General features: G+C 38.9%; 3 protein-coding genes across 4 annotated transcripts; 2 read left to right on the top strand and 1 right to left on the bottom strand.

Annotated features, from left to right (window-relative positions):
- The first annotated feature begins 6,081 nt into the window (after positions 1 to 6,081).
- Positions 6,082 to 14,448, top strand: LOC126252879 (cytochrome b-c1 complex subunit 8). Its single transcript, XM_049953839.1, has 3 exons — positions 6,082 to 6,229; positions 11,245 to 11,400; positions 14,283 to 14,448. Exons 2-3 carry the CDS (start codon positions 11,247 to 11,249, stop codon positions 14,375 to 14,377), a joined length of 249 nt encoding a protein of 82 aa, XP_049809796.1. The 5' UTR covers positions 6,082 to 6,229; positions 11,245 to 11,246; the 3' UTR covers positions 14,378 to 14,448.
- An 18,750-nt stretch (positions 14,449 to 33,198) lies between these two features.
- Positions 33,199 to 34,304, bottom strand: LOC126251714 (uncharacterized). Its single transcript, XM_049952308.1, has one exon. The coding sequence runs from the start codon at positions 34,287 to 34,289 to the stop codon at positions 33,594 to 33,596; it is 696 nt and encodes a 231-aa protein (XP_049808265.1). The 5' UTR covers positions 34,290 to 34,304; the 3' UTR covers positions 33,199 to 33,593.
- Positions 34,305 to 91,487: 57,183 nt separating this feature from the next.
- LOC126253244 (splicing factor 3B subunit 3) lies at positions 91,488 to 138,802 on the top strand. 2 transcript variants are annotated; one of them, XM_049954435.1, is made up of 20 exons: positions 91,488 to 91,604; positions 98,053 to 98,310; positions 98,398 to 98,568; positions 105,524 to 105,696; positions 109,134 to 109,388; positions 112,899 to 113,140; positions 116,504 to 116,682; positions 116,920 to 117,075; positions 127,294 to 127,445; positions 128,675 to 128,830; positions 130,860 to 131,015; positions 131,237 to 131,503; positions 131,699 to 131,893; positions 132,008 to 132,348; positions 132,611 to 132,730; positions 135,732 to 135,897; positions 136,057 to 136,269; positions 138,007 to 138,156; positions 138,270 to 138,467; positions 138,555 to 138,802. In XM_049954435.1, the coding sequence occupies exons 2-20, from the start codon at positions 98,085 to 98,087 to the stop codon at positions 138,693 to 138,695; spliced, it is 3,657 nt and encodes a 1,218-aa protein (XP_049810392.1). In that variant the 5' UTR covers positions 91,488 to 91,604; positions 98,053 to 98,084; the 3' UTR covers positions 138,696 to 138,802. The 2 variants fall into 2 exon arrangements, with proteins under 2 accessions (XP_049810392.1, XP_049810393.1); XM_049954436.1 differs by having other exon boundaries at positions 91,520 to 91,604; positions 98,059 to 98,310.
- Positions 138,803 to 144,179: the final 5,377 nt, after the last annotated feature.

Raw genomic sequence — 144,179 nt, 5'->3', positions numbered from 1 at the left:
CACACTTTCTGGTGAACATCGCTACCAGAAATAATGCACAGTGATTACATTCCTGCCAAGTTTTTCTGCAGTATCGTAATATCTGCAGTATCGTAACATCTGCAATATCGTAGTCCTCTTACACGACCACGTTAAAACTCAGTGAGGTGTTGATAACATCGACTTTGTCACCTTACAGGCATTCGTGGCCAATGTCAACTCACCACATCCAATCGGAAAGGCAACAAACGCTCACGACCGTTACAGCGTGTATTTAAAGCAAATCTCATGCACAATCTCAGCGTGGCGCATTTAGAACCACTCTTACTGGCTTGAAATTTGAGCAGACATCGTCTTTCAGATCTAGATATACCCCTGATAACTTTCGTTTATGTCGCACAACTCCTTCTTGGTGCTGTGATTGTTATTTCCGTCTGTGTGTGGTGGGTCTTTATATATGCGCTATACACTTCACTCGAGTTTCTAATACACGAATGTGTCAGTAAATGGAAGCTGATTATTTTACCTTCAAAAGCAAATGTATTGATGATTCATGCCATGACTGCCCTAGATGTAGCAACATTTATGAAATTGGTTTGTTATGTATTGGGAAACAGTTTCATCGCTTTTGACGTTTCATTATCACATCTGTGTGGTTTTGCATGCACCTACTCTTATGGTGACTTATTTGATTCTTTAAATAATGTAGGTACTGCATTCCATACCCATTTCCTACATTCCGCATTCTCTGATTCGAGTGGAAGTGTAGGGAAGAAAACTGAACGTTGTTGAGTAGATATACTAGGTCTTTCCCGAAATGTCAGGTCTTTTGCTGTTTACCAGGCATTTTTTGTTCTTATAATAAAACGACATTCATCAGTCAATACCTGTAGGTTATGACATAATCTGTCCTGTAATGTACCTTTCCATATCCCCCAGGATACTTAGGAAACTAAAGAAAGACAAATGTGGTGTCGCTTTCCAATCATTACTGGCTTTTGCGGCACTGCATGCCCTCCCTATTGTGAAAATTATGTTGTAAATCAATACTTCTCGCACTCATCCACCGTCGTATTCAGAAGTGTAGCTTTCTGTCCGATTGGAGCGCTGCTGTCGCATTGTATAACAAAAATGAGCAGGAGTGTCATGACTGTATGTGAAACACTCTAACTAAAACTTTGTCGTGTGGATCAACGAGATTTGCGACAGTTTATTCCACGCACAAAGATCTACGCAGGGTGATCATCGCGCGCAGTTCTTCATGCTCGTTACAAGATGGCGGCAGAAAGGTTTCAAGATGGCGGCTAGAGTAAAAGTTAAGCGAGTGTCCTTCCAGGAAAACGTAAATTTTGTCGTAAAAAAAAATTGTGTGAAGATTGTAAGGACGAAATTACGAAACTGAATGAACACATTACGAGCTTACAGTTCATAATCAGCAGTTTGAAAACGGATATTTCGAAAATACAACAAGAAAATAGTGAGCTGAACATGATAAAACTTGCGCAAGATAGTCAGTCCGTTCCAGAAAAGTGGTCAAATGTGAAGTGCAATAAAAGCAAGAACAAAGTGCAAAATCGGAAAAACCTATGAAAGTTGCGCAAGCTTTAGGGACGAAAACACATTTCAAGTACTTTCAACCGCCGATAGTGAAAATGCAAAATGAACGATAGGAAAAGCAAAAAGGCACTGTGAATAAGGTAGGAGCAGAAAATTTACTGACGCAAACAAGCACGAATGAGGTCAACATAAACGTGCAGACCAAAAATTGTGCCGAAGTGTTTAGTAAAACAATACAAAACGATTCCCACATTGTGAACTCCAATAACAGCAAACTGTTTGTGCTTTCAGACCACCATGGTCGTGGACTTACGAGTAAGCTGAGAGAAACAAATAAAACATTCGTGTGGTATAGTGAAAACAAGAGCCCCATTTGGCGAAATTAAAATAAATGACTGCATCCGCAGGGGTAAAAAATCTGCACGATAAAGACTTTGTTGTACTTCTGGGAGGCGCAAACGACGTCTACAAAAATGAAACAGCGAGTGCAAGGCGCGATCTTAAACAGTGTCTGAGAAACCTGGATCACACAAACGTAGTAATGGTCAATATTAGGCATCACTATGATCTTGTAAGATGGTCATCTGTTAATACGGAAATAAAAAGTGCCAACAATAAGTTTGGAAAAATCTGCAGACATTTTAAAAACGTGAATTGTGTTGATATAAGCAGTATTGGACGAAGATTCCACACGCAACACAGACTTCACCGAATGGCTTGGGGAAAGAATATCTGGCGAACCTGATAACCAAGGAAATAGAAAACCACCAAAATAAATTCAAAACCAAAATGATAACTGCATCGCCATCGCCAGACTCCATAGTAAAAACACTTCAAAGAAAAGGAAAAAGCTTTAGAACCATCATCTGCACCAGCAAAGAACATAAAAAGGACGAAGTGTTAACAGAAAGAACAGTGGACAGCGATTTCAATGACAAAAGAACTACAGTTCCTCATCATTTAAATATTATTTTAGACGCAAACAAGAAAAACGAGAAGACTCCTAGTTCACAATAAAACACAGTAGTAGCGGCAGAACCAACATTTGAAGTGTCAGAAACAGCATCACCATCAACAACAACAACAGCAAAAATGGCAGTATTATGTACATTAGCAGTAGCACCTATTGCAGCAACAAGCAAGTCACCACAGCCCAGTGTACAGCTACATTCCAAGAGGTGCAGGAAACCTATCTTTCTCAAGGATGTTTGGTATCTCACCATTACACAGAAACGAATATGACAGCAAAAAAGTAAATAAAACTGTAACCAGTTCTCACCCTAGTCACCTGCAGATTTTAAGTGTAAATATTCAGTACATTAAAAAGAAATCACTAGAATTTGAGGTAGCAGTGAATGGTGCACACACTGACTGCATGTGCATCATGGAGCATTGGTGCATAACTTTTGAATTAAGTATCATTAATATTCATCCTTATATGTTTGCAAGTCAGTATTGTAGAGAACATGCCAAAAACAGAGGTGTATGTATCTTTACTAAATCAAGTATCAGGTATAAAAGAAGGTGTGAAACTGAATTATTGAGTGTGGAAAATCATTTTGCAGCAGCAACTATAGAGTTGTATGAAATACAGGGACAAGTCATAGTAATAACACTATACAGGCCACCTAATGGGGACATGGACATATTCATTAATAATTTAGAAACACTTCTTAACATTCTTTTACTGAAAGAGTCACTGCAGTTGTCAGTGGGGATTTCAACATAAATCTTATGAATGAAAGTAGGCTACAAAATCAATTCCTAAATCTACTATGTAGTTTCAATCTGTTTCCACACATACACGAACCCACAAGAATAACATATAATACAAATAGTCTTATAGCTAATATGTTTTCAAATGTACAATCCACAGAAGTAGAAGTAACAAATACTGATTTGGGATTATCAGACCTTAATGCTCTTGTCCTCAAAATTCCTTCAATGCCTCAACAAGAGAAAACAGTGTACTTCATGCATAAAAGAAAATTTTTCACTGAAAACTGTGTAGAATTTACAAATATCCTAACTAGTGAGTCCTGGGCAGAAGTGCTGTCTCTAACAAATATGAATGATACATATAACACTTTTTCTTCCATTTTCATGGAATATTTTGAAATGTGCTTTCCAAAGAAGCTGTCAAGAATCACATCACATCACAATACAAAGCCAAGTTCTTGGATCACAGTTGGCACTAAAACTTCTTGTGGTACTCTAAAGAGACTAAATTCTAAATTGAAGACATCTACAAATCCACTGTTCATAGAATACGCTAAGAATAACAAGAGAGTATATCGAAAAGTAATTGCCAAGGTAAAATTTTTTAAGTTATGACAACTTAATAAGTCTGAAAACAAATCAAAAGCCATATGGCGTAATGCAAAGACTGCAACAGGAAAGAGATGTGAAGACCAGGATATCATTCTCAAAAACACAGAAAATGTCAATATTAAAAAAACAAGATTTGGCAAATTACATAAACAATTATTTCATAAATGCATCAACATCATTAACTTCGTAATTTACAATACAAGAAAAACCTGAATTTCCAAAGGCTGCTTGAAGCATGAGGATAATCCAACAGCTGAACATGAAGTGTTTAAAGTAATGAAAAGCTTAAAACCTAAAATGTCAGCAGGACTATATGAGGTGCCTGTTTATATCATAACAATGACAGCCATAAAAAATCGCAAGGCTCTTGGCATACATAACTAACTTATCATTTAGTGAAGTAGTATTTTCAGAAAGGATGAGAATGTCAAAAGTAAAGCCATTATTCAAAAACGGCGATAGTATAAGGTAGAAAACTATCGGCCAATATCCCTCCTTCCATCATTTTCCAAAACAATAAAATAATTAATGAAGCACAGAATCAAAAAATATCTGTTTACCATAAGTTACTAAATAGAAATCAGCGTGGCTTCCAGGCAGGTAAAAATACAGAAACAGCGCTAATGTGCTACACTGAACAAATTATCAAAAATTTAAAAAAAAGATAAGAGCATAGTAGGAATAAATTTAGATCTCTCCAAAGCATTTGAGACTGCCAATCATGGCAGTCTTTTAGAAAAACTGGAAGCATTAGGTATTCAGAGGACAGGGAAAAAGCGGTTTAAATCATATCTACAAAACAGAACACAGAATGTAGGACTGATGTCAGATTACTCCAACTACAAATAAATTCAGTATCAGATGCAAAAGAAGTGGAAACAGGAGTGCCGCAAGGCAGTATTCTAGGTCGCTTATTGTTCCATGTCTACATAAATAACTTTCACACCTCAGATGGAGCAGCAAAGTCCATACTATTCGGAGATGACACTAGTGTGATATTAGGTGCACCAAAGCAAATGCTGCAAACAACTATTGATCAAGTAATAAAGAATGTCCACACTTGGTTCAATGCAAACCAGTTGACATTAAACGCAAATAAAACAAATTATATGCAGTTTTGGAAAATATGTCAAAATGTAAATCTTGATCTGTTGTTGGGTGTCAAGGCCATAGACAGAGTGGCATCAACAAAATTGCTGGGGATTCATGTAGATGAAAATCTTAATTTTAATGATCGTTTAATGAAACTTGCCGAGAAACTTAATTCAGCTCTTAGAATTATTGCTAATGTTTGTACTGCAGAGGGTGCCAGGATGTCATATTTTGGTTATTTTCAGTCTCTTGCAACATACAGAATAATATTTTGGGGTTCCACCACTTGCCATCTAAAACAAATCTTTCTGTTACAGAAGAGTTCTATCTGGATAATAACACAGTCATCCACAGACACAATGGAAACCCTTATTCAACAAGCTTAAAGTACTAACAATACGTTCCTTAGGTATATACAAATGTGTTTTATATGTTAGGGCCCAGCTTGCAGATTTTCAGACAAATGCCGACTTGCATAACTACAATGCTCGAAATAGCACAGCACTCCATCATACTCAGCAAACAAAAAGAACACACACACAAAGACATGTGAGCCATATGGGTACAAAACTTTACAATATACTGCCAGCCAACATCAGAAAGTTAGAAGATGAAAATAGATTTAATGTAGAATGTAAATAATTTCTACGTGAACAGTGTTTTTACTCGGTAAATGACTATTTAGGCCAATAAATAATTCTGAAATGTTTATATTAAGGCAAAACTGAGAACACTGTCTTTCATCCCCTAAAGTTTCTGTCAATTTTTTAAATCTGATGGACAGCTGTTTGAGTGTGGTAAAATCTTTAATGAGTTGTAGTGAATATAAGGGCTTCCTGTTTAGGGAAAACGAAAGTAAAGCCTTAGGGCAAACAGACTATGCAGTTACAATACGATTAGTATACATGTATAAAAAGTTGTATTACTGTGTCTTGTATGACCATGTATTATTTCCTTGTACATTTTTTATACAATTTTGTATATATTACTCTTTGTACTACTTAATGTAAAATTTTGTATGTTCCTTTACCACAGATTGTTTCCCATAAATTTACATGTACTTTTGAACAACATCCATACAATATTTATTGTTTACGGACGGATAAATAAATAAATAAAATAAATAAATTAGTTTGCTTTCCGTCTTGTGTGTGAACATACCCGATCAGATATATCGCTAGTCGATCGGTAGGCAGTCTCGATCATATTAAGCCGTACTGTATGTTCTGCTTCTGCTGAAGGTTGGGAAAGGGTAGAAGATCATAAATAGGTAAGTTGTTATTGAATTACGCGATTGAGAGATGCTACCGTGGAACTTTATGACGAACATTGGTATTTTGATTAATGACAATAAAGATCACATATGTAATAACGCAGATCTCTTTCAGTTTCAGATAGTCTGGCATCCCGAGTCTCAGTATTTTTTATTTTGTAATTACTGTATTATCGTTTTATTCGCCCAAGGAACAGAGTGCTTTGTCAGCGGAAACGTGTTTATTTTATTTCGATTTATTTATTCGGCACAACCGTGTATGTGCTAGGACATGTCAGAAACATTGCACAAATATATACGTATATAAAAGATGTAAAAAGTAGGATAGAATTAACAAGGATAGGGCAGGAAGTCGGCTAGGGCCTTGTGAACAGGCCTCCCAAAAGCTAGACCAGTTCATTAACACTGGCTTAGCCACCTCGCTCTGTATATAATTTGTACATACACCTGCTCCATAAAAAACTTTCAATGTGGGCAAGAAGTGTACTAATGATATAATGGAAATATGGAAACTTTTATGTTACACTTCTGAAAACTATACACTGCCGAAAAATATAAACATATAATACCTGCCAGCACTTTGTCCACATTTGATAAGTACTAACGAAAATGTTTCAGTAATGTCTTGTTTGTTGAAATTATTAAGATGAAAGTTTAGCTTATCAAAACAGAATTGAATCCATGTAATACACCCAAACAGTTTAGTATTGGCATAACTTCATATCACTAGAGTATTGTATCAGAAGTCTGATTTTCTCATACATAGTTTTATTTGTATAACCATTTATGGTAACAGAACACCCAATGTAAATGCATCTTAAACAAACATGTGATGTTCCAAACGTGAATTTTCATTTTACTTATTTTAATAAGATATTTGATGGACCAAAGGAATTAGCAAATGAGAGCCAACACTAGATGTTGGGTGTTTTCAGTTAGGCTTAAATAGTACACCTCAGAAAGTGATTGTAGGGCAGCATGTATATTAATAATGTGCACTTTTATTGACTGATTTATTACCAAAAAGGTGAATTGGTGTCCAATGGGTGTGTCTTCTTGCCTTGTCTGTTACAATTTAATGTGGTGAAGAGACTAAAGATTGTGGCCAGCAGTGGTAAGGTATGGCAGACAGAAAGAAGGTAGAGGGGAGGCAGTGTAATACCATTGTGTGCCATGCGTGCTTCTGACAAATATACCAAAAGTAATATTGTCATTCTTTTGTTTTCTTGCAGTTTGAGCACATATGTGCTACATCATTACATTATGGTACAGACACCACATATTCTTAGATTCTATTGACTAGTAAATTTACTGCCTGTTTTCCATCATAGGCAATGTGCACAAACAGGCAAATGGTATTTTGAATTGCATTAATGTTGTCTCAAGGTTCAATCACTCTGGTACTTATGGCTACATTATGAGACAGTGCTGAATAGATTGTCACCCTCTCCTTTAATGCCAGTGGAGGAGAGGGTAGGCAGAGGAAGCAAGGTTTGTACAGCACAGAGGCTGCTACAGGGAGATACTTGGTGTGGGGTGCTACTGTATTAATATAAGACGGGTTAAAACAGTGCATTTGAAGGTGACTAACAGAGCTCAGTATGCAGTACATCCCATGTTCCAGTGCATGGCAGTATGTGATTCAGGGGTGTTAACCACAGTAAAAATCCTTTAGTGAACCTTTCTTGTGTTTGTAGTAGTTTATATATATTTTGCAAAATGTGCATCAAACTACTCATCAGATACTTGTCCATTATGTGATATAGTGTTTCTGAATTTACCTTCTAGTTTGTTTTTATGATAAAAAGTGTGTTTGAGTTGGGGACGAAAATATTATACTGTGCTGTAGGTCAGTCTATTACAACCTTTATTTGGCATTTACGTTCATGGTCTCACCAGCTTACATCTTTGTCAAATTTAAGCCTAACGTAGACCTTGGCATCTGCCACTGATCAGTCTATAACCACACCAAGATTTCAGGGTGGGGGGGTCTAGCATCACACAAATCTTAAGATTGATTTTTGTAAATTTGTACTTCCAAAAATTGAACAAATTACCCATATAGTTAAAATAATGAATAGCATGCAAGTACCTTTACTATACAGTCATATACAGAGACAAATTGCAATAAAGAGTAAAGACAGTAATGTTAGCCAAAGGGAAGGGAGAAGAAATTGGTGCAAAGGGGGTTACAAAAGACAGTGTATAGATGTGAAGAAAATTTGAAGATTTTTGGGAGAGTTGGATAAATCTTCCACTGCTACTAAATTTCTGGGGTACTTTCTACCCTAAGCCTCACAAGGACAGCTTTTTGCTTGTGTAGTCAACCAGTGCGTAGAGAGAGAAAGCACATAGTTTTCCAACTCTCTTGTAATTGGAGTGTGGTGTGTAAGAGAGGGAGAGGTGTCAGGGGTTGGGGATCAGTGTTACTTTCCTTTTCACCTCTGTCAGTGTTGTGACTTAAAATCCCAAACAGAAGTGCTATCTAAAAAACAAAGCTTCCTCTTGCTACATTCCATAATTCACCCTTCATAATATACTCGTAGACCCACTCTCCTCTCCATAAAAAAGAAGCCTTTGTGGTTGTATTCATGCAGACCCTCCCTTATATTTTCACTCACTCACCACAAAAACTGTACCTAACTCCTAGTCTTCTTGTTCTTGGAGCAAAATCAGAATGAAAATATTTTTATTGCTTTCAACAGGATATATCATATATAGTGACTGCATTTTCCCCATGTTGAAGTTTTCTACCACTGAACTGAAAAGTGATGAGGAAACAATGTATAGCTGAAATAGTGTTTAAATATGCATGGTGCCTGTTCTAGACATACACTACCGTATCAAAAGTATCTCAACACCCCTGTCTAATCTGGAATTGGCTGCTAGATGTTGTGAGAGGTGGATCTTTCAGTAAAATGACGTTGGGGGAGGGGGGGGGGTGTTGCCAGTGGAGAAGCATTAAGATCAGGTTGCTCCCATCATAAGAGCTCAGTGACTTGGCTTGCAGTCTAGTCTTTGGGTGTCCCCTGAAAATAGATCTGTCAGGGTCGTTTCAATCCTTCTAAAGCTTCCCAAGTTGACTGTTGGTGATGTGATTGTGAAATGGAAATGCGAAGGAACAACCACAGCTAGATAAAGATCAGGCAGACTTCATGCTCTGACGGTCAGGAACTGTCAGGCATTGCAGAGGATGCTTGTAAAGAATTGCACAATATCATTGGAAAAAATTCCTCAAGGTTCGCAGGAGAGCTTCTGTAAAGTTTGGAAGGTAGGAGACGAGATACTGGCAGAAGTGAAGCTGTGAGTACCGGGCGTGAGTCATGCTTCGGTAGCTCAGATGGTAGAGCACTTGCCCGCGAAAGGCAAAGGTCCCGAGTTCGAGTCTCGGTCAGGCACACAGTTTTAATCTGCCAGGAAGTTTCATATCAGTGCACACTCGGCTGCAGAGTGAAAATCTCATTCTGGAAACATCCCACAGGCTGTGGCTAAGCCATGTCTCCGCTATATCCTTTCTTTCAGGAGTGCTAGTTCTGCAAGGTTCGCAGGAGAGCTTCTGTAAAGTTTGGAAGGTAGGAGACGAGATACTGGCAGAAGTGAAGCTGTGAGTACCGGGCGTGAGTCGTGCTTCGGTAGCTCAGATGGTAGAGCACTTGCCCACGAAAGGCAAAGGTCCCAAGTTCGAGTCTCGGTCGGGCACACAGTTTTAATCTGCCAGGAAGTTTCAAAATTACTCATGTTACAGAATGCTACCAGCAGTCCATCTGGCACAATGAGTGTGCATAGAAAGCAAAAAAGAATGGGGTACAGTAGCCAACCAGCTTCTCATAAGCCACACTTTTGTGTAATCCATGCTAAGAGACACTAGAACTGGGTGCAAGAGTGACACCCCTGGACAGTGGATAACTGGAATCTTGCTTGTCAGTGTGGGATCCATAACAGATAGAGCTGGTAAAAGAAACAGAAGATCCAAGGCACATTTTGTTACACATTCATTTAATAAGTGTGATAGTGTCAGAGAGAAGATCAATTACCTCCAGTGGCAGATGCTACAACTGAGACATTCTGGATCACAGGGTGGTTTATTGTTCAAGTTCTGAGGGCATATGTTCCTAGAAGAGTGAAACAAATATATTTGCTTCATCCTATGTATATCTTGTGAAAAGACCATGAAGAAAAAATTAGATATCAGAAGCCACCCAGAGGGGATTACCGAAAATGTTCTTCCCACAAATCAGTTGTGACAGGAACAGGAAAGGGGGAAAGTGACAGTGGTACACAAAGTACCCTCCGCCACACACTCACACACTGCATGGTGACTTGCCAAGTAAAGAAGTAGATGTAAAATGATTTGTGATGGTGAATTGTACCATACCCTGTGGCGACCTGATGTAAGAAACTGGATTTGGCGAATGCCTGAAGAACATTACCTGCCGTTATGTTTACTACCAACAGTGTAGTATTGAGGAGGTATTATGGCATGGGTATGTTTTTCATGGTTTGGGTGTGGTCCCCTTATTGCACTTAATGGAATGATAAGTTCAGGCGGAAATTAAATCATTTTGCAGTATTTGTATACTCCATACGGTAGAGGAACAGTTCAGAGACAACGATTGGTGGTTGTATCATGGCAATGCAACCTATCATAAAGCAGGATTTGTGAGGTGTTGGTTTGTGGACAATAATCTTCCTGTAATTGACTCACCTGCCCAGAATCCCAGCCTGCACGCAATGGAACAACTTTGGGGTGACTTAGATACAGCGACTTAGCTCCAGACCCCAGCATTCAACACCACTATCTTTTCTGGTTTTGGCTCTTTAGGAAGAATGGACTGCTGTTCCTTCAAAGACATTCACAGCTAATGGAAAGTGCCACACCAGAGATCATCTATGATGACAAAGGGTGGACACACATCCATATTAACGTTAGTAATAAGCATATTTTTGACCAGGTAGTTTGTAATTTCTTTCCCTTACACATAATTTGTTTGTCATAATTTCTCTTTTTTTAGACATGGGGAAGCACTTTGGTGAATTAGCAAAGGTGCGTGGAATCATACATTATAGGCTGTCACCCTTTGAACAGCGAGCATTTGCTGGAATTTTAAGTGGTGGGCTGCCCAACCTTTTTAACAGGATACGAGATAACATCTTCAGAGTTGCACCACGTAAGTACATCTTGAGTTACCTATTACTACAGTTATAGCAACTCTCTGAATACTTGTGCGAGATTTGTTATTTTTTAGCAGTAATGTACAGAGAAGGAAACTTTGTCAAACTAATGAACAACTGGGTTCACCAGTGTAGACATTCAACAGCTTTTCTTTGCTGTAAACTTCATCAACCATAGCAACATTGTGTTTGAACTAAATGAAGATACAAAGCTATTCCACAAAATAGTGACGTCACTTATGACCATTATATCTGTGAAGCATAAATTTTATCAGTTTTTTTGTTAGTATGCATAACAACAATTCATGGAGTTGTGTTCTGGGAGCAAAAATGAAATTCTTAGATTTGCATAATTATAATTTGTTAATCCAGGCAAGTCTTAGAGGAATATTTATTTTTCAAAAGAGTACAGTTGCTAGTCGTCATATTGCAGAGGTGCTGAGTTGCAGATAGGCACAACAAAAAGACTGTTCCAGGTAAAGCTTTCGGCCAGTAAGGCCTTCATCAAAAATAGGCAACACACACACATACTCACACAATGCAACTCCCGCATACATGACTGCAGTCTAAGGCAACTGTAGCTGTAGACTGCAATCGTGTTTGTAAACAGTCTTTTTGTTGTGCCTATCTGTGACTCAGCACCTCTGCTGTATGGTGAGTACCAACTTTCCTTTTTATAGTATTGTTACATTCCATCCTAGATTTCCTATTGTTTGCTTTTTAGAAACAGGCATACACAGTTATGATTTGAAAATGAAAAATTGGCAGACAGTCAGACCATCATGACCCTTCACCTTGAACATGAAACCTATTAATGTCTCGTAAGGGTGGTTTACCTAGGTCGTACTGCTTGACCATCACGGATTTTGGTGAAATTTTATGTGAACTTTCTCACATGTCCCCAATAATGGTTGGCAAAGTTTAACATTTATCGAAACAATACTGGCCAAGATAAAGGCAATTGTTTTCCTCCATGCTTGCCTTCATGCGCAACTTGGCACAGGCCGGGCATGATTTTTCAGTGACTTTGAGCCGTTATGAATCAGGCAATACTTTGTTGAAACACTTGAAATTTGGCCATCTTGTACAACTTTAAGCTTTCTCTTAAAAATAACATAAAAAATCTTGTCATATGCAACCACTTTTTTTTTTTTTTTTTTTTTTTTTTTTTTTTTTTTTCCCCCAAAATCAGCTCTTGAAAAAATTTACAAGTTTGGCTTCTCGTATCTCGGGGACTACAGGTGTGAGTGACAAATGTAAAACTTGGCATGTTGTAACCTAACTAAACAAGGTTCTCAAGTAGAAAGTAATTTGTATACCTTTTTCCAATACTAAATTAACTAAGTAAATAAGTAAATTAAGTAAATCTTGTAAAAAGATAAAAAATGCAGTATTTTAAACTTGATTTTGCAAACAAGTATGTTCTGTAAAACTTTCCAAACTAAACTAGTTATAAAGTGCATGATTTTAACTGCAAAAAAAGTGTGTTTGATTGTCAAGTGCAAGCTAACAGTGGATAGGGGAAGATGGATCCCCAAGAAAATAAAATTGATGAGATAACCTAATGAAAGATGTGTAACCATATTAGCGATAAATCCGATTTTAAACTTTTCAGATAGTTTGGGTGGTCAGGAGAATCTTGTATTTAAAGTCAGTTGTTTGCTGCAATTTTGAACCAACCTCTAATCTTACCAAGCTGAAAATTGCAATTTAGTACAACTATTTTAGATAGCAAATCTCACAAGTATCTTCTGTGTATATTTTGTCAAACATTGACAACAAATAAAAGAAAATTATTAAAATGTCCATGAATTATAAATTGATGTAATTAAAAAACTGCTTCTGTTGTACTTCTCGTGATCTATTCCTTATTGATGTATTTATAGGCACAGCTTTAATCTAGGATGCATGGTATTATTGCTTGCAATATTGTTTCCACATTTTAGGACTCTTTATGTATGTTATTGAATGAAATGCTGCAGAATGTGACTCAGACTTTTAATATTTTATTAACAGTTTCAGTACAATTCTTCTTGCAGAACAACCAAGTGTTCCGCCAAACACATGACCTCAAAGGTTATACATTATGGAGCTATTCCAGTGGTTTCAAAAAAATGGTTGAAATGGCTCTGAGCACTATGGGACTTAACTGCTGTGGTCATCAGTCCCCTAGAACTCAGAACTACTTAAACCTAACCAACCTAAGGACATCACACACATCCATGCCCGATGCAGGATTCGAACCTGCGACCGTAGCGGTCGCCCGGTTCTAGTGGTTTCAGTATTACCACTTTAACAGAAAACGATTTCACTTACAACTTTTAGTATACTATTTCAAAAACTTTTCCTTAACCAGTAATAATAATAATTACCGATGTAACCAATCGTGCAAATATTCAGTAAATAAGGCAAGCAATTTTGAAACAATTACATTTAAGTGCAAATGCTTTTTATGTTTTTTGAATTAATTCATACATAAATGTCATGAAAATAATATCCTAGTTAAGGAAGCACTGATTATGATAGTTTAAAATTTTATTGAAGTGTAACAATAAGTATATAAACCTTATAAGAAAGAAGACAGATAACTTGGTAATTACTGTTGCAAACTTGTCGATGAGAGACCTATGTTAAGTATAAGCCTCTCTCTCACCATCATCACAAGCATAATTAGTTAAGTTCAAGCTGTACCTCGCTGAAACACTCATGAAATAATTTCTCTGTTGTTTCATTTGTAAGCAGAACTCGAGAAATGTACATATCTGTCCTTTAAGGCGTTTCTTAAGTATAAACACACATTTTTAAGTTTACTGTTGGATTTACGTTATGTGTGTCTGAATCGTTGATATATTCTTACAAATTTGTAACTATTTTCCAGCCTTCATCATTGGTTATCTGGTGTATGACTTTGTGGAGAAGAAACATCTGGAAACGTTGAAGAAGAACCCAGCTGACTTTGAAAATGACGAATAATTATGATGTTACTTGTAGGCGCTTGTATTAAAGCTTGTAAATATTAGCACAATAAAAATCTCAAATGCTGACTTTTTCCTTTCACTGTAACAGTGAAAATAATAAATATTTCACAATATAATGTAATTGAACAAAGGAAAATCCAGGATGGAATCCAACACAATTGTGAGTCTTTTTGTTGTACCTACTTGTGACTCAGCATCTCCACTATATGGTGAGTAGCTACTTTCGTTCTTATAATATTGTTGTAATGTAACTGGATTGACAAAAAAAAAATTGTGCTCATTGAGCGGCGGCAGGAGAACACAAGCATAAAAAAAGGTATTACTTATGCAAACTTTTGGAGCCAGTGGCTCCTTCTTCTGGCAGACGGTTTGGAGGGGAAGGAAGAGGGGTGAAGGAAAAGGACTGGAGAGGTTTAGGAAAACGGGTAGAGTCCAGAAAAGTCACCCGGAACCCTGGGTCAGGTAAGAGTTTCTGGACGGGATGAGTATGGAAGTCTTGTAAGAATACAGTCATTGGATAAGTTAATTTGCCCCATACACATAGACTGAATTATTTTCATATATATTGACATTATATTCCTCATGTCACTATTTATTTCACTCTTTTACACTGCACATCATACTCAGTTACTTCTTGTAATGTATGGGAGGGAATCAAATATAACCAACACACTACCCATGTGTGTGCAATATTGGCGTGGAACAGATCCCACTCATGTCAGTTTTAGGTGGGGATGTGAGGAATGGGAAAAACAGTGGAGTGGGGCTGCTTGCGTCTGTCATTAGTCATTATCATAATGTCTGAATAAGTTACCCAACTCCATTGTGCAGCATACTATCATCATATCTCTCAATCTACAAGCTGTAAAACCAGGCAAAATCCTCAGGAAATTGACTGAACAATTTCAAGATATTGCTTGCTTGCTTGGCAGAAGCAGTTCATGGAGGATTGTGAGCATGTTGAGAAATGATGGCCATGATCGCCAAACTTGCACTAATAACATAGACATCATCATTTGCTGTGTTCAACTTCTTGAGCATGACTGACACTTGATGGTTGCTGAAATTGCAGATGACAATGGGAAGTCACAGTGGGCAAGGTCAAAGCAACTGTTTTTTACAGTCCAGTATGGCTCGTTGAATATAGACTTTTTGCACTGACATTGGATAATAGAGTGCTTACAACTGTGATGATGTGAGCTAGGTTAGACAGGCATATCGCTGCAAATGACATGGGAGTAGTGATTCATCTGTAAAGACAATGCACATCCGCATGCGACAGCACTAACCAAAGAAAAGTTGGAGCAACTCGGCTGGTGGTGAACACCTTCCCGACAGCTCAGACCTACCTCCCTGTGATCTTCGTGTCTTTGGCCCACTCAAAGAAGCCCAAGAAGTAAAGATTCGATGATTGAGGGTCTGCAGACACGCCTGACTTTGTTCTATAAGGATAGCATATCATAGTTACCTATTCACTGGGAAAAATGTTATGTAAGCTGGGGTCTATGTGGAAAAATGAGCTACACTTGTGCTTTTTCTTGTCAAATACAAAAAAAGTTTCATTTATAGTTGATTTACCCCTCTTATGTCTAAGGCCCTTTTTATGTGGAGCTACTGAATGGGAATCAGGTAGTGGTTCTGTTAACTAAAATCAGTGTGGTTGTGTCAGCATGTATTATTGCCACCTCATGTACACTGGCAAATAACCAATTAGTTATCAGTTCCAGGAGAACATATATGGTGGTCACATAGTGACTGCAGAACAGAATGTCTCAAGTGTAGCTCAGTATAAGGCATAAATAATATAACACAACACTGAAAAACTATATACTTATAACACCGATAAATTTTTATAGAATATCAAAATCAGGACGTAATAGAACCTAAATTCACCTGTAACACATCAGCAGAAATATGGAACTGATGTAAAGGTTGCACTGCAATAATGAACCACATAAATGTTAACAACATAAGAGCAGAATAATTGCTTACAACATTGCATACATGGCTGTATCCTGCACCTAAAAGAATGTGCACCAATTAGTTCCTCGGTAATTTTGTACAGTGCACACTGAAAGTAAAACACAAATCAATCCTACAGCATTTTGGAACCCACCTACAAGTACAATCTGACAACTATTAGAAAAAAACACACACACTCTGCAGCTCTGTTTCAAACGGATAACGCTGTAAAAGCAAAGATAGATGAAACTGCAGATCTCTATTATGTTAAGTTTGTAATATTTTTACTTATTTTTGTTATAGAGTTAGAATATTTTAATTACAAAAGTGATGGAAGACATGAAAAAGGAACAGAAATAGAAAATAAGATTTGTTCAAAACAATGTTAGGCCAAAGCAGTTAATACGGAACTGAAAACTGACACTTGAGACTGGTCCTGTTGTTATTTCCTGTAGAGCCAGGAAAGGGAACACATCTACATCTGTACTCCGCAACCACCGTGATGTGCACGGTAAAGGGTACGCCCCATTGCATCGACGGCAGAATAATAAGTGAAGGGTTGGATACTTGGGAAGAGGAACATCAAAATTTGGAAGATGAAACAGGAGACACAGAAATGCAACACCTTAAAGAGTGACAATGAAGGTGCCTTCCAAAGTGAAGGTGAAAAAAGTTCTTTCTATGCGTAACTGTTGAGGGTTGTAAAAAAAGTCCTCAGTCTATGAACGCTACAGTTTACACTCTTATTGTAACAATGGTAATGCTGTTACTCAATAATGCAATTGGGTGGAAAATGAATAAGTTGAATAAAGAAAGAAAAAAAGATGAAGTGTCATTCTACCGACACTGTTGGACACCTAGCCAGCCTTAACATTTTCATCGATCACTTCTTATACCTCTGGCAATATTTGTTTTTAGTGCGAAAAATTACTTCTTGCATCATGGTTGAGAATAGGGTCAGGAAACGAGACCACACATCCTGAGACACTCAAGAGCTTCTCACAGCATTTCCTGTAAAGTGTACCTTATAAGACTCTCAACACATTCCTGATGCCACAGTTCTGTGACACACAGGGAGTCTGACAGCACCAAGCACAAACTAGTGCAGAATCAACTGACAGACAGATAATGAGTGATAAATGGAGATTCTGGCCTTGTATTCCCTGCAAAAAGCATACATGCAACTGGTAAAGCTGCAATGACAAATACAGAAAATAAATGTAGTCATTGCATTCGAGCTGTATCATTCATTTTGTGAATAGAAGACAGTTGTCTTAAAAATAGTTGTAAAGTATATTGATGGCAGCAAAGAGGCAATAGTGGACCTGAGAGTATTTTACAGATGCCCTGCTATGCAAAGTGCCATGTCATATTTGTTCCGCTACGGTTGCGGGTTCGAATCCTGCCTCGGGCATGGACGTGTGTGATGTCCTTAGGTTAGTTAGGTTTATGTAGTTCTAAGTTCTAGGGGACTGATGACCACAGCAGTTAAGTCCCATAGTGCTCAGAGCCATATTTGTTCCCTGTGTAGCAGTTTGAAGTGCCGAAATACAGTGGGTGCAGTCTGCTGCTTGAAGAACCACGAAATATTTCAAGGCAGTGATTCATCAACTACAAACTCTTCTTAACTGTAGATTACTAATGCTGTTATATGACGACAGTATGTTTCTGATTTATTTTGTTATGTAGGCCTATGTGCATTGGGAGTGAAGCCTTTTGATTGTTTCATGAGTGTGGTGAAATTACTGGATACTGGAGATTGTGTGGAGATGAATTACAATGAAACTATTAACATACAGGAAAGGCTGAAAATCAAAATTAATATGTCTACTTACAGAAGTAGGCACACAAAACTTTACAAATTCACATAGTGTAAATTATACCATAGTAAACAGATATCATGTCTGTTCTTCATAAATACGCTTTATGAGTGTTTATTATTTGATTCTATAAGTTTCAGTGTCTTCACTGATGATATTTTGCCTCAGATTTTGGAAGCAGCTTCACTATATGACTTTTATTTCCAATATGAATGCTGTTAGTGTATGATTCTAAGATGTTCCACAAATTTTCAGCATATGTAAATCTGGAAACCTGAGTGTCTTCAGCTGTTGCACGCTGTTAGGCAGGAATCATGCTGTATTTGTGGAAGTATTCTTAATACCACAGTCCTAATGAAAAATGAAATTGTTTTCGTTTAGGTCTATGCTCAGCAAGCCACCATACGATGTGGAACGGAGTGTACTTCATTGCCACTCCACACACAGTTTTTTTGCCTCAGCACATCTTTGCCTCCAGTAAATCATGTTGATAACTATTCCGTCAATGAAATGCAGGATTATGATTACAGACCAACTTATCATGCACACCCACACAAATACTGACTCACCTCTGTACTTTATCACTGGAATTACTGTACATATATGGTCTGTTTTCATCAGAAGCTGAATAAATCATATTCTGATTTATTTTATTTGAGCTTATTGACCACTATAGCAGTATCTATTCTGTTTATCTTCATATTATTTACTACTACTACTACTACTACTACTATTTAATTTTCTTTTTTTCTGGTTTAGCATTTATGATTCTGAGTGCAAAGTTTACAACAAAGAGTAATTACAAGCTAATTCAATGGAAAAGAAAATCCAGTTTTATTCGGTAGAAAACAATAAAATGCTTTTTTTCTGAACCCAATTCAAACTGGGTATATATTTATGTCTTTTTCTTTTCATAAACAGATTACGATTTTCATATTAAGCAGATGTGGCAGATGAACCAAAAATATAGCCATTTAAAACCACATACTGCTACATGCAATTTCCACATGTGACTGTTCAGCTTGTGTAACAACTGTTTAAGACCATGTAACCCATGAATAGTCAATCCGTGGCTTAACCTCTTGGTGACTTACCAATCAATTTGTGTACCCAGTCAAGAGACATCAGGACAGTACAACTCTTACCAAGATGTTTCTTGAGATTGTCAAGAATTTGGCTATATTTCTTGTGACGCTCCAGTGAAACAAATTCCTGTCACCAGTTCAAGGCCCATGTAAAGTTGCGAGTCTCCTATAACTGGCTACATAAGTCAGTTCAGAGGTCTGAGTGAGAGAAGGGAAATTTTCAACTGCTGCACTTGCGAATAAATCTTCTTCGTAGACCGTGCAGATGCCATTCATCTAGACTTGTTCCACTGCAATTGTACCTGTGCTGGTAACTTAGACTCTTAAAGTGCCTCTTGGTAAGTCACATGCCGATCCTTTTCAAGCATATTGCACACAGCAGTGTTTTTGGGAACAACAGGCTTTGGTCAAACTCCACAAAATCCACCAGTGACAGAAGCGCAACTGTGATGAAATCCTGTAAACCAACGGCACTTAGTCTCTTCTGAAGGTAACTGATTATCAAAAGCTAAATGAATTGGCTCAAGACATTGCTGTTGACCTACGGCTTATTAAAAACTATCCAAGGAAATCCTTCAGGTAAAATCAGTTTTTTGTAACAAGACTTTTTCTTTGAATGGTATTGCAAACAATCCACTTGGCTAATTTGTCAGCTGCCATTGTTTTAACAATACCAAATGACAAATTTTAAAACTATTGCCACATCACATCTCAGTAGCGCCATCTAAAAGGTAACCCCTGTATCATGTGGGTACATACATCTGAAGTATGTAAAGTTTTATTTGGCAGAAGTAAACTGTAAGAACATTATTTAGATAACCACTAATCTTGCGGAGGTCTCTTTCAGGATTTTGGAATCCTTACATTCAACTTCCAGTAAATTTACTTCATGTTTTCTGTTAATATTAAAAATTAGTTTCATCTGAACTGTAATGGCAGAACCATAATACAGAAAATTATTTTCGTGCAGACTAGCGTTAAGGATGGAGTTATGTATACAGGTGGAAAACTATTCAACAAGCTTAGCATCTAACAATGCAGCAAATAATTCGGAATCCCTAACAATTGAAAAGGCAATTAAAAACATATCTCATTGGCCACTCCTTTTACAAATTATCTTTAGCATAACTGTTGAACACCACATCATTGATATTCTGCATTGTGTACACATGCATTAGTCTGTCACTGTGATTGTTGCCCTTTACTGTACCTTAAACTACTGTTTTTATCCTATCACTTCATTTCATTATGTTGTGTAGCAGACTTTTTTCTCTTTGACTCATTTCAGGAGATCACCTTTTCTTAATCAATCAATCTACCTGATCTTCAACAACCTCCTGTAACACCAGCTTTCAGAGACTCCCTAATCATTTCATTTTTGTCCATGTTCCACACCCACATCAAGTTATGTCTTAGACAAAACTTTTCATGAATATTTTTCTCACCTGAGTGTTATGTTTTTGGAAGTTAATACGTGTTTCTCATTAGTGCCATGCAGTCTGCCTTACCATGTCTTTTGTGCATAGGCCATCCTTATCTATTCTATTGCTGAGATAGCAACACTCACCCATTCCTTCGAGTGTCTTTTCCCGCATTTAACATTTAGCTGTCCAGCATGTCCACTTCCTGCACACGCTGTTACCAATAACTCAGGTTTCTGTTTGTGCCCGTTTATAACCATCAGACTGCACATCTTCCATTTCACTCAGTATCTGAGTCAGATTCTGTTCACTTTCAGTAACTACTGCTATGTCATCAGCAAACAGCATCAAGCAGATTTTCTGTCCATGACAAAGTACCAGTGTGATCAACAAAGTATTAAGCTCCTGACAGAAGATTGTTTTCTGCTGTTTTAACTGAGGATGCAGAAGCTTTTTTCAAAGAATCAGTTCTTTCTATTTTGTTACATTACATTTAGCTGCCATGTCCTCCTTTACAGGATCTAGGAACTTATGAATGAGTCTATGGAACTAAAGAATGAATGAAGGAACTGACTACAGAAGTACGGACCTACTTGACATGTGTAAATTTCTTGCAGAATTATGGAACGTATATTGTGCTTACGTACAATGACTTTTCTTGAGACTGAAAGATGCCTGTGGAACCAACATTGTTTCTGCAACCATTAATCATGTGAAGCACATCTTGCTCTGTTCATTTCAGATTCAGAAAGCAGAAATTACTGGAGCTCAGACTGATCCCCTGTTTCTTGAGTTCCAGAAAGCCCCTGACTTGGTTCCATACCACTGTGTAGTAAACAGAACTCAGTATGTCATTTTTTATTGAAGATTAATTGTCAGAAGTGAAGGTAGCAGTTAGGATGCCACAATGTAGTCTGATAGGGCCACTTTAGTTCACAATATTTTACTGCCTACAATACATATCTTGCATAATGACCAATATGTTAAAATTAGAGAAATGTGGGGCCACGTATAGGGTACTGACAGCCTGCCCCGCCCCCCTCTTCCCCCCCCCCCCCCCCCCTGCCACACACATTCCAACTGTAGATGAAATAGGACGGGGGAAATGAAACTGATGCACTATGCACTCTCCATGACACACCACACAGCAGCTTATTCAGTACATACGTAGATATGTTTCTACCCAGAGGTCGTACTACTTTGATATCGACTACCGCTGCACCATATTTCACCAGAAGTATCATAGCACCGTATTTTTAACATCAGACACACCCAGAGTATCATATTTAACTACTTTTCCAAATGGACCAGTTCACAAACATATGTATTGATGCCTTGCTATGTGTATAAGGATGCCAAAGTGTTTATTGGGATTCTATTGCCAAAAGAAAAGAAACATTTATGTTTCTATTTGACATAATTACTATAACAGCAGTGCTCACAGCCCACTCTGTGGTCTCCAATAAATTTACTAACAAGTCAAGGAACTGAATACCGTATTATTAGATTCCAGATCAGCATTTACTATACTGAATCATTTATCTAGGTCGAGTAGGAACCACTCAGTTTCATATGGCACACAGAAGCTGATAACATTATTCCTTACTATCAACAGTAGCTTGGTGTTTTTCAGATAAAAGCACATTTGAGCATAAATGGAAAATGTTTTGGCTAAGGAAGTAAACATTGTTGCAGAAATTAGTTATTGTGGAATCCTAGCTCCTGATTTCTTACTATGAATTAGATCTTAAGCCTAGAAAGGGTGGAACAAAGAATGGCAGCATGCATGCATGACTACAGAAAGACCACATGCATAACTTCACCCTTCACCACCAACATGTCACTGGTATGTCAACTGTCAATGTTTGAGGACCCTCAGAACCACAATTGAACACAGCTTTAGTCATGAATGCCTCAAGGAGTATCTTCACAACACTGGTCTTGTATCACTTCTGCTGAATGCATGAAGTGGACAACTTTATCTCTTTCCATTTTGTAAATTGGTGAACCCAAACATTCTCTGTTGAGTTATCTGTTATAATTGTACTGTTCCCAGCCAACATCCACAATGCTGTTATAATTAGGAAAGAACTACAATGTATACAGACTCCTACATCATGTGACCACTGGTATAGAACTTTTAAGTGTTACAGGGTTTAGGTTAGCATCTCACTTTTGTAGATCAGAAATGGAGAAAGGAGGAGTTGCCACATTCATCAGGAACTGTCATAAATTTAAGAACATAGACATTCATAAATTTTGCCTAGAACAGCATATGGAAGCATGTGCAACAGAATTAGAATTTCACAAAAAATCCTTCATAATATTAAGTGTATATCGAGCACCTGCAGGTAACTTTAATCTGTTTGTCAACCACCTTGAAGCTGTACTGGCCCATTTAACAACCAAAAACAAAGAAATAGTGGTTGCTGGTGATTTCAATGTAGATTTCCTTAAAGACTCTCCCAATAAGAACTTGTTTGAGTTAGTAACACTATCATTCAACTTAATCCCACAGTAAAGTTCCCCACTAGGATAGCCACTTGCTCACAAACAGCCATTGATAATATCTTTATAGAAAAGTCCAATGAACAAAATTATATTACAAAACCAATAGTCAATGGCCTCTCAGACCATGACATGCAGTTCCTTCTGTTAAATGTTAATACTGAACAGGATATAAAATCTGTTAAATCTGAGCTCAAAAGGGTAATCAGTAAGCCAAAAATTGATTATTTTAGGACACTCCTCAGAGACATTCACTGGACTGATGTTTACAGCGTTCATGGCATGAATGAAAAATATAACATTTTTGCTAATAAAGTGCTTACCTTATTCGAACACTGCTTTCCCCCAAAACTTACCAAGGTTAGAGCAAAGTCTACAAAGAAGCCATGGATTACTCGAGGAATAGGGGTATCTTGTAAAACAAAAAGAAAACTGTATCTGTCACTCCGAAACATTTCCAATGTTGATGCTATAGCACATTATAAGAAATACTGCAAAATATTAAAGACTGTAATACGGATGTCAAAGCAAATATATTACAAGGAAAAGATAGTCATATCAGATAACAAAATAAAGACAATATGGGATATAGTGAAGGAGGAGACCGGTAGAACCAGACATGAAGAGGAACAAATAGCATTAAGAGTAAATGATACATTGGTGACAGATGTGTATAGTGTTGCAGAACTTTTTAACAAACATTTTATAACTGTTACTGAAAAGATGGGGTTGTCAGGTTCGGTAGATGCTGCTATGGATTACCTTAGACCAGACATTTCAAGTAACTTCCTTAATATGAATTTGACCCTCACTACCCCAACAGAAATAATGTCCATCATAAAATCTTTAAAATCAAAAACATCTAGTGGGTATGATGAAATATCAACAAAGTTAATTAAAGAATGTGATTCTGAGCTAAGTAACATATTAAGCTATCTGTGTAACCAGTCGTTTATTAGTAGAATATTTCCTGAATGGCTGAAATATGCTGAAGTTAAGCCACTGTTTAAGAAGGGAGATAAAGAAATAGCATCAAATTTCCGTCCAATTTCACTGTTGCCAGCATTCTCGAAAATTTTCGAAAAAGTAATGTACAGTCGTCTTTATAACCATCTTATCTCAAATAACATACAGTCAAAGTCACAGTTTGGATTTCTAAAAGGTTCTGATATTGAGAAGGCTATCTACACTTACAGTGAAAATGTGCTTAATTCATTAGACAAAAAATTGCAGGCAACTGGTATATTTTGTGATCTGTCAAAGGCATTTGACTGTGTAAATCACAATATCCTTTTAAGTAAACTAGAATATTATAGTATAACAGGAAATGCTGCAAAATGGTTCAAATCTTATATCTCTGGCAGGAAACAAAGGGTGTTATTAGGAAAGAGACATGTATCAAGCTATCAGGCATCATCCAACTGGGAACTAATTACATGTGGGGTCCCACAAGGTTCCATTTTAGGGCCCTTACTTTTTCTTGTGTATATCAATGACCTTTCATCAGTAACATTACCAGATGCCAAGTTTGTTTTGTTTGCCGATGATACAAACATTGCAATAAATAGCAAGTCAAATGTAGTCTTAGAAAGATCAGCCAATAAAATATTTGTGGACATTAATCACTGGTTCCTAGCCAATTCTTTGTCACTAAACTTTGAAAAAACACACTACATGCAGTTCAGAACTTGTAAGGGGTGTCCCAAGAGTATATGTCTAACATACGATGACAAGAAGATAGAAGAAGTGGACAGTGTTAAATTCTTGGGATTACAGCTTGATAATAAATTCAACTGGGAGGAGCACACCACAGAACTGCTGAAGCGTCTTAACAAATCTCTGTTTGCAATGCGAATTTTGTCAGACATAGGGGATATAAAAATGAAAAAGCTGGCATACTATGCTTACTTTCATTCCATAATGTCATATGGGATTATTTTTTGGGGTAATTCATCAAGCCAAGCTAAAGTTTTCCGGGCACAAAAACGTGCAGTGGGAGTTATATGTGGTGTGAACTCAAGAACATCCTGCAGAAGCCTGTTTAGGGAACTAGGGATACTAACTACTGCTTCCCAATATATTTATTCCTTAATGAAATTTGTCATTAAAAATATATCACTTTTTCAAACCAACAGCTCAATTCATGGAATCAATACTAGAAATAAGAATAATCTTCACAAGGATTTAAAGTCACTTAGTCTTGTACAAAAAGGTGTGCATTATTCAGGAACACACATTTTCAATAACTTGCCAGCAGCCATAAAAAGCTTAACAACCAATGAAATTCAGTTTAAGAGAAGCCTAAAGGATTTATTGGTGGCCAACTCCTTCTACTCCATTGATGAATTTCTTAGTAAAACCAACTGATTTGTATATAAGTACAACATAACTTCTGCACAATTTCAGTGCAGTAATGTGTTCATTGAAAATTTGTGTGTGTGTGTGTGTGTGTGTTTTAGTATAATCTAACTTCTGCACCATTTCAGTGCAGTAGTGTGTTCATTGTAAATAAGTATTACAGTAGTTGTATTACCTTATAAATAAATAAAAAACTTTTTTATTTTAAATTCAGTGCATTAGTATTTGTAAAATGACTCTTAGTGTTCATTAAAAAATGACGATCATTCCACTTGGGACCTGTGGAATGGTACATTAGCTTATTTGTTTTAGTTGTAAATATTTGTCATGTATTGTTGTTTTTCTGACATGTTCCACATCCTGGAGGACCTCCTCACTACGGATCAATTGGAATGAAAGTAAATCTAATCTAATCTAATCTACTTATATGGTAATCAACTTAAGACCTCTGCCCTTAACATGAAGCTAATAGTGAAGCATCTACAATACTGTGTAGAATTTGTAACAAGTTGCAAGTTGTTTATTTGACTGCAAAGTATTACTGGTCATCAGCATAACAACGCCGACTGTAGGAGACCTTATCAGATGAAAAAGTTAATAAAGTTTGCCTTTGATGGTGGTAAGCATGACAAGAGTTCCATTTCATCTCACATAAGTAATCCCCTTTCAAGGGTATGACCAGAGGCTCAAACTACAGCCTGAGTAATCATTTCCCATGCTTTGATAGCTCAGTGTGGTCTTCTTGTGTCCTTCCTAATTTTTGCATTTTCATGTGCAGTTGGCAGATGTATTCAAAGGGGATGGCGGGTTTTGCACTCTATAGTAAGAAAATAGTAAGTAGATGTAGATGTTAGCATCCAGCACTCAATGTATTGAGCAGCTGCCCTCACAATACATAGTGTTGACCATTGCAGTTGACTCTGCATACTATGGCTCACAGTACTCACAATGCCACACAAAGTCAATATCTACACAACTTTGGTAACAGGACACTGACACGTCCAGTACATATGGCCTGAGTTATCCTATTGTAATCTAATGTGATCAGATCTTGTGTGTTCTCATTCTCAACTCGTCTGACCCTCAGATGATCAATATGATATTTGATATTAGTCACATATAAAACAGAATTTTCCCATTTGCTGATGAGAAAGGCGTATTACAACTAATTCAATGTCTCATTAGTATCTTATCATGAGACAGAACAATTCTTAAATGGAGCCATAGACATATAAGATGCAAATAACATAAAACTGACAGATTGTTTTTTGGAATTTACATTCATTTATTGATAAGAGGAGAGGCAAGTTTAGAGGATTATTAGTAATTTCCGTATTCCTTGCTTATTGTAGCTCCCTTTTCCTCACATCACAGATGACTTTCCAGTACAACCTTCGAAAAGCTCTGTTCTCTCCACACATATTTTGGCTGTAAATCTACAGCTGTCAGATGACAAGACTTTTTTTCCCCCCTTGTCCATATTTACATCAAGGTACACTGTTCAGTTCCCAACTAGTGGATCAGTTCCTCAGAAGTTTTGCATATAGGCCTAAATGCAAACTAAAACTTCACAGTATTTAAACATACATACATACAAAGTTACATACGAACGGCTGAAAGCAAGGAGAAACTACAGCCATAATTTTTCCCGAGGGCATGCAGCTGTACTGTATGATTAAATGATGATGGCGTCCTCTTGGGTAAAATATTCCGGAGGTAAAATAGTCCCCCACTCGGATCTCCGGACGGGGACTACTCAGGAGGACATCTTTATCAGGAGAAAGAAAACTAGCATTCTACAGATCGGAGCGTGGAGTGTCAGATCCCTTAATCGGGCAGGTAGGTTAGAAAATTTAAAAAGGGAAATGGATAGGTTAAAGTTAGATATAGTGAGAATCAGTGAAGTTCGGTGGCATGAGGAACAAGACTTTTGGTCAGTTGGAATACAGGGTTATAAATACAAAATCAAATTGGGGTAATGCAGGAGTAGGTCTAATAATGAATAAAAAAAATAGGAGTGTGGGTAAGCTACTACAAACAGCATAGTCAACGCATTATTGTGGCCAAGATACACATGAAGCCCACACCTACTACAGTAGAAGAAATTGATGAAATGTATGATGAGGTAAAAGAAATTATTCAGGTAGTGAAGGGAGACGAAAATTTAATAGTCATGGGTGACTGGAATTCGACAGTAGGAAAAGGAAGAGAAGGAAACGTAGTAGGTGAATAAGGATTGGGGCTAAGAAATGAAAGAGGAAGCCGCCTGGTAGAATTTTGCACAGAGCATAACTTAATCATAGCTAACACTTGGTTCAAGAATCATGAAAGAAGGTTGTATACATGGAAGAACCCTGGATATACTAGAAGGTTTCAGATAGATTATATAATGGTAAGACAGAGATTTAGGAACCAGGTTTTAAATTGTAAGACATTTCCAGGGGCAGATGTGGACTCTGACCACAATCTATTGGTTATGAACTGTAGATTAAAACTGAAGAAACTGCAAAAAGGTGGGAATTTAAGGAGATGGGACCTGGATAAACTGAAAGAGCCAGAGGTTGTACAGAGTTTCAGGGAGAACATAAGGGAACAATTGACAGGAATGGGGGAAAGAAGTACAGTAGAAGAAGAATGGGTAGCTTTGAGGAATGAAATAGTGAAGGCAGCAGAGGATCAAGTAGGTAAAAAGACGAGGGCTAGTAGAAATCCTATGGTAACAGAAGAGATACTGAATTTAATTGATGAAAGGAGAAAATATAAAAATGCAGAAAGTGAAGCAGGCAAAAAGGAATACAAACGTCTCAAAAATGAGATCGACAGGATGTGCAAAATGGCTAAGCAGGGATGGCTAGAGGACAAATGTAAGGATGTAGAGGCTTATCTCACGAGGGGTAAGATAGATACTGCCTACAGGAAAACCGAGCGAGGTGGCGCAGTGGTTAGACACTGGACTCGCATTCGGAAGGACGACGGTTCAATCCCGCGTCCGGCCATCCTGATTTAGGTTTTCCGTGATTTCCCTAAATCACTCCAGGCAAATGCCGGGATGGTTTCTCTGAAAGGGCACGGCCGACTTCCTTCCCCATCCTTCCCTAATCCGATGAGACCGATGGCCACGCTGTCTGGTCTCCTTCCCCAAACCAACCAACCCACCTACAGGAAAATTAAAGAGACCTTTGGACAAAAGAGAACCACTTGTATGAATATCAAGAGCTCAGATGGAAACCCAGTTCTAAGCAAAGAAGGGAAAGCAGAAAGGTGGAAGGAGTATATAGGGGCGATGTTCTTGAGGACAATATTATGGAAATGGAAGAGGATGTAGATGAAGATGAAATGGGAGATATGGTACTGCGTGAAGTGTTTGACAGAGCACTGAAAGACCTAAGTCGAAACAAGGCCCCGGGAGTAGACAACATTCCATTAGAACTTCTGACAGCCTTGGGAGAGCCAGTCCTGACAAAACTCTACCATCTGTTTAGCAAGATGTATGAGACAGCAAAATTCCCTCAGACTTCAAGAAGAATATAATAATTCCAATCCCAAAGAAAGCAGGTGTTGACAGATGTGAAAGTTACGGAACTGTCAGTTTAATAAATCACAGCTGCAAAATACTAACGCGAATTCTTTACAGACGAATGGAAAAACTGGTAGAAGCCGACCTCGGGGAAGATCAGTTTGGATTCCGTAGAAATGTTGGAACATGTGAAGCAATACTGACCCTACGACTTATCTTAGAAGAAAGATTAAGGAAAAGCAAACCTATGTTTCTAGCATTTGTAGACTTAGAGAAAGCTTTTGACAATGTTGACTGGAATACTCTCTTTCAAATTCTGAAGGTGGCAGGGGTAAAATACAGGGAGCGAAAGGCTATTTACAATTTGTACAGAAAGCAGATGGCAGTTATAAGAGTCGAGGGACATGAAAGGGAAGCAGTGGTTGGGAAGGGAGTGAGACAGGGTTGTAGCCTCTCCCCGATGCTATTCAATCTGTATATTGAGCAAGCAGTAAAGAAAACAAAAGAAAAGTTCAGAGTAGGTATTAAAATCCATGGAGAAGAAATAAAAACTTTGAGGTTCGCCGATGACATTGTAATTCTTTCAGAGACAGCAAAGGACTTGGAAGAGCAGTTGAACAGAATGGACATTGTCTTGAAAGGAGGGTATAAGATGAACATCAACAAAAGCAAAACAAGGATAATGGAATGTAGTCGAATTAAGTCGGGTGATGCTGAGGGAATTAGATTAGGAAATGAGACACTTAAAGTAGTAAATGAGTTTTGTTATTTGGGAAGCAAAGTAACTAACGATGGTTGAAGTGAGAGAATGTAAAATGAAGACTGGCAATGGCAACGAAAGTGTTTCTGAAGAGGAGAAATTTGTTAACATCGAGTATAGATTTAAGTATCTTTTCTGAAAGCATTCGTATGGAGTGTAGCCCTGTATGGAAGTGAAACATGGACAATAAATAGTTTAGAGAAGAAGAGAATAGAAGCTTTCAAAATATGGTGCTACAGATAAATGCTGAAGATTAGAAGAGTAGATCACATAACTAATGAGGAGGTACTAAATAGAACTGGAGAGAAGAGGAATTGGCAGCACAACTTGACGAGAAGAAAGGATCAGTTGGTCAGACATGTTCTGAGGCATCAAGGGATCACCAATTTAGTACTGGAGGGCAGCGTGGAGGGTAAAAATCGTAGAGGTAGACCAAGAGATGAATACACTAAGCAGATTCAGAAGGATGTAGGCTGCAGTAGGTACTGGGAGATGAAGAAGCTTGCACAGGATAGAGTAGCATGGAGAGCTGCATCAAACCAGTCTCAGGACTGAACACCACAACAACAAAGTTACATAGTAATAACACTATCTGTAAACCTATTTTGCGTTAATGAATCATTATAATTTCATCAAAGGTTTTAATTTTAAAGTAGCCCACTGATATCACAATACTTCAGCATTTGCATTGAACACATTTGTGCTTTGCTTGGAATATTTTGGAAACGAGTTCCAAGGCATGACCTGCCTAAGTAGTATCTTGTGAAACCAGTTTTTTTCACCAGACAGTATTGTTTGATCATGGGATATTTTAGTCACTCATCCATTGAAAATTTGCTAAGACATCAAATATTGGTGCATTGGTGGGAAAAAAAATGTTAAAGACCACTCTTGAAAACGGTTTGCATTGCACCTGCCATTTTTCTCTGTAATCATATGAAGAGAAGGAAATAAGAATGTAATAGAATAATATAATGTGAAATGAAGTCCAGCAGCAGCAACTGGACAGATCAGTGAACAATGAGACAGACAGTTGCATAGGATCAGGGAATGAATTTGTGAAATAAAATAGCATTGCAAGTTACGTGGAGTACAAGAAGCTTCAGCATACCTACAACGAAATAACTATTGCCTCTAGTTATTTCTTGGCTTACTGCAAACAAATTAATGAAAAGTCATTGTAATGAGTATACTTAATGTATTATGTGGGTATTCCTTTTTAGATGGCACTGCAAAAGAGCAAAATACACTTCATAATTTCTGTGATCCTATTAAGAACTGGAAATACATCTCTTAAAATACGCTGCAGTGAGGATTAAAAGAACTAATCACGGTAGATCCCCCACTACACCTCATGGTACACAAGTTACTCAAACTATATTCATCCAGTATTTGAGAATTAGAGCACTTGGTGACTTCTAACAACAATACATAATTTCAAACTTTCACAGAACTTCTAGCCACTGACATCCCCCTCCCACAAAATGACGAATGGAAAAAAGTTGCTACATTTTTGCTGTTCATGCAGTAAAACTGCGTCATCTGGCTTGATTTAGTACTATCAGCACTAGTCACAGTAAGTATCCACTTATACCACTGAATGTACATGTAAAATTATATTGCTGAACAACACATAGTTCGAGGGATATGACATTTTGTACCCGGGAGGTTGATTCTGTAAAGAATTGGGGGGGGGGGGTGTTGCTGCTATATGTATATTACAAGAAAGAGCACCCTATTTGAGACAAGCCACTGCCCTTTCTGTTGAACTAATCACTAGTCAGCTGTTCTTTTATTTAGTACTTCACACAAAGCATTTACATTACACGGATTAATAGTGACTATGTACTGATGAAGTCTAGATCTGTTTAAATCAAACGTTGAGCTATGTGGAGCTTGCATTGTACTGTCCACAAATTCTGGTAAACTTATGTAGTGGCTTATGTAGTATTCTTTTAGGCCTATTTTCTTTTTGAATGTCTGGAGAGTTTTAATTTCCTGCTAGATGTCTACTGGCAACCTTTTATTGATTTTTGCACCAAAAAATTAAACTCCAGTCTGGTTTCTAGATAGGGAAGCATGGTTTATATAAAAATTATTTTCGCTTCCAGTACTGTGGTTGTAAATTTCAGGATTCACCTAAATTCACTTTTGTTATCCACAAATACCATTATGGAGCATATCTATTGGCATGTAAGTGTAATTCACTACATTTCCACCATTCACAATGTGGAACACATCGAGATATACAATAATGAAAGACAGGGAAATTGTAGAAACTTCATTTGTATTCAGCAGTCACACAAAACTATCACTGCACTACTGAACACTATTATTCTTAGGCATGCTGAATTTAATCCAGTAAATCAGAATGAAAGGAGCTGCTACTTTTTTTTTTTTTTTTTTTTTTTTTTTTTTTTTTTTTTTTTTTACTGCTGCCTCCTTAGTTATACAAGGCAGCCGTTCTTTATCTGCTGCTGGTCTCTAATACCTATCATGCCATATTGGTACCTAACAGAATGTTGGTTGGTTGTTTTGGGGAAGGAGACCAGACAGCGAGGTCATCAGTCTCATCAGATTAGGGGAGGACGGGGAAGGAAGTCGGCCGTGCCCTTTGAAAGGAACCATCCCGGCATTTGCCTGGAGCGATTTAGGGAAATCACGGAAAACCTAAATCAGGATGGCCGGACGCAGGATTTAACCGTCGTCCTCCTGAATGCGAGACTAGTGTCTAACCACTGCGAACAGAATGTTTTCAGTCCTACAAGCTACATATTCAAATAAGTAGTAGACAGAATAGCTAATGATGAATGTATTTAGTTTTCTTTCTAATTTGTAGGGACTCCCAATTTCTTGCTTTATGTAAGATGGGAAATTATGAATATTATTCATGTGCTGGATATTATCCATGTGCTAGTGCCACCTCAATTTATTTTGCATCTGGATGCATAGGAACTTCAAATATGTAGCCTCATCCATTGTACACCCTTTGACCTCTATGTGTGGTATCTACAGTAATATCCCAAAACATCTATTACCATGCTAATATATTATGACACATCTATCACTGACAGCAATTTGGAAATATTAATTAGCATCCATTCAGAACTCATAATAAGCATTTGCATTGCAAAAAAATAAAATAATACAAAATGCTTTTTTCAGTAAATTATTAAACACATTTGCAGTGGAGGAAATAAGACCATTGCTGAGGGCTGCCAAACACTAAATAATTTACCATACTAACAATGTAAGTAATTTATCAGACTCTGAAATAACAATAATACGAAACTGGTGACGGGTTCGAAGGTGAGGTAACCAGTCTACCTACACCAGTTGTGGTCCTAAAGAATGTCAGGTACCGGTACTTGTGTTAAAATAAAAATTTAGAGTGTTAAAAAATCTTTATTATTAGGTAACAATTACAAATGTTGTCTAGGTTAAAGGCGTACTTGATTAATGCTGAAACACTTATGTAATTCCATTATTCAAGTAACATGATGGGCTCTCAATGTACAGATTAGCATCATTCAGCACAAGCGACAACATCCTGCTGTAGTAAGTGACACACGGTAACTGACACATCACTTCGGTGTCCATATAGCTACAATGATATAATTAAATATATGTAACACCATACAAATTAGTTATGTTGCGCTATGCTATCTAGCATTAATATACAAACTGATGTGTCACGAGAAATGCAGCTTAGTGAAAAAAAAGAGCCACACACACAAAGCTTCCTACCGTAAGTGTAAACCAAACACATAATTAAACACTTCAAGTATGCGGAAAATGAGCTTTCCATTCCATGGGCGCGAGTTCTTCCAATCTTTTATCTAGGAAATTAACCTTCGACGACAGTTGTTGCATAGTACGATCTATTGTTGCCATGCGATGTGTGCAGAGTTCTGGAACTAACGATTCGACACAGGACACACGCTTCTCCAGACTGTCGAGCTTATTTTTCACTGTTTCAATATACGTAGGAGAGAATGCCACTCGCGGGGAAGCTGGGGTATTTTGATGAATGCGAGCAATATCCAAGTAGTACGGATTTGATGCAGAGTTCCCTTGCAGTAAAGTTGACAATGTAATTAGCGTGCCGTCTTTATTCCTTAGTTTAATCACTTCAAAACCATCTTGTGGGAGCCCTAAGCAGTTTTTAATTTCTGTTTTAATTTCCATAAAATTTGAGTCATGTTTTAAATGTATAGGGATAGGTGGTGAATTGAAGCCATCTGTTCCTTGTGGACATTTGTTATCTTGATCGTAACGCCGTACAATAACCCACGACGTGACGACGTCCATAACCATGACAAAGTTATTGACAACAGAATTTACGCAATCCGTGAATTCTGTTGATACAGGTGAAATGTCAGCTAACACCCACACAACACGGAACACAATCACTGCTGAAATCCACACATTATTGGCATCTCTGATTGGATACGCCAACTGAGTGGCGCCAGTCATCTACCTATTACAACACAATGGCTAGCGCCAGCATCCGCCTAGACCTTAGACTTCCGAAGCCAAAGCGAAATGAATTTACTTATATGGTCCCGGTAATAGTCATTGTGACCACATAATCAACACAGACAAAGCAAATACATAATAATAATGTTATAAACTGACGTACTACATTGCTAGGACATCTGACGATAATAGCTTTTAAGTAAGACTATTTGACCAATACAATCAACACCGCCAGTGCCGGTCCCAAGCCCGGGGCCTCACCTTGCAAGTGGTGAGGAAGGGGAAGAGTCTGGCTCCAGATGGTAGTACCCTGTAAGAGCCCCTCACCAGGGTAACAGGTGAAGACAGACAACGGTTGGAAAGCGGAAGAGGATTTTATAAGTCCCAACGGTGGAAAAGCGGAAGAACAGACTTCGTATCATACTTCCTGTAGCGTCTGTATTTTAGAGGGGCGGCTACAAACAGCCTCTGTTCTCCATGTCAGGAGTGGCCTATACATATATGCTGGCAGCAGTTCTAAAATGCCTTTGGGAGTGACGACCCCATCGTAATAATAGCCTATATATGAAATGGTACTTCAAAACCAGCCTCAGAAAAACCAGCCTCCCTGCAGGCGACACGCAGTTCTTGGGGTGCTGGGGGAACTGTGAGAAGTGGGCTACCCGGCACCAACACAATGATGGTGGGTATCATAAATGAGATGACCCTTACTGTGAAGGAGGAAGAGTTGATGGACTTCATGGAAAAGGAGAAAATAGAACTGATAACTGGTGGGACTTGGTGAAGTTAGATGGAAGGGAAGAGGAAGAAGGAAAATGAGGAAAGGCTACACACTCTACTGGAGTGGCAGACAAGAAGCAAATATATATGTGGAAGCAGTAGAATACACAAGTGATAGGGTGATGAGGACTCGGCTGAGGACAAGGAATGTAGTGATGGACTTCATCCAAGTATATGCACGACAAACAGGAAATAAAGAAGAGAACATAGAGGATCTTCTAGAGGTATTAAAGAGTATAATTACAGATGTGGAAGCAATAGTAATGGGTGACCTAAATTGGCAGGTAGGCAAAGAAAGGCTAGGGAAGGAGGAGATAATTGGCCCATATGGATATGGGAGGAAAAATGAGGAAGGAGAGAAACTGGTTGATTTCTGTGAAAGGCTGACTGTGGGCAACTCATGGTTCTGTAAAAAGAATAGCCAAAAGATAATGAGATACGGATGGTGTGATAGACGGATGAAGACAGTCATTGATTACCTTCTGGTGGAAAAGAAAAATCGGACACAGTTGATGGATGTAACTGCACTCCCAGGAGAGGCTTTTGATGGAGACCATCGAGTGGTCGTGGCAAAGATGAGCTTTGATGAACTGAAAGACATAAAGGAAGAAAGGGGTAGGAAAATAAACGTGTGGAAACTAAAGGATGGCATGATATAAGAAAAGTGTTACTTAAAGATAAAATCCCTAACACCAAGTATAGCAATGTTGAAGAGGAATGGGGTAAGTTCAAAGAAGCGTTTGTAAGCTCTGCTGAGAAGACCTGTGGTAGAGTGTCTGGTCCGGAAAGGTAAAGTAAAAGGAGACACCATGGTGGAATGAGAGGGTGAAGGAGACACTTACAGAAAATAAGAAAGCCTGGCATGAATGGAACAGAGACCGAACAGCTGAAAGTAAAAAGAAATACCAGGATAGTAAAAATAAGTGTAAGAAAATGGTAGCAGAAAAAAGAGGAAAAGCTGGGAGAAATTCACCTGAGAGTTGGAAAAAGATGCTACTAGTGGTAAGAAGATGATATATGGAATTGCAAAGAGTATGAGGAAGGAAAAAAACATACAAAAAGCTAGTGAAAGGGGAAAGTGGAGAGCTATTAATGCAACTGAAGGAGGTAGGCAAAAGATGGAAAGAGTACTTTGATAAATTACTAAATGTGAAGAACGACAATGGAAAGGGAATAGAAGTAAAGCAGGGGGCAGGGGTCTGGAAGAAGAGGAGGATATAACGATGTTAGAAATGGATCTAGTTCTGAGAAGAATAAAAACAGGAAAGGCATCTGGGATAGCTGAAATTACTGTGAAGATGATAAAGGCAGCTGGACCAGTTGGGCTACAGTGGCTATATAGACTCATAATATGCATTTGAATCCAAAAATGTGTACCTGAAGAATGGGGAAAGAGAATAATAATCCCAGTTTTCAAGAAGGGTGACAGGAAAGTATGTGATAAATATCGAGGGATCACACTCATATCCCAAATAGCAAAAATAATGGAGAGGATGCCGGAAAGAAGAGTGAGAGAAAAAGTGGAAGGGCATTTAGAAGAGGAGCAGTATGGCTTTCGTCATGGTAGATCAACAGTGGACCCCATCTTTAGTTTGTAACAGTTGATGGATAGACGTTGGGAGTTCGGGAAAGCATATGACAGTTTTATCAGGGAAAAGGTATGGGCAACCTTGAAGAAAAAGGGAGTTGAAAAGCAAACACTCGAAGTCATCCAGGCAATGAATGAAAAAGCTATAGTTGTGTGCAGACACCTGGTGGAAGAACTGAATGGATTAGGAATGTTACGGGACTAAGACAAGGAAGTGTGATATCACCACTACTATTTATAATGGTGATGGATGAAATAGTCAAAGAGACAAAAGAAACCCATAGAGGAAGGGGGATGAAGCTGTTACTATTTGCATATGATATTGTGGTGTGGAGAACAAGCAGTAAGGAGGTACAAAAACAAATAGACATCCTAAATGATGAGGTCGAGAAATATGGAATGAAATTTAGTGTGGAGAAAAGCAGGAGCATGGTGGTAACCAGAGGGGATAGAGAGGGCAAGGAACAAATTCATATTAAGGGACGGGATATTGTGGGACAACTTTAAATATTTGGGAAGTGTATTAATGGTTAATACTCGTTTGGAGACAGAAATTAGCAAAAGAATACAACAGAGTAGTACATTTTACCAGTGTGTGAGGGGCTCGGCGTGGGGAAGGTGCAAGCTGGTGCTATACAAGACTGACTTCACACTCATACTAATTTACAGCTCAGAGACTTGGACTATGACGAGAAGACGGGAGAGTAGGATACAATCTAGTGAAATGAAGTTTCTGAGAAGTATGCTAGGGAAGACGAGAAGAGACAGAGTGAAAAATGAAGATGTTAGGAAGGAAATTGGAGTGGAGAACCTGACTGAAAAAATTGAAAAGCTTGGATTAAAATGGTTTTGGCATGTGAAGAGGTTGGGAGAGGGAAGAATACCAAGAAAAATGATGGAATTCAAAACTGAGGACAAGAGGCCAAGAGGAAGACCGAGAACAAGACGGATTGATACAATAAAGATGAATTTAAGAAGGAGAAACTGCTATGGAACCAAATTGTGGAAGAAGAATGGTGGAAAGACCGAGTAAAGTACCATCGATACCCCAACCCAACCATATGTTGGGTAGAGGGGAAACGAAGATGATAATGAAGCAAAGTAAATTATAGTATAATGTGACATCAAAATCTACAACTACATTTATACTCTGCAACATCCTTTTGTACCAGTTATTGGGGTTTCTTCCTGTTCCATTCACGTATGGAGCATGGGAAGAATGGTTGTTTGAATGCCTCTATATAACAATCTTATACTTATGGTCTCTTATGTGAGCGATACATAGTGGGTTGTAGTATATTTCTAGAGTAATCATTTAAATATCGTGCTTGAAACTTTGTTAACAAACGTTCTCGGAATAGTTTATGTCTATCTTCAAGAGTCTCTCAGTTCAGTTGCTTCAGTATCTCTGTGACACACTCCCATGGGTTAAACAGTCCTGTGGCCATTCATGTGGGCCTTCTCTGTATTCGTTCAATATCTGCTGTTAATCCCATCTGGTAAGAGCCCCACACACACAAGCTATATTCCAGAGACACCCATACGAGTGATATGTAAGCAAACTTCTTTGTAGCCTGATTGCACTTCCCCATTATTCTACAGTAAACCGAAGTCTAGCAACTGCTTTAGCCACAACTGAACCTATGGGAACATTCCATTTCATATCCCTACTATGTGTTACACCTGGGTATTTGTATGAGCTGGCCGATTCTAACAGTGACTCATTGCTATTATGGTCGTAAGATACTATGTTTTTTGTTTTGTTTTGTGTCGTGCACGATTTCACATTTCTGAACATTTAGAGCATGTTGCCAATCTCTGCATCACGTAAAAATTGTATCAAGATCTGACTGAATATTTATGCAGCTTCTTTCAGATAGTACTTAATTGTAGATAACTGCATCATCTGCAAAAAGCCTGATTTTACTATTAATATTGTCTGCAAGGTCATTAATATACAACTTGAACAGCAAGGGTCCCAACACAGTTCCTGGGGCACACTCAAAGTTACTTCTGCGCCTGATGATGACTCTCCATCCAGGATAACATGCTGTTTGCATCTACCTGGTTGCCTTGATCCAAAGCATCCAGCATGTTATGTGAGAAAAGTGCAAGCTGGGTTTCACAGGGGTTTCCAAAATCCATGATGGTTGGCATTTCAGCCTTTGCTTTGGGATGCTGGTGTCACTAACAGTCTTCAGATATTACGAGTATTTCTTTGGGTTTTGTAAAAGATCACTGGACAATATTCTGCTACGGTAGTCATTGAAGGCATAATGCATTCCTCTCTTGACAGCCAAATGCATTTCATTCAGCATCTCTTTGTCCATAGCACAAAGCTTTGTTTTACACCTAGTATGTAGTAAATTCTGTTTCTTTAGAAGTATCTTTACAGTGACAGTATACCATGGAGGTTCCCTCCCATTATGAACTGTTCTACTGGGTACATACGTATCTAGTGCATGGTCAACTATTCTTTTAAACTTGAGCCAGAGCTCCTCTGCATGCTTCTGCCCTGTGCTGAAAGTTTCAAGGTCCTCATTGAGATATGACACTACTGTTTTTTTATCTAATTTACTATACATTTATATCTTTTTGCTTGTTTCAGTTCTCCCTTACACTTTGGTAATCATTGTTGCCACAACTGTGTCATAGTCACTGATACCAGTTTAGATGTGGATATCCCCAAAGAATTTAGGTCTATTTGTTGCCTTTTGATCCAATTTATTTCCACCATGAGTGGGGTTCCTAACTATATGTTCTAGGTAGTTTTCAGGGAATGCATTTAGTAAAGCTTTACAGGATGTCTTATAACGCCCACCACTAACAAAACTGTGATTTTACCAACTGGTTGTTGGATGATTAAATTCTCCACCGATGATTACAGTATGATTGGTAAACTTACATACACGTGGAAGGAGGTTTTCTCCAAAGTCTTTGGTTGCATCAAGAGATGAGTCTGGTGGACGATAGAAGAATCCAGTTATCATTTTATGGCCATCGCTGATACTGAGTCTTGCCCAAACAATCTCACATGCAGCTTCAATCTTGGTGAATTTGAGTTTTTTGTCTACTGCGACAAATACAGCACTCACATTTCCCTATTCTTTCGATAGACAATTACATTTTCCCTAAAAATCTCACTGCTGTCAATTTCATTTTCAACCAGCGATGTGTACATAGTATTATGGGAGCCACGCTGCTTTTCTCAAATGCTTCAAAGTCTGGCACTTTGCTGCAAATGCTTCGCCAGTTTATAATTATGATTTTAATACTCTCGCCTGTTGCAGGCATTCCTTTCAATCTTATACTGATACTTCTGGGTTTCCTACAGTTATCGTTGTCTAGATTGGATGGAGAGTCGCTTAATCTAAAAAATTGATTTCTCATATTGTTTACACCATATGCATTATTTGGTGTTTGCAGTAGTTCAACTACTCATGGTTTACAAGGTTGATTTCGTGAGCTGCCTTGTGTGAACTTTCGTGCTAGTTAATGATACTAATGCCGTCACCTATCTTAGCGTTTTCGCTGTTCCACTTACAGACTGTTGATATTCCGCTGCAGATGCAACTTCCAAAAGTCTGGTGTATTACCTATCTTCACAAGCACCACAACAGAGCTTAATTCATTCTTTTGAGGTATTTACTAAACTTACTTCTCTATAGGTAAGGTCAACACAGTCACTATGAAAGAAATTCCTGCACCATTGTTCACAAATCACACTAATTTCCGTGTGTTTTAGTAGTTTGTTGCCCATTTCACATAACATGCCGCCTTCACTTGCTGTGAACTTGAAATCTGTGCAATAGATGTTGAAAGATCCACCAGTTATCTTAGATAGCAATAGGTCATCACTGGGGCACATACTAATTCAGACCAATATTGAATTCCTGGTAGTACTTTGAAAAACAGCTATCTTGGCTGCAATGTTATGTGAGTTACTATGGGCTGTGTCTGCACACAGTATCATCATTTCCTCATTGCAGCCCAGACAGCTGTTTTTCTAAGTAGTATCAGGAACTCAATACTGGTCCACTTGTGTGATGACCTATAACTATCTAAGATTACTTACGGATCTTTCAACATCCCATTGCATTTGATAATGCCAGGAGATGTACCTTATAGAATGCTAGGAGATCATATTTGTTTTCTGGCTTAATATAATCCAGCCCAATTAAACTGAAGATGCAATTGCGAAACAGGTTGTGATTCCTCAATAAGTGAGGATTAACAGCTACACGTGAACTTAACAATTTTTAAAGATTTTAACGAAAAATGAAAAGAATTTTTAACTAACTAAGGAAGAATAGGAACACAGCAAGAAGAAAGGTTCCACAATTTAGGTAAAGGAAAAAATCAGAAAACTGTTAATTATAATTCCATCACATGAAAAAAATATTTCTTTTTCATTTGTTGCCTGACTTAAAACTTAAAATCAAAACATTCTCGGAAGTTTTGAAATTCCCAGGCTTGACTGTGACTGATTGCTGTGTTCCTGATCTTTCTTAGTTTAACTTCTTGCTGGCATGTGTGTTTAGACTTGTTGGCATGTGGAACATTCTGTAAAAGTTTTGATACAATAACATCAGATTTATATTTGTTGCAGAATATCGTGACTTACTCACTGGCACATAGCAATTTTGCCTAACGCAGCAGAGATCTCTGCAAATGAAATCTAACTCTTATGCAGCACTTGTTTCAATTTGTGGAACCCTGAGCCTTTTCACATGTAAAGCATTCAGCTAAGTCCAGAGAGTCCATAAAATTGGTGGACACTCTAATATTATGTATGCTCTGAATTAATTATATAAAACAAAATGTTATCTGTTACAGTAATGTATGATCTCTGAATTAAAAAGTTGACATAAGAGTTTCACTGCTCCCCATAAATGAGATTTGATGAGACTTTTTCAGCCCACTCCCACCTCTATTTTAAGCTCACCTAATTAATGGACATTCCATTTGTATTTACATGTTTATATGTAACTTGAGCTTCTGTGTAGTTTCATATGCACACAAAACAAAGTTATTTTTAAAGGTGATTTCTTTCTTTAAAATACTCCATTTTGTAAAAATAATTAGTATTATATGTATATATCAAATCCTACTGAACATATATGTCTAAAATTTTTGTATGACTCACATTTCATAAATTTCTTCCTTCAATATTGAAAGCAGGGTTTGCAAGATGGAGTTTTGTGGGATGTGAATGTTATCTCTCACAATTTTTTTTCAGAATTTATGAGGTCTTGAACCACTGTGCTAAACTATGCATAACCAGTGTTGCAATTTCCAGCAGACTTTCCCACTGTTTGATGTAATAAGAATATTAATATCATCTGCAAAGACCACTGTAGTTCCATCATGTATTTTATATGCCAAGTCATTTACATGTAGCAAAAATAGGACAGTTCCCAGAACTGACATTTGTAGTACTCAATACCTGATCTTTTTTTGCACATTACTGCAAAACGCAGAAATTTTTTATGTTTCACTGACTTTGTATTGATGACAGTTGTTTAGGTTTGATCACGTTTACCTTACAGACTGCCTCTAATTCCATAATTACTTAAGATAAGCAAGAGAATGTTATGATCAATAGAATCAGAGGCTTTACTATAGTCAAGAAATATCCAGAAACATGTTGCATAGTATTCACTGCTGTTAGTATTTCATTTAAAAACGCAGAAGTTACTGATTGGGTTGACTTTCCAGCACTCTTCCATGTAGGGAGTCACTTATGAGCCTTTCTTTATTTAAGAAGGTCGTTAACCTCCTAAGAAACAATTTTTTGTGTAATTTTCTGAAGCCTGACAAAACTGAAAGTGACCTATAATTAGCAGTTTCACATTTGAAACTCTTCTTATACATAGATGTTACTTTTGTAGTTTGTAGTCTAATTGGAAATACACCACTCTCAAATGATGAATTTACTGTGACTGCTAGTGATTCTACAATAAATCTTGCACTAACTTGGCTGATAGCATCTGGTATCTCATCAGCAGACACTGAATATTTATTAAGTAATCCCTTTGTAGTTTTAGGCAGTTCCTCTGCTGTTGCTTGGTACATACATAACGTATTTATATGAATTTTCTGATCTGACTGTACTCTCATTTTGTCTGGCTATTTGTGACATTCATCAAATGCTGTGCCATGTTTGAGAAATAATTGTTGGAAACAGTAACCACTTGTCTGGAGTCAATTAGTTTACTTTTATTCTTAATCAGCTTAATATTACTGTGATTAACTTACCTTGCACCGTTTTATCCTCTTTAAATTTGCCAGACTGCTTTATTTTTATTCTTGGAATTACACAATAATTTTTTTCCTTTGAAATAATTATTGTTAGTTTTTGCTTCCATCTTTTGAAGCAAATAATAAAGACAGGGCTTGTATTTTGCTTGGAGTATTCATACAATCTCCTCTTATTTGGACATTCCTTTACCACTATTGCGATTCACTTTGTTGCCTTTCAGACAGAGTTCAATGTAATTGTTTTGGGAAAAATTATATAAAAATTGCTTAAATGTGACCATAAATTTATCATTTTTTCATTGTATCATTACAGCCATATACATCGTTTCAGTTTTCAACCTTCAGGAACAAATAAAAATATTCCACATTTTTGCAATGAAACCCCTTACAGTGCATCTTATTCCATGGAATTTTGGGTTTCCTGTAACTTTCATCGAAAAAATTTGAGCATGATGATCACTAAAACCCATGTTTACAGCTTGAGTGTTGTAGACATATTTGCATGTATTTCTCAACGTATGGTTACTGTTTTTTCGAGCTGAAACAGCTATAGTTGAGCTTATGTTGAATAACTGTGAGACATGGCAACCAATTCTGCATGTCGTTTTCATCCAAATTAGAGCATGTTTTTGTAACTGAGAGACAACAGGGTAAATTGGTATGAGAACGTTTATTGAGGAGATGGAATCATGGTAAGTGATGGGAGTGCAGTGCTCTATGAAATTGTCCTTTCTCACTCTGAGCAAGATTGAAAGAGATGTGAATGGTTGTGTATGAGGAAATGGTAGTAGGTGAGCAGCAAGTGATAGCTAACAGATACTGATTTTGGCTGGTGTTACAGCTTGGGATAGAAGTATCATTGGCAGAAAGACATGAGGAAGATTTAGTGTGATATTAAATAAGAACGTTAAAGGATTCGAAGACCATAGATTCGTGGTCAGTAAGGAATTACCAGGATATCTATATTTGTTATTGGTATCGTTAAGTCAAGGTGAACACACCATCTGACGTGAGAGCAATTACAATACAGGAATGTAGGGTTGGTGAATCTTTCATGAAAGGTGTTTAGTACTTTGCTCCACTAAGTAGCGTGCTAAATACAAGAGCAGCAGAATTTAAAATACTCGCTCTCAGATATGTGATTTCCGAGCTTTATGCATATGCAGTGCGGTGTGATTTTACAACCAGTATGAAACTGCAGGAGGAACAACACATGCAGTACTTTGAAGCATAAAAAAATTAAAGGCAGTATTTATGAGCTGAAAGAAACTCCCATCAGTCATGATTGTCAGCCTAGGTCTGAACAGATAGACTGCAAAGACCAGGAGCAAAGACAGGGACTAAGTGACACAAGAAGTGTTGGAAAGAGCGGGAACTATGAGGATGGTAGAGAAGAAAGGAAGAATCATAGAGCAGGAGAAGACGAAGGAAGTTGGTACAAAACATGTACCACAGGCCACAGGAATCTGAAGGTACATGGGGAGACAGTAAATGGTAGAGGAGAAAAGAAGCAAAGAGACAGTAATAAGGAATGCCAAGGAGAAGAAAAGGAACAGCAAATCAAATGAAGATGGAGTGTGGATCAACCCAGTAAAATCCAGAGCAGCTGCGCCAAATAAACGTAGTGGGTAAGGAGACAATGAATTCAAGTTAACCGACGTTTTAAGAGCAATGAGGACAGAGAATAAAGACATGGAGGAGAAGGTCGAACAGGGACTTATAGATATAAGAAAAGAAATTATGGACAAGGAGGAAAGTTTATGGAACGAGATTCAGAAGATGAAAGAAGAAACCATGGAAATGGAAATTTGGTAGTACAAATGAATAAGATAGCACAGAAAACACAGTTGCTGTCTGGCAGCTAAAAGGAAGGTGCTGGTGGCGATAGAAGAGTATAGAAGAGGAGAAGCATTATATCATGACGCTGTATCAGAAAAAAATCGAAAATTGGGAAAGCCAGTAGGAAGCACAGGAAAGTTTGCGAGTCAAGACGGTGGTGCTTAGAGATCAATTAGAGAGTAGTATAGATGGAGGACTAGATGAAGACATGTATCAAACATGGGAGAAGAAGGTCGGGATGACAAGAGACACCATGATATAACTGCATGACAGGGCATAGCGCCACAAACACAATGGATGAAAGAGAGTGGAAAATATGAAAGAACGTTAAATAAATAAGATGTGTGATAAGGGGAACCGTACAAACAACATGAACTTAACAGAGTATGGAACTAACCATGACTCTACGGGTATGCTTATCATGGAACTATTCAATTCTTGATTGGGGATATCAGCATTAAGCAAACGATGAATGTTGTCACCATCAGCAGCACAGTGTGCAGAATTTAATTAATACACTGCTGGCCACCGTAAATGCAACACCAAGAAAGACAAGAGGTAGCACAACAAGATTTATTTTGTAGATAACATGTTGACCAAGTATCAAATGATTACGTTTACAGACGTCTGTGACATGTGGTTCCTGCCAGAATCAGTAGCCAGAGTAGCCGCCATTGTTGGAGATCACCGCTGCCACACGTCTTGGCATTGAGTCAAAGAGACGTTGGATGTGTTCCTGGGGTACAGCAGCCCAAGCAGCTTCCACACATTGCCAAAGATGGCTACCTAAAAAGAATATTCACAATTCAGAAAAGGGCAGTGAGATGCATTGCAAAAATACCACCAAGACAGACCTGTAGGCAAGCTTTTGTACACTATAATATTATGACAGTATATTCACTGTACATATACCAAAGCATAATGGCAGTAAGGTCAAATGATAAACATCTCCTAAATAAAGATGTACACAAACACGGTACAAGAGGAAATGAAAATTACTACATGATAAACAGAAATCTAAAACTGGCTATGACTGCCCCAGAAGAAGCAGGCAAAAGGTTTTTTAATAAACTCCCAAAATCATTAAAAAAGAGACAGATCTAAAATGTTTTAAAAATCATTTGAAACTATATCTCACAGAGAAATGTATATACAGTTTGAGTGAATACTAAGATGGTGTTGAAATACATCATTATTGAAATGTACCTTTAAAATTATCATTTCTGTATGTTGTTTGGATTTGTATGTACATATAATGTGAAACATGTAAAACCTTTGTATGATTATGGACTATTTCTGTTTAATTATTTGTTTCACTTATATATAATGAAATCAAGTTTAATGTTAATAGGATATTGTATGACACACCCAATACTCTCAGCTGGATTTTCAGCTGGAGTCCATGGGCAAAGAATAATTAAATAAATAAATAAATAAATCTGGTGTGGCAGCTGGGGATGTAATCTGGGTCACTCGTTGAGCAACCATGGACCACATGTTTTCTATCGGCGAAAGATCCGGAGAGCGAGCCGGCCAGGGAAGCAATTCAATCTGGTTATTGACGAAGAACCTCTGGACAATGCGTGCCACGTGTGGTCGCGCATTATCCTGTTGAAATATGGCTGTGGCCGAGCCCTGAAGGTAAGGAAGGACAACTGGCTCCAGCACCTCGGATACGTAGCGCCGGCTATTTAAAGTACCGGCAATGCGTACTAGAGGCGTGCGAGAGTAATATCCAATACCGCCCCATACCATAATACCCGGTGCAAGACCAGTGTGGCGGTGCATAATGCAGCTGTCCAGCATCCTCTCTCCACGGTGTCTCCACACTCAAATCCGACCATCGTGGTGCTGCAGACAGAAGCGTGCCTCGTCAGTAAAGACAACGTCACTCCATTCTGCCGTCCACATACGTCTGTCATCACACCATTGGCGACGGAGACGTCTGTGGTTCTGCGTCAATGGTAGACGAAGCAATGGACGTCTTGCGGACAGACCACTCTGCTGTAAACGGCGTCGAATGGTACGCGCAGACAGGATGATGCGATACAGACGCAATGTGCTGTGCTATGGTTCGGGATGTCACTGAGTGATCCGTCACTGCCATGCGCACAATTTGCCTATCAGCACATGCAGTGGTGCACCGAGGTGAATGCGATCGACCACGTCGGTCCGTCGTACCCTCCTGCATCCAACGGTCACATATCCGCATTACAGTTGTTTGGTTTCGTCCAACACGACTAGCGATTTCTCTGTATGATAATCCACAATCTCGGTAATCCACTATCCTTCCTCTGTCGAACTCGGATACTTGATCAAAAGATGTTCGCTGTTGTCTACGAGGCATAACTGATCGTCTTGTGAAACAACCACAAGGTAAACACACGTGCCGAACGTACACTCGTCGAAATCGCCAAGCCTTAAATGGCGCTATGAGGTGGCGCCACAGGCGCGCGTGATGTGCGTCTGCGCTGAAATTCTAATCAGTTGCATATCTCATCGCTGCAAACCCATTGTGTAAATTTCACTTGATTCGGATGCTTCCTTCAGGGTGTTGCATTTACGGTGGCCAGCAGTGTAATTAAGACCATTAATTCAATGAAAGATATTTTGAGATTTCAGAACTGGGCAAAATTCACAATTCAATTCACCTTAGAATGTACATAACTCAGTTTAAATAGATATTTTATCTCAAGAATCTTGGACTGAATGTGTTCATTTTTAAGTTATTATTTCCTCTAATTAGTTACTCCATCACTGTAATCATTGACAAAAATGTTTATGAATATGTATTAGATAATAGGAGACTCTGTAAACTTTGGCTAGTTGTAAAGGATTCTGCAGGTTCATGTGGCGAAGTGGGGTGTGGGTGCTGGTTTCTTTGTGCATGCTGACAGCCCAACACAACCGAAGGGAAATGCAACAGAAGGCAGTGGTGTCACAGCATACATCAGACAAGCTGAGGGTATGGCTGGTGTCACATGTCACAGCCAACATCAACCAGTTCCAGCTGTCACACGTCCTCCAGCAGGGCACTGAATTGAAGGGGGTGGAACAAAGCACAGTGGAACGGTCTCTTGAGATGTGCTGGTGACCATCAGGTGACTGTTGCGGCAGCCGAGTAAGTGCTGTTCTGCTATGGCAGAGCAGTTTATCAAAGGGATTCCTGCAACCTGAGGTTTGCTGGTACATTGTTGCACATAACTGTTCTGTTCTACAGTTGTCAGCCTTAACAGAATGAGTCAGCTACAACCTGACCACTTAAATATCCTCTTATCTTGGTGAAACTCAGTATCTCAAGCCAGTTTGCTTCACCAGACCTTTCTGTTCTAGCCAACCTCATCAATGTAACCCATATTCTACCACAGGGAACTTCCTAACTGCTATCTGTCACAGATATCAGTACAGATCAGCTTCCTTTATTTTCATAGAAACATAGTCTTTGGCTAGTGGGTTGTCAGCCAACTAGCCCATAAATTGCCTTTTGCGCTCAATCAAGCATAATCATCACTGTCAAGCGACATCAGAGATCAGTAGCAGTTGCATCAGCTCACACTGATGACTGCTGTTCTGGGTTACAAACCTTTGGTCCCAAAACAACGATTTGAGAGAAGGTTAGCCACAATCAGTCGAGCATGGAGATATCACAGTGCAATAATCGCCCTTCTCTGAAATGTAAAGGATGAAACGGAGGCCCACCTCCTGTCCTCTACATTGCCTGTTCCAGAAAACTGCCCTTCCTGCAAAGGTTGACTAGATGGCTGCCACTATTCTGCATACCGTTCCTGAGTCTGTATTAAGTAATGCACCTCCCCCCCCCCACTATATCTATGTATCAGTGAACCAGTACATATGTGACATTTAACGCGTCTCATTTTTATTTGAATCTATGTAAAAATATTTCTTTGCTTCTTGTCCTGATGTATTGTGTATTCCACATCACATATACATATTTTGCCTTATGTAAATTGAAGGTGGATGGGGGAGAAAGGAAAGGAAAGGGTAGAATTATTGATGACAGTGGCATCAGAACATTTTGCGGAATCAGTAGTGATGAGTGAAAATGTGTACCAGACCAGGATTCTAACCCAGAGTCTCCTGCTTACTCGGCAGTTGCATTAACCAATGCGTAACCCAGACACAGTGTTTATTGCAGTTGCGCAGGTACCTTTGTATGCCTCTTGTCCAACCCACATTCTCATCTAGTGCAGCCTATCTGGAGTCCCTCTTCAGGTCCTCCATGCTTGATACTTTGAGATTCCCACATAATGTCGAACATAATTGTGCACCCACACATTCATTGCATGTCAAGACGAATCAATTACAGGAATGTGTGGTGTCTGTTCTTTTGGACATGTCCAAGAAAACAGACACCATGCAGAAACCGCAGCTGTGATACATACTATGTAAACTGAAGGTGGAGTGGGGGAGAAATGAAAGGAAAAGAAAGGAATTACTGATGTCAGCTGCATTGGGATTTTTGCGGAATTAGCAGCACTGCATGAAAATATGTGCCAAATAATGAGCAAACCCATGGTCTCCTGCTTATTAGGCAATTGCATTAGCCACTGTGCCACCCAGACACAGTGTTTATCACAACTACACAGAACACCTGTCCACCAACCCACATTCTCAACTTGCGCCACCTATCCTCTGTGCCCATCCATATCCTCCATGCTTGCTGCCTTGATATTCCCACATGAGGCCAAAGATAATTGTGCATCAGCACTGAAGGTGGTAGATTCATTGTCCATCGATGTGAATCAGTTACATATCCAAAAGAACAGACACCACGCATTCAAGTAACTGATTCACTTCGATGAGCAATGAATCCACCACCTTCAGTGCAGATGGACAATTATATTCAACCTCATGTGGGGATCTCAAAATAATGAGTGTGGAGGACATGGACACAGACAGCGGATAAGTGGTGCTAGGTGAGAACGTGAGCAGGCTGGGGGGCATACCGAGGTAGCCTCCATAGTTGTGACAAACCTTGCGTCCGGGTGGGGCAGTGGTTAACGCAATTTCCTAGTAAGCAGGAGAGTCCAGGGTGAAATTCCTGTCCAGCACACATTTTCACTTGTCAGAGCTCGTTCCATAAAAAGTCTTGATGCAGCTGACATCAGTAATGCCTTCCCTTTCCATTCTTTTCTTCCCCTGCCTCATTCAATTTACACAATATGTATCACAGCTGTGGATTCCATTTGATGTCTGTTCTTTCAGACATGCCTGGAAGAACAGACGCCACATATTCGTGTAACATATTTTGTCAGTGTCTTGTATTTATTGTTCCAAATTTCACATATGTTTGATGGTAAGGACAGCACCAAAACATAATCTTGATTATGCCTATGTTATTGTTTTAACAGCCACCAACACTCATCATGTTGCCATGGACCATTTAGCTGTTAAATCAGTTGCGTATACACATGGCCCCATACAGGGCCACCTGCATTGCCACCCGCACTGCCCCCGCCAGTCAGCCTGCACGCTATTCGGTCGCTTCTTTCGTCAGTCGACTCGACTGAAACGATTTATCGAGTAGCTGTACTTTCCTACGTAGGATGTGCGTCTGCGTCATCGTATTTTATACGTTTTAGTCTGGCACATAGATAGCTAACACATACCAACGAGAAAATTTGTGGCCATTCTAGTGATCTCGATACGTGTTCAAGAAAAGTCGCTAATATTCTACTGTTTTCCTGTACAGATAACCTTCGATGCGTAGCGTTATAAATATGGACTATTCGCGGAATAGGAATCTAGTTTACATTGAGAAGCAGAAATATTAAGATTGAAGAACGAATAAGTAAAAATTCCTGGTTGTAGCAAGTGCAAGTGTGAAGATTAGTCAAGAGTGAAAGTGATCAGTTGATTGTGAAGTACTAATAATAGTAATTCATAGTAATTTCCAAGTAAAACTATTGTTATGAGACTCGTAACAATATTTTTACTAATAACGTAAGAATTGTGTCCCACACCTAACCATCATTAGGTATGGAAAAATATTGATGCATAGATCTCCTGTAATAGTGACTTTCGAGAAGATTCCTAAGAGCTCATTGTTACTACATAGGCCCTCCATCGAGTGCTCTAGAAAGGAATGCAGTCGACAATAAAAGTTCCACACACATAAAATGCCAGATGACGTCATGATTGGAAACTCGCCCTTATATTATACATCGTAAGGTACATATTGGCTTATCGTTTTCACAGTAGGTATTTGTTCACACTCCATAAAAGTATGGAAGCGAATATTCTGGCAGCGAATGTTCTCGAAACAACCTGGCTACACATATAAGGGAAACAGAGGCGCTGCCAGGTAATCAGTTTGGAAGCTAGAATTGTCGCCATAACTTGGAAGTGATAAAAAGTGAACAACTGCTATTATAGGCTATTACTACAGACTTCAGTCAGTGTTGTGCTTAGTGATTTTAGAAATACACAGAGTGTAACGGTGTGTGTTTTAGTGCTAAGTGTACTAGTGTTGCATTTTTCAGTGCAAATAAAGTGTTTATTCAAGATTAATTGGCATCTAATTTACCTACACCGTAACAATATGATAAAATGGATCGTTATGTAATAAGAAAAAGAAAAGTACAAACATCTGAAGATTCTGGTCACTATTCAGCCGCAAAAGCACCACCAGATGTACAGGCAGAGCCCAGCACTTCGTCAAAACATTCATGACAATGTTCATCGACTTATTCCTCTAATCCCACAGATATTGGCAATTATTTGGATATATTAGCCTCAGGAAATTACAGCTCCAAGGAAACCTGAAAAAGGTTGTATCTTTTCTACTTCTGAGCTTAACAAGAGTGGACGGGTTGAACACAGACAAGTGCACGATAATCACTTTGAATGGTATCCATGGCTGGTGTTCTCACAAGTTAAAAAGGGACTTCTTTGCATTAACTACCCAATTTTTGTGAATAATAAAATGGTTGGAGGAAAGAAATTCTTTATCGCCAAGAAACTTGTGACTGAACCACTAACAAAGTGTACCAAACTTACTGGTAAAGATGGTGACATTGAGACTCACTCTCAGCTCAAATACCACGTTGAAGCACCAACAGATGCAAAATTATTTTTGGCAACACAAGACAACCACGAACTTTAGGTCATAAATCAATTGTCAAGAGAGATAATAGAAAACATTAGGGAAAACAGAGACCGTCTTGTACCTATAATAAAAACAATCATATTTTATTGAAAGCAAAATATTCCTCTGCAACGGCATAGAGATGATGGGAGTCTATTAGAAAACTAAAATGATCGTGAAAGTACAGTGAGTAACGAAGGAAGCTTTAGAGCTCTCCTAAGATTTAGAATTAACACTGGAGACTTGTAACTAAAACATCACTTTGAGACCACTAAAGCGAACGCCACTTACGTAAGTAAAAGAACGTGTAACGCAATTATTTCATGCTGTGAAACAGTGATGTTATTGAAAATACTGGAGGAAATCAAAGATTCTCGTTATAACAGCATAATCTTCGATGAGACTATGGAGATAGCGCACATCGCCCAACTGAGTTTAGCTGCAGGATATGTTGATGGTGACCGTGAATTACCGGTACACACAAGAGTTTTGGGTTTCGCTGACATCCATAAAGACAATGATTGTAGCGGAAACATTGACGATGAACTTCAAGAGAGACAAGATGAAGAGCTTAGCATTACTGGTGAAGTATTAGGTACTACGATTCTAAGGAGGATGGAAAGCTTTTCTCTGTCACTGGAGAACTGTGTGGGTATAGGCTGTGATGGTTGCTCAATTAATATGTCAGAATTGAAAGGAGCTGTGGCTACAATAAAAAAAGAAAGCTATCAACGCGCAAGTAGCACCATGTCGAAGTCATCAGCTCAACCTCTCTGTCTCTTGCAATTGCAAAGTGACAAGTGTGATAAATTCGCTTGATACTATTGTAGAAGTAGTATCTTTCTTTACAGCGTCTAGTAAGCGGTTTGTAACATTGAAGAGTCACCTAAAACACTCAGTGTGGTCACATTGTCAAACGGTTTCAGTGATGTGATGCTGTTATTCAAATTGCAGTTGATCACGGAACAGTTTGCAAAGTTCTTAAAGAAATACAGTGTTGAAGGGATAGAGCAACGGCTGCCAAAGCCAATATTCTCCTTCGAGCTCTCTCTCTAATTGCGAGTAGTTGCCCCCACAACTACTTAAAGATGACGATAATGATCTGGCACATAAATTGAACCAGTACTTAACTGAAATATCTTTCTCTGAAGAAGAATCACTCTTTATGATTAAAAACAGACTAATGGGAGAGATTCTTCAGTTCAAGCAAACGAGCATAAACGCAGTTAATGGTCGTGGTTCTGTTATGCAAGCGTTGTCTGTTTGTCCTAGAGCTGACTATCCTACTTTGCACACGCTGTACGAAGTATTTGCTTGTCTATATGCATCTATTGCTACAGTAGAAACAAGTTTTTCAACATTGCGGCGTACTAACACATGGGTGAGGTCGACAACAAAGGAGGATCGGCTTAATGGCTTAGCTCTGTTGAACACTCACCCTACATTGATTGTCGTATTGACAATGTAATTAACCATTTTGTCAGTAAGAATAGGCGCATAGAATTCATCATTTAAGTAAGCGAACCACAATTGTAACTTTTTTATAACATAAGATGGCATTATCTTGTTTATGTATATAATCAGCTTAAATAAAACTTCCTTAAACTTTGCATATGACTTGATTATTTTTTATTACAGTAAAAGTAAAGGTAACTCAAGATATGTTTAGTGCCCCCTCCTTGAGGTTTTTCTGTATCCGCCACTGTGTTAAGTATACACAGCACATAGCGTGCACCACAGAACTATTTAAATAATCCAGAAACATGGGCAGTCATAAGAAATCTTTCTGGTGATATAGTGTTCAAAGTTTAACAAGCCTAAAATGATGTTTTTCGCATTTGGACTTCTTTGTTTTGTTTTTGGTCAATGTCACGGTAGATTCAATCATACATTATAGATGTTCTAAATGTCAGTAGAGAAATTAAACTTTATGCACTACACATTTCTGAGACACAAATCTCAACGACCTTCAGTCAGATGATTTTGTCAAATGAGTGGCAAGGAGCCAATGTAGATCTCAGGAAGAGGAAGTTTTCACGATGTGCTGTTGAAACCTGTGGGTTGAGATTTGCTTTGTATTTGTTTGCTGGATCATAAGTCATTATTAAGGTGGCATCATATCTAAGGAAGTGCCTTCTACACACAATCCAACAGTAAATACACTCCTGGAAATTGAAATAAGAACACCGTGAATTCATTGTCCCAGGAAGGGGAAACTTTATTGACACATTCCTGGGGTCAGATACATCACATGATCACACTGACAGAACCACAGGCACATAGACACAGGCAACAGAGCATGCACAATGTCGGCACTAGTACAGTGTATATCCACCTTTCGCAGCAATGCAGGCTGCTATTCTCCCATGGAGACGATCGTAGAGATGCTGGATGTAGTCCTGTGGAACGGCTTGCCATGCCATTTCCACCTGGCGCCTCAGTTGGACCAGCGTTCGTGCTGGACGTGCAGACCGCGTGAGACGACGCTTCATCCAGTCCCAAACATGCTCAATGGGGGACAGATCCAGAGATCTTGCTGGCCAGGGTAGTTGACTTACACCTTCTAGAGCACGTTGGGTGGCACGGGATACATGCGGACGTGCATTGTCCTGTTGGAACAGCAAGTTCCCTTGCCGGTCTAGGAATGGTAGAACGATGGGTTCGATGACGGTTTGGATGTACCGTGCACTATTCAGTGTCCCCTCGACGATCACCAGTGGTGTACGGCCAGTGTAGGAGATCGCTCCCCACACCATGATGCCGGGTGTTGGCCCTGTGTGCCTCGGTCGTATGCAGTCCTGATTGTGGCGCTCACCTGCACGGCGCCAAACACGCATATGACCATCATTGGCACCAAGGCAGAAGCGACTCTCATCGCTGAAGACGACACGTCTCCATTCGTCCCTCCATTCACGCCTGTCGCGACACCACTGGAGGCGGGCTGCACGATGTTGGGGCGTGAGCGGAAGACGGCCTAACGGTGTGCGGGACCGTAGCCCAGCTTCATGGAGACGGTTGCGAATGGTCCTCGCCGATACCCCAGGAGCAACAGTGTCCCTAATTTTCTGGGAAGTGGCGGTGCGGTCCCCTACGGCACTGCGTAGGATCCTACGGTCTTGGCGTGCATCCGTGCGTCGCTGCGGTCCGGTCCCAGGTCGACGGGCACGTGCACCTTCCGCCGACCACTGGCGACAACATCGATGTACTGTGGAGACCTCACGCCCCACGTGTTGAGCAATTCGGCGGTACGTCCACCCGGCCTCCCGCATGCCCACTATACGCCCTCGCTCAAAGTCCGTCAACTGCACATACGGTTCACGTCCACACTATCGCGGCATGCTACCAGTGTTAAAGACTGCGATGGAGCTCTGTATGCCACGGCAAACCGGCTGACACTGACGGCGGCGGTGCACAAATGCTGCGCAGCTAGCGCCATTCGACGGCCAACACCGCGGTTCCTGGTGTGTCCGCTGTGCCGTGCGTGTGATCATTGCTTGTACAGCCCTCTCGCAGTGTCCGGAGCAAGTATGGTGGGTCTGACACACCGGTGTCAATGTGTTCTTTTTTCCATTTCCAGGAGTGTATAAGGTTAGGGTGGTCTCCTTGGATTTGAATCTGATGAGATGAGTATTGTACTAATAATCAGTCAACACAGGTCTCTTGAGGCTTGATAATCTGGATGGTCCTTCAGGCAGGTCAGAGGTTGAACAAATTAGTCGAGGTATTGGCTACAAACTTTTGCTTCTGTTTGCCCCGCTACCTAGCGGTAGAGGGGTACCAGGGGTATCAGTGCGCATTGCAGGTTGCCTACATCAGAGACAAATACACATTCAGGGGCAAACCTATTGTTCTCTTTTGATTGACAGGTCCTAAACCTGCTGTTCTGCTAATAGGATTATGATTCCCTCAGTATAATCCGTCCTTTTCATTGACAAGACCTTAACCTATTGCTACACAAAGTGGTTTTCCAAGAAACCCCCACTTCTCTCCCTCCTATCACCTGCCTATCCTCCTCTCCACCGTTCAGGGAACTCCCCTCGCCAATACAAGCACGCTTTTGATATCAATTTGACTGACTAGTTAATTAAATTGATCAATTAATTAACCCATCCCCCAGGAAACCCCAGCACCCATTTTCCTCCCCCACCTGGAAATAGGTGGATAGAAGACAGTTAATTGGTGATTTAGCGAGAAACCGATTGCAGTGTATGAAATATTGCTTATTTAAACAGTTTATGGGACACAAGGCGTGTTTGGAAAATTATTAAACTAATTAAAGAATTTGTTGAGAAATTGACTGCAGTGTATGGAATACTGTTTATATAAACAATTTATGGGATACAAGGTGGTGTATTGAATATAGTTAATTTAAAGAATTTGTCAGGAAGTCGATTGCAGTATGGAATATTTAAACAATTGCAGCGATTTTTTATTCTTCGCTCCTGGAAACGCTGAGGAAGCTAAGTTGATATTTGCTGCTGGAGTAAGGGGTGTTAAAGCTGTTATTTTTTTATTTTTCTCAGTTTTAGAGGCACACTGATGTCTAAGCACAGACGGGAAAATCAGAACAATTACATATCTAAAAGTTCACGACACATTTCGAAACGCGCCGCCACTTTCTGCAGGCAGAAAAATTACTAGAACCTCAGCAACAAACTATTTTGTACATATCGATAGACATACAGCAGTCATATTGCACTGACAGTTAAACCCTACAAAAGGGGGTCTACAGATCGTGAATGGAATGAAGTGTGGTATAGTAGTCACTATTTGGCGGGGTTTCCCATGTGTGCATCTATTGTTAGGTCGCTGCCACGAATATCAAAACCGCCTAATGTCCTAATTACAGTCACGTTACTGAATACCACCGACCACGGATTACATATCGGTCTCATTTGATCTCGTGGCACCCAAACAAAGCATCAGGTGGCGCCATTCTGTTGATTCCAGGTTCCAGACTCGCTTCCTGTCTTTGTATATTCAATAGACCTCTTCCTGTTTGTCTGAGTGATCCAAAACATGCACACAGAGGTTTTCATCTCTTCTCAGAATGCTGTGTTCCTATTGGATAATGCTGGAGACAAAAGGAGAGCTGATGCAATTTCTATATATAAAAAAAAAGAGTGAAATAAGCCACTTGCACTACCCTATCATTTTAATTGCTTAACAACTTAAGGAGTAAAAACACTCACCTTGACCTTGTGATGATCCTTCTTCCTATTAACACATATTTGCAACATTTGAGCACCACATACAAACATTATGCAAATCGGATTTTTAGACAGTCCCTCTGCATCTTGTAACTGCTCCTCAGTCTCTGCCCCACCCTCCCTGCAGCTTCGCCCATGTGATTTTCCCAATTTACGTCAGAACTGAATGGAAGTCAGAGAGCACTATATCTAAGATCTCCTGCATCTCATGGAGAAAGAGCTGAGTTAATGCGACGGGACCGTGTTTTGACCACTCAGTGGAAATGGGAACATGTCGTAGCTCCACCAACCGTGTTCTATGTGTAAGGCTAGCACCAAACGCACCTTTCTCTCTCCTGCAAAACGAGATAGTAGGAAAGATAGTACGAGCAGTTATGGGAACTGGAAGAAAGACTGGAAGAAGGATGAGGATTTTGTTACTGCATTGCGACTCATCTCCAAACTACATACAGGTACTGCAGTTTGAAGGAGATCTGCGTATCTCAGAGTACAATTCATGTCTATCACTCAAACATTCTCTCCCTCGTTGTTATTTTGTACCATCCAACAGAGAAAATATACGAACTATAAAAACTCTGCTAACATCACCCAGTAGGAAACTCGGTATATTACCGTGTCCCTGTCTTCCATTATATCGAAAATAAATACTGTCTGCGTGCTGGCATCGAGCAAATGTGACGATTCTATTAAATATACAGGTATTAGCCCGGTGGAGCAGGTGGCTCGTGATCAGACTCGCTTCTACAGACCAGTGTAAAGACATGTCCCACAGATTATCAGTCGCAAAAGACTGTCCATGTGTTGTTGTTTGATACATTGTTTTTCTCCAGTGTAACATATCCAAGGAGTGTATGACTACAGTTATATACACTGCCATACATTTTGTTTTTTCCACCATGATTTCGAGGTCTGTGTCAGGTTTTAAACTGACCTAACACATCTCATAACATTGGTTCTCACAGAAAACTGGACATTGCATGGTGTAAATTATGCTGCTGCTGCTTCCATAACACATACAGGATGATTGAAATAAAAGACAGAGGCAGTGTTTCTCACTGGCAAAAAAAATGTGGAAGACATCAAGATCCATGAAAACTGGAAAAGTATTTTAGTGTTGTGGAGCGTTTCCAAACAGCTGTCTGAGGGTGACTTATGATCTCTACATTTAAAGTCATCTATCACTGTGATGTGGTAGCAGATGGCTAGGTGTTCTCTTTCGTTTGCTCCCTCATAGTTCAGTCACAAACAATATTATTATTTCGGTAATTGATTCGACTAAGACTCTCCGTCCATCTCCAATGAGTGCTGTCAGTCAATCATCATGTAATCAACAGCATACCAGTGGGTGGATGGGATGGAAGAAACACCATTGGTGTGCTGTAATAAGGATCACAGTTGACAACACTATCAATTTTAGCAGTTTTACCAATTTTTTGTAATTTCAACAATGGCCAATGATGTGGAAGCATGCTTCCCAATTCCTGTATCATTGCTAAACTACCTCTCCACTACTTTGTGAGTACCACATACTAGATAGCGACTGTATATATAAGACTGTGCAGCACCTCTATTCATTGTTAATTATCGAACTTATATATATATATATATATATATATATATATATATATATATATATATATCATCCTCACAGTTTGCACACTCTTTATTTTTATTGCAAATATTCACATTAATTCGAGGAGAGGCTCAAAATGCTTTTACACTGGCCACCAGCTTGTACCCCTATATCTCTGCAGTCATGGTATTGTTTCTTCTGTTCACTGTGAATTAGCCTTTACATGGCAGTAACCCTTCTAACAGAGGAATTACGGCAGTAGCTCATGATATCTTCAAGCCGTGCTTTCATTCCAATTTTAATGGATAGTCCTGTCTTTTCTTCCTTTGTAAAGCCAGGTTTCCACTGGTGGTAATTTTTTACACTTCATCCCCCACCACTATGCTTATACGCAAGTTAGCGTTTCCACATTCCGAAGTTAGAAAAGCTGCTTACGCGACTTTTGTGATGGTGACAAGTGGAGTATTCATTAAGACGTTTCGCAGCTTTTAGCCAAAGAGCTTACAGTGATTTGATGAATAAAAATCACATCCACAATTATAGCATATGGGAACTGGCATGTTGTATTAATCGTTTGGGAGCATCCAAAACACTAAAGTAATAAGGTGATCATCTGCTGAGGACGACGTTGTTTCGTAATCATTTTCGAATGAGCAGTTTTGAAATCTTTTTGAGTCATATTTCCTTCTCTGTACAAAAGTCTAGCACAAGTATGCGAGATGCTGGGCCAGCTCACATCAAATTACAAATAACGTTGAAATATCTGCAACTGCAGTCTCTACAATATATGCATTTCATTCTGAAGAGCACTGTTTCCAAATTTTTATGCTGTCTACAGTACTGTCTACAGTATGCAAAGGATACATCAGAAGGTAAGTATTTTGTCTCTACAGTTCAGCTTTGTTTTTATTTCTAGGTTTAGTCAAGGCTCTAGTATGTTGCAGGTGCTGTAAATGTACATTGGTTTATTGGCGCATTACTTAATTTTGTAACCCCTGTTCTGTTGCACAGAAGAGTCATTACTCAATGATGTTACATTTTAAAAGGATTTTAATGAGGGTCAAGAGTAATTTTGAATCTCTGAAGCCGCAACTAAATTTCCATTTCACCATTATACACTCAATGACTAAAGCAAAAAAATTATTGTTATTATACTGAAATAAAAAGATACAGTTACATTGATTGTTCTGCAGCAAAATGAACATTGGCAATTTCACACTCTCAGTTACAATATTCTTTATCCACTTCCTCACTTCACATGATGTTATTTTACTCTGTTACAAATAATTGATTATAAAGAGCTGTTATATGCTAGAATGATGCTTCTATCGCATTTTTTAAGAATATTTTGTCACTTTCAAAAGTGTTTGTTTACTTAGTTGAGGACTAAACCCATTATTTTGGCATGACATTAAATTTTCAAATAAATAAACAAATGATACTAGGTCTGTGCTGTCAAATGCACCAGAGTAGAAAGTGAGCAGATCCATGTATCAGCAGTTGCTGAAACTCGTAGGCTACAGTGTGGCAAGCAACATTCGTCAAGGAAGGTAAACGCCTTTTAACTTTCGTAAGTTACATATAGGTTGGTGTAACATAGTGCAAGTAGGGTGTTACCACATGCAAGTTGACTTACTCAAGTGGTTGTGTGGACATGCATGTGTATTATATGCACATACAATATGCTTCAAATACTCGCCCCCTTGATGGTGATGAGAATCCACAAAAAAACTTAGCATATTCCTGATTGTTCTATGTACCCATTCTGTCCTTCCATTGGCCTGAGGATGCAATGCGCTCGACCTCAACTTCTTTACATTCAACAATTTACCCAGTTCCTTCATTAAATCTGACATGAAGTTGGTTCCTTGGTCAGTAATTATTGTCTCCAGTACACCAAACACATTTTTTTGTCCTCATGCAGTACTACGAGTGTACGAAGTTTGAAGTAAATCTGCAGTCCAAACGTTGTGGCCTCCCCTTGTTAGTACTTTAATAACAGCTACGCAAACGATACAGTAGTCACACTTGCTTGTATTCATATGCTTGTGACCATGCCATCATATTCTGTTATTGTGTTTGGTGTCACACTTTTTATTAAGAGATAAAGCTCTGCTGTTATAAACTGGAACATATTTGTTTACTATGCTTATGTTGTCTATTCAGGATAGCATGGATGCGTTTGCATGTACCAACCCACCTACCTACCCACCTACACACATGCGCAAATGCACACCCCTTGGCAGTCAGAGGCTGTGGTTTTGTGTGTGTTTGTGTTTGTGTGTGTATGTGTGCGCGCGCGTGCGCGCATGCAGATGCGCATGTGGGTGGGTGTGCGTGCGTGCAATATGTAGCTCAACTGTGACGTCATAAGCAATTCCTTTGGAAAATATGGAGTGAATTTTTACTCTCGAATCAGTTCATTTGCATGTGTCCAGATCTAATGTAGTGGTTTACTCAAACCGATTATTACTTGTTTCTGCAATGAGGAAAGCTATTTCTTTATTTAAGTTTTCAATGAATGGATACCGTTGCTTTACATTTAAATTCATTAGCTGAGTTCTCGTCCACCCCCACCCCCACTCTTCTTCTTCAACTATCTACTTTTTGATCTTAGACTCTCAATAAATGGGCTCTAGCATTTGCTCTGGTAACAGGGCCAGTGAAGACAAGTGGAATGATATGACATGCACACTATTTGGTTTTGAGTATTGGAAATTCTCTTCTGTGGATTCTTGTATTCTAACTTTTAGTATCCCCCCCCCCCCTTGCAGCAGATATCGAGATGGATGAAGATGAGCTAGCATAGATATCACAGCAGAATCGTGTAGAACGCTGTGGAGTGTGCATGTAAAGCATGGCACAGGCAGAGCCACTGACTCTAGTGTTGACCTGTCAGCAATGATAGTCCTGGCCTGCCAGCTCTTGCGTTGATTTGAACTTCTTCACAACTGGCCTTCGCCTCACACTGTGTTCCCATTTGTGTGTTCTAGAGTCAGTTGTTCATGCTGTTCATGTTTGTGTGTACCTCCATGGTTGTCTCTATGTGATGTCACTTCCGGCAGTCGTTGTAGCTGTATCTGTCTCCGACTCAAATCTGCTCTCTGCGCACATGGTATACAATTCTTAACATACTGATCCACATCTGCTTTCCTACCTCTCCACCAATACCTATCCGCCACTCTCCTATTCCTCGCTCTACACCCTCCATGACTAGATAACACGTGATCATGTGCTTCCTATAAAATCTCATCCCTCAGCTTTTCTGGCACTAACTTCGTTTCCTTGTACAGAAGACTGTTGTACATATTAAACTGTGACTGTGTCTGATACAACTTACAATGGTTGTCCGCATCCTATAATTCTTGCCATACCGCTAGATCATAAGCTATGACTACTACTTTTGCTACCCTCCTACTTAGTGCAACCATATTATTGTGCTTCTTCCCAGAGTTGTGCACCACCTCATAGTCGAATTCACTAAGCCTCACAGCCCATTGAGCGAGTCTAGTGGACGAATCCTTCAACCCCAACAACCACTTCAACACAGCATGATCTGTCACTATCCGAAATCTTCACCCATATACATAACATTTAAAATATGTGATTCCATAGATAACGCTAAGCATCTCCCTCTCTGTTGTTGAGCAATTCCTCTCTGCTGCATTCAACTGCCTAGACACATAGGCTACAGGATGTTCTTTCCCATCAATTTCCTGACTAAGAACACACGCTAATGCTTGATTCGATGCATCACATGCTAGTATAAACTTCTTTTCAAAATCTGGAAACACAAGAACCGGACTTAACGTTAATACTTCTTTCAGTTTGTCAAACGCTTCCTGGCACTCTTCTGTCCACCGAAATTTCACACCCTTCCGTAACAATCGCGTCAATGGCTGTGCTAAATCTGCAAAACCCTTCACGAACTTTCGATAGAAACTGCAAATTTCGATGAATGACTGCACTTCCTTAACTGTTTTCAGTTCCCGAAAATCCCTTACAGCTTGTAGCAACCTTGGATCTGTTCGCACTCCATCCTTACTGATGATATGACCTAAATATTTCACTTCTTCCAATGCAAAATGACACTTCTCCTGGCTCAACGTTAAACGAGCTGCTCTTAACCTCATAAAGACTTCCTTTAACTGCTGTCTATGTTGCTCCTTACTACCTGAAAACAGTATAATGTCATCCAAATAGACAAGACACAACCATGGTTTCAAACCCCTGAAGACATTGTCTAGCAACCTCTGAAACGTTGCCGGAGCGTTTTTCAAACTGAATGGCATTCTAATGTACTGGTAATGGCCTCCAGAAGTAAAGAACGCAGTTTTTGGACGATCCTCTGGAGCCACCTCTAATTGATGATAACCACTTGTCAAATCAATCGTAGAAAAGTTCCAAAGTCTCTGATATGTTTGGAATGGGATATACGTCGTTTACTGTCTTATTATTGAGGTATTGGTAGTCACAACAGAATCTATATTTCTTAGTTCATCCATAGATTTTTTAGGCACAACGACAATGCCCGCTTCCCAGCAACTATTACTCTGCTCTATAATACCGTCCGCAAGCTGCTGATCAATGAAATCCTCCATAATCGGTTGCAAATACCCTGGCACTCTGTATGGTTTACGGTAAACAGGTTCTTCTTTCCCTGTTGGTATCCTATGTTGAACTGATGGAGTTGCTGGCAACGGTCCTTGCGGAAAAAACAAATCCTTAAATTCCCACAACAATTCTTTTATATGCTCTTATTCTCCTCCTTTCAGATGCTTAATTTTGTCACGCAATGCAGTTCTGTCGGCAGTTAGTGGTCGATCGCTTCGCCTACCTCTCGAACACCAGTCTTCATCATCTGGCACATCCAAGTTTGCTACTAAAACTCCTTTTCCCAAATTCGCGTCTACAGCGCTAAAATTATCCACATTCACGGGAACTACTCGCCCATTGTTCCCCTCCTGTACGCGTACAATACTACGTTTCACAAAACAACCCAATGGACGCAAAACTTCATTATCCTCCAATGGTTCAATAACACATACTGTACCCCCACAGGTAGATTCGACTCCACACTTACCCATAGCAACTTCCTGGTGCCACCAGACACATTCTCATGCGAATTAAGCCTTAATGCTAATGTATGCGGTTCAATTGGTTTGTTCATTACGTTGAACGCCCCTCGCGACACCTCTGCAATGACAACAGTTTCCCCTAGCCGAAATAACATTCCACCAAGTTCTACAGTTCGTTGTCCTAGGTTAGTTTTGGCATGATGTTGATGCAAGAAATCTACTCCTAAGATCATGTCGTTGCCATCGCTTACCCATTCATGCATCAAATCGGACTTTCCCTATGCGAAAGTCAACTGTCACTGACCCCAAAGGTGTGAACTCCTTATCACCCGCTCCACACAACCTATAACGTGGTGGGTCTAACTTACTTCGTCTCATTAAACTCTTAGTAGCTACTGACACTTGCGCCCCTGTGTCCAACAAAATCTTAAACGTTTTAGTTCCTATGGATCCTACCACTGAACATTCCACCGTTGCATACGTGTTTGTAGCATTGAAATTAAATGGGAGCTCCCTTAGGTGGGTCTTGGGCCCCCTCTGCCGTTTAACGATTGTTCACCTCTATTAACTCCACTTCTCCATCCTCCACACTGCTAATTTCCATCCCTTCCTCTATCCCTTGGTGACTGGGTACATTGTCTCTGCACATGTCCCTTATGACCACACATATAACATTTCATACCAGCTGTAAACACTGTCTATCATGTACCTCCATTGCCACATCTATTTCTTCACATTGGATTGCCAGCTGAATGGCCGAATACAAATTTTTCGGAGTCCCTTCACGCACTTTCCGCGATATATGCGCCGGTAGCCCCTCAAAAATACGTCAAGTGCCCTTTGCTCTGCCTCCTGCAACAGAACACCATTCGCTTCATCGCTCTGACCCAACTCGTAAGTGTACTCGTTAATTTCTCTTATGCTGTCCGCAAACCTCTCGACCGTCTCCCCCTGTCTCTTCGTCATTGTACTCAACCTCTCCCTAAAATACCGAGTGTTATTCTGTTTCTTGTATCTTTCTAAAAGCCCCTCCTTCAACTACTTCAACTGTCCTGTCTTCCTTAAGGCCTCAGAACACCTTACAAATGTATTTGCTTCACCCGTTAATCAATCTCAGCTACATGTAACAACTGTTCATCCGAACAGCCATTCATCACAGCTGATGTTTCCAAGTCCTCCACAAATGAATGCACATCCTCAGATGCCTTGCCGGAAAATGGAATAATCAAACTCAGAGCAGCTGCATCAATCTCCTGCTGCAGCATCCTAGCTACAATGACTGATCCAATGCAGTTTCCCACTCACTTCTAAACGTTAATTCACTCCTTAACTGCGCATTCTCCACTGTCAACTGTGCTACCTTTCCCAACGAAATCCGCTATTCTGACACCAAATGTAGGGGCAACTTCTCACACCGAATGTAACAGCAACACCAAATGTAGTGGAAAGAGGTAGAAGGCACAGTACTAAGACTCATCAGAGCTCTCCAAGTGATTTACCGTTCCTCTCGGTCTGCATCACTGGGTCCCGCAATGCTGAGGACACCAGTTTGCTGTCTATAAAACAGCTTGTCATGTAATGGCTGCCTCAGCAACCTATACAGTGCCCTACTGTGTGTTGGCTTTGTACAGCCGTGGAGTTGTGTTGACGTCAGGATGCGCCGGCAGTCAACTCAGCGGTCTTCGCCCGTGCCGCCTCAGCGCCCCCCGCTGCAAGGCGACTCACGGTGTGCTTCCTCACCGGCATGGTTAAGAATGTGGCAACAATGAGCGCCCGCAATCCGGCGTCCGAATCTGTGGCCCTCGCCTCGGGATGCCTTTGCGTGTGTTGGAAGCCAACATGACTGTCCGCAGTAGCGAGCCATGGCATGGCCCGCAGCTGGCTGGCTGCAGACCCCACGTTGGCCTCAGAGGGTCGAACCACTGACCCGCCATTGACTGGAACGCTGGTGCCCCATCTGCTGCTGTGTGTAGCCGTTGGTGTGACACGTCCCGCTGTCCAGGAGAGCTGTCACACATGCACGCTTTGTTAGTGAACCGGCACCTATTTATATGCGGCTATGCGCCTCTGTTTTGCTAAATGCTTCACATCACGTACTCATAATACTTAGGTTGTCCAGTGTGCCCCTTCTGCCTGTGACTTATGCCATGAAAACTGCTGCGTGTACATTTTCCGGCGGTTCTACGCCCCTGTGGCCTCTATTTTACTTCTCAACTGCTGGTGAGCGTAATTCACTGTAAACAGGCCCACACCTGGCTGTAACATGCGCACTCAGGAATATTGCACCAAAACTGACTTTTCCTATCCGAAATGGTAGTGCCGCTACAATGTCATTTCCTCTTCCATTGCTTGTTTCCAGTTTTATGACTCTTTCGTTGTCATTGCTTCCTCAAAAGTTTGAAGTTCAAAGATAATGGCAGAAAAAGCTATGTCTTGTTCCCGAAAACGATCAGGTGCACGCAGATTAGACTGATCTATCACCTTCATCCTTTGATTTTCTTTCATTTGTTCACCAGTATCATCCTCTTTAGATTCCTCTTGAACATCTTCTGCAGCATGGTCTCCCAGGTGAAATTCAATATATCTTTGTTCTGTGTTTAAGCTATGGGTTTGTTCTTAATTGAAATAGACATTGTAGGAGATTGTAATTTTCTTTGAGTCAGGATTGTAGAGGCGATAATTTGTGCTACACCCATGATAGCCAACACTGATCAATTTCTTTGATTTACTATCCCATTTTGATCTAAATTTATCAGGAACTGATGATCCAGACTGCCTCATGTGTCCTAAAGAAGGATGTTTTCCAAACCATTTTTCATATGGCATAATATTGTCGTTTGCTATACATGGTCAGCGATTTGAGATATAAACAGCACAGTTTACTGCCTCTGCCCACAATTTGTGAGACAAGTCAGAACTTAATAACATAGTGCGTGCACACTCAGCAATGGACCTGTTTTCTCGTTCAGTTTAGCCATTCTGCTGTGGTGTAAAGGAACTTGTTTTCTCATGTGTTTACCATTTTACTTGAAATAATCTTCAAATTGCTTATTTATGAATTCGGTTCCATTGCCACTTCTCAGAACTTTGAATTTGTTTCCAGTTTCTCTTTCAATCAGTCTCTGAAATTTCAAAAACACACAGAAAGTATCATGTTTACTTTTAAGAAAATACACGAACCTGTATGAAGTGAAATCATCCTTGAAAATTATGTACAATCGTGCACCTCCAGGAGATGGTTTTTTTCATCCATCCACTCAAATCTACATGAATAAATTCACCAGGAACGTTCGATCTTGATTCCAAATTTGAATTAAAACATTTTCTTTTCATCTTGCCATACTGACACGGTTCATAATAAAGATTTTCAACTTTCTTCATACTGAAACCAGGTATTAAGTTCAGATCAGCCATATTCTTGAGACCACTGAAATTAATGTGCGCAAGTCTCTCATGTCAGATCATGGCGGAATTCAGGGAAGCAGGATTTGCCTGTAGTACATCTGAACATTTAAACAATATTTGATAACACTGATTGTCCTTCATAATTAGACCTGAACTGTGAACTTCCATTCTCTTGTTATCAAAAATAACTGTGATTCCTCTTTTTGTGACTGCTCCCACTCAAAATAAATTTTTCTTTAACTTAGGAACATATAATGTGTTTTCTAAAGTCCGAGGTTGCAATTTACCCTCAACTAATCACAATACCTCAATTGATCGAATGCCTTCTGCTTTGACGATTGAGTTGTCTCCAATCTGAACAAATGAGTCACCTGACTGAATTGGCTAAAATTTGTTCAACCACCATTTGTGTGACATCATATGCTTATATGCAACACTGTCAGCTAACCAAATGTTTCCGCAACCTGTAGCAAAAACATGCACATGTTCAGCACTCAAAGCTTGGTGCTCAGATGTATCAGTTTTCGTATTAAGTTTTGCTAAAAGTTTTCTGCACTCAAATTTAAAATGTCCCTTTTTGTGACAGTTAATAACATTCAACATATTTTCTATTGGCCATGTTAGATGCACTTTTGTTATTGATACTTGAACTGAACTTGCATGTTTTGTCCAGATTAACTGCTGTGAAGGCTGTTGAGCTTTCATCATATTGTAAAAATTTTTGTTCTTCTTTCAATAACCTTGAAGTCAAATTATCGAACGTTTGTTGATCTCCAGCACACAAGTCCCACACAGTTGAAAAAGTTGCAAACTTTGCTGGCAGACTTCCCAAAATTTTAGCCGTTTTGTCAGCTTCTGTAACAGGTTCCCCAATATGAGCTAATGCTTGTTCCAAGGATTCAACTTGACTAATGTGTTGTGAAATTGTGTCTGTTGGCAACATTATGTAATCAAAAAATTACTGCTTCAAAGTCATTTTATTAACTGTGGAATGTGGTTCATGAATAGTCCTTAGGCTGGCCCAAATTTCAGCTTCATTTGTGCACATCATAAAAGATTACAGTTGGTCAAATTCCATCGCAGTAGATAGAATGAGCATCACCTTTGCATTTAAGTCGTCCCAAGCACTTTGACTCTCACCAGCTTCATTTGGCCTCGGTTTCTCCTAGACGATATCGAGTACTTTTTTAGCACGAAAAATAATTTGCAACTGATATTTCCACAGTTGGAAATTTTTACTGTCAAATTTCTGCATACTGTACGTTTTTAATTTATCCATCTTCGTGTAGGCTGAATGTAAGTCAAACTTATAATATTCAGTTCAAAACGAAAACGAATGTTTTCCACAATAGACCAGCGAAATACAATATTTCCAGAAGTAGAGCATCACGGTTCACACCACTAAAACTCCGATTAAAAGCACTCAGTTCACAGAACAGAAACAAATACCGTATGTATGCATTTGTCTGGGACCAAAACCTTATGTCTTTAATTATGTTTGGTAGACAATCACAGAGCGAAATACGGTATATTGGAGTAAAAATAACTTATTGCTCCTTTCTTTATTGCAATAAAAAGTTGCACTGTAACCGTAAGAACAAAACAAAAAGAAAGAAAGCTATAATTTTATAATGCCATGGAACACGGCCACACACATAATGAACATAAATGCCTGGCACACTCACAACACGAAAACTAAAAATGAAGCTACTAAAAAAACTCAATATAACAAGCTCACTGCTGTCAACATCATTCTAATGAAAAGTTTCGTTATACCAGGCATGACATGCACTTAAACAACAGGGGAAAGGGATTTATGTGTCATCAAATTAGAGAACTTATTAGTAATATAACAAAGGGAAACAAGTCACAAACTATCCTAGAAATGGGAATACAAGGACATCCAGGTACTGAAAATGTAAAGGAAAAAATAAATTGTCAGTTAGCATACAAATTGAAACGCAACGCCCATCTAAAACACTCTTCTATGCTGAGGTTGTGATGTCACCTATAAGATTAACATCATCTGAAGAAGAAAAAGATGTGATATCTACAGGAAAAACGGAAACTCCATATGCAGCAAATGGGAAGACATCTTCATCAAACAATCCAGATAAAAGGTTGTTGGGCGGAAGAAACACTGAGCCGCTCTCACATTTCAACGATTTTTTATTTGTAGGCTTGAAAAAAGAAAAGGGACAACAGTAGGTAGTGTCAAGTGTCTCTTCCCTCTGTCTGAAGGCAGACTCCAGTGGATTCTCAGTAACGTAATACCAGAACTAATAGAATAAAAAAGCAAGAGGAAGTTAGCTCTTTTCCCATCAAAATATAAGAGGCCTCTTAAGCAAAACAAATCAACTACTTATTAATACTAATGAAACGAATTGTATAAATAATGCTTAGATTTTGTGCTTAACTGAGCACCATGCCACTAATAAATGTACCTTGCCATCTATAGTAAGTTATAGTTTAGTAACATACTACTGTAGGGAAAATAAAGACAAAGGTGGAGTAGCAATTTATGTTAAGAATAGTGTAGCATACAAAGCTATAAATATTAAGAAATATTGTGTGGGACAATAATTTGAGGCGTGTGCAACTGAAATAATAACTAATTCCAACACAATAATAGTGCTAGTTATCTACAGGGCACCTTTAGGTAACAAAAAATTTTCAGTGCTTCCCTTCAAAAAGGTGTTGTTTCCAGTAGACTTATGTATGCCACTGTGAAGCCCCTGTACAAGAAGAGTAATGAAACTGAATTAACTAACTGTCGACCTATCTCTCTGCTGACACCTTTCAATAAATACTACAAAAGCTGGTACATGTAAGAATTTCTAATCATCTCATGAGGAATGGAGTTCTCAGCAAAAGCAAATTTGGATTTCAAATGGGCTGTTCAACAGAAGACACAATCTATGCACTTGGAAATGAAGTCCTAGAGACCTTAATGAGAAAACGCTAGTAGTTGGTGTTTTCTGTGTTTGGTCTAAAGCATTGGACTGTGTTGATCACCAGATTCTCTTGCAAAAAGCAAAATTAGTAGGAATAAGTGGTGTTGCAAGTAACTGTCTGCAATCGTGTTTTCAAGACAGAAATCAAAATGTTGTCTTCAATAGCTCAGGTGGAGTATGTAATGTTTCTGCACATTCTGAATGGAGTTCCATTACATTTGGAATGCCTCATGGCTCAATCCTTGGGCCATTTGGTTTTTTTCTTTCTTTACAATCGTATTGCCCAACTAGGATCATGTTAACAATTTCAGTTCCTCTTCTTCCTTTGTTGTTGTTTCCTATTTTTTCAGTATTCCCTCATTTCCCCCCCCCCCCCATGAAGTCACCTCCTTTCTTCTGTCCATGTTGTTCACCATTTTTTATTTCTTCCGCCGTGAAAGCCTTCCAAATTTAGTATTTTATTTTTAAAACGGTTGCCTTATGCTATTTCTGATTCTTTTATGTTGTTTCTTTCTGGATCTTTCCTTACTTCTGTAATCCATGCTACTATCGATTTCTTCTTCCAGAAATATAATAGTACTCGTTTCGTTAGTTTATTTTCATCGATTCGGTAGAGGTGTCCGAAAAATTAATCTTCGTTTGACCATTACTTCAGATATTTTCTCTATATTTTTGTAGATCTCATGACTTCTTATTTTCCAACCATCTGCAGTTTCTGTTGCACCCATTATTTTTCATATAGTCCTTCTTTCCAGTACCTCTAGTATGTCCATCTTATAGCTCATCGTTAGGCATTCAAATCCATATAAACATTCTGGTCGTAATACTGTGGTGTTGTGCTTTAGTTTTGTTTTTCTAGATATACATCTCTTGTTGTAAATATTTTTGGTCAAACTATATGCTCTTTCCATTTTGTAAGTTCTTACATCTTTTGCAGATTTTTCTATTCCATTCTGTTGTAGAGTTTCTCCAAGGTATTTATATTTGTTTACTCACTCCATTTTACCTATTTGTGTTTCTATTTGTGTAATGAATTTTGTTTTTTCAGCTGAAATTTTTAGACCCATTCTGTTTGGTACTTTTTCCAGAAGGTTTGTCTTGGGCCATTATTATTCTTGATTTTTATAAATGATTTAGCATCATGTACAAGCTGTCATGTAAATTTACTTTATTTGCTGATGATACTGCAGTTCTTATGAGTAGTAGAACAGACAGCAATCTTGAGGAATCCATTAACCACATACTCTCAGATGTGGTTAATTGGTTCAAGGTGAATGGTCTCTCATTCAACTCCAGTAAGACCAGTTTTATTCACTTCTGAACAAAAGCAGAAGAAGAGAGAGAGAGATCAGTGTGACATGTGGTAATCAGCGAATAGAAAGAACAGAAACAACAAAATTTGTTGGAGTGCACATCGAAATGAAAATGAACTGGTCTATGGATATTATAGATCTCTGTTAGAGGCTTAGCTCTACTATAAATGCTTTACAGATTGTCACTGTATGTGGGGAACCTAACAACGCAAAAGTGGCATGCTGTAACTATTTTCACTCACTCATTGAATAAGGAATTATTTTTTGGGGCAACCAGCCATTAGCAAGGAAAGTGTTCATTGCTCAGAAGCGAGCTTTATGAGTTGTATGTGGATTGTGCCCAAGAGAGTTGTGTAGAAAAATCTTTCAGAAAGTTAAAATATACACAACAACATGCCAATATATTTTTTCTCTCATGTGTTTAGACTGTAAAAATACAGAGGTGTTTCAACCAAACAGTAATTATCATGAGCGTAACACACAGAAGAAGAATGACATACACAGCAAGTATAGAAATCTGTGCTTGGGGCAAAATGTTGTCCACTACACTGGAACAAAGCTCTTCAGTACTCTTCCTCCTGAAATAAACATAGAGATTCATAACATGAGTAAGTTTAAGAAAGCATTAGAAATGTTTCTGCTAGCAAAAGCTTGTCTCAGTCTAGATGAATTTTTAAACAAATAAATTGTGAAATTTTGATATTATATAATATAAGTTGACATAATGCCACTAAAAATGTTATTTAACTTGAGCTCTATATCCATTTGTTGCCTGTATCCATTTTTCTATGGTGCTTTAATGATTCTAAGAAAATATATATAGTCTTTTTTCTGTATTACTGTTCAAAGAAATTACTGTACAAATTTTTATATAATTATATACTCAAATATCTGTACATGTTATAAGATTATCAATTTGTATTTGTAAAAAAACTGACTCATTTCATGTCCTTGTGAACCCAACACAGTTGGACTTACGGAACACGAAATAAAATCAATCAATAAATTCATCTGCCCATACGATTTGATTTCAATTGGTGCCATATTGAAAGCTGTGCAACTATGTAGAATTTGTGGCGTCTTGTGTGAATGATATCTGACGATGCCACTACAGAAAGCCAGAAGCTGTGGCACCACATTAAATGCCTCTGTGAACCTGGATCAAGGGGACCATGGTTCAGGTCGAAAAAAATCGATTTTCGGTTTTTATCATATTTCGCCCCCCCCCCCCATGAACCATGGACCTTGCCGTTGGTGGGGAGGCTTGCGTGCCTCAGCGATACAGATAGCCGTACCGTAGGTACAACCACAACGGAGGGGTATCTGTTGAGAGGCCAGACAAACGTGTGGTTCCTGAAGAGGGGCAGCAGCCTTTTCAGTAGTTGCAAGGGCAACAGTCTGGATGATTGACTGATCTGGCCTTGTAACAATAACCAAAACGGCCTTGCTGTGCTGGTACTGCGAACGGCTGAAAGCAAGGGGAAACTACGGCCGTAATTTTTCCCGAGGGCATGCAGCTTCACTGTATGATTAAATGATGATGGCGTCCTCTTGGGTAAAATATTCCGGAGGTAAAATAGTCCCCCATTCGGATCTCCGGGCGGGGACTACTCAAGAGGATGTCGTTATCAGGAGAAAAAAACTGGCGTTCTACGGATCGGAGCATGGAATGTCTGATCCCTTAATCGGGCAGGTAGGTTAGAAAATTTGAAAAGGGAAATGGATAGGTTAAAGTTAGATATAGTGGGGATTAGTGAAGTTCGGTGGCAGGAGGAACAAGACTTCTGGTCAGGTGACCACAGGGTTATAAACACAAAGTCAAATAGGGGTAATGCAGGAGTAGGTTTAATAATGAACAGGAAAATAGGAACGTGGGTAAGCTACTACAAACGGCTTAGTGAACGCATTATTGTGGCCAAGATAGATACGAAGCCCACACCTACTACAGTAGTACAAGTTTATATGCCAACTAGCTCTGCAGATGACGAAGAAATTGAAGAAATGTATGATGGAATAAAAGAAATTATTCAGATAGTGAAGGGAGACGAAAATTTAATAGTCATGGGTGACTGGAATTCGAGTGTAGGAAAAGGGAGAGAAGGAAATGTAGTAGGTGAATATGGATTGGGGTTAAGAAATGAAAGAGGAAGCCACCTGGTAGAGTTTTGCACAGAGCACAACTTAATCATAGCTAACACTTGGTTTAAGAATCATGATAGAAGGTTGTATACATGGAAGAACCCTGGAGATACTAAAAGGTATCAGATTATATAATGGTAAGACAGAGATTTAGGAACCAGGTTTTAAATTGTAAGATATTTCCAGGGGCAGATGTGGACTCTGACCACAATCTATTGGTTATGACCTGTAGATTGAAACTGAAGAAACTGCAAAAAGGTGGGAATTTAAGGGGATGGGACCTGGATAAACTGAAAGAACCAAAGGTTGTACAGAGTTTCAGGGAGAGCATAAGGGAGCAATTGACAGGAATGGGGGAAAGAAATACAGTAGAAGAAGAATGGGTAGCTTTGAGGGATGAAGTAGTGAAGGCAGCAGAGGATCAAGTAGGTAAAAGGACGAGGGCTAGTACAAATCCTTGGGTAACAGAAGAAATATTGAATTTAATTGATGAAAGGAGAAAATATAAAAATGCAGTAAATGAAGCAGGCAAAAAGGGATACAAACGTCTCAAAAATGAGATCGACAGGAAGTGCAAAATGGCTAAGCAGGGATGGCTAGAGGACAAATGTAAGGATGTAGAGGCTTATCTCACTAGGGGTAAGATAGATACTGCCTACAGGAAAATTAAAGATACCTTTGGAGAGAAGAGAACCACTTGTATGAATATCGAGAGCTCAGATGGCAACCCAGTTCTAAGCAAAGAAGGGAAGGCAGAAAGGTGGAAGGAGTATATAGAGGGTCTATACAAGGGCGATGTACTTGAGGACAATATTATGGAAATGGAAGAGGATGTAGATGAAGATGAAATGGGAGATACGATACTGCGTGAAGAGTTTGACAGAGCACTGAAAGACTTGAGTCGAAACAAGGCCCCCGGAGTAGACAACATTCCATTGGAACTACTGACGGCCTTGGGAGAGCCAGTCCTGACAAAACTCTACCATCTGGTGAGCAAGATGTATGAAACAGGCGAAATACCCTCAGACTTCAAGAAGAATATAATAATTCCAATCCCAAAGAAAGCAGGTGTTGACAGATGTGAGAATTACCGAACAATCAGTTTAATAAGTCACAGCTGCAAAATACTAACACGAATTCTTTACAGACGAATGGAAAAACTAGTAGAAGCCGACCTCGGGGAAGATCAGTTTGGATTCTGTAGAAATACTGGAACACATGAGGCAATACTGACCTTACGACTTATCTTAGAAGAAAGATTAAGGAAAGGCAAACCTACGTTTCTAGCATTTGTAGACTTAGAGAAAGCTTTTGACAATGTTGACTGGAATACTCTCTTTCAAATTCTAAAGGTGGCATGGGTAAAATACAGGGAGCGACAGGCTATTTACAATTTGTACAGAAACCAGATGGCAGTTATAAGAGTCGAGGGACATGAAAGGGAAGCAGTGGTTGGGAAGGGAGTAAGACAGGGTTGTAACCTCTCCCCGATGTTATTCAATCTGTATATTGAGCAAGCAGTAAAGGAAACAAAAGAAAAATTCAGAGTAGGTATTAAAATCCATGGAGAAGAAATAAAAACTTTGAGGTTCGCCGATGGCATTGTAATTCTTTCAGAGACAGCAAAGGACTTGGAAGAGTAGTTGAACGGAATGGATGGTGTCTTGAAGGGAGGATATAAGATGAACATCAACAAAAGCAAAACGAGGATAATGGAATGTAGTCGAATTAAGTTGGGTGATGTTGAGGGTATTAGATTAGGAAATGACACACTTAAAGTGGTAAAGGAGTTTTGCTATTTGGGGAGCAAAATAACTGATGATGGTCGAAGTAGAGAGGATATAAAATGTAGACTGGCAATGGCAAGGAAAGCGTTTCTGAAGAAGAGAAATTTGTTAACATCGAGTATTGATCTAAGTGTCAGGAAGTCTTTTCTGAAAGTATTTGTATGGAGTGTAGCCATGTATGGAAGTGAAACATGGACGGTAAATAGTTTGGACAAGAAGAGAATAGAAGCTTTCGAAATGTGGTGCTACAGAAGAATGCTGAAGATTAGATGGGTAGATCACATAACTAATGAGGAGGTACTGAATAGGATTGGGGAGAAGAGAAGTTTGTGGCACAACTTGACCAGAAGAAGGGATCAGTTGGTAGGACATGTTCTGAGGCATCAAAGGATCACCAATTTAGTATTGGAGGGCAGCGTGGAGGGTAAAAATCGTAGGGGGAGACCAAGAGATGAATACACTAAGCAGATTCAGAAGGATGTAGGTTGCAGTAGGTACTGGGAGATGAAGAAGCTTGCACAGGATAGAGTAGCATGGAGAGCTGCATCAAACCAGTCTCAGGACTGAAGACCGCAACAACAACAACATCATATTTCGATAAATTAAGGTTTTATGTATGTATTCTGAAAAGGATTTTACTGAAAAAATTTTTTTTCGAACATTTAAAGAGCATTTCCCTACCATGTGTGTTTATGTGCCATGCCCACTTTTCTGTCACTCACCTTTCTGCATATATTTCAGATCTTTACATCCCCTACATTGCACGTGGCTATCCTTGGACTGCAACGGTCGATATTCTTTTGTTTCTGCTCTTTGTAAACAAGACACTTTCAAACACGCAGCTAGTTTTGTTCAAGTGTGATTGCGATTAGTTGTTATACTTACGTTTGCAGTGCTTGTTTACGTGTGTTTTGTGGTGTTTATTGAAGATGACGAAACGTAAATGCATTTTCAAGATGTGACAATTTAGAGGAAACAAGTTTAGAAAACTTTCTGTACAAGAGGTTATGTCGCCTGGCAACGATGTTTCTAATTGTAGTTCTTCAACAAGTGCAACATCAAAGAAGCTCTCACCATTTTAAGAGAGTTACAACGAATTTACTGTAAGTGACAAGGGGTGCAGTAACATTATTACAACTTTGAGAATATTATCAGATGCAATTTCTAAATTTGTACAATGTAGACAGTGTGGTGAGTCACAGAGTGTGAAAATTTGTGAGAGTGCCAGTGGGAGAAAAGGCCTAGCAATTGCTTTGGATTTAATTTGCACTAAATGCCCAGCTGTGATTTCATTTATGAGTTCTTTAAAACCATATGCAAGTGGCCCTTATCAAATCAATAATAGATTAGTTTATGTCTTATGATATATTGGCAAGGGCATGGCTGCAGGGAGAACGTTTTGTTCAATGATGAACTTAAATCAACCACCAAATAAATTTGAAAAACTGACTGCAATATTAGAGAAATTTGTATGTGAGGTCAGTGAGGAAAGCATGTAACTTGCTGCTAGGGAAGCAGTGGAAGAAAATGATGGATGTTTGGATATTGCAGTTGAACTTGATGGAAGTTGGCAGAAAAGAGGACATTCTTCTCTGAATGCAGTAGTGACTGCCACAAGTGTAGACACTGGTAAAGTGTTAGATGTGGAGATAATGTCGAAATATTGCAAATGTTGGAAAGTCAATGAACATAAAGAACACAACTGTGTGGCTAATTTTAGAGGAACAAGTGCTGGTATGGAAGTTCATGGAGTACAACAAATATTTCATTGCTCTGTAGAAACAATAGGTGTACAGTACACCAAATATTTGGGCGATGGTGACAGTAAGGCATAGAACAATGTGGTGAACTCTAAGACATATGGAGACGCCATTATTAGCAAATAGGCCATGTTCAAAAACGTTTGGGAACAAGGCTCAGAAAACTAACTGTTGAAATGAGTGGAAAAAAACTAGAAGATGGAAAATTATTGACTGGTAAGGGTTGGTTAACTAAAACTGAAATAGAAAACTTGCAGGTACACTATGGGCAGGCAATTAGGAGAAATAAAGAAAATCTGGAGGTAAGGAAGAGAGATGTTTGGGCCATATTCTTCGATAAGCCCTCTACTGATGATAAGCCATGTCATGGATTATGTCCGTGAGGAGAAAATTCATGGTGCAAATACAATAGTGCTCAGGCAACTGGAGTATCTTATTCTCACCAGCATTCTCTTCCTGCTGCTATTATTACAGCAATTAAACCTATTTTCAGAGACTTGGCTCATCCTGACCTTCTAAGGAAATATCTGCATGGGCAGACACATTACCCAAATGAATGTTTGACTAGCATAATTTGGAACCACCTTCTTAAAACTGTATTTGTAGGCATGCATACAATGAAACTAGGACTTCATGATGCTGTTATTACAGTCAATTGTGGTGATAGTGGAATGTGTTGGGTACTGAAAAGGCTTGGAATTAATCCTGGTGAAAATATGATCACTGGGTTGCAGCATTGCGATAGAATGAGGATAGCTGATGCAGACAGGTCTGCATCTAATATGGCCAAGAAAACAAGACAAACATCCAGGAAGGTGAAAAAGAAGTTCTAAGACCTGCTAGAGGCCACAGAATGGTCATCATACGCAGCAGGACAGTTTTAATTAACTGTAAGTAACAAATTTCAAAAGTTTTTCCTATAAAGTCAATTTCTCGCAAACTAAAATTTTCAGTACATATGCCCCATTATATCAGAAACTATCATAAATAAATGAATGAAATTTTCAGAGACTCTGTATAACATAAATAGCCACCTCTGGTACTACATTCATTAATATTCCCTCATTAGAAACTTCACAAACAAATATTTTCTGCAGAAAAAAACTTAATATTTTTCGTTAATAAATTTCAAAAAGTATTTCTTGAAAACTATAGAATGGATAAAGTAGATTTTAGTACAGTTGACTCTATTAGCGTTATGTAACATACAGTAAAAATATTAAGATCCTGCATCAAATAGTTTTTTTCAGAAATGGGTCAAATATTTGCCTAAATTAACATGGGTTAGATGGGCAGGATGTGGTCCCTTTAAAAGAGCTTGTAACCTAACCCAATCTGATTCCTCCAAAAACTGACGAAGTAAATCGGCGCGATGTGGCCGAGATGTTGGTCGAAGTTATCGGTTAACCTGTGGCGACAGCATCTGGCAATTGTTTTCTGTCCAATTGCGTTAATTCGAGGAAAGGTGTCGTGACCGATTACAACCGTTTTCAAACTATCTCTACCCTGCATGCGTAACTTTGTGATCGTTGTGATCGTCATGAAACCTTTGCATTACTCTAACGCATATTTCGCGAGTTTCGTTGTTTGCTCATATGTGGCGTCAGTCGACACTTGTACTTTCTTTGCGTTGCTGAAACGTTCTGATTTTTATAATGAAACATTATATCTGGTAGATAATTTCTTTTTCATGCTTAGCACAACTCATTTCGACAAATTATTCTCATTGTCAAGAGCAAATATTTACATGAGTCTCTTGTGTGATGTTTGTGTGTATTGTTTTGCCTCTATTGCACTGTAATGTATCGGTTTTTTTAAGGTTATTAGCACTGTGCAGCATACAGCATACACTGTGTGAATTTTCACAAAGAGTGTGAGTCATGGTTGGGTGTTTTAGTTCTTGGTAAAATGGAGAAGGCACAGTACCATATAGCTTGAAAAAGACGACTACAATGGAACAGAAACTGAACTAAATACAAATCTAAAGATTTGTTCATGACAATGAGAGATCCTCGAAACACGTCATGCTAAGCTTGAAAAAATACGACACTGGTGCAGTGTATGATTATTCAAATAATGAATGACACAGTTTGTACATAGGCTGTTTAGGTTTCTATGTTGGTAACGCCATGTAGCACTCTATATGAAAATCACTGTCTGTGCTGTGTGCAGCCTGTGGCTGGTTTGCATTGTTGTAATTTGCTATTGTAGTGTTGGGCAGTTGTTGGCTGTTAACAGCGCGTAGCGTTGCGCAGTTGGAGGTGAGCCGCCGGCAGTGGTGGATGTGGGGAGAGAAGTAGCGGAGTTTTGAGAGCGGATGATCTGGACTTGTGTCCATCAGAGAGAGTAAATTTGTAAGACTGGATGTCATGAACTGATATATATATATATATATATATATATATATATATATATATATATATAACTTTTGAACACTAGTAAGGTAAATACATTGTTTGGTCTCTATCAAAATCTTTCATTTGCTAAGTATGCGTATCAGTAGTTAGTCCCTTCAGTAGTTAGAATCTTTTATTTTGCTGGCAGTAGTGGCGCTCGCTGTATTGCAGTAGTTCGTGTAACGAAGATTTTTGTGAGGTAAGTGATTCATGAAAGTTAGAGGTTATTGTTAGTCAGGGCCATTCTTTTGTAGGGATTTTTGAAAGTCAGATTGCGTTGCGCTAAAAATATTGTGTGTCAGTTTAGTGTTGATCAGAATAAGTAAAGAGCGAAATGTCTGAGTATGTTCAGTTCTGCTTAGCTGTTTGAAATTCAAATAACGTAAGGGGTTTACCAGCACAGTAATTCAATAATTTTTCTAAGGGGATGTTTCATATGTCGACCCTTAGCCGACGATACCTTACTGGAATCTTCTGATTTTTTCTTGTAGTTTGTGTAATTAGTGTAGCTATTGTTTATTGCTAGCGCGTAATTATAGAGAGAATTTCCTTTTTAGTTGTAGTTTTTCATTGTTGTACAGTAAAAGAGTTGTGGCATGCATGTAGATTTGCACCAAGTATTTCGCAACTGCGCTTGCAATTAACTAGATATTATTTTCAGTGCTACGTTAATGTGTTTTCTTATTTTGCTCTTCAAATTGTGCTTTTCTGTGTTATCGTGTCAAATATTGTGAAAATAGTGGCGTGCGGAAAACGTAACACTAGGCGCCAAAGTAAACTGAGAAATAATAGTGACGACGATCGTAGCTTATCAGCTCCACTGTGTAATGAATTAACAGACATTCAAAGTAGTAATTGTGCATAGGGAAATGGGGCGGGCGGCAAATAATGGCGTAGACAGTGAAACAAATAGTGAACAGGGAAGCATTATCGGTCGATCGCTCAGCAACAGCTCACCTCAGGATTATGAAATGACAGGACACAATCTTGCAAATACTGTAGATTCAGGCTTTGCATCCTCACCGTTTTCTCAAATAAGTCAAGACACATTTTATGCTTTTCAAAATGCGAATCTCACTGAGGAACATGTTTCAGACACCAGTGCATTGTTATTACAATTAATGCAACAAATGGGACAAAAGCTTCAAAAGTTAGACACAATGGAACAAAATCTTCAAAAGTTAGACGCAATGGAACAAAATCAGAGACAAACATAGCAAAAGTTAGACACAATGGAACAAAATCTTCAAAAGTTAGACGCAATGGAACAAAATCAAATACAGTCACAGCAACAGCTTCAAAAGTTAGACACCATGTTTGAACAAACACGTGAAGGTTTAACTGCTGAGTTACTTAAAATCGAATCTAAATGTCAAAAAGTCCGTAATGACGCAAAAACACAAATTTGTGAGCATTTTCAAACATTTTTTCGCGTCACGAAAATGCATTACAGAATCACGAAGCAGCCATAAAAGAGCTGCGAACTATTGTTCATGAAAATCACGACGCCTTGCAAGCTAAAATTGACTCAGTTGCATCTACTGATTCGGTTACGCAACTTGCAAAAACTCAGGAGAGCTTAAAAGACACAGTAGATACGGTTTCAACACAAATGGACACTCTGAAATTTGGTTCAGAAAAACACACTGAGGAAATTAGTTCACTGTCGGAGAAAGTAGCCGAAATTTCGGATCAGTTCACTAACTTATCTACAAAGGTAGATGATGATCTGAATGACACAAGACCTGTAGCCTTCAATGACACAGAAGAATACGAACAAATTAGGAGATTCAAACAAAATCAGAATCAAATTAATACACAACACAAAAGAGAAATCCGGGAACTACAAGATCATTTGGCACAAATAATACAAGAATTACGTATTTCAGGGGAGACTCGCGCTCCAACACGGGAAGAGGGACATAGAAATACAGAACAGCAACAAAATAATAACACAAGGCACTTCCGAAATTATGAAAGAAATTGGCAACGTACGCCGAATTTTGAGATAGAACTGCCGAAACGAAGTAACAATGACAGATATGCGACTCGCCGACATGATGATTTTGACTATAAGCTCTTCATTACTACACGTAAATTCAAAACATATAGGAATTCTGGCAGCGACATTCATCCACAAGTATGGCTCCATCAGTCCTCTCATTGTTTTCCTCCCAACTGGTCATTGGAGCACAGGTTAGGATTTATGTATGGCTACTTAGAGAATGAACCAGCTGTAAGAATGCGATCGGTCATTCACGATTGTCACAGTGAAGGAGAATTTTATCATATCGGCATATTGGTCTCAAACTACACAAGACCGAGTAAAACATAGCATCATAATGATGAAACATTTCGAACAATTTGAATTTTCCAGTCTTGTCAAATATTTCGAAGACATGTTACATAAGAATCAGTATCTTTCAAACCCATACAGCCCCTCAGAACTCATCCGCATTTGCTTAATCAAATTGCCTGAACATTTACGACAAATTATTTTGGCAGGACGTTGCAAAGACGTCATTGAAGCTTTTCAGGGACTCTTACAAGAATTGGAAATTGACACTGACAATCGCGGATCGCGAAAACAGGAGCACTACAATTACAGGTCACATCCGTCACAATTCCGCGATCAAAGAAATAATAACTGGACACGACAAGGCTATTCTTACAACGTAAATCGTGACGAAAACAGACATCACCCGTATGACAACCGTTAGCAGAGTAGTAATAATTACAGGGAAAGATCACCTCTCTGCGGTAATGACTATCACAGAGACAATCAGAGAAACAGACAATATGGGAACTAAAATAATTATTATCAAGGGAGACAGAATAACTTCAGACATAAAGGTCCACCGCGCAGTTACGATTCTGGGAGAAATTCTCCACCACATGACCGACAAAAAAGAAACTATGTAAACTACCAACAAAACGACAGACCTGAATTTCATCAGAACTCGCGGGATTCAAATAGGACAGGGTCCTATCGACAAGGTGAATTTGTAGAAGTTAGGTCTCCTAATCCTAATAACGACACGCGCCAACAAAGAGACAGACAATGACTCGCACTGCAGGCAGCCACGTGCGCCGGCTGGCTCAGAGAAAAATAACATAGACGCTAACCTTGAGAAAAATTCCAGTATTCTTTTCCGACGTATACCGCGTGATCATTGCGTTCAAGTTGAAACACTGAGTACTATGAAGAGTAAAGGATTGCACCACATTTCATATGTAAAACCGTTTATTGAGTGATAATATGCTTTTTAACTTAGTCTTTCATATAAAATTTTACACTTCACGTTACTAGTGCCCTTTGTCAGACTTCGAAACTGTTAACATGCAACAATGTTTGAAGTTAAATATCCAGTCAAGAACCTGGGGAACTTATTTAGACAAGTAATTACAAATGCTTTGTTATAGTGAACAGAGGACACAGTGTTACTGTGTGTGTACATTCTTGCTTGTTATTCGCACGATTACGTAACTACTATAAGGCTTACATTCTTAGAACATATACTGCTAATGAAATTTTAATGCAACATTTTGGTTTACTTAAAAAGACATTCATTATTTGAAGTACTTCCTGTGAGATTAAAGATAACTTAGTATTTGGTTTCTTTGACAGCTACACGATTATATCACGATGCTACTAATGTGTGACACAATTTACATTGTTGCTTTTGTGCTGTATCTGTTTTATATCTGCACAGTTTTTCTGAATTCTTCTGGAAAGTAAAACATGTTTTAGTAGTAACTTTTGTGGTATAGCTACAAAGAGACAGCCTTTTTCATAGCACAACTGTTGTGGATTGGCAAGACAGCCAACCCACTATAAGGAAGCTGAAAGGCACGCGTTTAAACTCACGCAGGCTGGCGTGAGGTCTGGAACAGGACAAGGAATTGAGACTAGCAAAAAACGTACGTATCTTCTGGAATACTTAACTTTAATCCATAATTGGTGAACATCGCTCTTGACGGTACACATGTTACAGCATCAATAGTAACTGGTAATGGCGCCTTGCCAGGTCATAGCAAATGACGTAGCTGAAGGCTATGCTAACTATCGTCTCGGCAAAGGAGAGCGTAATTTGTCAGTGAACCATCGCTAGCAAAGTCGGCTGTACAACTGCGGCGAGTGCTAGGAAGTCTCTCTAGACCTGCCGTGTGGCGGCGCTCGGTCTGCAATCACTGATAGTGGCGACACGCGGGTCCGACTTTTACTAACGGACCGCGGCCGATTTAAAGGCTACCACCTAGCAAGTGTGGTGTCTGGCGGTGACACCACAACAACAATACGTTACAGTATAGTTCTTTCTTGATCACAGTAATTTACGTAATAACTACGATATCTACACTCCTGGAAATGGAAAAAACAACAGCTTGACACCGGTGTGTCAGACTCACCATACTTGCTCCGGACACTGTGAGAGGGCTGTACAAGCAATGATCACACGCACGGCACAGCGGACACACCAGGAACCGCGGTGTTGGCCATCGAATGGTGCTAGCTGCGCAGCATTTGTGCACCGCCGCCGTCAGTGTCAGCCAGTTTGCCGTGGCATACGGAGCTCCATCGCAGTCTTTAACACTGGTAGCATGCCGCGACAGCATGGACGTGAACTGTATGTGCAGTTGACGGACTTTGAGCGAGGGCGTATAGTGGGCATGCGGGAGGCCGGGTGGACGTACCGCCGAATTGCTCAACACGTGGGGCGTGAGGTCTCCACAGTACATCGATGTTGTCGCCAGTGGTCGGCGGAAGGTGCACGTGCCCGTCGACCTGGGAACGGACCGCAGCGACGCACGGATGCACGCCAAGACCGTAGGATCCTAAGCAGTGCCGTAGGGGACCGCACTGCCACTTCCCAGCAAATTAGGGACACTGTTGCTCCTGGGGTATCGGCGAGGACCATTCGCAACCGTCTCCATGAAGCTGGGCTACGGTCCCGCACACCGTTAGGCCGTCTTCCGCTCACGCCCCAACATCGTGCAGCCCGCCTCCAGTGGTGTCGCGACAGGCGTGAATGGAGGGACGAATGGAGACGTGTCGTCTTCAGCGATGAGAGTCGCTTCTGCCTTGGTGCCAATGATGGTCGTATGCGTGTTTGGCGCCATGCAGGTGAGCGCCACAATCAGGACTGCATACGACCGAGGCACACAGGGCCAACACCCGGCATCATGGTGTGGGGAGCGATCTCCTACACTGGCCGTACACCACTGGTGATCGTCGAGGGGACACTGAATAGTGCACGGTACATCCAAACCGTCATCGAACCCATCGTTCTACCATTCCTAGACCGGCAAGGGAACTTGCTGTTCCAACAGGACAATGCACGTCCGCATGTATCCCGTGCCACCCAACGTGCTCTAGAAGGTGTAAGTCAACTACCCTGGCCAGCAAGATCTCTGGATCTGTCCCCCATTGAGCATGTTTGGGACTGGATGAAGCATCGTCTCATGCGGTCTGCACGTCCAGCACGAACGCTGGTCCAACTGAGGCGCCAGGTGGAAATGGCATGGCAAGCCGTTCCACAGGACTACATCCAGCATCTCTACGATCGTCTCCATGGGAGAATAGCAGCCTGCATTGCTGCGAAAGGTGGATATACACTGTACTAGTGCCGACATTGTGCATGCTCTGTTGCCTGTGTCTATGTGCCTGTGGTTCTGTCAGTGTGATCATGTGATGTATCTGACCCCAGGAATGTGTCAATAAAGTTTCCCCTTCCTGGGACAATGAATTCACGGTGTTCTTATTTCAATTTCCAGGAGTGTATATGTACAGTATTTCACTTTCGTTTATGATGAGGTAAGTACATTGACTTCTGCAGAACTTAGCTTTCAGAAGACGATAACTACGACACTTCCACAGAATTATCTTACAGCAAAAAAATGGTTCAAATGGCTCTGAGCACTATGGGACTTAACATCTATGGTCATCAGTCCCCTAGAACTTAGAACTACTTAAACCTAACTAACCTAAGGACATTACACAACACCCAGTTATCTTACACCAAGACGCACATTTAGCGCTAAAGGACACGTATTTGAGTGATTAATTTTGTAGTTAAAACATTTACTTTTTAAAGATTTTTGAATTACAGTGATACAAAGGTTTTCCGTGATACATTTCATTCGACTGCTGTAATCTGTAACACCTGAGGCTATAATTACATTAATCCTCAGGTGGTACACGCCTACTTTGTCTGCTAAGCGTGTAGCGAGCGCTAGGAGCCCTAGCTAATATGGTATTTGCTAATACAACTATACACATCGGTACCATATTTCTCTAACACAGAATTACACAGCTATCTGATTATTTAACAGAGAAACAAACATTTTTTTTACTATGTCAGTGACACATGTTTATGCAATTACACAGTTGGATAACTTCATACTTATGAAATTGTATTTAGTCTGTACTTTGTGAGCTGTTCATATTTTTTCGGAACCATTATGATACTATGACAGCTTTGAATGATGTGTTTGGTATGGGATCATGATTTTAAAGTACGTTTGAGGTAGATGACACTATTGAAATGAGGAGAGAATTTTTTTAGGTTTTGAAGTTATTGGAGGAAGCTACGACGATTTTGAGATTTGACTGAGTTGTAATGATGTTATTATTACGACGACAATGTGTACTATGCTGTTGAGGTATGTTTATGATCAATAAGCTGATGGTATATGAGGAATTTGATTATGCTATGTATTTATTATGATGAAGTATTGAAGAAGTGTCGACGAATATGTATGTATGTAATACAGTAAGGAATAATGAGTTGTGGTTAGCGACTCTGATTTGTGAAAAAGGATGTTGGAAAGCAAGAATCGTACTTTAAGACTTATGCAATGTGTGTACATGCGTGAATGTATCACAATGCCAGCGAAAATTTTTGGGACACTGTTAAATTTATAGGATTTTGTTTCTACACATTTGTATCGCAAATTCTCAACCCTGTGAAATTTTTTTATATGAGACTGTCAATGCTGTTGTAAATATTTCGGTAAGAAAGTTAAGTGACCTTCACATAATGCATCGTGGGCGCCCAGCTGTGCCACCTGCCTGGAGAAGAAGCCATTAGGTGGAGAAAAAAAAAGAGACTATTACCCTCGCTATTGACATTCCTTTGTAGAAAGCATCGCAAATACGACACGCTCATTACTTGGAAACATATTGTACTTTCTGCTACTTACTGAAATGCTTATGAATTGATGGGAAATATTCTTACATCTGCACACCTGATTATGACAAGTGCCTTTCTACAAGAGTTGAGAGAATTTCTACTGATTTATGAAATGCCACATGGCTTTTGAATGATGTTTTTGTGGTTTGCTTTACATAGTTGTTTATTTTATTTGATATCTGTTTTCCAGCTGTGTTGCAGCATTGGTTTTATAAAATAAAATTAAATGCATTTGCTAATGTGAACACTTTCTTTCAACAGATCTATTAAAAAATAATTTTATGATCCACATTCTTCGAAAAAGGAGCACTTGGAAAGGAAAGAACAATAAGAAGGGATTAATAACAGTAACTGTATACATAATTTTCTGTTCAACTACTTGGTAATTTTTTTGGTAGAATAACTTGTTGTGGTGCACCACTTTAATGGCGTAGACATTAAGATGTGAATAGACATTTCCCTTATCTGCATTGTTTCTTTAGTGTACTATTTTTTCTGCTTGTGGGTTTGTCATGATAAGATATAAGTTATTGCATTTGCTGCTGCTGTTTGCCAGGCATAGTGCTACTGAATTTCACTTTGTATTACTCTGTTAAGCCAGTTTTACTACTGATTTAATTTTCTTGCTTGCTGCGCATTGCCTCATATTACTTGTAATATTGCAATTGCTTTGCTAATTTATACTGCTGCTTGCTTCGCCAATTTACATTTTTTTGTCATTGCTGTTTGTGTTAACTTGTTATGTGTTGCTGCACTGCCTCATCCCTTAGTATATATATCTGAGCTCAGTAGATTTAAGTTAGCTTAAGAAGAGCTAGACTATATAAGAAACTAACTGTGATGAATTGGAAGAAATGCATTGAGAAGCTATAAGAAAATGGTTTGACCAAAAAAGTAGTGTACACAGGAGAATAACTATTTTGACAGAGGATATGAGTAGAATACAGAAAGCATGCTTGGATAGGATTTTTTTGGTGGAAACAAATGTTGAAATAAGAGGAAAGATCTATGCAATGAAGTTTTGGGTTGGACTGCAGTACCAAACGTTACACTGAAAACAAACCCTGTCCTTTCCTTTTGTATTTGTGTTCTTCCTGTCTTTATGTGTCTATCTGATAAGAGTTATGTTGTAGAATTTTTCTAATAATGTGTTATTTGCTTTGTAAAGATGTTTAGACATTATTTATTCTGTTCTGTTTCAATGCTCATGTGTGAAATTAATGTTTCGAAAACTATTCTCATTATTTTATTTATTTATGTCATAATTCCTGTAACACTGATGTACATGTTTATTTCTATTCTTTTGTAAAGCCTCTATTACTACAAATTTTATCTGTATTATTATGTTTTTAATGATGTTTTCTGTACCTTTGTGATTGTATTCTCGTGTTATAAAATTGTAATTGACACCAGTTCATCAAATTAAGTTACATTTCACTGTACACGTTTCTGTTCGTCATAGTATATGTACAATATATGAAAAAAGCGACTGTTAGTGCTCACACGTGTGTTGATAATTCAGCAAGGGACTGGTTAACAGCATTGCTGGTTCTAAGGACACACCAAAAAGTTTGTGAGTGCTCAAGTGGTGGTTTATGGACTTGCTATATTGTCTGCAAGACTTCTAAGGACATGAGTGTACAAGTGGTGGTGTATGGACTTGCTATATAATACAAGACTCTTCGATGGTGATTGTGCACCTGCACTGTCGCAACAGATGGCTGCTGGCTGTCTCTACAAGGACTGAATTGGGTCTGCACCTTTGATGATCCACCAATACCATTATTTCTACAAGGACTGCAGTGGGTCTGTACGTCTGGTGGCCCACCAATACCATAATCTCTACCAGGACTATAGTGGGTCTACTCTGTAATGACCTACCTACCAATATTCTTCAAAACTTCGGCTGACTCTGCTGTGGGTTTGCTCTGTTGTGGCCCATTACCCATCTGCATGTCAAGAATCAGCATTCAGCATTGTCTTTCCGTTGGAAGGACAACACTACTTCTTCAAGACTGCACGGAAATCCACTACTTCCATGTGAATTTTTCTTTTACTGCTCAGACTTTGTGCATAAAATTGTAATTAATACTGTGATGAATGATCAGGACTGTCTTTATGGACTGTGAGAAAATTTTAGCTTTTGACCAGCATTGTATCAATAAGTGTGTGCATTTGATTTCTTTGGCATTGTAATTATGAAAATTTTTTTCAAATCTGTATTGGCCACTGCCCAAAACAAGTTGTAAAATTTTTCATGGGGAGCATGGAGGCTATGAAAGTAGACTGTTTAGGTATTTATGTTGGTAACGCCATGTAGCGCTCTATATGAAAATCACTGTCTGTGCTGTGTGCAGCCTGTGGCTGGTTTGCATTGTTGGAATTTGCTATTGTAGTGTTGGGCAGTTGGCTGTTAACAGCACGTAGCATTGTGCAGTTGGAAGTGAGCCGCCAGCAGTGGTGGATGTGGGGAGAGAGATGGCGGAGTTTTGAGAGCGGATGATCTGGACGTGTGTCCATCAGAGAGAGTAAATTTGTAAGACTGGATGTCATGAACTGATTATATATATATATATATATATATATATATATATATATATATATATATATATATATATATATAACCAGTTCATGACATCCAGTCTTACAAATTTACTCTCTCTGATGGACACACATCCATATATATATATATATATATATATATATATATATATATATATATATATAATGACTTTTGAACACTAGTAAGGTAAATACATTGTTTGTTCTCTATCAAAATCTTTCATTTGCTAAGTACGTCTATCATTAGTTAGTCCCTTCAGTAGTTAGAATCTTTTATTTAGCTGGCAGTAGTGGTGCTCGCTGTATTGCAGTAGTTCGAGTAATGAAGATTTTTGTGAGGTAAGTGATTCATGAAAGGTAGAGGTTATTGTTAGTCAGGGCCATTCTTTTGTAGGGATTTTTGAAAGTCAGATTGCGTTGCGCTAAAAATATTGTGTGTCAGTTTAAGCACAGTCATTTATAATTTTTCTAAGGGGACATTACAAGTTGCAGGCTTTCCAAAAACATCGATTGTGGTGGAGTTTGAGTCAAAAATTTCTGCTTCTCATTTGTGATTGGCATATGTTGGAGTAGCAGTAATGCAAAATATTAACTGAACAAGTTTTGAATCATTCCTGCCACTTAATACTGTCTTCATTAACATTTTGTTTTACATATTTTCATTTATGCATATAATGATATGAATATTTTTGCTCATTGGTACTAATTATCTGCTATGTATTGTCAATGTTAGTAAACTATATTTTAGTAAATGCCCAAACATTACAAATGTTTGAAATTGTTTAGTTTCAACAAAAAATTATCACTTGTGAAATTGGCATGGAGTGGCTACAATGTGTCCAGAGATTATGAATCTTGTATGCAGCTTAATTTCAACAATTTAAGTGTAATAGTATATCATGCATATTTCTATTTACACTGCCTTCCCTTTAAAGTGAGCCAAGTTAACATGGATATAGCGACCTCAGCGATCTATCTATTGGTCATGGACAATGAAATATAATTGGTGTGTGGTATATTTTAGATCACTTTACTTTGCTCTAGCTGTTTGATGCACACTTCTGCTACTGTGACATGATTGCGAAGGTGTTAAATTGTGGTGAAATAATCTTGGGTTTTTCAAAACATAGTTTGATTCAGTTAGAGTAGGTGTCTGCTTACCTTAGAAGCTAAAACTTTTACAGCAGTGACCCTATAAAGCGTATGCTAAAGTATTCGGAATTGCTACATCAATGGCTAACATGAACGCTGGCAGCAACAAGCAAGAGCAAACGCAGCAGAGCACGCCAACCGTTCAAGAGTCCAGGGCAAGTCCCATCATCCAGAGAGCACTTTGGGCTACGTCCAACATTTACCCAAGGGAGGATTCTCAGACACTTTAAAATTTCGCCAGTCTGAATGACAAGACCGAAATTATGGTTCGCGCTAACAGAGAGCATCTTCAAATAACATAATGTTAGGGATAATGTGGATCTGTTTCATTGTGTTGAGACCCACTTACATGAAATGCACAAAGTTCAAGCAGAACTGTGTTGCAATATCAGTGTTACTTTTGATAAAAAAAGATACAGTTCCAAAGATTACTTGGAGGCAAACAATTAGGAGACAAATCTCCCAAATAGCTACTGAAGGAACTTAAGTAGTTGATGGGGACAGATTTGTTACCAGGAAATTCCAGCCACATCTTGTGGTTCAAACGACTTCCAGCTAACATTCTGACGATTTCAGCAGCTAACACAGAGATGCCTCTCAATGTTCTGGAAGCGGAAGTCACAGCGAACAGCTTGCTATACAACGATCTCTACGATGGGAGGCTTCTGTCATTATCAGCGATAGATTCAACGCGTATCAACCTTCCTTTTGACTATTCAGCACCTGCGAGAGATATCACCCTGTAGTGAGCATATGCGAATTAACCGGAGTTTAGAACTGCTTTTAATTTCTGAGCACAAATAATGTGTCGGCGAAGTCTCTTGGTTCCACCCGCTCTACCAACAGGCAAGGCCTGCAGGTTTCGCAGAATCCGTCGGAAGTATCTGTGACCCGTCACTAAAATCCGCTAATGCGTGGGTAGCTGATGCGACGTGACGATTTACGGCCGATTTAAATTGGCATGTATACGAGCGAACTCAGGGGTCGTTGTTCCCCCACTTCTGATTCTGTTGTTGAGGGTGGGGGCTACGCCTATGGAAGCCAGTTTGTACTTCCGGTTGCCGTTCAGAGATGTGCTACATCAGTTCGCAGTTGTCTGCCTCTTTCTCATTTTGCTGGTAGCCATATTAGAAAGTGTGTCGTGGCGTTCAGACGGTAGAAGTTTTCTCGGAAATGGATAATTGTTTTGCACATAACGGCCGTTTTTAAACTTAGAGGTAACTAATAAGTTTTTTGTGCTTACTGTGTTGATACATGACGTATGATTTCTGATTTAATGTGCATTAATATTCGTTCTTTTCGTATAGAGTTCGTTATGTGCTGTTTTCCTTTGTTGATTTTCGCTGTCCATGTTGTTTAATTTTGATGAAGTTAAGTAACAATTATTGCTATTCTGTATGTCTGTTTATAATTTTGATTTGGAATTCTTTTCCAATCGGCTCCCAAGCATTTTCTTCCATTTATGGGCACCGGATAGTAATGCAGTGTTTAAATACTTGTACTGTAATTTTTTTGTGATAGCGGTAGGGGGTGAGGTGGGGTTATACTTGCTAGATATTTTTTGCAGCCCCAGAGTAGCGATGTGCAGCTGCCAGAATTTTATTCATTTTGTGTAATTTGGAGAACAACCGGTATCGTGAATAGCGCTTTCCTTTAATGCGTATTTATAAAGTAACACATCGTCAGTAATTAATCGTGTGTGTTTTGCTTAGGGGTTAGGGGATGGTGTTTAGATACTACACAGTTGAAATTGAAAGCCAGCATTTTAGTGTTCCTGGTTATATTAACATATGTGGAAGTTAGAGATGTAATGAAATTTTGGTGTTTCAAGCTTTTGCTCAATGGAGCATTGTGTTCATAGTGGAAAATTATCTAGGATAGGTGTTTTTTCAAATCTGATGTCTCTGCATGTAACGAATCTTATTGAATATAATTTTACAAGGTTAGGCCCTAACCTTCCTGCCACAAGGTGGAATATCAGGCCATGTTGTATATGACAGTTTTTCCCTTTATAAATCAGGTACTTTTTATTTAGGAGGGAGGAGATATTCAGACAGTTCTACTTTTTGTATCACCAATAAATCTGACAACTGTTGGTTTAGTGGAGAGGAGCCTCTTGTAGGTGTGGGAAACATGCAGCCGACCACAGCAGTTACATACCTTAAGACAGCTGCAATTTCAAATATAAAGGTTGTGCTGTTAGCTAGATCATATGACAGAGTGTAGGCCAGCATTTGGAAGAAGTGTTGGGAGTGAGTACCAACTCACCAGCATTGTGAAGTATTGTGGGCCAGCTGACTGTTAACATAGGGAACTTATGTTGGAGTTTTATGAAAGAGGATCAGGTAGTGATGTGGGTGGAGTTAGGAATATTCTTCATAGGGTTGGGGAGTGTGTTGTAGATGGTGACCTGGAAAAGATGCCTACTCAAACTGGTGGCACAAATGTGCACTTCGTAAGTAAAGTTTGTAGGTGATTGTGGAAGAAAAAGGACATTGGAAGATCTAAATTCATATGATCTGAAGAAGACTATTTTTTTTTCCCAACCAGGGTGCAGGGGAACAGTAGTAAGACTAGACAATATTTTTGTTACTAGGTAGGCATTCTGTTGGTAAAGGGGTGAATTGCCAATCCAACCATGATACACAAATTTTAACACTGAAAGGTTTTTAAACAAGCATTATATATAATTACAAACTATGTAGAAGAGCTAATCCAGGAGCTATGGAGGTGTTTTATAGCTCTTAAGGTACAAGAGTAGGTAGGGTGCTTGTTGTGCTGATAACATAGATGACAAAAATGCTTTCCGTAGCATATTTCTCATGCTCTTTGAAAATTGCTTTTTATTAGAACATTCTAAATGGGATACTGTAGGAGAAAGTGAGAATTATATCGAAATGTTACATGTAGTCACAGTTGAACTACAGTAGCCCATTACAAACAGTACTGTAAGGCGCTTAAGTGTTACAGGATAGAAGAGAGTTTGCAGTACATGAATAGCATAGGTAATTCACAGGATAAAATGAAAACCATGTGGTCAGTCATGAAGGAAGTATCTGGTCAGCAGCACAATGTTGATTATGTAAAGATGGGGAAATACAGAAGCGTCCGATCTTACCCGTCGGCTTTGACCCATGACGTCACAAATACCGCGGAAACGACCATAAACAACAATTCCAATATGGCGGATATAAAAACATCGAATACGTATTGTAAACACTGAAATACACAAGTTTCACAAAAAGTGTAATGACTGTAACGGGACAAGCGTGGGAAATTGGGGGTTTTTGGGTGGGGAGAAACTAAATATGTCGTTATGCGGTGGGGGGAGTCTGCAGTGCCCCCCCCCCATCCCGCCACAGGCTTCATTAGTGTCAAATCAATATTTTCGAATCATAGGCGGCCGCTGCCGCGGCTGCATTCCAAAAAAAAAACTCCCAACCTAACCTCAAGTGGGCTACGCTACAGATCAATATGTTCATCAAATTGCTTCATATTACGTATACATGTTCTTTAAACAAGAGTACATCAAACCATGTATTAGGTTTTCCGCGCCGTAATGACGTCACACACCACAACACGCTTACGTCACGGGTCAAAGCCGACGAGTAAGATCGGACCTTTCTGTTGACCCAAAGATGGTATGTGGTAGTAATGTTTCTGGTGCTGATGCCATATGTATGTACAATATTTAAGTCACATTCTTAACATAGCTGGTGAATTAAATAAAAACTTAGTTTCTGCAGGGAGTCTTCTAACTCTTGGATAATGCCCTTCTGAGACATATTGGAAATACTCCTGTCATACTGACTAGAGGGAGATTGAGTCAGTAATTAAATCACTAAGACAAAGACTCTCATGAGTATGATAGTATCTAGCAGATACTTATGCTGCACATTTTAGGAATGGTCAATTTCCGGAACGGTTAAATTACTCAGTAGTAACACTGATTTATAACAGGAGGAAAGGGATTAATGTAGACAATTGTGGACCTATATCTGTGCCATCATTGTTTGCTGGTGTTATTGAAAAGGCTGTGTATATAAGAATAATTGATCATTTCATTTCACATAATTTGCTGTGAAATGTACAGTTTGGTTTTAGAAGTGGATTAACAACTGAAAATGCTGTATTCTCTTTTCTCTAAGAGGTACTGGATGGATTAACCAAAGATTTTGAATGCTAGGGTTTTTTTTTTTAAAACTAAGGTGTTTGTGTTCACAAAATATTGCTCCAGAAGTCAGACCATTATGGAAATGGGGAGTAGCTCACAATTAGTTCACCTCATACTTCAACAACAGACAGCAAAAGGTCATTCTCCACAGTATTAAGAATGGATATAATGTGGGGTCCAAGGGGGCACAGTTCAATGGGAGTGCCAGAGGATAATATTTGTTGATGACACTATCTTGGTAGTAAAGAATGCTGTATGCAGTGTTGGCGTTGTTTCGAATAGTGCAGTTAGACATAAGGTTTGTTTGAGCAGTTACCAGAAAGCGCCAGACAACAGGCTGTACTGCGCATGCGCAGCTACGATGACGTAGGCAGCCCGTGCTTGGTGCTTGCTCTGCTCATATGCTTTTCGTCGTATTTCTGGTGGGGCATCACGTGACCATGTGTAGCCATGCCGCCCGTGCGGCATGTTGTTGAGAGACATACTGAGTTGTACTTAGAACAATTGTTTTATCATATCCCACACAGATAAAGGATGCAAATAAGGAAGCAGTTCTTGGCTTTTGAGTCATTTCAAAATTAGACTCCACAGCTCGAAGTAAAATTTTGCCGAGGGGTGACTTTGACAGATTTTTTTATTTTTTTTTATTATTATTATTTTTTTTTAATCCGTACTCTGCAATATTGTTATGTAGCATTTCCAACATGATTACATCTACACAGCACTGCAAAAAGGTACTAGGATGGAATACAAATTACTTGCAACAAAAAAAAGAGATAGTTCCTTGTGCAGCTTACACCGGAATAAAGGACAATAAATTTCATGACTTTCAAAATGTGAAAAAATTAACATGGTTGTCTGTGAGGCAAAGAAACTGTACAACTGACAGTTTATATTCTACTCTAGGAATAAATATGAAGCCATGTGGGGAGTTAAAACGATAAAACATGGTATGCTCCCAGTCTAAATTTTAGTATAGAATGGCATTCTATAAATTTAAGACGTAAACACAAATTAAGAAATAACTTCAGGCCCAGAGGAAGTACTAGACTAGTGCCTTGTGATCGAAAAACACTTTCACAGAAGACAGATCTATAACATTCTGCTACAGCTGTCATTATATTTTAAGCAAAATATTTAATTAAAAGCTAATGACCAAATTTGCCTACTTAGCTTAGTCAATGTTTACGTATATTCGTACGCATATAGCATTAAGAGATCTTACAGTGTCATACAAGGAACAGGACATCAGATACTACTCCAGCAGCATCGGAATTTCATAAACCATACTAAAATGCTTCATTCCGCTCTAATTGCACATTTCTATGTCCAGATAGACTCTGAAGTACCTGATATTCAGCTTTTTATGTGCTTCTCGTGATACCAATTTTCTTGGAGGTCCAGTACTGTAATCTCATGTTTGGTTCTTTATTATGGTATAACGTCATTCGTCCCAGAAAATGAAAATTTGCAATTTAAATTGAACGAGGTTGAAAGTAGCCAATAGTGCAGAATGAAACACTTTGTTTCAAATAAACTAACTGCCTCAGCGGAAAAAAAATTAACTGAAGCAAATTTCTCTATAAAACAGACAGAAATAGCTTCATTAAGACATTAATGGTTGATTGCTAATAACCTGGAAATAATATAAAATCAAAAAATTGAAACTACCAACTTATTTCAGTCTTTCATGGTTATTAGAATGTATATTAATTCACTTGATTGCTCTCGGCTACAGAAATCTGTTTTGTTTTCATTTGACTTTTGGGAGCTGTAAACGAAGATACGGCCGCGGGTCACGTGGAGAATGAAACCCCCCCCCCCCCACTATAACTCAGCTTGCTCTGCGCACGCGCAAATCTGGCAGCTTGGGCGCGCCAGGAAAATTTTTCCGGGTAGCTTCTGGCTACTTGCTGCTACTGCTCATACACCAAACAGCCACCCTCCAAGTAGCCAGAAGCGGGAGGAAAGCACTGCTCATACGCGAATTCAGCTCTGCGCATGCGCACAAGCCCGCTGGCAACTGCTCATACGAACCTATAAATTCATGGCTTATAGGAAATAAACTAAGTAAGACAGTTTTTAACACAAGGTTCAACAGAACCTGACGTTTTAATTACACAGAATGAGCATATGATTAAGGACACTGGACAGTTCAAATTTGTAGGTGTTCAGATAGTAAACTGTCGTGAAAAGTCCATGTCCAGGATCTTGTTAAGAGACTTAATGCTGTGATTAGAAGTATCTGAAGTGATACACGAAAAGTAGTCTACTTTACTTATTTTCATTACCTTTTGAAATACGGTATTATATTTTGGGTATTTCTTCCCATTCTCAAAGGGTAATTTTGGCTCAGAAATGGGTGATCTAGGCTAAGAGTGGTGTAACTTCGCGAAACTCATGTTGGCCCATGTTTGTGTATTCTGTCATTGGCCCACCTACATGTATATTCTTTACTATAATTTCTGGCTAACAATATCAGTTTATTCCCACAAATTAGCAACTTTCACTCAGTTAATACTTGGCAGAAATTTAACCTGCATTTGTATCACACTTCATTGACTCTTGTGTAGAAAGGTGTGCAGTAGTCTGCTGCATGCATTTTCATTAAGTTTCCTCAAGGATTCAAAAATCTTACCAATAATCCACTCTTTCAAATCTACACTGAAAAATTTCCTCCTGCATCACTTCTATTGTCAAGGAGTTCTATGAAAACTGATTTCTGTGTTATATTGATTGCATTTACTTAAACTTATAGTTTGATGTCTTTTTAGAATTCATAAAAATTTTATTTTATCTGTTATTACTTTTCTGTTGTAATTTCATGCACTGACACATTCCATGTCCATAGAGACTTGCTAGTCACTTTGGTCCTATGGAACCAGATGTGTAAAAAAAATTTAAAAAAATATGTATGACATACACTAGCACAGTTCCCTGTGCAAATGAAAATAAATGTCAGATCCAATACTGCTTGGTGTTAGGAAGGTTAACGTAATCGTTGAAAAGCATTGATACACTACTCAGATTTTATAGATTCTTAGTCTTTCAAGTTGTGGTAGAGCCTTGGTATCTGTTATTGACATATTTTTTTGCTATAATTGTATTGCATAATTAGTTTGATCTCTGGAAATGGAATGCTTGCAAGAAATTACCTGTACTGTCGCGTGTTGGAATATATGATGTCCAAAATTTAAAATGTTGACATTGGATTTAATGATTATGGGTATTTGTTTCAAGCAACCACATGATATCGTCCTATACTCAGCATAAAATAATGGTGTTTCATTCCATTTAATTCAGATGATGCTGTTTAGTGGGATGTATCAGGCTTAGGATTTGTATTACATTTATCCAACAAAACAGTTAACTGGCTACAGCAGTTTATGTAAAGTATTTGTTTTGGGAGATTGAAGATTTCTGCAGATATTGTCAAAAGTAGTTGGATATATATTGTGAAGAGATTTTATATTTCATACAGAAGTTAATAGTTTCAGGTTTCCAAGAATAAGAGAAACAGAAGATGCATCTATACAATTTAACACTACAGCGTGCCACTGGCATTACTCATGCTGTCCATGGAAACTTCAGTGGCAGTAAGACTCAAGAGATTTTAGTTTCCCGTGGGAAATCTTTGGAGCTTATGAGACCAGATCCAAACACAGGAAAAGTTCATACATTGCTGACTGTGGAAGTGTTTGGAATTATTCGGTCTCTGATGGCTTTCCGTCTTACTGGTGGGACAAAAGGTTTGTCAGTGCACTAACAATTTGAATGCTATATTCTTCGTGTTTCACTGGAAGTTTTGTAACAGTTTAAATTCTTGTTCATTTCAGATTATATAGTAGTTGGTTCAGATTCAGGAAGAATAGTGATTCTAGAGTATTCGCCATCAAAAAATATTTTTGAGAAAGTTCATCAGGAAACTTTTGGGAAGAGTGGATGTAGGAGGATAGTGCCAGGACAGTACCTGGCGATTGATCCCAAGGGAAGAGCTGTGATGATTGGTAAGTTGGTGTGTTGCATTTAGTTTGTATTGTCACTGTTAAAGTTGGGTGACTGTTCAGGTTAGCATAAGACAAAGTGATTGTGATGTTTTATAGAACCAGTCTATTGTTCAACAAAGTGGTGAAAGAAATTCAAATGTGCAAACTAGCTTGAGCATGTAACTTTGAATACTTTGAAAGAGTTTTTGATTTTTGTTTGTTAAAATGCGGGTTGTCTGTCTTGTCTTGCACATGGGACACATAGTAATGTTAGTTACCACCATGGAAACTAACTTTGTCACATTCAGTTCCATCATTCCTAAGCTTATATCTCCAGCTTTCATATTATAATTTACACATTGGAAAAATGTTGGATGCACTGGCTCATTAAAGGTGTATCAAATCTGTTTTTTGTACAGGTTGATATAATCGAAGTTCGGAATTGTTACATTGTGTATAAGAAAGTTATCTCAAATCTCTGTTCCAAATATGCTGTTTGTACATTGTGCAATTCAAAACCAAGTGTGTGCACATACGTAAAGTATGCACAGAAAGTAGACAGTACAAGAATACAGTCTTGATGGGCTGCGGTAGGGTAACACTGCACTTCTGGTGTATGCCAGTTGTTACAATCTGGTTTTGGTGACAAATTGTGTATTGAGTGTTGCCAGTGAAATAGGATGAACCTATAGAGTCGGTTTTCATTAATCATTCATAATTTCTAAGGATCTGTAAATAGTTAGGTCATATTTTGTTCCATTAGGTTTAGAATTTAACATCAGTTTTTGTCAAAACCGGAAATTGAGACGTAAGAGTAGGTCATCAAAATGACCATGTAGATTTCGGTGTAGGCTGTGTGTCCAATCTATAATGACAGTTGTATTTTTGTGTTGAGATTTGTTTGCTTCATCAAATCGCTAATCATATTTCAACCTGACCTACAGTTTGAGTTATGGTACATCTGTGTCAGCACGTCTAGTTTTCTTCTATTCACATTTTTTTGACTTTGACAACTTAACAACCAGACTGCCGTATTCTACTGTAACAGAGGTACCAGACTTATCTGTGTGCCAGTAATAGGTAAATCGGTAAGCAACTTGAAAACCAGATTAGTTAATACTATTTTTTGACTCTCCATATTGGAAACACAGGGTGTATCAAAAAGAATCATCAGATTTGGCATGTCTGTATTTCTGAAACTAATAAATATATACAATGAATTGTTTTTTTGACGAATGGGAAACTTTTTTCATACCTTTTCATAGGTGGTCAATGTGCCACCCTTGAGATGCATGGCATATGCCAGTGCTGTATTCAGATTGTTCCCACAATGCAGCAAACACGTCTTGAATTACAGCTTCCACAGATGCTGTTCTACAGTGTCTGTCCCTTCATTGTTGGTAACAGGAGGTGCATTAAGTCTTCTATAATCACCCACAAGAAATAATCACATAGTGACCATGGAGGTGAGTAATGTAAGGCTGAATTATTTGGTCCAGTGCAATTGAGCCATCATTCAGTAATCCTTTGATTTAAAAATTCCCACAATTCCAGATACCAGTGTAGCGGTGCCGCATCATGTTGGTAAATGAAGTCATTCGAATCGGTCTCCAACTGTGGGAAAATAAAGTTCTCAAGCATATTGTGCATGTTTCTTGTAACAGTGTTTTTGGCAAAGAAAAATGGACCATACGCCTTTTCACGTGAAACTGCACAAAACATGTTAAATGTTGCAGAACTCCACTTGTTGCTTGTCACCTTCACGAAGAGCTTGCAGCAGCTGAATTCTACATGGTTTCACGTGTAAATGTCAACACAACACATGCCACATTGACTTCTTCTTTTTATGAAAGGGAAACTCAGATTTTGATGAATGGGATACTCAGATTTTTTAATACTTTTTCATAGGTGTTAAATATGTATAATCAGTTCGTATCTTACGCCGAAAGAAATAATTCATTCATTGATTCTGATTGGATGATGCATACTACCACCCAATTGGCTTGCAACACTAGAGCTCTTGAAGTCTTAAGCAATGGAATAGTATTCAGAAGCATTAGGTAGTTTATCATTTCTCTCATGGGTTGCCAGTACACTTTCCTAAGACAGGAGGCCGGCAAGCCTTCCCCTCCAGTGAGTGCTTCCCTGTCCAGCTCTGTTCTTGTATTTTGTCAGAGCTGTCCTAAGACATGCACATTGTGGTGTACAACTATTATGTGGAAGGAAGAACTAGTAAATAAACAGCATTAGCACAGTTACAGATGGTGTAGGTAATAACACCTCACAGGTTTTGCATTATTTTTCTTTTACTCGTCTTACTGCCATTTATGGTGAGTCATGTAAAATGTAAAAACATTTAGCAAATAGGTTTGTTTGAGCAGTTATCAGAAAGTGCCAGACAACAGGTTGTACTGCGCGTGCACAGCTACGGTGATGTAGGCAGCCCGTGCTTGGTGCTTGCTCTGCTCATACGCTTTTCGTCGTATTTCTGGTGGGGCATCACGTGACCATGTGTAGCCGTGCCACCCATGCGAGTCATGTAAAATGTAAAAACATTTAGCAAATAGGTTTGTTTGAGCAGTTATCAGAAAGTGCCAGACAACAGGTTGTACTGCGCGTGCACAGCTACGGTGATGTAGGCAGCCCGTGCTTGGTGCTTGCTCTGCTCATACGCTTTTCGTCGTATTTCTGGTGGGGCATCACGTGACCATGTGTAGCCGTGCCACCCATGCGGCATGTTGAGAGGACATACTGAATTGTACTTAGAGCAATTGTTTTATCATATCCCACACAGATAAAGGATGCAAATAAGGAAGCAGTTCTTGCAAGATTTCATTTCAAAATTAGACTCCACAGCTCGAAGTACCATACAATTTTGCTAAGGGATGACTGACAGATTTTTTTTTTTTAAGTTCGTAAGTACTCTGCAATATTGTTAAATAGCATTTCCAAGAGGTTTACATCTACACAGCACTGCAAAAAGCTACTAGGATGGAATCCAAATTACTTGCAACAAAAAAGACAGTTTCTAACATGGTTGTCTGTGAGGCAAAGAAACTGTAGAACTGACAGTTTATATTCTACTCTAGGAATAAATCTGAAGCCATGTGGGGAGTTAAAATGATAAAAAATGGTATGCTGCCAGTCTACAATTTAGCATAGATTGGCATTCTATAAATTTAAAATGTAAACACAAATTAAGAAATAACTTCAGACCTAGAGGAAGTTCTAGACAAGTGCCTTGTGATCGAAAAACACTTTCACAGAAGGCAGATCTATAAAATTCTGCTACAGCTGTCATTACATTTGAAACAAAATATTTAGATTCAAAACTACTGACCAAATTTGCCTACTTAGCTTCAAGTCAATGTTTACGTATGTTCGTACATATATAGAATTAATAGATCTTACAATGTCATAAAAGGAACAGAACATCAGAGACTACTCCAGCAGCATTGGAATTTCATAAATCACACTAAAATGCTCCATTCCGCTCTAATTGCACATTTCTATGTCCAGATACTCTGAAGTACCTGACATTCAGCTTTTCATGTGGTTCACGTGATACCAGTTTTCTTGGAGGTCCAGTACTGTATTCTCATGTTTGGTTCTTTATTATTGTATAACGTCATTCGTCCCAGAAAATTTGCACTTTAAACTGAAAGAGGTTGAAAGTAGCCATTAGCGCGGAATGAAACACTTCGTTTCAAATAAACCTACTGCCTCATTGTTGTTGTGGTCTTCAGTCCTGAGACTGGTTTGATGCAGCTCTCCATGCTACTCTGTCCTGTGCAAGCTGCATCATCTACCAGTACCTACTGCAACCTACATCCTTCTGAATGTGCTTGGTGTATTCATCTCTTGGTCTCCCTCTAAGATTTTTACCCTCCACGCTGCCCTCCAGTACTAAATTGGTGATCCCTTGATGCCTCAGAACATGTCCTACCAACCGATCCCTTCTAGTCAAGTTGTGCCACAAACTTCTCTTCTCCCCAATCCTATTCAACACCTCTTCTGCCTCAGCAGAAAAAAAATTAACTGAAGCAAATTTCTTTATAAAACAGACAAAAATAGCTTCATTAAGATATTAATGGTTGATTGCTAATAACGTGGAAATAATATAAAATCAGAAAATTGAAACTACTAACTTAATTTGGTCTTTCATGGTTATGAGAATGTATATTAATTCACTTGATGGCTCCCGGCCACAGAAATCTGTTTTGTTTTCATTTGACGTGGGAGCTGTAAACGAAGACACGAAACATATACACGGCCACAGGTCACATGGGGAAGGCCCCCCCACTATAACTCAGCTTGCTCTGCTCATGTGCAAATCTGGCAGCTAGGGCGCGCCAGGAAAATTTTTCCGGGTAGCTTCTGGCTACTTGCTGCTACTGCTCATACACCAACCAACCACGCTCGCAAGTAGGCAGAAGCGGGAGGAAGGCACTGCTCATGCACGAATTCAGCTCTGCGCATGCGCACGAGCCCGCTGGCAACTGCTGATACGAACCTAATGCTTCTAGATTCTCTGTTACCCAGATGATGGCATTCTATTTGTCAGCGGATTGTACATTTGAATTTATGATGTGAAGAGAGCAACTTTGTTTGAAAACTGATATTGATTTTTGTCTTTTAAATTGTCATGCAGTTTTTTACTGAACTATGTGCAGTAGAACATTCCCTGTACGTAAATACTGCCAAGATTAGAAACATACGGATATTGAAAGAGATGTAGACACTGGCACATTAGGTGTGAGGAATAGCAGAATCGACAAGTTGCGAGACTCTTTTAAGACTTCAGAGAAATGTTCACTTGTTTTGGGTCACCACCAGCCTTCTCTGCATAAAGTACCATGTTCCTCGGCTTTGGCATTCTGTGGTGTCTTAACTGTGTTGCATTTTTAGTTTGATGTTCACTGTGTGTGTCCTCTGTGCTTCGTATATGAAAGCAGAAAAACATGATAAATTCAGTACTGTATGCTAAAGAGTTCAGTCTCATTTGACAGCAAGGGAAAGTGTGAATCATGGCACAGTGTGTCTGCAAGGAATGTGTGAATAATAGATGTCAGGATTTATACTGTTCATTGCTTGCATTATTTTGAAGCAGTAGATGTAAGGGAATATTTGAAGTATTTTAGGGCAAAATGAAATAGTGTTTATCCTATAGCTAATATTATTCCTTAACAATAGTAAAATTTATTGTTCACTACATTGATAAATTGGGCTCAACTTTATTGCAGTGTGCATTCTTCTACATCTACATCTATACTCCGCGAGCCAACTTACGGTGTGTGGCGGAGGGTACTTATTGTACCACTATCTGATCCCCCCTTCCCTGTTCCATTCACGAATTGTGCGTGGGAAGAACGACTGCTTGTAAGTCTCCATATTTGCTATAATTTCTCGGATCTTTTCGTTGTGATCATTACGCGAGATATATGTGGGCGGTAGTAATATGTTGCCCATCTCTTCCCGGAATGTGCTCTCTCGTAATTTCGATAATAAACCTCTCCGTATTGCGTAACGCCTTTCTTGAAGTGTCCGCCACTGGAGCTTGTTCAGCATCTCCGTAACGCTCTCGCGCTGACTAAATGTCCCCATGACGAATCGCGCTGCTTTTCGCTGGATCATGTCTATCTCTTCTATTAATCCAACCTGGTAAGGGTCCCATACTGATGAGCAATACTCAAGAATCGGACGAACAAGCGTTTTGTAAGCTACTTCTTTCATCGATGAGTCACATTTTCTTAGAATTCTTCCTATGAATCTCAACCTGGCGCCTGCTTTTCCCACTATTTGTTTTATGTGATCATTCTTTTGTTAACGTTTATTTTATTAGTTAATAAATTTGTTTGTAACTAAACTAATTCTATGCAATTAATGTATATTCGGTGTAATTACTGTAATATTGGGTAACTGCATGCATTGTGATGATACTGCTTTGGTCCGTGTTGCTGATATACACTGATAAGAACAACAAGGCACTGATGTATGCATGTAGTTGTCCAAAAGTAAACAAATTAACAGGAGACATTCATAAAATTCCTGTTACCCAAAAGATGTATTTTCTTCCAAATGGTTTTCTTCTTAATTAAGAATGACTTGTCCTGCAGAAAGAGTGCAGTTCATTGAAATGCTCTGGAAAAAAATAACTATTGCAACAGCACTTTTGCATATATCCTTCCCATTAATGATAGGGTAAAATGAGGATTTGTTTGAGCAATTTTATGCCTCTCTTGGTCCTGTCTTTGATTTCTGAGTTTGAGTTTATTTCTAATTGACCATACCACTAACATAGCAGATGTAGCTGGGATGGGCTAGGACCTTGACCTTTCTGTTGGTTGCATTTTTTCCCCAGTCTGTTGCAATAATTTTATCAAGATAATCATGCAGAGAAATTTAGTTTGAAAGAGTGCTAGATTGAAAACCTAAAAGTACCAGGCTTTCTCAGATGGCACTTTTTTCACCTATAATGATTATTTTATTAATGTGAAGAATGAAAAGTTACACTTTGCCTCAGAGTTGATGGTGAACTGGTTTCTTATGAGCTGCTTTGAAGACAGGAAAAAAGCAAGGGCATACCACTTTCAGTATTACAATGTCTAGTAAAGCATGGAAGTGTTCAGGGCATCTTTCGCTTGGTCACTAAGAGGCAAAACATGTTAATATTGAAATGGGACAATTTCTCAGTCATTGTAGTGTATGCAATTGGCGAGTAACATTTGGCCTCTGATAACCCTTTGTTAACTGAACTTAAACACACGTGTAGGTCACAAAATCCCCCACCCCCCTGCCCCCACCCCCCACACACACACACACACACACACAATCCTTTTCATAATGTTACATTCCATACTGGATTTACCATTTTTTTACTATTATTTCCTTCAGTTGTATAGCCATTTGTTATAGCTTAGTCTGAAGTTAAATTGTATATGATTTGTGTAATTGTGATGTAAATTATCTATTGCAGGAGCAATAGAGAAGCAGAAGTTAGTATATATCCTCAACAGAGATGCTGAGGCAAGGCTTACCATTTCTTCACCACTGGAAGCCCACAAAAGTAACACTTTAGTTTACCACATGGTTGGAGTGGATGTTGGTTTTGAAAATCCAATGTTTGCTTGTTTGGAAATTGATTATGAGGTATGTACTGTAAATTCTAACCAGCCTATAAAGTTAAAGCTAGTTACATGTCACTATCTGCCTCTAATTGGTTCTTTGATATGCACTGTTGGATTAATTTTTTTCTTAATAAAGGTTCGTTTGAGCAGTTGCCAGCGGGCTCGTGCGCATGCGCAGAGCTGAATTAGTGTATGAGCAGTGCCTTCCTCCTGCTTCTGGCTACTTGAAGTGTGGCTGTTTGTTGTATGAGCAGTAGCAGCAAGTAGCCAGAAGCTACCCGGATAAATTTTTCTGGCGCGGTCAAGCTGCCAGATTCACGCATGCACAGAGCAAGCTGAGTTATAGTGGGGGAGGGGGGGGTCCTTCCCCACGTGACCCATGTATATGTTTCGTGTCTTTGTAATATTGCTGGTCTCTTCGGTTACAGCTCCCATGTGAAATGAAATCAAATCAGATTCCTGTGGCCGGGACCCATCAAGTGAATTAATATACATTCTCATAATCATGAAAGACGAAAATAAGTTGGTAGTTTCAATTTTCTGATTTATATTATTTTCACGTTATTAGCAATCAACCATTAATGTCTTAATGAAGCTATTTCTGTCTGTTTTATAGAGAAATTTGCTTCTATTAATTTTTTCCTGCTGAGGCAGTTAGTTTATTTGAAACAAAGTGTTTCATTCTGCACTATTGGATACTTTCAACCTCGTTCAATTTAAAGTGCAAATTTTCATTTTCTGGGATGAATGACATTATACCATAATAAAGAACCAAACACAAGAATACAGTACTGGACCTCCAAGAGAATTGGTATCACGAAAACCACATGAAAAGCTGAATATCAGGTACTTCAGAGTGCATTTCGACATAAAAATGTTCATTAGAGCAGAATGAAGCATTTATAGTATGGTTTATGAAATTCTAATGCTGCTAGAGTAGTATCTGATGTCGTGTTCCTTTTATGACACTGAAAGATATCTTAATGCTATATACGTACGAACATACGTCCACATCAACTTGAAACTAAGTAGGCAAATTTGGTCAGTAGTTTTGAACTAAATATTTTGTTTCAAATGTAATGACAGCTGTAGCAGAATTTTATAGATCTGCCTTCTGTGAAAGTGTTTTTCGACCACAAGGCACTTGTCTAGTACTTCCTGTAGGCCTGAAGTTATTTCTTAATTTGTTTTTACATCTTAAATTTATAGAATGCCAATTTATACTAAATTGTAGACTGGCAGCATACCGTGTTTTATCATTTTAACTCCCCACATGGCTTCAGATTTATTCCTAGAGTAGAATATAAACTGTCAGTTGTACAGTTCCTTTGCCTCACAGACAACCTTGTTAATTATTTACACATTTTGAAATAGTCATGAAATTTGTCCTTTATTCCGGTGTAAAAAAAAAGTTATCGTACTTAAGAGTTGTGGAGTCTAATTTTGAAATGATATTTTGCCAAGAAGTGCTTCCTTATTTGATCCTTTATCGGGGTGGGATATGATAAAACAATTTCTCTAAGTACAATTCAGTATGTCCTCTCAACAACATGCCGCAGGGCTGCCAATGGTCATGTGACGCCCCACCACGCACGAAATTCCACCAGAAAAGTGCATGCACGGTACAGCCTGTTGTCTGGTGCTGTCTGGTAACTGCTCAAACGAACCTTTTGAAGTGGAGCTCCTCCACACCCACACCAGTATGATGTCCAACACAATAGGTCTACTGCCATCTCTGCATGAGGGTTAGTTTTCACTAAATTGAGGTCTCGCAGGATATGGATACTGTGATGTTTGTGTACATCTGGTTAAGGTTAACCATCAACACACGCTCATCTGGAAATTGATTGGGTTGAACGAAGGGTAGTGGTTTGAAGGGCAGAGGGGAAAAATGTGCCAAGGCAAGAGCCAAAGGAAAAAGCCTCTGCAATAGTTGGGTTGGGTTGTAATAGCAGCAGTGGTTTTCTTGATGCCCGTGACAGGTCACGCAAGGCTAGGCTGTGCCAGGTTTGATTTTTCTTCCCCATACACTTCGTATACGCTGTGGAAAATGCCAAGAATTTTAAATTGTTTTAGTTTTCAGTTGTGATTTTTGGCTGGTAGGAACTGATACACAAAGAATTTTGCTTTAGCTTGCTACTGCTGCAATAAAACTTCAGTTGCAAAGGAAATGACATTTACAGTAACAAAATACAGTTTGTCTGATGACAGCGAAATGTTCCAAAGACCATGCAATACCTTGTAATGACAAACTGCTTTTGATGTGTTGTGTTGTCATAGTTTCGATGAGTGTGATGTCACATCTGTTTAATTTCTAACAGGTCATGGAAAAATATTGCAAATGGTGGTTTGAGAAGTGTTAATTGCAAAGGAAATTTCTTTCTATGCAAAATTAATTACGTTAAGTGTGAGAATGTATGATAAATTTCGTAAATTATAGTGTGTTAGACTCGTATTGAAAACTTAATACTGAGGACCAGCCACTAGAAAAATGTCATGCTAAAAAAGATCCGCCATTTATGCCATAATTTAAAATTTTACTGGCACATTTGTGTTGGGTATATCTTAAAAGCGTAACACATGCTAATAAAAAGGCCAAGTTCAAAGGTTGATTTTTCATATTTGTTAGTTCTTTCATAGATTACAAATTGTGTCATAACAATGGCAAAATGTGTAATTATTCTTAAAAAAAAGTGTCAAGAGTTCTTGATCAGTTTCACAGGTAATTGTCTTTTATGTGGAAAAGTAGGTTCTTGATGGAATATGAATTCAGCCAGGTAAATCAAGAAATGTCAGATGCACAGCAGTGAAATTTATAATTGTGCTAGTCACAAATATTCAGCTGCTGCAATTTAAGCTTTGCTCTTTTGATCCTGCCTAACCACACATTAGGGAAACCACAGCAAGAACTTTCTGACAACTACTATTATATGTGAAAGTTTAGCTTTTCTTGTAGCCGTATGGTACGCATATTAATTTCAACCATTAGCTTTTTCTATTTCTGTGCTAATATCTGCAGTCATTGGCTGGTGAGGCCACGTAACATATCCTGATTTCGGTGCTGCAGAAGCTGTCTTGCTGTGTTTGGTGGAAACTTTGTTTGTGCTTTCATATTACAAAAATTTGCAGCGCAAATGCTGCTGCACATCAAAGATACTCACAAATCGTGTTTCTCGTAAAGTGTCAGAAGTTCTGTGCTGGTGCATAAAACTTTAATTATTCAAAGGGTGAAGTATATTGTCACGTAAGTTTTTCACCTGGGAAAAAGTGTATTTTAAACTGGGAAATTCAGGAATTCTTCCATGTCAAAGTATATGCTCTGATATACCTGTCACCGTTTTGTATCTCACTGTTGGTGATATGTGAATCTGACTTCCCTTCGTTGTGTAATTTCTGCAATATTTTATTTCCTAATACTGCAACTTACATCCAGCTTTGATAAATGCATTTGTTTTACAGGAAGCAGATACGGACCCAACAGGGGAAGCAGCCCATAAGACACAACAGACACTGACCTTTTATGAACTGGATTTAGGTCTTAATCATGTGGTTAGAAAGTACAGTGAACCCTTAGAAGAACATGCCAATTTTTTAGTTTCTGTTCCTGGTGGCAATGATGGTCCAAGTGGAGTTCTTATATGCTCGGAGAACTATCTTACTTACAAGAATTTGGGAGATCAGCATGACATAAGATGTCCTATTCCACGCCGCAGGGTAAGTTGGCAGTATTTGAGTGATTGTTAGGGTATTATTTTTTAAAGTTAATGTCATTGAATGCTCTTGGTAAGTGAAAGTTCTGGTAGAATGTGTATTACCTAGGAATCAAGGTTAGTTTGCTGCACAATAAATGGATTGAGTCAACAGTAACATAAGCTGGAAAACCTTGCATGCTTTAGTTTAGCTTGAAAAAGTTTGTCTAAAAGCTACCAAAGATTTCTTATTTATGTGCCTGTTGAGGATTAGTATTGATAGGTGTGATTAATATAAAAATTTTTGCTGTGCTTAAATTTTTGCACTGGGTATCTCCAACACTTAAATTATTGAGTGTTGGTCGTAAGCAGTGCAATATTACATGGAGGTTATTGCATCGTTCATGTGAGATTTGTATCTCATGTGTTGGTTTAGGCTTCCTACACAAGATTTTTTGAAGTCTCTGTATTTCTAGTTTGATCTAACATCTCTGGAAATTGTTAAATACCTATGAAGTTGTTGTTACCAATAATATTGAATTTGTGTCCGCCCACGGTAGCAGAGTGGTCAGCGTGACAGAATGTTAATCCTAAGGGCCCAGGTTCGGTACCTGGCTGGGTTGGAGATTTTCTCCATTCAGGAACTGTGTGATGTGTTGTCCTAATTGTCATATTTTTTCATCCCCTTCGACACGCAAGTCGCTTGCACCCGGCGAACGGTCTACCTGGCAGAAGGCTCTAGTCACGCGACTTTTTTTTTATTGAATTTGTGAAAACTACAGCCCCCTCTGTTACTGTGAAGGTCATTCCCTAATGTCTTAACAGGTGTCCTATCCCCCTGTCCCTTCTTATCAGTGTTTTCCATTTATTCCTTTCCTCGGATTCTGTGCAGAACCTCCTCATTTACCTTATCAGCCCACCAAATTTTAAACATTAGTCTATACCACCACATCTCAAATGCTTTGTTTCTTTACAGTTCCAGTTTCCCCACAGTCCATGTTTCACTATCATATAATGCTGTGCTCCAAACGTACATTCTCAGCAATTTATTCCACAAATTAAGGCCAATGTTTGATATTAGATTTCTTATGTCCAGGAGTGCCCTTTTTGCTAGTGCTAGTTTGTTTTAGATGCCCTCCATGCCCAGTCTGTCATGGGTTATTTTTCTGCCTAGGTAACAGAATTCCTCAACTTCTGCTACTTCATGACCATTGATCCTGATGGTTTCTCATTGTTTACATTTCTCTACTTTGTAATTCTTCCTTTCACTGAGGATAGTAAATTTTATTAGTGAATCCTTTATCATTGATATCTTTTCACCTTGAATTTTAATTCTAGTCTTGAACCTTCCTTTTACTTCTGTCATTGCTTCTTTAATATAGAGATAGAACAGTAGGGGTGGAAGATTACATCCCCGTCTTAGACTCTTTAGTCAGAGCATTTCATTCTTGGTCTTCAGTCTTATTCCCTGTTGGCTCTTGTACGTGTTGTTAATTACCAGTCTCTCCCTCAAGCTTACCCCTACTTTTCTCAGAATTTTGAACGACTTTGCAGAATTTTACATTGTCAAATGCTTTTTTTTTTTTCAGGTAGACAAATCCTATCAATGTGTCTTGATTTTTCTGTAGTCTTGCTTCCATTATCAAGTGCATTGTCAGAACTGCCTCTGATGCCTTTACCTTTCCTAAAGCCAAACTGATTTGTCATTTAACAAATTCTCATTTTTTTCCCATTCTTATGTACATTATTCTTGTCAGCATCGTGGGTGCACGACCTATTATGCTGATTAAGTGGTAATTTTCCCACTTGTCAGTTCTTGCTGTAGTTGAAATTGTGTGGATGATATTTTTCTGAAAGATGATACTTCAGCAGACTCCTTTATTCTACACACCAAGGTGAAACACTGCTTTGTGTGTTCTTAAGTCTTTCAAAGCCCTTTTAAAAATGTTAGGTGACTACAAATCCATAAGAATTGGCAGGAAAACAATTGTTAGGGCGTCATAAATGGTGTTGTGTGCTATTAATACAATGTGGGACACAATGGACTCCATAGTTTGTCAATGAAGAGCATGCAGGTGCAGTAGTGGAGTGGGAGTAGTGGCGTTAGGTGGTGCAAATGATGCCTTTACAGTAGTCACCATGCTGTGGTTGTAGAAACGTTCTTTAAAAACAATGATAGTGCGGTGACAACAGAGGGCTTTTTGTGGGTGGTTTGGTTTGAATTGTCATGACAGTGTCCTTGATGCTAAAACCATTAGGAAATGGTACAGTTCCTAGAAAACAAGCTGGCCAGACTAAAAGTGTGAGGACACGTGAAAACATCGTGGCAGTGAGAGCATCCATTGAACAGTCTCCCATCGCGCCCTATGTGGAAACATGCAGCTGCTCTGGGAATATTATCCAGGACAGTAAGACGACTTTTACACTCTGACCTTCACTTACACCCCTATAAGTTGGTTGTTTTAGAATTTAGTCCAAAAGACTGGGTGAAATGTACAGATGCTTGCAAAGCAATCTTACACTAATTGGATCAAAAACATCAGCAAAATTTTTGTTACTGGGCGACTAAAAACCCTCGTGAACTTCACCAAAGACCACTGCACAGGCCCATAGTGACAGTTTGGGGCACTGTCTCCTCCATAGGCGTTAATGAGCCGTACTTTGACTGTCGACGTGCAGCTCTTACTTTGAACTCTATGCGCTATTGTGAGATGCTGGAGAAATATTTACCTCCTGAAATAGAGTATGGTGAGGAATGACATGGGGCCATTTGGTTTCAACAGGATGCTGCCATGGCTCATACTGCCTTGTCATTCACACCACATTATGCCAGAACAGTTTCCTGGCTGCCTGATCTGAAGAGGGGATATCCCATCGTCCCCTTGCTCCACAAATTTGAGCCCCTGTGATTTTTGTTCTTTGGGGGCACCTCAGAGCAGGGGTTGACAAAGTTCAACCAAGGACTTAGGAAGGAAGCTCTTAAGAGGGCAATTAACAGATGTCATCGCTGGAATAATGCACGATATGCTGAGAAGACTTTTAGAAAACTTTTCTGAACAGCTCATTATGTGCATTGCTAGTCAAGGTAGTCACCTGTATGATATAATTTTCAGAACCTAATGAAAATAAAATGGCATTGAATGTAGTTTTCAGAAATAAAAAAATTATATTTATTGGTTTTTTATAATTCACATGTCAAACCAGGGTGTTCAATTCTGCTCCACTTTGTATCTCAGGGAAACGGTGCTTACCATGCTTAAGTGTTCGTCATATCCAAAAACCTTGTGTAAGATTTATATGATGTGAAATGATTTTAGTTAGAAGACCTTTAAATTATGAATTGAATGTACAGTCAGATTTGCTGCTTTTTGATTTATGTAAATTGACATGTTGATCATTAATAATTGTGGCTCACGTGGGAAATAGGTCATTAATTGGTGTGTGCAAAGGAAAAATGTAATAAAGTTAATGTTAAGAACTGAATTTCTGTCATTTCCTTAACAAAATGACCTAGTTTTTTGCTTTCTTTTTACAGAATGATTTAGATGATCCCGAACGAGGAATGATTTTTGTGTGTTCTGCAACACACAAGACAAAATCAATGTTCTTTTTCTTGGCTCAGACAGAACAAGGAGACATATTCAAAATAACTTTAGAAACTGATGAAGATATGGTTACAGAAATAAAACTGAAATACTTTGATACTGTACCTGTGGCTACTGCCATGTGTGTTATGAAAACTGGATTTCTCTTTGTTGCTTCAGAATTTGGCAATCAGTAAGTAAAGAGCTTTCAGTATTAGTATGTTTGGTTGTAGTCTCTATGTATTTCCGAGGATGACAAGTACTCTTGCAAGGGGGACTGACTGTCTGAAATGGAACCGTAAGGTTCTATGGAAGAAATGTCAGGGTTGCCCTGTGTGCAAAGATTATGAGAGCTGAGGATTTTTCAAGCCACAAATGTATTAAGTTAAAATACTAGAGGTAGATACTGAAGTAACAACATAAGGTTACTTGGTCCGCAATGCAGGCAACTTACGGGAATAATAAGTTAGAATATTATTCAAAAGGCAGCACAGTTTTGATATGATTACCTGTTACAAACTGGGAAAAGGCCTACTGCATCCAAGTTATGAGAGAGAGCTGCTTCTAGAATATTCTACATAGGGTTATCTCCATCAGACTTGTAGATGAAAATAAAAACAACTTAAGGAGACAGTGTAGCATGTGACTGCTGTAGACCATACAGGACGAATGTCCTGATAGTATCCTCAGGGTGCATGACACGGGAGATTGGGAAAAACCTTGGAATTTTTTCATCCGGGAAAAACCATGAACAACAGCGTGCTCATACAAGTGTCTGCCAACAGCAAAATATGTCAAAGGCTTTAGGAACACTACGCAATGTTTCGTAACAACAAATTTCCTCCGATGAGCATGTTGTCACTACTGTTTACATCAGATTCGTTTGAGCGGTTGCAATCAAGCTTATGCACATGTTCAGTTGAGTCGCGTATGAGTAGTACCTTGTCCCATTTCTGGCTACAGAAGTGTGGCAGTTAGCTGTATAAACAATAGGAGCAAGCAGCCAAATGCTATCTGAAAAAAATTTACTGGTGCGCCCAAGCTGCCATATTCACGTACGCACATCAGGCAAGGAACTGGGGGTAGGGGCAAACTGAGGTATCTGCCCCAGGCGACCGTTTCGAGGGGGGGCAATTCATATTATTGAGGAAAAAGACCCCGTTTCACAAATCGCCCAGCATCCAGTGTTCGTTGGTATATTGATTACTCATATGAATTTGATCGCATCCCTGTGGTTTTTTAACAAATTCTGAGTTGACTTTTGAATGCGTGCATAGTGTATGCGATGTGTCTGCCAGGGGCCCTATTCCGTATCGTTCATACCGATTGGTGTAGTAGGTTAGCCTCAGTACTGATGTCATTTTTTGTTTTTTTATCGAAATATCCTATTCAGTAAGCTATTGGGACTTGGTACCGAATGGTCTTTCCACTAATCTTACGACAATTGTACTGAGAGGTTTTGGATTTTGGTCTGTCCCTTTCGGTCAGTGAGCTGTGGTTTACATACAACTTTAATTTGTTATTTTTAGTATATTTAGCAGTTTTAGCTTTGAATTTAGTGATTGTGTTACTAAAGAATCATCAGAGGATGCATCCGGTTGGAAAGTGAGTTCATAATAGACTATTTTTCTTTGTCATAAATATGGTTAGGCTAGGTTGCTACTGTGAATGATTACATCCAAAAGAAATATTTTCAGTCAATATTCTCTCAAAATATGTTTTATTTTTATGCAAATAAGAGTTTAAAGATCATTAAATATCAAGACATCAGCTCTGCTTACGTATATTACAAGAGTGTAAACTGACGTTACTAGTGGCTTTGTGTACTTTTCCCACAAATGGGTTAGTTAGTAATTATTGAAACGTGTTTACAACTTTCAAGTACTGTATTTACTCGAATCTAAGCCGCACCTGAAAAATGATACTTGGCTTCCACCTTTTTTTTATTTATTTACTGGCGCAGAATTTTGGCACCAGTATTTATCTTTGTGCTTGCAAAGCATGCCTGTGTAGCGTTACATATATTCGACGGCAGAAGTTAGTTGTACCGGCACCTACCAACATTTTTCAGAACTTCCGCTTACTTTGCACTAATTCTAAGCCGCAGGTGGTTTTTTGGATTACAAAAACCGGAAAAAAAAGTGCGGCTTAGATTCGAGTAAATACGGTAACAACGGAAAGCAATTATGTGAAGCCTGATATTGGGAACCTTCCAAACTGTCATGCATTTGTGAGTTACGCAGCACCGTTTGTCAACGGTCAACTTAGGTTCCTTTACACAGTACTAAAAGAATTGAGCTCTTTTTGTCTGTTTGGCATGGCCAAGTGGTTAGCACGCGGGAATGCAAAACGGACTCAGGATGGATGGGATGCAAAAAAAAAAAATATTTTCTTTCTTTCTTTCTTTCTTCTTCTTCCCCCTCCCTCTTAACATATTCAACATGTTCTGAGACATTGATATTCGTGCAAGTTATGGTCAAAAATAGTACAAATGTACAGAGATTGGACAAAAATTGGAAACCCCTAGACATGCATACACCATTGTGGTTTCAAGAGTCACTGGATCAGAAGATTTATACTGCATACAGGGAAAGTGGAAAATCATCCACCTAGCCACAATGCGGACCAATAGTGACAAAATGAAAACTACTACTTGACTCACTGCAGAACTGAATGTTGCACTCTCGAACCCTGTCAACGCCAAACAACACTACTGAGCTCTATAAGCAGGGAATCTCGGGATGAGCTGGAATTGCAAAAGCACTCATCACTGATGCAAATCCCTGTAACAGAAAAATGTAGTGGTGAGGCAATAAAACCTGGTCTATGGTGAAATGGAAGAAAATTGTTTGGTTGAATGAGTATTGTTGCACTCTGTTCAGAACATCTGGTTTCTTCCCAAGAGTGAAATGTGGATGGGGTTGATGGTGGTTGGGGCAGCCATATTGTGGCATTCCATCAGTACTCTTCAAGGTCGCATTACTGCCTATGATTGTGTAATCATTTTGGCTGTTCAGGTCTATCCCATGCTACAGTGTTTGTTCCCCAATGGTGATGTGTTCAAAGATAACAGGGCCCCTGTTCGCAAAGCTCACATCATCCATGACGAGTTTGTTAGCACAAGGATGAGTTGTGGCATCTTCCCTGGCCACAGGTCACCAGATCTCAGTATTGTAGCTTTATGGTCCACTTTGAAGGGAGTATTGTGACCACTACATGAAATTGCCACCATTTTGCAGGAAGAATGGTAAAAGATTACGTTGAAAACTGGGATGACTAAAAGCAGTTTTTGATTGCCCGCGGCATTCCAGCCGCATATTAAGTGTGGTAATGTGTTGCGCTTTTCGATGTTTTCATATTTTTAATTGAGACCTATGTGTACACAAATTAGGAAGTCAATATTAATTTGAAAAAGTACATTATATTTCACCATCACGTGATATTTTGAAGCGATGGAATTTTGGTTTTTGTGAGATTTTAACTTTTTGCAATTTGTGACTTAAACTATTCAAAATGTATACAGTCTTATTTTTTTGGTCTGAAAATTTTCTTACAGTTATTTGTACCAGATTGCACACTTAGGTGATGACGATGATGAGCCAGAATTTAGCTCTGCAATGCCATTGGAAGAAGGAGACACATTTTTCTTTGCACCAAGACATTTGAGGAACTTGGTGCTGGTTGATGAACTTGATTCTTTGTCCCCTATAATGGCTTGTCAGGTAGCAGATTTGGGTGAGTTTCCTTTGTTTTACACTGTAATAAGTATTTGGTTTACATAAGTTTATAGTTCCTTATGATGAAACCAACCGTTGCAAGGGGGACTGCAATTCTGTGTAACCTGTAAGGGTTGTGTAGAAATGCAGGGTTGCCCTGTGTGCAGAGATTATGAGAGCTGAGGGAAATTAATTTCATTTATAAGTAACGTTAATGTGAATGTTTGTAGTTTCAGTGCTATTTTTGTCTCAACAGCAAATGAAGATACACCACAGTTATACATGCTTTGTGGCAGAGGACCTCGCTCTACTGTTAGGGTCCTTAGACATGGACTGGAAGTGTCAGAGATGGCAGTTTCAGAACTTCCAGGCAACCCCAATGCTGTTTGGACAGTGAAACGAAGAGTTGATGGTGAGCATTTATCTTGTAAAGCATTAATATCACAAGGTTGTAAGGCTTTGTAATCCCATCATTAGAATGTATCGGTTGTTGGAAATAGTGTTTAAACCTCATATTCTAGTCTGTCAGTTTGGACATTAAATGTGCAAGTTAATGCTAAGATGGTTACTACTTAAACCAAGTCTCACTCATGCCCTGTTTTTTAAGGCCTTCATAAGTTTGAGAATTTTTCAGCCTTTTCAACCAGAGAATGTTTACAAATCCATCTTTCTCGCCTTCCTGCCATTCTGTTAATGATACGCAGCTCTTAGCCATTCTGGTCAGGCTTGTACCTATGGTTCTTCGCTATACCCTTCATTTTAAGGAAATTGCCTCAAACTTTTTCCCACTGTCATGCTTCTGTATCTGTGTTTTGCTAAAGAGATTATCTCCTAATTTTTTTAAAATAAAGACTGGTTAAGCTGAATAATCACCCAACTATTCCTGATTATACATAGAGGCAGAATTAGAGAGGAATACGACATCAGAGGAATGTTGAAACCTGTTATTTAAATTAATGAAGAGGGATAAATATTGCCCAGAGTATTGATACTTCAGCTCAAAAGTTATTAAAAGATAAGAAGTGAATAAAATTGTTTAAGCAACAAGTAGTGAAGTATTGCGAAATAAAGATCAGTAATTAATAAGAGGTGTAATTTGGTCTGACAGCAAATTTTCCAGCCAATTTTAGTTCGGTCTAAGACAAAAGATCATTTTTTTCTCCATTTCATCAAAGTCCTGAGTTTTATTCTGGAGTGAGAAGAGAAAATGTGAGTGCTGCTTGAACTTTGGTTTTTGGTAGTAGCAGGCGCACACATTAGTTTCTGAGGTATCTATTTTGACAATGAAAATAAGTTGGTGATTAATTTTTAGTTAGTAGTTCAGATTCTTTACCATATAATTGGCCAATGTATGTTGCTTTACTTACGTATTGGTTCTCACCATTATTATTTCAAAAAATATATATTAAGTTAATATGTTAAATTATGTATTTTGGAATTCTGAGCTTAATAATAGACAGACTGGTGAAATTGATAAAATCTATCAAACACCAGTTGATTTTTCTTTCAGGCGGCCTCACTGGGTAGAACTGAAGAATATGGCAAGCTTCTGAATAAGGTGAGAACTAATAGGGTAAAATAATTGTATTATTCAATTCTTAAACTGGGTCCATGAGAGTGGGCAATCCAGACAATGAGCATATACCCATTAAGGCAAAAGTTTCATTCTGTAACAAACATTCATATCCAGATAAATATTTTGAATAATATTAACCAGTCAAAATAGAACAGTTTTCAATAGTTTTTTCGAGTGAGAATTGGCATTCACAAGCATTGTGATGATAATGCTTTGGTCCGTGTTGCTGACAAGCACTGATAATAAAACAAGGCACTGATTTATGCTTGTGGCTGCTAAATGTTTATTCTTTTACACCCAGTTTAGCTTGGACATTGATTTGATTGTGCCAGTCAAAACTTTAAATTATTAAAAAGTCATTGTTGGACAAAGCCATATTTGACACAACTAGTTTGCCCTAAATGGACCATCTTCATGAATATTGTGACATCGCAACCATATGCACAACAACCCACAACCACTATCAAGCATGCTGCAAACCAAAATCTCAACAACCATAAATCAGAAGCACTTACAGCACACAATAAATCTTTGGGGAAGCACGTGACAATGCGGAGTATTTTGGGTTGTTGACACTAGATTACTATGCCATAATACACCAGAAAATAGTCTTTTTATGGCCTAAACTGGTTGTGTAATAATTAAATACATGTGTGCAGCCATGATTTTTAACTGTTTTAACAGGCTGTACACCACCACCTGAAAAACATGTAAAACTTGAAAAGTTGCTGTTAGGAGTACTCATGGTTCCAGAATGAAACTTCTGCAGTGCAGTGTGTTATGAAATAGCCTTCTTGAAAAGTAAAATTTGCTGGACTGGATGGGACTAGTTCTGGACTTTTAGTTTTGCCTTGTCCTGCAGGTTAATTCCATAGGAATATTTTGCTGCTAATTCTAGCAGAATTTTTCATCATCTGTGTAATTAAGACTTCGGTCCTGTCACTGCATCATTCATGCTGGATGTTGTTACAAATTCAGTCCCAATGGGAATACATGTCCAGAAGAGTATAGTGCATTGTGGTGAGTCTTAATGCCAAAATTAAATAGAACGTACTTCATCCAACTTCCCATTTGTGTAAAGGCAGTGGGTAAAATTCAGGTGTTTGTAGTAGAGTACTGAATAGTTACTCTGTACATTGGCTGTTCCTGCAACAGGTTAGGGCAAAAGACTGTGACATTAGACTTAACAAAATACAGATATGTGTGAACCCTTCCTGGTAATGTCCATATAAATTCTGTTTTTAGAATTGATCTATCCTATGCATTATGTTAATTATTGCAAGTAATATGTGACCACATATGCTGAGCTCAAACATAATGAGGTATCTTGAACAGAATGACCTCATTGCAAACTGGCATAGGTTTTGAAAACATCAATCATATGAAACCCAGCTGTCACATGATGTGCTGAAAACTTTGGATCAAGACAACCATGTACTGCTGTATTATTTCTTGATTCCCAAACTCATTTGACTCAGAACTACTCCTATGTATATTGTTAAAAGCACTATCATATGGGGTATCAAGTCCATTTTTCACTGGATTGAGGATGTTTTGGTAGGGAGGATGCAGCCTGTTATCTTGAGTGGAGGGTCATCGTCAGATGCAGAATTAACTTTGGGTGTGCCCCGGGGAAGTGTTTTGGGACCCCTGCTGTTCATATTGTATATTGATGGCCTTGCAGACAGCATTAATCGTAATATCAGGCTTTTTGCAGATGAGTTATCTGTAATGAACTATCGGGAAGAAACTGTGTAAATATTCAGTCAGATCTTGATAAGATTTCAACATGGTGCAGACATGGCAACCTGCTCTAAATGTTCAGAAATTTAAAATTTTGCACTGCACAAAACGAAAAATGTAATATACTATGACTGTCACTGTTGGAATCGGCTAACTCCTACAAATGCCATGGTGTAACATTTTGTAGGGATATGAAATGGAATGATCACATAGGTTCAGTAGTGGTTAAAGCAATTGGTAGACTTTGGCAGTTTATTGGTAGAATACTGGGGAAGTGCAATCAGTCTACAAAGGAGATTGCTTACAAATCACTCATCTGACTGATTCTATGATATTACTCAAGTGTGTGGGACCTGTGCCAGATAGGATTAACAGGGGATGTTGAATGTATACAGGGAAGGGCAGCATGAATGGTCCCAGGCTTTTTAATCCATGGGTGTGACAGAGATACTGAACTGGAAGACTCCTGAAGATGCCCTAAACTATCCCAAGAAAGTCTATTAACAAAGTTTCAAGAACTGGCTTTAAATAACTAGGAATATACTAAAACCCCCTAAGTGTTGCTCACCAAGGGATCCTAAAGGTACTATTAGAATAGTTACTCCTCACACAGAGGCATTTGAAGGATCATTTTTCCTGTGTTCCATGTATACTGGAATGAGAAGAAACCCCAATAAAAGATTAGTAAAGGTAGCCAGGTGAAGAATGTACATAATATTGAAAAAGTTCTGTCAGATTTTCTAAAACATGCCGTGGTAACTACACAAATCACTCATGTACTGAAGCAGAACAACAAATTTTGTAGTGTTTACTTATGCAGGGCAAGATATGCATTGTATTAATTCTTCCAAGTAGTATTTTGTGTCCCCATTTTTCTTGATGTAAGCAATGTGTTTTTGAGAATTGTGCATATTCAGCACTTGATCCTGTATAACATGGTTGATACTGATTTACTGTGCCTGTAGTTTTATCTTAAAGTTTGGGAATTTGTGGAACTTTTGGATTCCAATAATTTAAAAGTATGCTGGAGAACAAATCTGAACGGCAAATAGCAGTCAGTGGTTAAATGAAACTCATAAATATTGTTAAAAATAGTTTCTGCCTGGCATGTATTTGTTCCATAATTCTGTGAAGATTTGGATTAAGAGGAGAATGAATTTGCTGCAGTAGACAAAGAATCTAGGACAGCACTTGCTTTTGAGCAGATACAGTTTTCTAAGGGCATTCATTTTCAGTATTCTGATGTGTTAAAGGTGCCTTTCTTACAAGGGAACCTCCCCATCGCACCCCCATCAGACTTAGTTATAAGTTGGCACAGTGGATAGGCCTTGATAAACTGAACACAGATCAATCGAGAAAACAGGAAGTAGTTGTGTGGAACTATGAAAAAAATAAGCAAAATATACAAACTAAGTAGTCCATGTGCAAGATAGGCAACATCTAGGAGAGTCCGAGCTCAGGAGCACCGTGGTCCCGTGGTTAGCGTGAGCAGCTGCGGAACGAGAGGTCCATGGTTCAAGTTTTCCCTCGAGTGAAAAATTTACTTCCTTTATTTTTCAAAGTTATGATCTGTCCGTTCGTTCATTGACGTCTGTTCACTGTAATAAGTTTAGTCTCTGTGTTTTGCGACCGCACCGCAAAAGCGTGCGATTAGTAGCCGAAAGGACGTGCCTCTCCAATGGAAACTGAAAACATTTGATTGCAAGGTCATAGGTCAACCGATTCCTCCACAGGAAAACACGTCTGATATATTCTATAAGACACTGGTGACGGCATGTGCGTCACATGACAGGAATATGTTGTTGACCCACCTAACTTGCACACTTGATGAATGGGTAAAAAGATTCTTCTACCTTGCCCGATTTAGGTTTTCTTGTCAATGTGATAATCACTCCCAAAAAAGTGTGAAAACATAAGAATTTGTCAAATAAACTGCAACAAATGAATGCAACAGTTTCACAGTTTTGCCTGTGCTCTGTCAAAACATGTTTTTAATGTTTTCAAATTTTTTTCGTGTGTTGACCGTCAAATCCTGCATATGTCCAAGCAAATCTGAGCACGTCATGGAATTTTGGAGAGCGAAGTTGTTTATGTGAGAGTGCCTGAACTTTGATAATTGTCTGAAAATAAAAAATTAAACGTTTCACCCGAGGGAAGACTTGAACCAAGGACCTCTCGTTCCGCAGCTGCACACACTAACCACAGGACCATGGCGCTCTTGGATTCAGACTCCCCTTAATGTTGTCTATCTTGCACATGGACTACTCAGTTCGTATATTTTGCTTATTTTTTTCATAGTTCCACACAACTACTTCCTGTTTTCTCGATTGATCTGTGTTCAGTTTTTCAAGGCCTGTCCACTGTCCCAACTTATAACTAATTCTGAGGGGGGGTGCGATGGGGAGGTTCCCTTGTTAGTAGAAACTGAGACTTAATTATTGTGTGGACTTTTTAATGTGGCAGTTTCAGGTACATATTTCCTGGACTGTTCTTTAAGATAAAAGTTGAGCCATTAAAAAAATGCTGTGTGTACTCTGCTTAGTTTTGTTACTCATTGTTTTCGTCCTTTGAAATGAGTGAAGAGACTAATCCTGATACAGCTTGTGGTTAAAGTAAGACTTCCAGGACATAAAGGCGGATCTGCTGTCCTACAGCCAGCCCTGTGAGAGGGAGGCAGAGCCTGTTCCCAGGCACTTTACTCCTCTCCCCATGGTGATACAAAAGCCATGTTGAAGTGTTAGTGCCTACACTACAGTCTTTCATATAAATTAGTGGTCATTAAAAGTTGTTAAGTCAGTGTTGTTCAATGATATAACTGCATTATACAGCAACACTAAAGCACTATTTAGGTAACTTTGCTGTGAATGTTGGGCACTCTGAGGTGTTCCTTTTAGTGGGATACTTGATCTCTGCTTACTTCCTATGTAATGAGCATAATTTCAGGGTATTTTAACTGCTTATAGCACTGTACAAGACTTAAAATTATACAAAGAAAAACCTTGTTGTGAGGAAGATAGCTAGCCACACACCACAAAGCCTTTTCCCGGTCATTGAATTTAGATTGATCACTGTATACCGTATTTACTCGAATCTAAGCCGCACCTGAAAAATGAGATTTGAAATAAAGGGGAAAAAAAATCCCAAATCTAAGCCGCACCTGAAATTTGAGACTCGAAATTCAAGGGGAGAGAAAAGTTTTAGGCCGCACCTCCAAATCGAAACAAAGTTGGTCCATTGCAATATGAGACACAATTTAGGTCGAATGAATGACGATACAGCTACAGCAGTTTGGTTTGAGCCGTAAGCTTAGCAGTTAAGCTTTACCAGGTAGCCGTTGCTATGCATCAGGCACTCCGTTCGTATTTATACGGGTACCCTTCCTTTTTGACGTGCTTAGTCTGGTTTGAATCGATTGCTTATTTTGCTTTGATCTGATAAGTGCAGTTTTCTTTGTTATAGGTGTTTTACGTCACTCTAAGCTGAAAATGCATTACTGTACTGTGTCATGCATTGTTTGTCGCATTCTGATAATGAGTGTTTACGGCCTGTCATCGCTCGCGGCATGGCTTGCTTTTTTGCACACTACCGCCGCTTACAATTAAAAAAAGAGAGAGAGAGAGAGAGAGAGGAGAATCGTCTCATTAGCGAAACAATGCCAAGAGACTGCTATTTGTTGTTACTTACACTGCTGCTTTCTTTGATAATGATCAACAAGAACCAAATAATAGACTGCGTATGATAGAACATGTTCTGAACGAGATTTAGGTGTAAATTTTTCTCAGTTTGAAAAACCATGTGGCTGCTTTAGGACATCAAATTCTGCACAGAAATTAGAGTAATTTTAGATGTAAAAATCTAGTCAGTTGCCGTGCTTTATTTCTGACTGTATCACTATTAGGCATAAGAATAATACGAAAATAAACATGACACGATACGTGTATTCTTCCGCGTTTGCTGTTGTCTCACTCTAATTTCATACTTTATTCGGCAGACAGGATGTAAACGAGATAGCAGCAAACACGAAAGAATACATGGAAAAATGTTTATATTCGTATTATTCTTATGGTGAAGAGAATACTGCATGTGATTCACATTTCATCAGGTTCCTACTAGCAACCATATCTTCTCACAGGTAGGGAAAAATTCAGAACATAGTTGGCCATATTGACGAAAATCAGTCTTGCCACTCGGATTTTTGTAGTATATTGAAATTCTGCTACATTCGAAGAACAATACGGAATTTGTATTTAATTCATTGGATAATGTATGAAAATGCAGTGGTCGAAACTCGGGGCGGGGAAAAAAATGCTAGTCTTCCACAATTTTTTTTTATCCCCCCCCCCCCCCTCTCTCTTTTCTGACGCAGAGGTTTTGGCGCCAGTATTTATCTTTGTGCCTACAAAGCTTGCCTGTGTAGCACTACATATGTTCGACGGCAGAATGTTAGTTGTGGCGGCACCTACCAACATTTTTCAGAACTTCTGCTTGCTTTGCACTCGATTCTAAGCTGCAGGCGATTTTTTGGATTACAAAAACAGGAAAAAAAGTGCGGCTTAGATTCGAGTAAATACGGTAGCCTAATTTAGTTTGATCATAGGATAGCCCCACATTGCAGATCGATCACAGTATAGCCTAATTTAGTTTGATCATAGGATAGCCCCACATTGCAGTTATGAAATTTTTTACATGACCATCTATTATTCACTTCATCACACAAGCAATTGAAAGTTCAAGAATATTTCTACCAGTTGCATTAACACTCTACTGTACTGTTCTGTGTACCAAACATTAATTTCCTAATTAATCTTCACCACCAGATGTCGGCAATAGTGCAATGAAATCCTCACACATAATAGGGTAAATAAGTGGTCTGCCAGTTTCTGGGTAGAGATCTGTGATGTTGCTGTCTGTTGTTCACATATAGTGATTTGCTAGGATGTAAAAAAATTGAGATTTGAGCAGCAGTTAAGTACTACTTAAAGATATGAAGCCAAGTGAAAGTCGTGCAGATTTTTAGAATGCGCTGTTTGACTCTGCTTTTCCATGTTAAACTGTCACCAAATGTACAGACAGGTTTAATTTTGGTTGCAACAGGTTAGATGATTTGCATAGTGGTTGGTCAAGATGTGCCCCCTACCCCAAAAATTATTGCAGAAGTGCATAAGATGCTCATGGGATCACCTACTAAAGGGGTGAGAAATTGCTGAAGTTGTAGGGATGTCATCTAAATGGACGTATCACTTTTTAACAGTGGTATTGGTTATGAAAAAATTATCCTCTAGGTGGGTGTCATGACTCTTTAATGCAGGATCAGAAATGCATAAAAATGTCCAAACAATTTGACCTGTTTTCAGAAAAACCAACAAAACTTATTTTTCCTGTTTGTGACTGCAGGTGAAATTTGTTTGCATTACTGTACCTTTGAGAAAGAGAAGTCACAGCAGTGGAAACACGTTGCATATTGTTTCATTACCACCAAACAAAGCAAAGGCAATGTAGTGGGATGGAAAGATCATTGTGTCAGTCTTTTCTATTGGTCAAAGAATTAAGATAATACTACGCTACCCCTCTGGACCAACTACAGAAAAGATAAATGGGAAAATGCCAGTTTTGGCAGGGAAGAAAGTAATCTCAAGACAATGCATGTCGACACAAGTGTCTTCATGTGGCAAAAATACTTGAACTAAGATATATCTTGTTGCCATATGTGCCTTATTTGCCTGATTAGGTTCCATCAGACTTCAGTCTTATCAAAAGCTGCAGATTTTTCTCAGATGGATATTCTCCTCAAACAAAAAACTGACAGTGCGTTTAAAATTAGTTTTGACTTTTGACAGTTCAGTGTGGAGTGAATGGAGGGAAGCATAGTTGCCAACATGTGCTGAGGTGACGACAAAACAAGTAATGCTCTGCACGGAATCTATACGGCTCACTTGGCTGCACGAACAATGAGCCAGAAGTCTTGATTCTTGTACATCTTATAGCTTAATTCTTCAGCTTCATGATTAACTGCCTATCTTTTGTAAATGGCCATAGTTATTCCAATATTTTGATATTGGGTACCAGACAGCAATCTTGAGAAACAATGTAAGTCCAGAAGTTTGTTTTTATTCTGAGGGTGGGCTTTTTCATAAACTATTGGCCTGACTTGCTAGTTTAACACTGTTTCAGGATTCTGTCGCAGTTCCAGCTGCACTAGATGTTAGTGGGACTCATATTTGTAAACTCTGCTGTGTTTTGGCAAATGAAGCAATTTTAACATGGCAATAGTAGTAGTTAAGTATTAATCAAAACTCGTAATAGTACTTCAGGAATCCATATCTCATCAACTACCATTTCGGTATGGATGATAGCTCGAGATCAATCCTGTGGTGTGACATTTGCAATGGCTATTTTTGTCAACATTTTCAACCTCACTGAGCAAATAAACTTGCTTACTTTTCACCTAGGCCCATACATTCTCAGTTTGATTTAAATGTGATACAGAAAAAGCCAGATAAAACTATGTCCTATAACATTAACCAGTTTATTGACCTTGTGCAATGGAATTTTTGGCTTGTACAGCACTAAAAGTTTCATTAACTCAAACCTTATACGTGCTAGGTTGAACTTCATCCACTGAAACATTTATTTGTACCCAGAGCAAAATATCCACTTTCCTCCACTACATTGTTGGAGCTTTAGCCATCACAACAAGAGGTATGGTGCATTGCCCATTACTGTTGTCAAATTTGGAGTAGTATTTTGCAGCAGATCTTAACTGCGAAAGTGTTCTTGGATGACCAGTTTTATTCTTAATCTCATCTTCAGGCATGCTGCACTGATTTTATTAATGTAATGCTAACACAAATCACCTGTTTACAATATTTGATGACTGTACAACACTTATATGCCGGAAAATATCGCTTTACTAGAGCTAATGAACGTTGGTGAATCTTAACGCGCAACAATACGTTTTACTAATTATTCATGGCATGGTAACAGTGATACTTTACCGATTGAACTTTTGGCACTGTAGGGAAAGTCACCTTGCCATTGATGTTACCTGGGAGTGGCGGCATATCCCCTCTGGTTAGCCAGATATCAAAAGTCGCAACTAATTTTAAACACACAATAAGTTGGGGTAGTTTCTGCGGGCCTGGATGAATCAAATATCAGAAGTAAGTTTATAAAGGGTGCTAATGCTTTAGAGAAAAGTGGTCTAACAGTTCAGTAATGTGTGTAACACAGTGGTTTATTTGTGTAGTTGGAATCTTTCTGTATACTGTCTTCTGAAATTGCCTGATGATGAACTTTTAACGTGTTTTTCAGAGGAATATGATGCATATATCATTGTGGCATTCGTAAATGCAACTTTGGTTCTTTCCATTGGAGAAACTGTAGAAGAAGTGACAGATTCTGGATTCCTGGGCACTACGCCAACACTTTCCTGCTCAGCATTGGGTGAGGATGCTCTAGTGCAGGTGTGCAATCAGTGGTTTATCCTTTTATCTGTTCACTTAATATTTATGGCCACGTTACTCATTCCACTTTTAAAACTTTTCTTCCTCTTAATTTATCTTCACTTTATATCATACCGTAACCGGACTGAAGCTGGCAGAGTGCTTACCAACTGGAGTTGTGATGAGCAGGAAAATGTGTGTGCCCAGACTACATCTATGCAAAATGTATGAAGCAACAGATTTGGAATGTGTTGAAATAGCACTTTCACGGCAGGAATAGTCACTTATTCTACATTCTTACTGAAAGAATACTTTGGAATTAAGTGAGACAGTAGTTCTGTGAATAAAATGCTGCTTAACACTGTGTTCTAGAACATGACAATATCTCTTAAAAGTTACTAATATAAGGGAAATACAGATTGCTATTTACCATAGAGATGACACGTTAAGTTGCAGACAGGCACAGTTTAGACACTTACTCAAAGCTTTCAGCCACAGCCTTCGTCAGCAAAAGATACAGAAAAACACACACACCATCCACTCATAGAAGCAAGCACACCTTACACACATGGTAGGCAACCTCCTGCAGCTCTGAGCAATTCTAGTCAGAGATGCCGGAGTTGGCAGTCATATGTGCATGAGGTGAGAGTGAATGATGTTTTTCTTTCTTTTTCTGACAAAGGCTTTGGCTGAAGGCTGATGTGTAAGTGTCCTAATTGTGCATTTCTGCAACATGTCATCTTTGTATTAAGTGGAAATCTACCTTATCCTTACATTGTTGACAAAAATTTGTATAGCTTTGATTTGTCTGCTTTCCGTTATTGGTACTTCAGTTGACCTTTTTATCCATCAATCGGTGGTGCCAATACACTGTAAACTGTGGAAATATAAAACTGAATATGCTACTTGAAGTTGTGGCTTATTATGCCAGTCACTGTGTTCAATTAACAAAAAAGATAATTGTGGATCTTGGGTGTCTTCAGAGACAAAGTTCTTGTAATCTTTTAACATTTTCCCAGAACATACTGTTTTGTGCTGATTCATACAATGTTGGTGCAAAGACATTGCAGTAGTAACTCTTCCCTAAATTTTGGGATTAAGCACAAAAGGAAGATGGCATAAATGAAAATAGCCTTCCTGGTGTATCAGAACTTATAGGCATCCAATTAATGCTTTCTTCTTTTTGGTGCTACAGTATTTGTTGTTTGATGCTACCTAGATGAATCCAATAGAGGTTGTATATGTTCCAGGTTTACCCAAATGGAATCAGACATATCAGAGCAGATAAACGTGTCAATGAATGGTCAGCTCCAGGAAAGAAGACAATTGTAAAATGTGCTGTCAATCAGCGGCAGGTTGTAATTGCACTGACAGGAGGTGAACTTATATATTTTGAGATGGATCCTGTGAGTACTTTCATAATAATTTTGTTAGAGTAATTTTATTTTAGATTGTATTGATGTGTTTCTTGTGCTGCAGAGTTTGGGAAGAGGAAGCTCACCTGTAGCTACTAGGGAAAATGATAGATTTTGTGAAAAATTACATTGCTTGCCCTGGGAATAGTGAATAGTGCCTTGATGGCTTACAGATACTGGGTGTACATAACGCCCGGGAACACTAAATTATTTATTGCACAAGAACTAAACATTGTACAGATATCATACATATATCATTTTGAAGAGAAACCCTGCAAGTCTTTTTCCATGTATATCGCCACAGCGTAGTTTAGCAAGTTGCCGATAGTCAATGCTAGTTGCAAACATGGTGAGTTCAGGTGCGGTGCAAGCTTTCTGTGTGTTGGAGTTCAACAAATAGTGTGCTACAGCTGTTCAACGGATGTTTAGAACAAAGTACGGTAAGAAGCCACCAACAAGGAAGGCCATTTACCACTGGCACAACAAATCCATTAGGAACGGATTGCTTGTGCCCGGCAAAGAGAAGCAATGTCCCCATGTGAGTGAAGTACGAGGGACATTCATAAGGAGTCCAAAGACTTGTACATGTTGCAGCAATAACTGGTGGCCTCAAATGCAATCAAACTGTCCATCTTTCAACAGGATGGGACTTCAGCCCATTTTCATTGTGAAGTTTGTCGGTACCTGAACACAGAGCTGATGCTTCGATGGATTGGCCGTGCTACGGAAGGGGACAGCTGTTTCATGAAATGGCCTCCCCGACCACCAAATCTCACTCGGTGTGACTTGTTTTCTGTGGGGACACATTAAAGATCTGATGTATGTACCACCTCGACCACGTGATGTAGCAGAGCTCCGGGAGAGAATACGGGAAGTGACTGCCACAATCGACGATGCCATGCTGGGACAGGTATGGCAAGAATTTGATTACCGTATTGATGTCTGTTGTGTCACTCATGGTTCGCATATCGAATGCTTGTACAAAAAAAACTGAGTTTCTCAATGCAATATGTTTGACATCTGTACAATGTTAAGTTCTTGTACAATCAAGTGTTCCCAGACTTCATGTGCACCCTGCATTTAAATTGCATTTCAGCAAATATTAACTGCAGCCCTGTTAGTTGCAGACAAAAGTAACAGTATTTAAAGAGTGAGAGAGTCTTGCAGAGTAAAGGTGGATGTCAGAAAAATGTAGTTCAGCACTCTATAATACTTGCTTATGCTTTTGTAATGATGTGATGTGTAGTGATTAAGTATATTGCTATCAGCATTCCACTTACGAAATTTCACCAGTTTACACCTTCAGTTCTCCCTGTAATTGACTAGTTAATCATTGTAAGTGTATGAGAAAGTGTAGAGACTTGATTGTTGGCAGTCTATTGCACACAGCAACACCATCAGCATCATGGTTGTTGATGGTCACAAGACTGTGCAGAAATAAATACCCACTTGTCGCCTCCATATGAAATTGGTTTCAGTTGGAGTGAACTCAAGTGTGTACAGGTTCAGTTCACTAATTTGTTTGCTGTAGTTTTGCACAAACATGATGGCAGTGTAATTTTTACTATTAATGTAAGACGACTGGAGTGTGCTCCAGTAGTTTATTTCTTAAGCTGAGAGCTATTGTAATGGTGCAGTCCAAAGAAGTGGGAGGGGGACAGCATGTGTACAGTATTTCCATCTTCAGTGTTGTGCTCTTATCTGCTGTCGGCAACTACCATCAGCTTGTTGAAAAATTGTGCAGTAGAAAAATGGCTCCTGGGAGAAATGTTTTGTAACTGTTTGAAAGCTGCCAAGAAAGCTTTTTAAAGCATGTCATGACTAGTTATTACAGTGAAGTAATAAGGCAAACATCATATGAAGGTTTCTTTGTAAAAAAATGACTGTAGAAGGGTTAAGTTTGTCAATAAGTGTATGATGAGAACCAAAATAAAAAAGGTAGTTCAGCTACTTTTTTACTTGAAGTGTGCTCTTTTTGCATTTAACATTGTTTACATTGTGGTTTTATCTGCTGTTCTAGACGGGACAGTTGAATGAATTCACTGAAAGGAAAGAAATGCCATCTGAAGCAGTTTGTATGGCACTTGCAAATGTTCCTCCAGGTGAACAAAGATCACGATTTTTAGCTGTTGGTCTTGCTGATAACACTGTCAGGATAATTTCTCTGGATCCATCAGTAAGTTATAATTTGAATTTTAAGCACTTTGACTAGTCTGAGATAGCTTCTAACGCACATTTAGGAGTTATTGTGGATAGTTGTTGTTATTGTGATGATTTTGTCCGTGTTTCATCTGACTGCTGCTGCTGCTGCAAAAAGTTATACTGATGGTAACTGTTTAAGATTGACCTTTATTCTCCACATTAATTTTTCTGTCATAAGACTGTATATATTTTCAGGACTGCCTGTCACCTTTGAGCATGCAAGCACTACCTGCAGCAGCAGAATCCTTGTGTATTGTTGAAATGGGAGCTGGAGAGGGTCAGGAAGGAGACTCTGGTCCAGGTGCTGCAAGCCACTTGTATCTCAACATTGGCTTGCAGAATGGGGTGTTGTTAAGAACAGTTTTGGACCCAGTGACTGGTGATCTCTCGGACACACGTACTCGATATCTTGGATCGAGGCCAGTGAAATTATTTCGCATCAGAATGCAGGATAGTGAAGCTGTAAGTGGTTTTCAGTGAATGATTGTCAAGTATAATTGTCATTAGAATGAATCATACCTTATCCTCCTCAACTTATTGAACTGTGCTGTTACACGCTTTGTGAAATATCCTTATAAAAACTCTTTGCATAAAGTGATTTTTTTAATGTGTGTTCGAATGTATAATTGTATAATTTGTGATTTTTCTTCGTTTCAGGTGTTAGCTATGTCCAGTAGGTCTTGGCTTAGTTACTATTACCAGAACAGGTTCCACTTGACACCACTTTCATATGAGTCTCTTGAATATGCATCTGGTTTTTCTTCTGAGCAATGCCCAGAGGGTATTGTTGCAATTTCAACCAATACACTGAGAATTCTGGCCCTTGAAAAACTGGGAGCTGTGTTTAACCAGGTAACACCCTAATCTGCATTTGGATGCCAAAGCTTTAAAGCTCAGTTCATATGTTAAACTACAGTGCTAGAGTTGTATTGGTTCACAAAAGTTAAAAATTTACTTCCCTTTCAGGTTTCGTTTCCAGTAGATTACACACCTCGTAAATTTGTAATTCATCAAGAGTCAGCTCATCTGATTATTACGGAAACAGAGCATAATGCTTATACTGAGGAAACTAAAAAACAGCGACGTATTCAGATGGCAGAAGAGATGAAGGAAGCAGCTGGAGAAGAAGAGCAAGAACTTGCTCGCGAAATGGCAGAAGCGTTCTTGAATGAAGATTTACCTGAAAATATATTCAGTGCACCTAAGGCAGGCCCTGGAATGTGGGCATCTGTTATAAGGCTTCTTGATCCAGTGGAGGGAAAAACAGAACAGCTCATAAAGCTTGATCAGAATGAAGCTGCCATGTGGTATGTCAGAAGTTCAGAAACATTTGTATGTTTTGTTTATAGTTTGGTATGCTTGAATTTAATTGTGGATACTGTGTGTGTTGGGGGGTGGGGGTTGAGCTCAGATATGAAGGAGTAAATCTTTTAGGATAATGTATGATGATAAAATAAAACAGTCTGTTATTGTTGATGATAGTCCTGCAGTACTGACCTGTTTTGATGCAATTATTTAAAGATTTTGATTTTGTTAAATATTAACACAAGCTGTGTGTATTTTTACTAGCATAACCCTGGTGAAGTTTGCTAATCAACCAGATAACCAGCAGTTTGTAGTTGTTGGTGTTGCCAAAGATTACCAGCTGAATCCAAGACAAGTTGCTGGAGGTTTTCTGTATACTTACAAGTAAGTAACATTGGAAATACATATATTGAATTTTTTAAGATGAGTGACTATGATGATTAAGCTGTGTCCGGGACTCTGAAGCCATTGATTATAATTACAGCACTGAAGTCATTCTACTTATTTTTCCATAAGATCCAGATTTGTAATATCTATGCGCACTCAAGTGACCATGGCTGTAGGGGCCTGTTCTAAAGATGCAGTAAAATGCACAAAATTACATCCTAAATAAAATATTCCTACTGTTTCTATCAGAATTAAGAATATAGGACTAGACATACTAAATCATGTCGTGCTATATAGTAAATGTGAAAAAGATACTGCAGTGTTAATCAGTGGGTGGCAGATAAAAGCTTGCATGTGATGGCACTTGTTGCCCAGCTTTTCAAGATAGTTGTGAAGAGGTCATTTTATTTCTTCATGCTTGATAACTTGTGTTTCTGAAACTTACGTAGTGCTTATGATTAGATTGTGTCGTAACTTCCATATTTAATTTTTCAGCTACAATTATGGTTATAATAATAGTACCACAGAATGTCCGTGTAGTATCACTACTTTTGTCAGAAATGTTCCAATGCAGGTCTTTTTAAAAAATATAAAATTGAACTTTCCAAGTAATGATCCTATCTCCTATTGTAGTAATCCCCTTGGCTGTGTATACACAGTTGCTAAGGTTTCTTACATAAGTGAACAGGGAAATTTTCAACTACAGTGCTTGTAAGCTCATTTATCACAGCCCGTTGGGATATGTGCAATGTCGTGAAGCTTTCCTTTGTCGCCTTTTCATTTGTGGAAACTAGAAAAAATCACTAGGTGAGATGTTTGGCAGGTACATCGCACGTGGGAGACAATAACAGCTTGTCTGGCCAGGTACTCAGTAACAGATAAAGCAGTATTATGGAGTCTTTAAGTAAAAACCAGTCCTGAGAGTGCTACAAATCAGGGTGGCAACATCGATTTGCTTCTCTCAGATGTTCACTGTTTGATCTGGAGGAACATGGTCTTGGTGAACTAATTCTATTTCAGAAGTCTTTGTTGTACTTGTCTGCAATTCATTATTTCCACTACACAGTGAGTAGCAATCCATCTTCATATTATTGTCACATCTTGAAAACTATTACATCGTCGTGCCTACATGAAATGAAGTATATTTAAAATTCAGTCTAACTTACCATAAGATGATGATGATGATGATGATGATGATGATGATACGGATGAACAGTATTCCTTAGTTGTAAATTGGGAAAGAGAAATGAAACGGAATAAATTCACAAACACAAGATTTAATGCGAGTAAGATGTTCTTTAAAGTGTACTACATATTGCTCGCAAATCGGACAACAGGAAAAATTGCTTAATTCAGAGTCAGTGGAAGTACCAGTGTCGCTGTTTGTAGTGACACATATCAAATCTTCGGTGCAGTGTTGTGACACACCTTAATTATTCCACATTTCCTGTATCACTCCTTTGATGTGATCCACTATCTTTTACCGGTCATCTGGGGCTCTTTTTCAACTGCTCCTTCAGAAGGTGTTCCATTTTGGTCAGCTTTTTCTGTAGCAGAATGATGTTTAACTTGAGCCTGAAACAGTTCTATTGCATTGAAGTGGCAATAATAGGGAGGCAATTTGAGCATTTTATGAGCTGGTGTTTTTTCACTATTTTGTCCACAATGTAAACTGGATACTTTTGCTTGTGTTGTGACACAAGTTCTAATAATTCTGTCACTGTCGGGTTCTGTATTTTACACTTCCCTGGACAGTAAATAATGTCCTTTTTATCACGGTCTTCATAGGTGCGTATCTTGTGTAACAGTGATTTGGCACATTATCCATACAAATTAGTGTTTTGTTAATTTTTGAAGCAGTTATTGTGGTTCATTTCTTCATGGTAGACAAAGGACTTGTTTGAACTGAGTAACAGCAGACAATTAGGAATAAAACCATTGAATTTCCGGCATGTGCTGCAATTATTATTTTCGTTTTCCAGTCAAAGCTACCATACTGCTGATGGTATCATCTCTCCAGCCTGTGAGCTGCATTCACCCATGTTTCATCAAGCCAAATGATATTGTCAAAATTTGTTCCTCCTAACTCCCTAAGAAAGTGGCAGCACCAGGCGTCAGTATCTCATATTCCATTAATAACTAGCTGACAGAAATGAATTAACAGCAGAATCCTGACTTTCTCATGACTCATAACAAGGATGCTTTAGTACCCTGAAACAGGACTTCCAGTCCTTCCTTCAATAATGTGTGTATATGATGACAAATTGCATCTTCCTGAAGAGGGGTGTTTTGGGAGCCTCTACTCGAGGCACCTCTTTTACTCCAATTTATGACAGTCCTGATTTCTTCTTTTGTGAATTTCTTCTTGCAGTTTCTTATCCCTGATTGTTTGTTGAATTGTAGAGCAGCTACAGTGCACTCCACCGCTCTATCCAAAGGAAGTAGAGGCCCATGCAACTGGCTGCATATGATCACACCATGTCTGACACTTACGAAAGTTTCCTCGGAGTGTGCAGACTGTCTGCCCCTCTTTCTCAACTGCTTTCATCCACATCAATAGGCAAGTGAAGCTAAGTCACCAAAATCTCACTATGCAACGGGTCGCTGAGGATGGACTGGCACAATGCTTTAGGCAGGACAGTGTAGCAGAAGTGGCAACGTACTGTATGCCAACATTGCCAAGCTCCCATTGGTTTATTGGTGGCGGGGGCTGTGCAGTGCAGTAACTGCCAAGTGACAGCTAATTTATATCACACTGTAAAGCTGGAGTATTAGTGCTGTCAGATACTTATATAGCTAAAAACTAATACTTGACTGATTTATCTTTGCCGATCAAGGTGGACGTTCAGAGGTTCTTATAATGATAATGCACACTCCCTTGAGTTAAATATGTACAGATGGTCATTGTCTTTATTGTTTTTCGTGTTAGATGTGAATGCACATGAATATTTATGTAAGATGTATTATATTTGCTCTTTTGCAATTATGCACTTTTTAGATTAAATGCGGACTGTACAAACATGGAGTTGGTACACAAGACCCCTGTTGATGAAGTACCTACAGCTATCACTCCATTCCAAGGACGTGTACTTGTTGGGGTTGGGCGCATGCTGCGTCTGTATGACATGGGCAAAAAAAAACTACTTCGGAAGTGTGAGAACAAGGTTTGAACATTTGATTAATTATAATGCCTTTTAATGAAATGATGTTTCGCACATGTTAGACTTTTGATACACTGTGATATATTCAACTTTCTGATCTGTCGTTATCAGATTGATTTTTCCTTGTTAACATTGCATATCTAATTCATTCTTCTTCCACAGCATATACCTAACTTAATAGTTAACATTCAGGCCATGGGTCAGAGGATATTTGTATCTGATGTACAAGAGAGCGTATTTATGGTGCGTTACAAAAGACGAGAAAACCAGTTAATAATTTTTGCTGATGATACCCACCCACGGTGGATAACTACAGCAACTATTTTGGACTATGATACTGTAGCCACTGCGGACAAATTTGGCAATATTGCTGTGGTAAGATCAGTACATTCAACCTACTTTCAACATACCAGTCTTGTGTTTTATATTATACAAATGATTTCAGCATGCTGCAGTGGTGTGTGTGTGTGTGTGTGTGTGTGTGTGTGTGTGTGTGTGTGTGTGTGTGTGAGTGAGAGAGAGAGAGAGAGAGAGAGAGAGAGAGAGATCCTGAAAACATTACTTCAGAAAATTCAATTTGTCACAGTAAAATCATTTTGTGGAAACGGATCGTCGGAAAGGGCAGTCACTCCACTAACGGTGACATGCTGCCATAAATTAAACCTGATACAATGATGCAAAAGCCTTACTGAACATTCAGCTTTTTAAGACTCAGGTGACTAATGCAGTAACTCTTCAAAGTAATAGGGAATTGAGTCCACATTCAAACAAGTGAAATGTAAGCTACTAGGACCTGTCCTGGCTTCACATGGGTAGCAATAAATATCTAGTCAGGCAACTTGCCTGACATGTCGATAATAAATTATAGACACGAATCTTCCTTGTGTGTTAGTCTGTTAGTGGTGACTGTATTGAAATCCCTGCCATATTGAGATAAACCCTTACAGACAGACAAAAAATGTGGTGGGGACTTAAAATTGCATGTATTTAAAGATGAACTGTCAGCAGATTAGTTCATAGTGTGGACACTGGTGGTGCTTTAGACAAAATTAAAGAGACCGGATAAAACAGTATTAATCTGTCAGATGATTAAGCACCCTTAAGATTCCTCTTGTGAATATTATTGTAAATTCTAGTTGTTAAGCTAAGCTTTGTGATGTTACTGAAGTGTAAAATGGAAGTAGTTTTCTTCATTTCTTCGGGAGTAATGCATTAATCATGGCTGTGAATTGCCACAGTTTTGACGTGGTACAGTAAATTATTAAATTTTATACGCTGTTACCAGACACTGAGTGACTTGAAATGATGTACAGGTTGAACAGAATTCCCTTTAAAGACTTTGAGGACATGTTCTTTACATCAAAACAAGAAAACTCTAGTGAACATGTGCTCTAGAATGTGCACTTAGAGCTATGGACACATGGTAATCTTAGCTATTATGAAATGTGTGTCTTCCATTGAAAAAGTGCTTGTAGCTCTTAATAAAATTAGGCATTTTAGAGCCCATGTTTGCTGGATATTTTGTCTTATTTTGGGGTAGGGAACCTATGCTTTAAATCTGTATAGAACTTAATAAATATTCTGTTTGTGTTGTAAATTTTTCATAAAGTAGCTGAGGTCAGTTTCCAGTTACTTTCCATTCCTGTAGTTCTGTCTTTATAGAAAATTTAGTTCATCTGTATTAAAAGTGCATTTAATATACATGGTGTATTATTTTGATACAAAAGAAGGAAAAGTCTACTCACATTGCTAAGAAACTGTTTACTACTGTAACACCTAAGATATAGCATCAGTCATCTCTTTTAATGGGCATGCTGTAGGAAGGCTTAGGATGCTAGATTATTTTTCACTAAACATTCACATATTTTCCAGCAGAACACTAGCACTCTTGCAGTTAACTTGTTTCATATGCTGCTGCAATTAAGTTCATGTCAAACTTGTTGCACCACCAGAATACACTTGAAAGTTCAAAAAAGTCTTATGCCAATATAGCATGGCTAGTTAATCCTTAGTAGTGTAGTATTCTGTTTGATGTATGTGGTTGTAGTACTTAGTCTTTTGTGTGAAAAGTTCGTGTTGTTTCTTCATTATTGTATACATATTCTTTTTTAGATAAGACTATCTGGTAATATCTCGGATGATGTAGATGAAGATCCAACAGGAAACAAAGCACTTTGGGACAGGGGCTTGCTAAATGGGGCTTCTCAAAAGGCTGGAGTGGTTGCTAACTTTCATGTCGGAGAGATCTGCATGTCTCTTCAGGTGAGGAGTAAATTGGTCATTTGCTAGGATATATGCTTTCTTTGGGAAATAAAAATATAAATATTTTCAGCTGGTGATCTTAATCATACTTTGTTCTTGATTTCTTTCTTTAGAAAGCAACATTGATCCCAGGTGGAAGTGAATCCTTGGTGTATACTACACTATCAGGAACAGTAGGTGTTCTTGTACCATTCACTTCCCATGAAGACCAAGACTTCTTTCAGCATCTTGAAATGCATATGAGGTCAGAAAACCCACCTCTGTGTGGAAGGGATCATTTGTCCTTCAGATCATACTATTACCCAGTAAAGGTACGACAACTTCAAATGCTTCATATTATGTTTGTCAAAAAGAAGTAAGCTTAACATTCATCTAACCTTCTGCAATTTTTTTTCCAGAATGTGTTGGATGGGGACCTGTGTGAGCAGTTCAATTCCATAGACATAGCAAAACAGAAAAGTATTGCAGAAGATCTCGACCGGACACCAAGTGAAGTTTCAAAGAAACTTGAGGATATTCGCACACGTTATGCGTTCTAAGCACATTTCCATTATATTACTACTATTGAGTACAAATTATTTTATTTATGACTTACTTCTATTTCTTTATAATGCTATATTTTGTAAATAAAGTTTAGTAAAAGTGATTGCTAGTCAATTTTTTATGTTTAATATATGCCTAATATTGTTCAGTGGCATACAGGCTTCCCTGTGTTGCTTGTAGAGGCATGCCTCATGACTAGGGACCAGAAAATTTAATACGTATATTTGGCAGAATTTACACCAACAAAATTTTGTTTTGTTTGTAAGTAAATGCAAATTTAAAAGGTCGTCACACTACCGGAACAAAAAGTGTTAGTGCTTGGAAACTTCTTTTTCTAAAATGGCCTCCTCCTTTGTGGCAGTAATTACAGTCAGTTAATCGTGGTGTCTATTAAGAATCAGCAGCATTTTTCTGCCAGTGAACTTAAGGCTTCTCTGACTTAAGGTGTTCCTCGGCATTATTTTTCTCTACCTGCCGAACTCGATTATTAGATATCTGCAGTATATAAAGTGTAATCTTTCGTGGGCATTCATAGATGAGCTATACTTGACAGTGCTACGGGTATATTAACAAGACACTCAGCATAGTAAAACCAAACAAAATGTGGACAATGTGGTGGTTGCTCATCAAATGATTTGCATTTGATTAGTAGAATTGGATTTCATCTAGCGAAGAAGCTTTGAAACTTATCAGTGAATTTTAATGAGTTTTTAATTGACATTAATTGAAATATTGATCTTGTACTTTGAAGTACTTCAAATGCGGTAAAATGCTTTTTAAGGAAAGTGTGGAATGATTTGGGCAGTGCTCCGCTTGCCAGCCTTGGTAGGATTAGTTCATGGAAGCTGTTCCGCATGTTGTCACTGCAAATAAGAAGCGGTTTTACATTTCAGTAAATGTTAATAATGTTGATCACAATTTCTAAACAGAAAACCAGACGTGTAAATTGGATTCACATGATAACAGTAAGTTTGTTTTTTGTCCTCTTATCTTCTGACTGGTTTGATATGACCTGCCACAAATTCCTTTCCTGTGCCAACCTTTTTATTTCAGAGCAACATTTGTGCTTTATGTGTAACAGTCTCTTGTCTTGTTTTACATTTTTTCCTCTTCAGTTACAAAGTACCATGGAGGATATTCCCTGATGCCTTAACACCTCCTGTCATCCTGTCCCTTCTTATCAAATTTTTTTCCCCCCGTACTCCTTTCTTTGCCAATTTTGCAGAGAACCTCATACCTCATTCGTTAACAGTCCACATGATTTTTAGCCTTCTCTGTAGTGCCATATCTCAAATGCTTTCTCAACTGATAATGTACGTATCAGTAGTCAGATATGAAAGAGATGGAGAAATTCAAGCAGTTTCGTAGCCAGAAGTGCAATGTTGCATCAGAACCAACTTGTATTGTGTGAAAATTTAAATTTTGGAGAAACTAAAGCTTTCTGGGTGACACGGCAGATGGATAGTTTTGAATTGCCTAGTACTGAGAGTGAAAGTGCGGTGCTAAGAGATATTGTAATAGTGGTAGGTAGTACTTCTCCTCACCAGCTGCTTTTCCAGTTACACTTGAATAGTTGGACTTGCAACCTTGTTTGTTGGTCTGGCGGTTTTGTTAGTGGTGATGAGTGTTATTTACATAGTGAATGCTATGTGTAAGATTCAATCTCTGTAGACACAGAGTTGTTCAGAGTCATGACAGTTTTGATGATAGGCGGAACACTTCAGATCAGTTGGGATCAGAAGTAGTGTACATATTCAGATGCAGTGGAACACCAAAACTGGTGCAAGCAATAATCAGTAGCCCAGGATGGCCGGCGAGATGTCACACTAGTGAGGTAGCAGTCTGTTGTGAATCGGTTTGACGAATTTTGGTACACACATTAAATTCCATCTGAATAAATTGATTTAGTTTTACACAAAGACCCAAGTGATTTTGGATAATGATGTGATATTATTGATGAGCGATGCAGCTCATTTTCCTTTAAGTGGGACCATCAATAAACAAAATCTGTGTTACTGGGCTCCTTAGAATCCACACCTGATTCACCAGCATCCCTTACACACTACGTCACTCTGATGTGCCATTGGCTCTTTTGCATCACCTCGGTTCTGAGAGTTCTGCAACCTGTACAGAAAATTAAAATAGAGATCCATATAAACATCATTTCCGCTCTTTGTATTGCTCATGAAAACCACACATTGCATGTTGTACCATCATACAGCAAGACCTTTAGAGGTGGTGGTCCAGATTGCTGTACACACTGGGTACCTCTAATACCCAGTAGCACATCCTTTTGCATGATGCATGCCTGTATTCATTGTAGCGTACTATCCACAAGTTTGTCATGGCACTGTTGGTCCACATTCTCTCACTCCTCAACGGCGATTCGGCGTAGATCCCTCAGTGGTTGGAGGGTCATGTCATCCATAAACAGCCCTTTTCAATCTATCCCACGCATGTTCGATAGGGTTCATGTCTGGAGAACATGCTGGCCACTCTAGTTGAGCAATGTCATCCTGAAGGAAGTCATTCATCCTGAAGGAAGTCATTCACAGGATGTGTGCAATGGGGGTGTGAATTGTTGTCCATGAAGACAAATGCCTTGACAATATGCTGTCAATATGGTTCCGCTATCAGTCAGAGGATGGCATTTATGTATTGTACAGCTGTTAACGGTGCCTTCCATGAACACCAACATCGTACGTTGGCCCCACACAACGCCGTACCAAAACAGGTGACCTCCACATTGCTGCAGTCACTGGACAGTGTCTAAGGCATTCAGTCTGAGTTGAGTTGCCTCCAAACATGTCTGACAATTATCTGGTTGAAGGCATATGAGACACTCATTGGTGAAGAGAATGTGATGCCAATGCTGAGCAGTCCATTCGGCATGTTGTTAGGCCAGTCTGTCCGGGACTGCATGGTGTCTTGGTTGCAAAGGACCTCGCCATGGACGTCGGGAGTGAAGTTGCACATCATGCAGCCTATTGTGCACAGTTTGTCGTAACAGGACGTCCTGTGGCTGTACAAAAAGCATTATTTAACATGGTAGTATTGTTGTCAGGGTTCCTCCAAGCCATAATCTGTGAGCAGTAGTCATCCACTGCAGTAGTAGCCCTGGGGTGGCCTGAGCATGGCATGTCATTGACAGTTCCTATCTCTGTCTCCTCCATGTCCGAACATCGCTTTGATTCACTCCTACATGCCGGGACACTTGAGTCCTTCCTGGCACAAAGTAACAATGTGGATGCAATCGAACTGTGGTATTGAGTCTATGCATGGTTGAACTACAGACAACACAAGCCATGTACCTCCTCCCTGGTGGTATGACTGGAACTGATTGGCCGTTGGACACCCTCCATCTAATAGGTGCTGCTCATGTGCACAGTTCTTTACATCTTTGGGTGGGTTTGACATCTCTGAACAAAGGGACTGTCTCTGATAAAATATGCACAGTCAACATCTATCTTCAGGAGTTCTGGGAACCGGGGTGATGTAAAACTTTTTTATTTAATGTTTGTATTTCTCCTCCCTGGATTTTAATTCCTTCTCCAAATTTTTCGTTTGTTTCATTTACTGCTTGCTCAATGTACAGATTGAATAACACTTGGGGATAGGCTACGGCCCTGCCTCACTCCCTTCTCAACGACTGCTTCCTTTTCATGCCCTTTCCGTACAAATTGTAAATAGCATTTTGCTCCCTGTATTTTATCTCTGCTGCCTTTAGAATTTGAAAGACAGTATTCCAATCAACATCATCAAAGTCTACAAATGCTATAAACGTAGGTTTGCCTTTCCTTAACCTATCTTCTAAGATAAGTTGCAGAGTCAGTACTGCCTAGCACGTTCCTACATTTGTCCAGAATTCAAACTGATCTTCCCTGAAGTCTGCTTCTACCAGATTTTTCATTTGCCTGTAAAGTGTTGGCCTGGCTGGCCCTCCCAAGGCTATCAGTAGTTCTGGATTGGAGAGTAGCTATGAAGGTGGGTCGGGGTCAGATGCACAGACACATGCACATGTGTACCATGTGACTCTCAGCCAATCGCACACCAGTGACATTGTCTTTGTTCTGTGCAGGTTGCGCTGTGTACGGAAATTCTAACTGTTTATTTCATTCAGTGTTCCGTGCTGAGGGCTGACGGCCTTAATAGTGGTCATGAGTGATGGTAAGCAATCATGCCAAGTGCTATACAAATAGGCAAGAGGAATAGTGTTCCGTGTGTACCAATACTTTGAGACAATCTTCTGCTGAATCCATGCTGGCACAAGGAGTGGGTCGCGCTGTTGTCCAATGCCAGGAGCAGCAGACATCAGAGAAGCCTGTGGTATTGGTTTGAGGACCATTCAGAAAATATCCAGTGAAGCTAAGACGTCAGTGCAAGGCTGTGGCTCAGCTGTTTTCAAATCACTAGGAAAGCAACACAACCCCAAAAAACGTAGTGGGTGAGCTAGACAATTTTGTGGAAAACGTTTTGTGGCGCATAGTGTTCAGCATGTGTGCTGAATAAGAGTATCCAATAGCAGAACTAGTTTCGCATATCAAAGAAGCTGAAAATTTTAACAGAAGCAAATGGACCATGTTGAGGATACTGAAAGACGTAGGGTTCAGGTATCAGAAAACGAATGATAGTAGAAAATTATTAATGGAATGAAGTGATACTGTAGCTGCAAGAATAGTGTTTTTGAGAATAATGCAGGAGATCAGAGAAGCTGGCACATCTTGAATTTATTACTTAGATGAAACTTTTGTTAATCGGAACCACGCAAGGGTTATGTGCTGGAAAATGAGCGATGGGGTATGGTTGTTCAAAAGTTCCTGATCATAAAGGCAGCAGAATTATAGTGCTTCATGTCAGATCAGCAGATACTGGCTTTATTCCCCAGGGTAAGCTGATTTTTAAGGCATCAAAGGCTAAGTATCTTGAAGATTACCATTCTGAAATGATGTACAGCGTCTTCAAAAGGTGGTTTACTGAACAGTTATTGCCACATATTCCTTATGCTTCAGTTATAGTCCTGGACAATGCAAGTGAACAAACTCCAAAAAGGCAGACATTATTGCATAGCTGTCATCTGGCAGAATACCTCATAACTCGCATACCAGAGCAGAATTACTGGTTCTTGTCAACACAAGCCTACATACAGAGTTTGAGAGATAGATGAAATTGCAAAGCAGTATGGACACTGTATCGTTATATTACCCCTATACCGTTGCCATTACAATCCAGTCGAGCTGGGTGGGCTCAGGTGAAGGCATATATTGCGGAAAAGAACAATACATTCAAAATTGTAGACATTGAGAGACTTACATGTGAGGCAATAGATAGCATCTCAACATCTGCATGGGCAGCTTGCATAAGAGACACTGAAAAACTAAAAGATGAAGATTACAACAGGGAAATTGGCAGAGACATGGTTATGGAACTATTGATCTAAATCTTGCAGAATCTGATCCCTCTACATCGGACAGTGAAGACGA

This window comes from Schistocerca nitens, chromosome 4 (genome assembly GCF_023898315.1).
Source record: "Schistocerca nitens isolate TAMUIC-IGC-003100 chromosome 4, iqSchNite1.1, whole genome shotgun sequence".
In the NCBI taxonomy this organism is placed as follows: Eukaryota; Metazoa; Arthropoda; class Insecta; order Orthoptera; family Acrididae; genus Schistocerca; species Schistocerca nitens.
Note: the sequence above shows the minus strand (reverse complement) of the source record. Positions and strands in the feature narration are given on the sequence as shown.

Coding starts and splice junctions, on each gene's coding strand:
- LOC126251714 (XM_049952308.1), bottom strand. CDS start 34,289: ATGACTGGCGCCACTCAGTTGGCGTATCCAATCAGAGATGCCAATAAT.
- LOC126253244 (XM_049954435.1), top strand. CDS start 98,085: ATGCATCTATACAATTTAACACTACAGCGTGCCACTGGCATTACTCAT. Junction 113,141..116,503: donor GCTTCAGAATTTGGCAATCA/GTAAGTAAAGAG, acceptor ATTTTCTTACAG/TTATTTGTACCAGATTGCAC. Junction 131,016..131,236: donor TAATTTCTCTGGATCCATCA/GTAAGTTATAAT, acceptor ATATATTTTCAG/GACTGCCTGTCACCTTTGAG.
- LOC126252879 (XM_049953839.1), top strand. CDS start 11,247: ATGGGGAAGCACTTTGGTGAATTAGCAAAGGTGCGTGGAATCATACAT. Junction 11,401..14,282: donor CATCTTCAGAGTTGCACCAC/GTAAGTACATCT, acceptor ACTATTTTCCAG/CCTTCATCATTGGTTATCTG.